Source organism: Sorex fumeus, unplaced genomic scaffold (assembly GCF_029834395.1).
Source record: "Sorex fumeus unplaced genomic scaffold, SorFum_2.1 ptg000051l, whole genome shotgun sequence".
NCBI lineage: Eukaryota > Metazoa > Chordata > Mammalia > Eulipotyphla > Soricidae > Sorex > Sorex fumeus.
Genome location: NW_026606108.1, coordinates 34,791,752 through 34,934,917, shown reverse-complemented (window position 1 = coordinate 34,934,917; position 143,166 = coordinate 34,791,752). Strand labels below are relative to the sequence as shown.

The window sequence follows — 143,166 nt, the reverse complement described above, 5'->3', positions numbered from 1 at the left end:
GTCTGCAAGCTCGTTCCAGCCTGAACCGGGAGGGAGGAAGCACCCTCAGCTGGCCCGTGCAGTAAGAGGGAACTTCATATATACTTTTAGGGGCCCTCAGGGGTTCTGGGCGACTCTCTCCTATTTCCCCAAATTGCCCCCTGCTTGTCTTGACTAGGAGTTACTTTATGTTACTAATTTTGCTTGCCACTTAAGAACTAGAGCTTGAGGTTGCCCCAGGAATGCTTGGACACATGTAACAATTACATTTGTGGTAGCTGGAGGTTACCTTCAGCTTTCAAATACCCACAGGCTCTGGGGGCTTAGGGGAGTCTGTGTTTAATAAACTGCGCGTATTTCATTAAGCTGGCATCCCCAATAGGATTCCCGGAGCCCCAGATGGGCTGCATGCACTCCAGGCTGTCTCGTGGAGGCGGGGGTGGGAGGCAGAGAAGGGGTGGGAGAGGAAATTGGAAAGGTGGGAGCACTCCTTGGTGGAGAGGTCTCCAGCAGAGCTTGGGGCTTCCCAGGGATGGATGGGGAGCTGTGACCTGCCTGCCTGAAAATTCATCATCACCATCATCCTCAGCTATCTGCCCATCCCCCACTCTCTGTCAATCTTATCCTCCCCCCAACCCATAGGAGTCACACCCAGGTACACAAGAGGGTGGGGATTTCATAGTGCAGAGATGGAAATTGGGGGCCTTGCACAAAGTAGGCAGGAGCCACCTCCCCAACCCCTCTCTGCATTTTTTAAATTTTTAATTGAATCACCGTGAGATAGTTACAAAGCTTTCATGATTGAGTTTCAGTCATATAATGATCGAACACCCATCCCTCCACCAGTGGACACTTTCCACCACCAATGTTCCCAGTATTCCTCCCACCATCCCTACCGCACCCCACTGCCTGCTTTTATGGCAGGCACTTTCCTTTTTATTCTCTCTACTTTGGGGTATAATGGTTTGCAATACAGATATCTCCTCTGTGCTATTTTTTAAAAATTATTTTTAATTGACTCACCATGAGGTACAGTTACAAAGATTTCATGTTTGAGTTTCAGTTATACAATAATCGAACCTCCACCAGTGTACATGTTCCACCACCAGTGTCCCCAATATCCCCTCTCATCCCAACCCTCCCCTTGTCTCTATGATAATGAGAGACAATTTCCCCCATACTCTCTCTCTACTTTTGGGCAATATGGTTCGCAATACAGACAATGAAAAGCCATCATGTTTGGTCCTTTATCTACTTTCAGCACACATCTCCTGTCCCGAATGATTCCTCCAACCATCATTTTCTTAGTGATCCCTTCTCTACTCCAGCTGCCTTCTCCCCCAGCTCATGAGGCAGGCTTCCAACTATGGAGCAATATTCCTGGCCCCTATGTCTACTGTCCTTGGGTGTCAGTCTCATATCAGGATATTTTATATTCGACAACTGAGTGCAGTCATTCTATGTCTATGTCTATGTCTATGTCTGTCTCTCTCCTTCTGATTCATTTGACTTAGCATGATACTCTCAATGATTCATAATCAAATTTCATAACTTCATTTTTTCCTAACAGCTGCATAGTGTTTCATTGTGTAGATGTACCAAAGTTTCTTTAACCATTCATCTGTTCCCGGGAACTCGGGTTGTTTCCAGATTCTGGCTATTGTGAACAGTGCTGCAATGAACATACAGATCTCTCTGCTATTTCTAAGTCAAAGCCTGTGCTGAGCAGAAGGTGAAGTCTTTGGGACAATCTTCCCAGAGCCTCAGGCTTCTAATTTTCTGAGTGTCAGTTCAAGCAGGCTGTCTCTGTGCCATCCTGGAGAACATGGAAAAAATGTTCCGCTGGGTGATGAAGGGGATTCAAACACCCAGGGGGTAGGGCCCCACTGGATGGAATCCTCCCGTGTAATCACCATGCCCAACAATGCTCTCAACACTCCAGCCTCTGTGGGAGAGCCCAGCACTTCGGGAAATCAGAATGGGCTCTGAGGAATGAAGCCTGACCCAGGGACCCCCGCAGAGGAGGAAGACCAAGAGAGGGAGGAGGGGCTGTCCAGTGCTGTGAATGGCTTCTGGGGCCCCCCAAAGCAGTCCCACCCCATTCTCCCCACAAACTCTCCCAAGCATCCATCTTGCCCTGGAGACTGAATGGAGCCCAGGGATGCAGCTGGGAGCAGGCTGGCAGATGCCTTGCCTCAAGGAGCTTCCATCAGACCCCAAGAGAAATGTACCAGGAGCAAACCTTTCAGCTGCTGAGTGGCGCTGCAGGACGCATTGCTCTTCTCTCTCCTCAAACTGTTCTCAGTGTTACCCTTAGGTGGTGGTCGTGGTGTTGTTCTTTTCTTCCTCTTCCTCCTTCTGTACCTCCTCCTCCTCCTCTCTTCATCACTACTATATTGTTGTTGTTATTATTGCAGCACCAGGAATCGACCCCAGGGCCACACACACGTGAGGTCTGAGCTCTACCACTGAATCACACCTCTGGCCTCTCCTTAGGGCCTGCTACAAGCTTCCTAGGAGCTCCTGGCTCTGCAGGCTGCTAGCTACATTGTCCCATGGAATCCTCCCAGGCCCTGTTAGACAGTGCTACCAGCCCCATTTTACAGATGAGGAAATTGAGGAGGAGAGGGGTGACTACCTTGCCCAAGGTCTTTCTGCTCAGTAACTGACGAATTTGGTGGGGAAGACTGAGTCTGTTTCTGTCTCCGTCTCTTCTCTGGGAAAGGGGTGAGATGATATTACAACCAGCTGGGGCTGTCCGGAGGGTCTTAGGAGGGGAGTACTCTGTGCAGTACATGCCACCCTGCCCTCTGCCAGGGAAGTTGCTAAGAGGTAGCTACTGGCATGTGGGGGTTCCCCTTACACAGGAATGTTGGGTAGGGACAAAGTACAAAGCTTGGCAGTCACTGGTCCCAGAATCCAAGGACTCGTCCATCCTTGGTGACTCCTGACTGAGAACTGTGTCTTAGCCAGGAGGCCCGAGCTCAGACAGCAGGCGTTTATCCTGCTCCTTTCTCCTGAGGGCCTTGTGTCCAGGGTGGTTGTGCAAGACCCCCTGTCACGGCTGGGATGCAGAAGCAGTTACATGGGGGTGGCAGTCTGTGAAGCCCAGAGACTGAGAACCGCCTCAATAGCTCCATACAGATTCCAGTGCTGGAGAGCCAGCACAGGAATTAAGCATTTGCCTTGAATGCGACTGATCCCAGCTCAATCCCCAGCACCCCGTGGCCCTGCCAGGAGTCATCCCTGAGCACAGAGCTAGGAGTAGTCCCTGAGCGTCACCAGGTATGACCCACAAACAGACAAACCAGATTCCACACCCAGCAAGGATGCCCCCGCAGGCCAACAGGCTCCCCACCTCAGTTCCACTAGTCTTCATTCGGGGGCACCAGGCCACAGATAGCCGAGACTGCAGGCTGGACACTGCACCGGAATATCAAGAGCTGAAGAGAGGAGACAGGCTGGTGATACCGGCGTCCCTAAGTACAGTTCCCTGGTCCCAGGCAGAGTCTGCTCCTTCTATGGGGCTGCAAGACAGTCAGGCTCCTGTGCCTGGGAGCCCAGGACTCCCTGTGACTCTGAGTCAGGGCCTGCAGCAGGCTGAAACCAGGGAGGTAAAGCTCTTCTCCACCTAGGGCCCATTTTTTCTTGAGCAGAAAACAGTCTAACATCATCAGGTTCCTGTCCCTTACCCATTCTATCACCCCACTCCACACATACACACCACAGTTGGGATGATCTGGTTGTCCTCAGGACCCAGGCCTGCACATTTGATGTCACTGTTTTGTCTACACAGCTAGAACAGCTTAGAGAGTTGCTTCCAACAAAATCCCACATGAAGGGCAACCCAGGTGGCTGAGGGGTGTGGGCACCCCATGCAAGCACACATGTGCATGCATGCATACGTGTATGTACATGCAGACACATATATGCATAAGCATGTGTGTGTGTGTGTGTGTGTGTGTGTGTGTGTGTGTGTGTGTGTATACACTGGCAGCTCCAGGCTGGGGCTCTGCTGTCAGAAGGCAGTCCTGGTCAGGATTCTTATTCTACTGCTTATCAGTTCTCACATCTTGGACAAGTGACTGAATCTTTCTGTGCCTCAGTTTCCTCTTCTCATGGAAAGTGGGAAGTACATTAGGTCTGAGAAAATGGAATGCGGCACTATGTAGAAAAAAAAATATCAAGCTAAGAGCCAGGTGGCACTGAGTGTGCTAAGGGTTAGCTTTCTTGGAGCATTTAGTGGGGTGAATGAAAAACATGTGAACACGTGGACTCCACTTAAATATGCATGTGCATACGTGTGCACACAGATATGTAGACTCACACGTCTGCTGGAAGAACGGCCTCAATTAAGTCCTGCCTGCTCCAGAGAACTATGGTTTTCTGAGTCAACATCTGGAAATGTAGAGAACATCCCCTGTGCCCCTTAAGGCATTTGTAATGCTCACATTCCTCCACTTTTCTGAGAACAGGAATCCTCTCAGCTCTGCTATGAGATGCTTTGAGAGGGGAAGTGCAAGAATGAACACCCCATAAGCGGCCAAGCGCGGAGCCCTAAGTCCCAGACATGTGCTGTGGGGACGAGATGGAACAGCAGGAGCCCATCAGCCATACCCTGGGGCTGGAGCCAGGGCCCCTGCTGAGCGAACACTGCTCTCTGGGAACCTGCACACTGCCCCCCGGCTTCCCGCCTGTCTCTCATGAGACTCCAGGCTACCTGACAAGGCTGCTGGAGTAGCCCACTGCTATGCTCCCAGGGCTATGATGGAGTTGGGCTGAGGATAACTATACAGACAGGAACACGGCCGGCCAGCTCACGGTCACCTTGACTGTGCTTGGGCATGCACCAAGCTTAAAGGGAATCTCAGGGATAAGAAACTTGGTGGACCCACCAGGCAAGAAGGATGCAAAGTTGTGGATAGACCATAGGTGGGGGTGGAAGTCTCTGCTGCAGCAATCAGGGGCTGGATTAAGTCTGTACCACACAGAGACTCCCCCACCCCCTCTTCTCTCTCCCTTTCTCTCTCTCTTGGTTTTAGGGTGAGGAGTTGATCTGACCCAGGGACTACTCCAGGCAGTACGCTCAGGAGTGACCCCTAGCAGTGTTCAGGGATGCTTTGTGATGCCAGGGGCTTAAACAGGGTTGGCAGTATGCAAGGTAAGCACCTTACCTACTCTATTATCTCTCCAGCCCTGTAGACCACAAATCTCTTCGAAACTACCTCTCCAAGTGAATGCACACCCCCCTCCCCCAAACACATAGTGGGAACATGCTAGCTTGGTGTACCTGCACCTTACCCACTACAGGACAAAGCTGTGTGTCTCTGAGAGAGACACAGAAGAATGAGTTTCTTTCTAGAGAGCGAAGTGGTTTCCCCATTGGAGATATCTTCATTGCAAAGAGTCAGAGGGATAAACATAGAATGATTGCACTCATTTGAAGGATCACAAATCACAAATCATCCTGTTAATCATTGATTGCCTCGAGCAGGCCCCAGTAACGTCTCTTTCATCCTAGCCCTGAGATTATATTCAAGGCTCTTTAGGAGAATGAGACCCATCATTGTTACTGGTATTTGGCATATTGGGTACGCCACGGGGAGTTTGCCAGAAGGATATTAAAACAAACATTTGAAGGATATTAAAACAAAATAGTATGTGAATAATACCCAGAGACAGTATAAGAATAGGTCCAGGAGGTCTGGTCCATGGTAGCAAGCTTGCCACAGAAGGGTAGGGGGAGGGCAGTTAGGACAGAGAAGGGGACACTACCACAATGAGAACTGGAAATGATTACCCTGGACAAGAACTGAGTGCTGAAAGGAGGTAAAAGGATATACATTATACCATTTCAGTAACAAAGCAAAGCAAAGCACAGTACCTGAAAGAAAGAGAGGGAGAGATAGAAAGAGAGAGAGAGAGAGAGAGAGAGAGAGAGAGAGAGAGAGAAGAAAAGTGTCTGCCATAGAGAGGCAGGATGAGAGACCAGGTGGTGGGGCAGGTGAGAGAAAAACTGGGAACTTTGGTGGCTAGAAATGTGCTCTGGCAAAGGGATAGGTGTTGGAACATTGTATGACCGAAACTCAATCATGAACAACTTTGTAACTGTATTGAATCTCAGTGATTCAATAAAAAACTGAAAAACAAATAAGAAAGGGGTTTTCAAGGGCTTGATTACATGAAGGAGTAGGAAGAGAAGGATTCAACAATGGACACATGTCCCCTCCAGCCGAGCAGCCAAGAACTGCTTCATAAATGCATATAGTGAGACCGTGTGTGTGTATGTGTGTGTGCGTGTGTGTGTGTGTGTGTGTGTGTGTGTGTGTCTGTGTGCCGGAGGGAGGGTTCTCCCTGTGACCTCATGGAGCAGTGTTCCAGCTGCATACCCATCCACAAAGCAACACCAGCAGAGAGATGAGACCCAAGCAAGTCACCCTCTGCAGCGCAGACAGTCCACAGCACCTCCGCAACCCTCTTCTGAGGTGGGACCTGTGAAATCTCACTGCATCTGCTGTACTGTGCATGCTCGCTTATCCAGCACTGCCCTGTCATGTCTGAGGCACTGCTGTCGTCATCAGGTTAGCTGAGTTAGCTGGCTCTGAAGAACCAGACCCCCAGCTTATCCTGGCTATAGCAACCCTGTGCAATGAGAACTACCCCCACACCAGACCTCGAGCCCTGGACACAGGCTTTGCCGTGAGGAGTAAACAAACCCAGCTCTTCCACTTTTCCAAGCAGATGCCAAGTTAATGAACTCTATTCTGCATTGCAGGGCTGGGATCTCCTTACCTTGAACGTGAACTCACAGATGGATTAAAGTGAAATAAAACCTACCATTTGAGTTACATTCTCAGCTGATTGGAAACATGCATTACCTCCCCATGACCGGGCCGTGAGAAGGGAAGTTATTATCTTTCTTTCGAGTTTGTAAACTCTTTATGACTGAGGCAGCTTTAATCCTGCTGGGGGGAAAAATGATCCAGGAATAAATTGCTCTCATTTACCTTTGTTTTCCAATCACACGCTCCAGTGGGAACAAAACATCCTAAGTGAGGGGATGTGGGGAGCCAGGTGATCCCCAACAGAAGAGTTTAATTATTTTCTTTTTTAGACACGTGAGTTGAAAGGGTTTTAAAGAGCTGTTTGGCCAGGACCTTTGTTCTGCAAAAATGTACACTCCTGTAACCAGGCCAGAGCTGTGTCCCCCACCCCTTCGCCTGCTCCAGGACAGAGCCCGGTCCCCTCCCCGCTTCCCGGCCCCCAGCTGCTCCTTCCAGGGGCACCAGCCTTCCCTCCCCGCAAGGGGTGCCTGCAGCCCAGGCCCTCAATTTCAGACACTTGGGAGGGACCAGGAGGGAGTCTGGGAAAGGGCGAATTTAAATCAAAACTGAATCACAGTCTGGGAAGCTAGGGGGAGAGACTGGGGGCCTGGGGTGCTGCCAGGGGCTTGCTTTCCTCCTCGGCAACTTCTCTGATCTGGTGTGACCTAACCCAGAGCCACAGAGCCGCATGCGCAGGGGCTGTGCAGAGCTGCCAGGACGCCCGCCAGGCTTCCAGCCAAGCCTGCTCACTGCTGGAAGGAGCCCCAGCTAAGATGTCTGCTGGCTTTTCTTTAAAGATGTGCAGGCAGGGGGTAGAAGGTGGGGGGGGGGGGGATGAGGAGTCTTCAGAATCAAGCTGAGCCAGGGGCCATGGGAGGGAGGGCTGAGCCAGGCAGGCAGCCAGGGAGGCTCAGTAATTGCTTCTCCGAGGAACCTGAATGCCGGATAGCCTGCTTCCACTCCTCCACAACTTGCTGAGCGTGAGCAAGGAACATGCACCCTCTGAGGTCATCTTGCTTTGGGGGGTGGGGTGGGGAAGTGGGGATTTATCTGTCAGGACCCAGTCAGGCATACAAAAGCGAGTGCAAGTATTTCAGCAATGCAGTTCAGGGAATTGGGTAAGCAGGGGCTGGGGTGGCTGAGAAGCCAGGCACGCGCCATATAATTCAGACATCAGCAAGAGTAGGAAGTCGCTGGAGGGGCTGCTGGGAGGGGCTGAGCAGAGCTGAGTGACCCCTGTCTGCAGAACCAGGGCCAGGGATGGTGGACGCTCCCTGTGGGAGCCTGAACCTCTGAGGTTTTAGGGGAGCTGGAGTCCAAGAGAAGCCAAACTGCAGAAGACCCCAGCCAGGGGAATGAGAGAGGGCAGGTAATCCTGCCTTCTCCCCTTTCCCACCCCTGGGGCTCCCATTGGCTACAGCCAGCCGGGAAAGTTGAGCCAAGAGAGGCAGCCTGCAGGGGTCCCCGCAGAGCAGAGTCGGAAGGGAAGAGTGTAAATGCTTCTAGGAGGAGGAGGGCTAGCTCAGGGAGATCGCCCCTTAGGAGCCCCTCAGTTCCTGCTTCTGACTCTGGTGGCCCTCCAGAAAGGGAAGGTGGAGGAGTTCACAGAGCAGAGGGCTCCGAAAGGCAAAGGACAAAGCAGTTAACCTCCTTCCTCATGGTCACCCCAAACTATGTGATCTTTGGTACTTGAAAGAAAGGAGAATGAATGAGGGAAGCACAGTGAAGTACAGAGAAGAGCTGGGCACGATGAGCCGACGGGGTCCACACAATCCTCCCTTTCTTCCCACCAAAGATCCCAGGCCACAAAGCTAGAGCCCACTGATCCACTGTCCACCATGTGCTGACCTCAGGAATTTCTTTCCTCTGCCAAGCTGCCATTTCTCAGTATAAAATTGGAGATACTGGGTTCCAAAGAGGTAGTACAATGAGTAGGGTGTTTGTCTTGCACATGGCCGACCCAGGTTTGATCCCTAGCACCCCATAGGGTCCCCTGAGACCCACAGGAGTGATTCCTAAATACAGAGCCAGGAGTAAGTCCAAGCACAACTGAGTGTACCCTCTCTCCTCCCCCAATAAAATGAAATAATATGGAGATACTGGGTCAGGCTCAGAGGTGGGGAGAGTAGATGGTGTCCAGCCCTGCCCCACCCCAGCACCACACCACCAGGGCGCCAGGCCTGAACACTGAACCATCAGGCTGCAGCGCTGGGCTGAGTTTTGCCAAGAGGAACTCCCAGATGCTCAAGCACTCCTGTGGACAAGTAAACAATAAGACAGGGACACTCTCAGAATCGCTGCCTTTGTGCAGAGTGAGCCCCAGTACCTTGAAAATGCTTCAGGCCACATGAAGGATGCAGGGTACCTGCCCCAACCTCCCTCCCTCCCTCTGGACACCTGGCTGACTTCTCTCACCAAGCACTCTCTAGCTCCAAGCTCCCCACCAGGGCTGGGACACTGACAAGAGATTTATCAGGCAGCCATATCCATGGGTGGAAAGAGTTTCTGCCTATGCCAGATATCATCAGTTTGGAGGCTGGAGGCTTCTCACCCTCAGGGCCCAGAGTACAGCAGACACTGTCTTGCAAAGGTGGGACAGGAAGCCCTTGGGGGGCAGGGTGGGGGCAGTTGAGTCCTCACTCAAGGGACTATTGACTGAATGATGAGCCTGGAGTTGGGGATGGTTTTGAGAACCTCAGACCACAGCAGAGCTGCTGCCGAAAAGGTGCATTGGAGTAAGGAGCAGGTCTGGGAGAGCAGAGGTGGAGGAGGGGCACCTCGGTGAATGGACTCCCTGTCTCCAGCCCTGGTCCAGCTGGCCAGGCAGGGCCCACAACCCTTTGCGACCGCCCAGCATGTGTTTTTTTCTGTTTCCAGGGGCACTCTGTCTCCACGCAATGCAGCCAGCCTGCTGCTCATCGCTCAGAAACCTGAGGTGCAGAGCTTGGACCTCTGCCCCGGGAGCACAGGAAACAGGCAGGCAGGATGCTTCGTGGTGGAGGCTTCCAGAACCAGAGCTGGAGCCTCATTACTGAGGAACACGTGGTTCCCTGCGGACACTCCTTGGAGGCTAAGGAGGGAAGTTAATAATGGGGGTGGGGAGTTTGTGGCGGGGAGGGGGCTCTGGCTTTCGGTTTTATGTTCCTCTTCCCATGGGCCTGCAGAGTCTGTGGTTGTGGCGCACATTTCAAGTTGAAACATCAGGAAAGAATCGTGTGATCTGACTTCTCTTTCCCCACTCCACCTCCCAACTCTCTCACACATGCACATATATGCACACGCAGGCACGCGCCTGGCTCTGGGATCTGTCAAACAGCCCAGGTAAATTCCAGAAGCCCTCAAGGACATTATGAGACATGAGTTTTGCTCCTTGGTTAAAGAAAGAGAAGAAGGCTCCCTTGGAGAGGGGCACATGCTTATAAGGAAGAACAGGAGTCAAGGGGATCCCCCATTGGAGGAATATGGGGGTGCATTTGAGGCGCCTCGAGCTTTCTGGGGGAAGGAATTGCCATTTGCAGACATGGGGATGGAGGTCCGGCTAAGCCTGGAGGGGAGGCAGAGGCCTGAGAGTGCTCAGCGCAGTCACAAGACTCAAGAAAGTCACAGACATTGCTGGCTTGCCAATCTCAACCACCAAGAATGAGCTGGGAAGCGGGTAACTCTAGTTCTCTTGCAGGAGACGGACTCTGATGGTGTGTTTGCCCATTGCCCTAAGTTCTCCCACCACGGTCAAGTTCAAGGTGACCAGGAGGTGGCATCCTTGAACTTGAGGCTGGGGAGAGCAGCATAGCACACAGTGGATGGCCAGTATTTCCCTTCACATGCCGTGCATGCAAAACCTCAGGAACAGAGAGATAGTCAAAGCTGTTTGGAAGCAGAGAGTTTATAATTATGTATTAACTTTACCTTTCATATAATTTATATTATAATAAGTTGAAATCATTTAACTTTTTGTTTTATTTTCGTCAGAGGGTGGCACACCTGCATTTACTTAGAGGCTGTTCCTGACTCAGCACTTGGCTGGGTGGGGAGAGGGAGGTCCCAAGAGATCACAACTGGGGTTCCTTCATGCAAAGCATATTTTCTACCCTGTCGAGCTATCTCTCAGCCCCTACAACTTAATTGTTAATAAATCAGCACCACAAGACAGTCTAAGACAGCTCTTATGCATACAACATGCAAAATGTCCTATCTTCTTGAGCACAACTATGGATGAGAGAAACAAACAAAGGTAAAACACCTTAAAAATGCGGAAGGTACTTACATTCTGAGTGATTTGTGCAATGTCATTTTGGGGGAAGGGGACTTCCAGAGGTGCTTGAGGGGCCATAAGGTGACGAAGATTAAACCCAGGGCCTTGTACATACAAGGTATGCGCTCTCCTACTTGAACCTCATTCCCAGACCTCATTTATACAGTGTTTTGCAAATTTAAAGTGAGTCCTGGGACCGGTTTGATAGCAGGCAAGACATTTGCTTTTCATGTGGCCGACCCAGATTTGATCCCTGGCATTCCAACATGATCTCTTGAGCTTCCTAGGAGTGATTCCTGAGCACACAGCCAGGAGTAACCCCTGAGCATCACCAGGTATGACACCAAAACCTAAATAAATAAATAAATAAATAAATAGAGTCACTGGTTTTGATCCCGAGCACCGCAATAAATATATATACGCATACGTACCTGCATAAAGTGAAAGCGATTTTATTTGCAACATCTGATTTTCAAAAAAACATTATGAGTAACTTCAACCATCCCACTAACTCATGAGGAAATCAAGGCTGACAGGGGAGATGCGCCCCAATTTGCTAACTGGTAGTTGAGAAAGTTTGCCCCTCATTGAATCTGGACTCTGGATCTTCTCCTCACTTTCCACTCCATGCTCACGGGGGTGGGGAAGGGTATCTATCACCCACAGACTCTGGTTGAGTTGGGGTCCTAGTTCCCTGCTGAACCATGTCCTCAAGGAGATGCCAGCAGAGACTGCTCACAGTTAGAGTGATTGTCCTCTGGCTTCAAGTGTGTCACCAAGGTGAAAGGCCATGCTGACTTCGTTCCCAAGACCCTTCCTTCAGAGCCCCAGAGGCAGTGGCAGGCCCTGGCAATGAGGTCACTGTCCTTCCTCCTCTCCAGAGGAAGGAGACCAGCTCCCAGGGACCTCCATCCTCTCTGCCCTCTTGGACATGGTTGTTGGTGCTCTTGTAAAGGGATTAGCAGGAAACAGAAGACCTTTCAGCTCTGTCCCTGAGCAGGTCCCCAACCAGGACACGGCCATCTGCACAGGGAGATGAGGCTGTGTCTGCACAGATCCCACTGCATGTGCGTCTTTTCAGCACCCCATGGAAGAACCCTAACAAAGCACCCTCTCAGACCAAGCACTACTGGCAGTGGCGTCAGGACGCACTCAGGACCCTCCTTTATTGAGAATTTAGATTGAAGACCCCAAACTCATCCAAGCCACAGATCAGTTCCTATAAAATCTTTCCATTCAGAGCAAGCCCCTCACTACCTTCTCCCAGCCCGGCCACTATCCCTCTGGCTTCTGGGTAAGAGACACCCCATAGTCTAGACCATGTCCAAGTCATCTTTTGTCATTTCAAATGTTCTGGCGTCTAGGTTTGGTGAGTTTGGCTCCTTTAAACATCACACTTTATGGCCTTTTGCAATGCAATTTTGTTCCTATGCTGCCATTCCATTTGAATTAAATATCAAACAGATGTGAGTCCACTTTTTGCTCTTTTTAAAAAAGAAAACATTTAATATAAGGGAGCATGCCCTCCGATTGGATCAGGAAAGCCATTCGGTGAAATAAGCCCCTCCAAATTAAAAAGGAATCATGTTGGTTAACTGTTAAGATGCTTTCAAGTGATACATTGCAAAGTGCTAAGGGAAGGTGTTTCCAGCAAGCCATAAAGCAGCCAGGAGACAGAAGAAGATATATAGCCCTGAGCTGATGGGGAAATTGAAGCTCAGGGAAGGTACAACCCCTAAGCTGGGAGATGAGGTTCATAGAGAATGGAGGGGGGATCTTCCTCAAAGGCCTGGGCAAGGGGTGCTCTATGCCCTAAATTTTCACAGTGGGAAGGGGGTCAGAAGGGGCCCCATTCTGCTCAGAGAGCCAATCTGATCTGTATAACCACAGCCCACCCTCACACACTTCTACGAGCTTGTCACAACCCCCTTCCCTACTTCATACACCCAGCCCGTCTCCCCATCCTCCTCTCTGGTGTTCCTAGGGATACAGACTGAGATGCTAAGTTCCCTATTCTCTCTGAAGACAAGATGGGGCCTTCAGTCTCCTGTGGGGCTTGGCTGCCTCTGAAAATGCAGAGAAAGCTACAGCTCCCCTCTGTGTGCAGGAAGGAGCCGGGCTTAGGAGTGCCCAGCTTTAGGCAGGGCCTCTCCCAGACAAGATAGCCCAAGCACTGAAAGTTTCATCAAGGAGACACTCAGCCCCAGGCCTTCTCTCAGTGAGATCAGGAATCTCTGGGGCTCAAGCACTGGGCAGGGCTTTTGCAGAGCCAGAGGAGCTGGTCAGTTTCCAAACCCCTCACACTTCTTGGCAACACTGCATGCCTGGAGCTCAGCGTTATTGGACCTGCCGCCATTCATGGCCTCTCGCCAGGGCTTCTCCAGGGCCGGCTCAGGCTAAAGTGTTTCCATGTGGCTCTTACACTCATTGCACCTACCAGGCAGCTCTCCAGCTACAGCCTACCGACTACAAATAACATTTCCATGTGGCAGGGAAAGGGGCCAAAAGATCTCTTGAGTCCAGCTGGTTTTGGATGTCCTGGCCCCTACTCTGAGGCTCTGTAATGTGTTCGAGGTTTGCCTGGAGGGATGCAAATACTCAGAGGCTCACCCCCTAGAGGTGCATGGATGCCCGCTCTCGAGAAATAGAACCAGCACTTCCCGAAACCCATGCACAGGAGGGAAGGAGGAGTGAATAGACGCTTTAGAGCTGGGACAAGCCTCCAATGTTGGAATCAGTTGACGTTTGAATCTTGGCTCTACCACATGCTTTCTCTCTAACCTTGAGTAAGAGAAGATTCTGTCCAAGCTCTAGGTCCGTCCTGTAAAACAGAAATCTTGCCTAACTCACGGCAAGTTTAGGATGATGGGAAGGGAGGATGCATGTGTTTGACCTGTAGTAAGCGTTCAAGTTGTGAAGTTACCCCCATTGCCCACTTTTAGTTTTTTGGCCCTTCCCTTCCAGGTGACAAGCCTCCTATGTGATGGCCCACTGAGAGGCTGCAAGGTGGATCAGAGCCAGGCTTAGCCGTTGAAGTAACTACACTCTCACACCCAAGAGGAGCTGGAGATACAAAGAGAAGAAACGTGAGTTTCCTTGGGGCTGGAGAGACAGTACAGCAGGTAGGGCATTTGCCTTGCGCACAGCCAGCCTAGGTTCAATCCCTGATATTCCAAATGGTCTCCAGAGTACTTCCAGGGGCAGTTCCTGAGCAAAGATCCAGGACTAACCCCTGAGCAACACTGGGTGTGTGTGAGTTGCCTCTCCTAATTCCTCTTTGAAAGGATGGGAAGGAAAACGTGGGAGGAGCAGGGAGGGAAGCAGCCGAAATATCTGCAAGTGGTTTCAAAAGAGGAATTGAAATGTGCACATTGCTGCTGCCTTCCAATGGCTATTTTGCACCCACAGCGATTTAGCGCGAACAGACTGAGCGACATTCTGAGAGCATGGGGGAAGCTGGGGAGGAAATGCCGCCGGGAAAGGGCAAAGCCTGGCTCTCTATCACCTCCCCCCACCCCCACCCAGATGCTGCAGCACATCCAGATTCTAGAAGGGCTGTGAGCTCAGAGGAGCAAGTTGTGGTCAGGTCCCAGGAACTTGTGGATAAAGCAGTGCCTTTTCCGGTGGGAAGAATGTCTGTGGCAGAGAAATGCCCACCCTGTGCTTTTCTCCCCACCAGGCAGGAGTCCAAGGACTGGGCTGCCAACTCAAAGGGGTCTCCATGAAGGCCCCTTCCACGCTCCTGTGCAGCTGTTTCACTGAGGGCCAGGCTCCCCTCAAGGCTGCCCAGGGCTCAGCATGGGATTCCTCAGCCTAGGGCTCAGCATGGAAAGAAAAGAAATTCCCCAGCTGCAAAGAAAGTCCATTTCTCTTACGCGCCACTAGGGGCAGTGGCGAGCTGGACAGCACCCCAAGGACCCCCTTCCTGTAGGGTGGTAGGACTCTGCAGGGTCCTGGCATGCCCCAGGTCAACTCCATCTCCCCCCAACACCCCACCCGACCCTGCCCAAGAGGCCCTGGACGCCTCATGCAGGCTCTCTCTTCTGATAACCCTGTTTCAATGTCCCAACCAGGGGTTCTTCTCCAGCTTCTGGGACCACATGCGTCTTGTCTGTCTAGAAGCCCTTCTGGAAGCCATCTCGGAGACACGTGCTTATCTAATGTCCATGTTCCCCATGCTCTTCAATACTGAATGACTTAAACCTATTTAAATCGACAATGATTTACCTCTCCCTCCACTTTTCTTCCTACAGTAATAATCAAAGTGCGGAGACCAGTGTCCTCCACTTACTTCCTGGACATTCCCCACGTTTTGCTGATACGTATGTGTTAACCAGAGTAATTTCATGTGAAAACTGTACCTCTTTGCTAACATTCCTCTGTCCATAGCCAACCGATGGCCATTTGCATTGACTACTCTTTCCCACACCCTTCCACCCCACACTCACCTCTATATTTAAAGTAAGATCTTAAACTCCCCATAAACTAACTTGGACAGAGTTGCTATGGGAATGTTTCAGAAAGCTGGAATACTGACCAGCTGAGAACTGTGAGAAGATTCTCTGTTCTCCCACCATGACCCTGGTGTTTTGTGGGTGGGAATCTCATGAGACTGCAGACTTTGTTCCATGGTTCCTGTTTTAGAGGTAAGAAAACGGAGGTAGGGTTGAGTGAACAGTTGCTCAGAGCCATCCACCCATGTGTGCCCCTGTGGCCACCCAGAGTGATCGCCCCCTCCTCTGAGTTCAACAGAAGCCCCCAGGGCTGACCCAGGCAGTGAGGCAGCAGAGAGCTCCTAGGGGCAGCACTGAGGTGGTCTGGGCTGGGGAAGCTGCTTTTTTGGCTTTGAAACACACCATAGGCCGCCCTCACCAGCCCCAGAAGAAATCCTGGAAGCGAGAGAGAGGCCAGAGCTCCTGCATCTCTAAGCCCTTCGGAAGATGTGAGAATGGGGCCAGGTCAGCCCAAGAAGCGCCGCCTGCAATGTGTAAACACCACCTCAGGGTGCTGCTAATCTCCCAGGTCAGGTCCTGGTGCCACCAGCTGCCCACTGCAACCTCTGCGTTTGCAGGCATCCACTGCAGCCAGAGCTAAGTCGCCTGTGTTGTTTCATTCTGGTGGAGGAGGTGATTAGGTTTCGGAGCCCATTGACATGTACCTGTGCGCATTCATGGTCTGAGCACCCTGCCCAGTTTTCCCTAGAGAGTGAGCTGCCAGTACTGCTGTCCGAGAGGCTGGGGCAGGGAGGTGGTGGCGGGGGACTTTTGCGGGCTTCCCCAGCCCTCAGAGGTGCCCCTGGGTGAGGCGCACAAGGCTAACCAGAAACACCTGTGTACATGGAATTTCCTGCCCCAGTTCAGCCTTCATTTCCTCCGCCAGTAAAAAGCCGAGGCGTGCAAAGGTGAAAGAAACCAGCCAATCGCCCAGACAATGGCCACCAGGGCCGCAGAGAAAAGGAGTTTCTAAATTAAATTTTAATTCCCACCTGATGGCCTAGCCAGGACAGCCATGATTCAACAGGGGCCACCGTGTGCCAGGGCCAAGCTGCTCCCTGCCCTGGTCATTGCAGGAATGACCTCAACCCCCGGGGCTGCCTCTGCCATCAGGCTGTGGAATGAGAGCCTACAAATGAAAGGGAACCCCTCGCCCACCTCCCCTGGCCTCATGTGCAGCTGCAAGTGCTGTGCCGCTGATTAGCAGCTCTCTGGGCTGGGCTGTTTGAGTTATTAGGTGTGGGAGAGATCAGAGCCCACGGGGGACTGGGGGACATTTACCAAGACAACATCAAAGCCAGAGGCTCCAGAGGCCAAAGGGTGGGATCATGGTCAGAGCCCGAGGGTCTGTGCTCTGTCCCAGCTCAGCAGGTCTAGGTGAGGAGAGTGTCATAAAAATGCCTCCGTTTTCCCAGACCATTTTTCCAGAGGTTCCTGCTAGTCAGAAGAGGTGAAGAAGGGGAGGGATCGAGCAGCCTGTTTTATGGTCAAATCCACAGAAGCATCGTTCAGATAATGACCTGAATTATATAAAAGCTAATTTTTTTAAAAAATGGATTTGAAAATAAATGTGTTGGGGGCTTCTTGATTAGTCAGTATCTCATTTGTATGCCTATGTCATAGATCTATGTCCACTGAAAAATGTACCAGGTGGGAAGGGGCCGTGAGTGGAAACTTTTAAGGAGCCCTGAATTCGCTGACCCCCGCAATGGGTCCAGAGCCCCAGACTGAGGCCATTCATGATGATAAACCCTCAGGCTTTATCTCAGCTGCAGAGGGAAACAAATTGCTTGAGAGGCAAGGGTCTTGGGGCTGTGCCCTTCTGCTAGTTCTCATTGCCCGATCTCAGTCTTGTGGTGGTCACCGGCACTTTATGGTTGCTAGTGGGGAGAACTGAGAGGCCAGAAGGAGCTTTATATGGAGGCATGTGACTGGCCAGGGACTGGATAAGGCAACCTTCTTCAGGAAACACATCTGTTTCTCTGCCAGTGGCATGTCAGCGGTGGCTGGGGACTGAGGCGAGGAGTCTCTTGGTGGGGTGGGAGGAGAGGTGTGAGCCACACAAACCCTCCCCAGTCAGGAGGAAGTGGCTGGGAGAGCCACTTCAGGGCAGAGGATGGGGGCTGTCCAGATATACAACACTAGTTGGAAGTACCAAGAGTTCTGGGATTTTAACATCTGCCACCAGGTATCTTTTTTTTAAAAAAAAATAGTTCTATGAATTTAACATTATCTATACTCACCCATTCTATTAAACAAATACACATCATAGCTTGAATGTATCCCATCAATGATAAGCTAAAGAAACCAGACCCAGAAGTGTTCACTACTTGATCCCATTGTCGTAAAACTTTAAAGCAGGTAAATGGAATCTAGCATGAGGAAAGTGGTCAATTTTAAGAATGACAGTAACTGGATGGGGATTCAGGGCTACTTCTAAGAGAGCTGGTGGTTTTCTCTTCCTGAATCTGAGTACTGGTTTCCCCAATGTGTTCATTTAGCGAAAATCCATCAGGATATATTCACAATTCTTGTACTTTGCTGTATGTATGTTATAGTCAATAATAAACTTCCTTAGACTAAACTGTTAGGCCCATGGCAACATTGTGTGTACAAATAAATACAAACAGTTTGTTCAGTATAGAAATGTGAGGTTTCCTTTTTATTTTTAAGTTGAAAATTGGAAACAGATCATTCATCCTATAATCCAGAGATCATTTCTTGGATGCTTTAGTATGGTTCTTTTCTCCCTTTGTCCATGTATGATGTAAATTTATTTTATGAATTTAGTATGTAAAATAATATGTACAACCTTTTCCTGAACATCATATCATAGGGATTTTCACACACATCCTTAATGATTCCTGAAAGTTATTATGATGACTCTGTAATATGCCATCTTATGAGTAAATCACGTTTTAACCTCAGGTTTCTCATGCAGAGAAATTCTGTTCCATGTCAGGAAGCATGTTGCAGTGTCTGTATATGTGTCAGTTAGTGCAACTTGAGGGGGGTGGCTCCTGGCATCTCATGGATAGAGGCCAAGAATGTGGCAAACTTTCTCAAAGCTAGTCCACCTGCCTCAAACCCATCCTTTCTCTTACCTTGGATCCCCAGAAGATTGCAGCTTTCAATCCTGAACTCCAGACCTGTGTTTTCTAAGAGAACGATGTAACCTGGCCTCTCTCCCAAGCCAGGAGCCTGAAACCTCCCCAATTTCACCTTTTCAAGGTTATTTTTCTAAAGCAAAAACCACAAGTGCGCTTTGTAGAACTTGAATTCTGATTCAAAACAAATAAACTTTGAAATACAAACATTTGGGGAACAAACCTGGCGAATCTATGAACTTGGTCTTAGATGTTAAGACATTGCAGTCAATTATGTAAGGGGTGATACCGAGATCATAAAGACACAACTGAAGAAAAAGTACAGGAATCTACCGGAATCTACAGGAATAATCAAAGCCATAGGAAATACCCAATGTTGGAAAGATGAGGACAGGGCCTCATATCTTCTTTGTGGTGAAAGTGTAAAAGCCTGCAACTGGGGAAAATAGCTTGGTGTTCTTTACCATGTCAGATGGGGCTGGGGAAAAGGCTTAAGTAGTAAAGGCTATAGCACTGCACTGTATCACTGTCTTTCCATTGTTCATCAATTTGCTCGAGTGGGCACCAGTAACAAGACTTGTTGTTTAGTGTTTTTGGCATATCGAATACCTCACGGGTAGCTTGCCAGGCTTTGCTATGGGGGCGTGATACTCTCGGTAGCTTGCCGGGCTCTCCGAGAACGGCAGAGGAATCAAACCTGGGTTGGCCCGGGTCGTGCAAGGTAAGCACCCTACCCACTGTGCTACCCACTCCAGCCCAGTAAAGGCTATAGTAAAAAAAAAATATTAGTCACAGAATAATCACACAACCCAGCAATTCCACTCCTGGCTACATAAACAATACTTTCTTCATAAAGAATACGAACAGAAGCTTTTAGAAGGGAATGGTGTCTAACTTTTGTCTTTGTGCTACAAAAGAAATACATTAGCACATGAAGAACATTAATAATAGAACATCAATAATTCTTTAAGAAGAACATTAATAATACTTTATTTAACTTTGAGTTCAGAGAGTTTCATTATCTCATCTTTCTACTTTTCTGAAATGCTTCCTACACTGAAAAACAAAAGCAAAAATGCAGGGGCCAGAGAGTTAGTACAAAGGTTAAGGCAACCAGGCCTGGTTTAACATCTGATACTGCATATAGACTTCCACTGCTAGGAGTGACCCCTGAGCACAGAGCCAGGAGTAATAATCCCTGAGCACCACAAGGTGTGGTCAAATTCTCCCACCACACCCCGCACAAAACAATTGCACATTTGAGCACATCACCTTCCTGCTCAGATTACAGACCAAGCCAAATTCATGACAGCTTGATTTACAAATTTCCATCAGAGTGATCCATTGAGCCCGGGTTATAGGATAGGGATTAGGGCGAATATAAGACCCTCAAGCACCGCACAACCTCCCAACATTGCCACGTACAGCCGGGGTGGCCCTGTAGCCTGAACAGTGCCATTTTCTCAGTCCTAACACTAACCTGCCAGCCTGGTTGGCTAAGCATTGATGGGAACGGCCCCTGAGCCCATGGGTGCTACTTGAGAACTCACCGAAGAAGTGAGACTTCCGAGTGTCCTCTCATTTCTGATTTCTTCCCTGAATTTCCCCTCCTCGGTTCACTCGGGCCACACCACAGATGTAGCCTATGCTCCTGACCAGGCCACTGATGGACTATTTGATACTTGCCCGTTTTCCCTTTTCCCAGCTGCAGCTCTTTCTTCCCCAGGCTGAGCCCACTTGTGGCCACCAACTATGCTTCATTCCCACTTCCCAGGGGATTGCTATAGACCTGGTCTAAAGACAAAACCACCCTTCCTTCCTTCCTTCCTTCCTTCCTTCCTTCCTTCCTTCCTTCCTCCCTCCCTCCCTCCCTCCGTTGTCCCTTTCTCCTTCCTTCCTTCCTTCCTTCCTTCCTTCCTTCCTTCCTTCCTTCCTTCCTTCCTTCCTCCCTCCCTCCCTCCCTCCCTCCCTCCCTCCCTCCTTCCTTCCTTCCTTTCTTCCTCCTCTTTACCTGCTGAAGATGAGCAAGTATCTGCTTTGAGTTTCCAGATTGGACTCTTTGTCTCCCCTGCCACCCTCCCCCTATATGATGAAATATATTAAAATTGTTTCTGTAAACAAGTCTTTGGGATTCAGGTGAAAAAGAAATCCATCCAGGCAGTGAGTTTGCTTTTTTTAAAAGAAGGAAAGAAAGAAAGAAAGAAAGAAAGAAAGAAAGAAAGAAAGAAAGAAAGAAAGAAAGAAAGAGAAAGAAAGAGAAAAAGAAAGAAAGAGAAAAAGAAAGTGAAAACCAATCTGGAAGAACACCTGAGTTACCTGGCAACGCAAGGACCTAAGCTCAGATTCTCAAATATCAGCCCAGAGTCGTTGTGTAATCACTCAGGAGCCTTCTCCCTATTGGTAATTTGCTGCCTTCCAAGCAAAGAAAGACTTGTTCAGAAAATACAGGACAAGGGGTGGGGCTGGGCGGAGAATCCTGCAGGGAGATCACGTATTGTGGCTGGAAGAAGCACAAATCTGACCGTGCCCTGGAGCAGTCAGGAAGGAAGCAGACAGCAAGACCAATTGAGATGGGACAGGAACAGTCAGTGTCCTCCTGCCTGTGGCCTCTGCTGACCCAAAGGAGCCTGGCTGGCAGTGTAGCTGCAGGAGGAAGGGTGGCACAGAGAGTGGGAGGAGCCTCCTCAAGGCTGTGGCTCTCACGGCCACAGAGTTCCTTGTTTTCATGCCTGTGCTTGCCCATGAAACCCCAGTCTGCACATGAGTTGGAGCCTGGGTGGACCCATGCTAACCCATCCTGACCCAGTTAATGTTCCTAGCAGACCACCCTCCACCCTCGCTGGAACAGTTCTGGAGAAGAAGGCTCTGCTTCTCTTGCTTGTTTAGACTTCTTTTTTTTTTTTAATAATCTAATAGAGCATCTAATATTTAAAAATTTACGTGCACTCCTCATATTCTAGCATTATATTTAAGTTTGTTTCTATGCATGTATGTAGCCCTCTTTCACATTTACACAGATACCATTCTACCACAGTGCCTTCTTTTCTTTTTCTCAAATTATTTTATTAAATATTATTTTAATACTAGTTTGTTTTCTCATAGTTGCTTTATTTTTATCAGATTGAAGATAATTCATTCTTTCTAAATTGCTGACTTTGCATCCTAAATGGTATTAGTTTTGTTGAAGGCTCTTTTTGAGCATAATCATGTAAACATATAATTGTTCTGTTAGCGATGAATTATGTGGTCAGGGACATTGCTATGATAAGGCCCTCTTTGTCTTTATAGAAAAATGGATTTGATTTTAAGTTAAAAAACTACAGAAGGTAATTTTCTTTCCTATATTGACTTTGTGATCTTTAAATGTATTACTTCTATATTTTATATTAGTATCAAAAATAATTTTTAAATGTCAAAAATAAAATGAGTGCTATCTGAATATCTTTAAAAGAATAAATATTAATTTGTCAATAGACTACTATGGTAAAAAATAAGTGAAAATGGGTAGAACTTACATTGACAAAGAATAAAAAATTTCACAAATATAAATATATGACTTAAAATGCACCATCTTCATGATTTTATAAATTTGTATAATTCAGTGGCAGGCATTAATTCCATCAATCCATTGTGCAATCATCATTTCTCTGTGTTGCTAAAACTATTCTATCACCCTAAATAAAAACTATATAGCCATTAATTAAGGAAAAAACTCACTTTTTCCTCTCCCAAACTTCTGGTAACCTTTACTTTCTGTTTCTATAAATTTACCTATTCTAGGTAGATCATATATGTAGAACCATACAATATTTATCCTTGGAGATCTGGCTTACTTTCCTGAGCATTAGTGTCTTCCAGGCTTACCCCCACTGAAGCATGGATTAGAACTTCATTCCCTTCTATGGAAAAATAATAATTCTATTGTGTATCTACCAGTTTGCTTCTCTAGTCTCTGCCAATATGGCCATTATAAATAACAGTGCTCTCAATACTGGGGTGCAAGTATTCACTTGAGCTCCTGTTTCTTATTTTATTTTTGGTGTGTATACCTAAGAGTGGATTTTCTGTGTCATAAGATGACTCTGGGTCTAACTTTTAGAAGAATACCAACTGTCAGCCCTTCCACATCCCCAGCAGAGCCAATGTGTGGGGCTCCCAGGCCCACCCTCACCCGCACTTGCCATTCCCTATGGGCTTGCTAACCCCTCACCACCCAGTACACCCATATGTTTTCCCTCTTAAATTTTCATGCACACCCATGCTTGAGAACTCTGTCATATGTAAACGAGACAAACTATTTCACACAGAAGGAGGGACTCAAAATAAAAGGAGGGGGATTTTTGTGTTTTCCCAAGATGGATTCTCATACCCTTTACCCCTGCCTAAAATAACTGCTTCTGAGAAATGAGTTCCATGGCCAATTTAGAGCATCCTAAGGTGGATTAAAAGATTTAGGGTGGGCGGGTGGTGTTACAAGAACTGGGTTGAGACCTAGGAAGAGCAGGCATCAGTGTGAGAGAGTGGGCGCCCCATGGCAGTGCGGGGTGAGGCGTCAGCTGAGTCTTCAGCCTGGCCACGCTCATTCAAGGCTTGCCAGTGTGAGCCATTGTGTCTGAAGTCCTCTCCAGGGTCTAGTAATTTTCTAGATTAATTTGTAGGATACCTTTGCCCTTTGGGAAGAGCGGTAGTGTGAATACACAGCAGAGAAATTCCCCACACAAATTTTGAATAATAAAACCACACACTTGGGTCGGGTAGGGAAAGTAACTTCCCCACCTTTCTGTCAACAGTGTCTGTGGCACAGCATTGAACGGACAAGATGACATGGCAGGTTTGGGGTTCTTGCCAACCAGACGTTCAACCAGACAGGTTCCCCGAGCTGCAGGGGTTTTGTCCAGCTGCATGAAAATCTCTCTGGAGGCAGAGTTGCCCCTCAGGATCCCCAATCAGCCTGATCAAGAGGCAGCTGATCACAAGCCATGGCAGGGGTGTGCTTTGACACCCCTGGGAAGGGTTAGTGGGACGCAGAGCCGACCCTTGGGTCTCTCCACTAGGGCAATCTTCTTCCAAATGCCTAATCCCGCCAGAAGAGTCGCTCATTGCTTTTGGTGGAATTCTCTTTCTTGGGCTGCCTGGGGTCGATTAGCATAGCAGAGCTCTGTGGGTAAGCATCCCTCAGTGGGACTTCTAGGAGCCACAACTGAGAGATCAAATAACCCCCTCTCTCTTCATGCAACGGGCCTGGACTCCATCAGAGGGACACGCCCGACCAGCCAAGACACCGCTCCGGTGCAGACAGCAGGGCTACGAGGCACTCCATAAAAAGGCCTAATCTCTTAAGGCAACGTGCATTGCTGGCGAGAACATAAGGAAAGAGCAGCATTCGCCCAGGATCATTTCCCCCCTTGCTATAGATCCTCACTAGCTGCTCGGAAAAGCCAAAGGGGGGTGGGGAGGGGAGAGGGAATCCTGCTAACACTGGGTGTGGCAAGGTGCAGTTTCTAGAACGGCTTCTGTCCCCATGTTAACAGCCAAACAGCCTTATTGCTGTCATGTGTGTCTGCCATCAACAGGGTGTCTCCTATGACAGATCGTTTTTACTAAACAGCAACCCTGATCTGTGTGATCCTAAAACACAAGCAGCTGAAGCAGCCGCTATCAGATTCAGTGCAGGGGCCAGAAGTCACTAGAGGTATTTCGAGTAAAGGTGGGGATTTACTAGCCATTCCAGGGCTTACAGATTGTGGTAAGGGCTCCAGGAGCTACGCAAGGGGGTGCCAGTGAACCATAGAAAATAAGGACCCTTCCTAGAGCTGTATCAGGAAGCTGCTAGAGCTGCTACCAGAACTTGCTGTTTCAGTGACTGCCCCCACCTTGAAGCTAGTGCCCTTCTTTATTGGCTGCTTTTAGACTCATCCAACCGCCCTTTGCCCCAGCCAGATGACCTTCCTCAGTTTACCCTTCCACATCTTCAAGAAAGGTATCAGCTAGAGGAACTCATGTGCCATACAGAACTCTAGCTGCAAGGGAGTCTGGGAGTTTTCTAATTTTCCCAAAGAAGGAGGGTGATCTTGAAAAGTGCTTGCACACCCATTTTTTATTGCATCTGGAGGGGTTGTGTTGCTGTACAAGGCACTCAGTTCATTGATAGGGGAGCTAAGCTTGAATGTGAGTTTGTGGGACTCTGTTGCTGGGAATCAGACCTAGGCTATCAGACCCCCCTGGGTCTGAGTTTGTGGACTCTGAAACCACTTTTTACACACTGATTTCTAAGGAAATTAGGAGAAAAAAGCACATTATGTATTCCAAGCATGCCTATTAGTTTTAATTCCATTTGGTGGCGATTATTACATCTCAGATGAAATTGACAAGAGGTTACTCTGAAGTTTACATATATAACAACTCTGAAAATTATGAGAAATGAATTTCTTGAGTATCAAGAGAAAGAAGGTAAGTGAAGGGCATACTGAGAGAAAGTAAATGAGACTAATTAGCTGAAGAACAAACCTGTCCCCCCAAATATTCATTGTAAGCCCTAGATTTTGGATGCAGCAGCCTGGGACACCATGTTATTTAAGGGTGAGCTGGGAGAAGTGATACCCACACCAGGAACTCGTGGGCCCTTAGGTGCTGCCAACCGCACTAGGAAGATAGCAAGAATGAACTTGTTTCATCTGTATCCCGGCTATTCAGGTAGGTGACCTGACTTCCTTCTCTCAGTCTCATAGAGGAGGATGTGCAATTTCAAAGAGGGTATGTGGCTTACATAAGGTCACACAGCCAATCTAAGCTAAGCCGAAGTGGGCATCCCAATCTAAGTGCTCATTCTTAAGTCCTTACCCCCTGACTGGGCACAGATAGGTTCAGAAACTCAGAGCGCCTAAAATCTCTCCTTACCACCAAGAAATCTAACCCCCTTAATCATTGGTCACTGAGAAAGTGGTCATTTTTATGGTGTTGGTTTTGAGGTCACATCTAGGTAGTATTCAGGAACTACTCTGGGCTCGGTGCTTAGGGTTTGTTCCTATGAATGTTCGGAGATTTAGCCTGGATCCCTACATGCAAAGCCTGTGCCTGGTCTGCCCTATGAGTCATCTTCCTGGGCCCAGACAGTGAACATTTAAATTCCTAATTATTTGTGATTCTTTCTTGTCATATCGACCTTGTGAAACGATCAATGTAGAGATAATATCAAAAACATTTTCCTATGTTATGTCAAACTCCTATAATAAGCTGACATAAAACAACATTGACCAAGCAGTTCCCTAGGACCAGAAAAATATTTCAAATTTTCATTGAAAAGTCTTAAAAGGCTGAAAAAAAGCACATACTCAACATAGTTGACTCAGGGTTTGTGTGTTGAAGAGAGATAGAAGAATCAAGGAAATTTGGAGACGGTGGTAAAAGCTGAGACATCCTTCAACTTCCCTTTCAAAGGGTAGAACCACACCCCAGCAGTGTGCTAGATGGTCAGGAACCACTGAGCTCAATTCCCCACCAGCTAGGGTGGTTGTACGGCCATAAGATTGGATTCCCGCCAACAGAGTGCCCAAAGTGGGTAGAGAAGAAAGAGACAAACTCTGAGTTGGGCCCCTAAACCTCTAGGCACGTCCCTTTGCTTCCTGTTGACTAAATGGAGTTTCTCTGAGACCCTAGATGGGGTGTGTGTGTGTGTGTGCATGTGTGCATGTGTGTGTGTGTGTGTGCATGCATGTGTTAACGTACATATGTGAGTGTGTATATGTATGTGTCCATGTGCGTATGTGCACACACACACACACACACACGTACACACACACACATCCCTGGACATCACAGGCATAGGAGAGTTAATTACCAGGAATCCTGCACTGGGCCATTGCAAAAGCAAGTTAGGGCTGTGTGAAATGCTGAAAGGCAGAGCTTGTTGGGAACAGCAGTCTGCCTGTCCTGAATCAAACAAGAGCCAGTTTGAAATGAGGCAGGTCCTCTTTTCCAGATCTCCAGATCTCCCATTCTTCTATATGTAGAGCCAGCCCTGAAGGATTTTTTAAAACCTCAGCAGCCAAGGTGACTTCTTCTCCGGTAACTATTGACTCTTAATCAATGGACTCAAACTATTTACTGGTTTCTGGGCGAGTTAGGGAAACAGATGAGGCAGGGGGAAGACTTGGTAAAGCTTTAAGCATCAGCAGCCTTTAAAAATAAAACAAATTATTTTTTTATTGTGGTTGTTCTGTCTCCCTTGCTGATAAAAGGGAAGAGGAGCAGCACTGTGGGCTTGTTCAGTACAGGAGCGGCCAATTCCGTACCACCAGAGGGCAATGCTCTGTAGCAGCTGGTGTGCACAATTGTAGCTGCATCATCACGGACAGGGGGGAATAGAGGAAACACTGATGTAGAGGAGCAGGCACGTGGCAAGGCCCATGAATGATGGCAGACAGCGGGAAAGCTTTGAGACATGCCCCTCTCCCGTGCTCTCTCCTTTTGCTGTGCTCGAAAAGAATTCTTCCATCTAGGGGTATGGTGCCACCAGTAGGTTAATCTGTACCTGTGAGGCTAGTTTATCAGCAGCCTGATGGTGCCTTCAGACTTCTGGATACCCCAAAATTGCTGCTGTGCTTTTGGCCAGACCCCAAACACTTGGGGCAAAGTTTACCAAGAAAGTAAATGGCCAAAAGTTAGGTATGTCGGAGACATACCCAGCTGACCTCCAGCTCAGCTATATAATTGGAGGCATGGCCTCTCTGGTTCCTGATTCAACTGCTTAACAGCTATGATCCCAGAGACTCAGAAATGAATCTTGGAACCCAAAGGCTTTTGGCAGAAATGCATCCTATTCCTGCAGTATGTTCCCAGTAGTGCTGAGCCACTCCAGGTGGGAATAGGTTTCGTGACTTGGCCTGTTCCACTTGGTGGTCCAGTGACCACCATCCTCCAGAGGACACTGGACAGTCAGGTTTGGGCCTGCAGAGACGAGACACGCAGGGACTCACCAGATAGGGGGTGGAATCGGCCCTTTCCTGCCCATCCCAGTGAGACTCCGAGTCGCTGCCTACAAATGGCCTCTCTGGCTCCTGATCAAGCTAATTAATAGCCATGATCCCTGAGACTCAGAAACAAATCTTGAAACCCAGCGGCTTTTGCCAGAAATGCATCTGGATGGCATAAAAGGTGGCTGCTGCCTCAGAGCTTATTGGAAAGCCAGGTATGAGCCAGCAGTGAAGGGGCAACTGCAGTCTCATGGGAAGGGGGGTGGTACTGGCTCTCCCTTCACACCCTACTGAGGTCACGAGTTGCCCCACACAAGCGGCTCTCTGGCACGGCCATGGCTCCAGAGGCAAAAGGACTTATTCCAGAGCCCAGAAGCTTGTGGCAGAAAAGTGAATGGACCATGCATTAAACTACGGCACCATGCTTCCCTGGGAGGGAAAGGGTGTTGCTCCCTTCTGCCTTTTTCCCACCCTGCAGCAAGGTGGCCACCGCGTCAGAGCTTATTGGAATGCCAGGTATGAGCTGGCATTGACGGGGCAACTGCAGTCTTATGGGAAGGGGGGCGGTACCAGCTCGTTCTTCACGACCTACCAAGGTCATGAGTTGCCCCCCACGAGCAGCTCTCCAGCACAGCCATAACACCAGACGCACAGAGACCAGTCTCATAATTATCTGGCTCTTTGCAGAAATCCGAAATCACAAGGCCGCTATTGTGGCCACACAAGATTATATGATTCTCATAACCAGCTATAGAAAACAAAGTATTTCACAATGTCTTTTCAGCAATTCTGATTGTTGCGGGGGAGAATTATAAACAATAATGGTGCATCTTTTGTCGAAATAATGAATGTAATCAATGTAGAGAAGAGTGAAGTGGAAATCATCTGCCTCACAGGCATTGGGAGGAGTGGGAGGGGGGTATATTGGGGTTCTTGGTGGTGAAAAATGAGTACTGGTGAAGGGAGAGGTGTTTGATCATTGTATGACCGAGACTTAAACCTGAAAGCTTAGTAACTTTTCCCACAGTGATTCAATAAATAAATATAAGAAGAAAAATAAATAAATAAAATTATGAAAAAATAAGTAAGGTGGAGTTCATGCCCAATTCAATCAGCTAATCAGCGGCTGAATAAATAGCAGTACTCCTACATAAAAAAAAAAAGAATTCTTCCATCTATATGTTTCCTACATGTAGAATTACTCTAGCTAAAAAAGTACAGATGTGGGCTGGATAGGAGAAAGGTTGAGGTACTTTCCTTGCATGTAGCTGTCCTCAATCTGATCCCTAGCACCACATGGTCTCCTAAGTACTGCCAGAAGTGATCCTGATCTAGGAATAATCCCCCCAAACCATCCGGTATGGCTCAATACTCTCTCCCACTCCCCGCACCAAGAAAAAGAAGTGATGCAACTGCAAAAAGTAAGAGAAAATTGTGTTGAGGCTACCTTCCACTAAAATATCCAAATATCAAGGGTGAAGACATAGTACAAGGGGTAAGGGGCTTGCCTTGCACACAGTCGACCCAGGTTCCATCCCTCACACCTCATATGGTCCCACAAGCACCACAGCAGTGATGTCTGAGCACAGAGCCAGGAGTAATTCTGAGCAAGCTGGGTGTGCTCCCTCACACACACAAATCTAAATGTAGAGAATTGTTAGAAAATGAAGGAGGGGTAGGGGGAACAAAATAGGAGAGGCAGGTGAGGGATCAGAAATCATTTCAGTACTCTCACCTGGGACCTGCCACCTGCAAGAGTCTATAAACAGTAGCTCTTTCTCTAGCAATGCCCAAGGGGCTTCCTGCTAAACACCGGATGAGTTTTTTTTTTTGTTTGGTTTTGGACCACACCCAGCGGTGCTGGCGGGTGGAGCTTCTTTCAAGGTGTTCACTCCCAGCAGTTCCCTGCAGTGCCCCAGCCCAGGCCTACATGAAAAGCATGTGCACAGCCCACTGACTGTCTCTTAGCCCTAAGTCAGGTGAGTTCTGCTTACAGAAAAGGACAAAGTGTTGAATTGAAAAGAACTAGAAAAAGATATATAGATACATATACAAATAATATAATCTACAGTATATCATATAAGGATATTGGTTATATCAATTATATGATATAATATATGTTGCTATAATAATACATCATATATTATTTAATATAATGATATAACATATATAATATATATTTTAAACTGGGGCTGGAGCGATAGCACAGCAGTGGAACGTTTGTCTTGCACGCAACCAGCCCGGCCGAGCCGGGTTCGATTCCTCCACCCCTCTAGGAGAGCCTGGCAAGCTACTGAGAGTATCTCGCCCGCACGGCAAAGCCTGGCAAGCTACTCGTGACATATTCAATATGCCAAACACAGTAACAACAAGACTCAAAATGGAGATGTTACTGGGCCCACTCAAGCAAATCGATGAAAAACGGGAGGACAGTGACAGTGATTTTAAACTGACCATATTAAAGAGAAAAGAGGCCCTAGCAAGTGCAAGACCCTGAGAGTGATCCTTAGTATCACATGTCCCTTCCCCAGCCATTAGGTGTGGCCATGGTAGTCCTTGAGCACCACCAGCTGTTCTAGATGAGCTTTCAGATGAGAGAGAAACAGAGACAGAGACAGAGATAGTGAGAGATAGAGACAGAGAGACAGAGAAAGAGAGAGACAGAGACAGAGAGACAGAGAAAGAGAGAGACAGAGACAGAGATTTTTAAAGATTTGTAGAAGCAAGATGTCAGGGAGAAGGCAAACCTGAGTCCAGCCTTCTTTTTCCCCTGGAGATATTTGCTGATTCAGAATTTGGGGGCTAGAAAGCTGACCAGAAAGTGGCAATTGAGAAGCTGAGCAGAACTTTTAATAATCTCTCACCAGTTTGCAAACCCTGGTGTCAGAGACCTTCCAATAAGGAGAGGGTATGATGAACAGCTCATATCCAGGCTTGTATCACAAAGATTCGCAGTTAGAAATGACAGAAATGAAGAACATGATAGGGGATATTTAAAAAAAAGCCAATAGAAGCTCTGAATCACAGAATAACAGAAGTTGAACAAAAGTTCAAGGAGGTCCAAGATGAGAAGGATAAAACTGCTAGAAAACAATGGAAGGTGGGAAATAGTCTGAGAAGAAATGAACAGCATACCAGAGAGCTATGGGATGAGTTCAAGAGGAACAACACAAGAGTCATCACAGTTCCTGAAGAACAGGAAGGCAAATGTGGTGAAGAAACAATGTTAAAGAAATCATGGACAAGAACTTCCCAGAGTTAAGGAATATATGCACAGAGATCCAAGAGGCTCAAAAGGTCCCAATGACAATGAACCCAATTAAGAAAACTCTAAGAGACACTATATTCAAAATGACAAAATCTAAATATATAAGAGAATTTTGAATGCGTCAAGATAGAAGTAACTTGCATATACAAAGGAAAGCCCTTAAGATCTATTAAATGAGACTCTATAAACCAAAATAATGTGGAAGGATATCATACAAAACTCAATGAAATGAACACCTTACCAAGAATACTTTATTAAGCTAGATTATCATCCAGATTTAAAGAAATTATAAGGAGCTTCATGGACAGGCAATAGCTTAGGTGAATTTCTAACCTTGAAACCAGTTTTGCAAGAAGTGTTAAAAGAGCACCTTTATTATATCTTAATTTAAAAAAATATACCTAGGTCGAGAAATCAACATGATGAATGACCTGGCACCTGAGTTGCGCAGGAGGAAGAGAGCGGCTTGGAATGCCTTCAAGAGCATTGAAGAAATAACTAAAAGGACAAAGAACCTCCAGCTACGAGCACATCTCTTTGATTCCACTATTCTTCCTGCATTAACATATGCCTCAGAGACCTGGATCCTACGAAAACAGGATGAGAACACTATTCGGGTCTCTCAAAGAGGAATCGAAAGAACTATGCTTGGAATATCACGATTCACTCAAATGAGAGATAGAATCCGGAGTTCTGATCTTCGTCAACGCTCAAGAATCAGGGACGCTGTCTCATTTGCCAAGACATCAAAAATCAGATGGGCTGGACACGTAATGAGGTTTACAGACAACCGCTGGACTAGAGCCATTACTGATTGGATTCCACGAGACATCAAAAGATCACGTGGACGCCCACCTATAAGATGGTCAGACTTCTTCGTCAAGACCCTAAATGATCGGTTTGAGGCTCTACATGTTCCTAAAATGAACAGATACCATTGGGCTACGCTAGCACGCAACCGGGATGAATGGAGACGTTACTGGCACCCACTCAAATAAATCGATGAATAACGGGGATTAAGTGATTAAATGATTAATTTAAAAAAAATTAAATGTAGGAGTATTGCTATTTATTCAGCCACTGATTAAGCTGATGGAATCAGACATGAACTCTGTATTGCATTCAAAAAATATTTTTTATTGTAATTTTTCATAAAGTTGTTCACAGTAATTGTATACATTCAATATTTCAGCACCAATCCCACCACCATTGCACCTTTCCACCACCTTTACTTTGAATCTTCCCACCACCACCTCATCCTGTTCCTTAGGCAGATACTAAATAATTTATCTTGTATCATTTGCCATGAATAGTATGACACCGGGCTGGAGCGATAGCACAGCGGTAGGGCGTTCGCCTTACAAGCGGCCAACATGGTCGACCCGAGTTCGATTCCTCCGCCCCTCTCGGAGAGCCCGGCAAGCTACCGAGAGTATTCCATATGCCAAACACAGTAACAACAAAGTCTCCAATGGAGACGTTACTGGGCCCGCTCGAGCAAATCGACGATCAATGGGAGGGCCTTTACCTTTACCTTTACTAGTATGACACCAGTGTCAAATGGCTGTGAAAGTGGCTGTGCTCCTGGAATTCTAAAATTTTTAAATATTTGGGGTCTGGAGGCATTATCTGTGCAGTGCTGCTTTCTTTCATGATTCATTTGTGAGTCTCTGAATCATGACTGTTAATATGCTGAAATGGTGCCCAGGGACAGTTCTTGTACTTGACTGCCAGGAAACCGGAAGGGTGGGGAGATGGGGTGGGGGGGTCGCCCATCCCTTACTCCAGGAAGCCTGGAGTTTTCAGTCACTGGTCCCACATACCTGTTTTTTTTTTATTTTAGCAGATTCATTCTCATGTGTGGGGGGCTTGGGACGAACTTGTGAAGGTCAGCCGTGAGCACGGCAGCAGTGGGGTTCTAAAGGTTTTGCGGCTGCTGGGGTTCATTTGTGACAGGCAAAAGGACACTCCTACCCCACTCTGAATTTCCCTGGTAAAATCAACCTGACATGGAGTGGGGAGATATTTCTGTGATGTGCTGCTCTCCTCCTAGATTAATTTGTGTCTCTGAATCATGGTCCTTAATGCACTTAAATGGCCTGATTTTCATCTCTTTTGAGACTTATTTATGGGTCTCTGAATCAAGTCCTATAAATGAGTTTGTATAGCTGCGCTGGAAGTGGTTTGTGGACATGACTCCCACGTACCTAAATTTTGTCCATTCCATTTCTCGGGAAACTTGGTCCCAAGTTGTTATGGTCTGGCCAGAGGCACAGAGGCAATTTGGGGGTATCAGGAAGCCTGAAGGCACCAACAGGCTGCTGATGCTCTCACCCCGGAAGTATAAGTTGACCTGCTGGGCGTCACTGTACTCCCTAAAAGAGCACCTTTAGTGTTGGAACATTATATGAATGAAACTCAATCATGAACAACTTTGTAATTGTGTATCTCATGGTGATTCAATAAAAAATAAATAAAATTTAAAAATAATAAAGTATATCTCTTTTAATAATTAAAAAAGACCACCTTTAAAGGACAGGAGAAACTTCTCATCATATGACATTGAGTTTGGCACTCACTAATAGTGCATATGGTTGTCCTCTACTAGGTTAAGAAAGGTTAAAAACAAATAGCAATCATCATAAATTGAATTTTATTGATTTGTTTTCTGATCATTATATTTGCCATTCCTTTAAGCATTATTGGATCATGCAATGTGAAATAAATTTGCTATATGCCTGCCAGGGGGGCAGGCTTGGCAGGTGGGAGGGAACCTGGGGATATTGGTGGAGGGAAGGGGACATTGGTGGTGGGACCAGTGTTGTAATATTTAAAAATAAATCAATAAAGGGTAGGAGGGATAGAACGTGGGTAGGGCATTTGCCTTGTGTAGAATCGACCCAGGTTTGATCCTGGCATCCTATATGGTCCCCTGAGCACTGCCAGGAGTAATTCCTGAGTGCAGAGCTGGGAGTAACTCCTGAGGACTGCAGGTGTGGCCCCAAAACCCCAAAAAAAGTTAGCTAAAAAAAAAGACCCCAAATACAAAAACAAAATATTTGGAAGAAATACAAGTCTGCAATCATAGTGGAGATTTTTAACACACCCTTATCTCAGTAGTAATAGAACAAAAAGGAAAAAAATCATAAGGATTTAAAAGATTTGAACTGCATAATAAAATATTAACCTAATGAACATACAGCAATCACCTTCTTCCAGCAGTGAGGGGGTGTGCTTTGAAGCTCACATGCAAATATTTGTGAAAACTGTCATGGAGTCAGCCGTAAAGCAAATCTCAATGAATTTTAAAGAACTGAAATTACAAGATATTTCCTAACCATAGAATTGAATTAGAAATTAGTAGTTCATTTATTTCTGCTGTTTTAACAGTTCATTTCTTTCTATTGTTGAATAGTATTGCATAAATATATCATGTTTCATTTTTTACCCATTGTCCTGTTGATAGGTATTTGGGGGCTTCCCCCCAATATTTGGTTAATGTGAATAAATCACACATATTCATACAAGCTAGTTTACTAAAAATAATTATTTCTCAATGAAGGATGATGTGTTATATCTGTAGAAACTGTCTAGAAGAGTAATAGTAAAATTAATATAGTCTCCACTTGTGATTTTCACTAAAACTAATCTTAAATGGCGATGGTTGAATAATTGTTTTTCCATCTTTGGTTATCCCTCTAGATGTACTAGTTGGCTGCTTAACATTCTTTTTATATATGCAATAAATCTTATATATATATATTATTTGTCTTTTGTAAATATAGACTTACAAATCCCTTAAATTGTCCCAGACTCATTTTACATATTTTTTGCCCCGGCCCTAGAATCAGTCATTCCTCCAAAGAGCAATTTTCTTCTTTTCCTTTTTTCTTTTTCTTTTTCCTTTTCTTTCTTTTTTCTTTTTTTCTTTTTTGGGTCAGACCAGCTATGCACAAGGGTTACTACTGGCTCTGCATTCAGGAATTACTCTGGGTGGTGCTTGGGGACCATATGGGATGCCAGGGATTGAACCCAGGTCGGACGTGTGCAAGGCAAACACACTCTCCTCTGTACTATGGCCCCAGGAGCAATTTTCTTTAAAGGAAAGTAGAATAAGAAACAAAGTCTTGGCTGGAGAGATGGCTCAAAGGGCTGGAGTTCATGTTTTTTGTCTGCAGGAACCCCAGGTTTGATCTCTGGTGTTGGGTGATATTGAGTGTTTCCGGGAATGATGTCCAAGTGGCCCTGAGTCCCAGTGAGAGTTTAGCCTCCCCCACAAAAGGAACTAAGATCTTGAAGCTTGAAATGCCTATTGCTACATGTGCTTTTAGTCTTCTTTTCTAGATCCTTTCAGCAGAAAGATCTAGGAAACATGTATACATATGTGTACACTTATATTATGACATTGAGTCATATCTATTTGAATATGACATCCACACTTATCTAAAAACATTGTTGTAATGCTCCTGGCTACCAACAGAATCAGTATATTTGTTAATCTGCTAAAATCTGTAATAGATCTTAATGTTTTATTTTCCCAAATCACTACGGAAATCAAACTTAATGAAAGTGTTTCAAGATTGTTTGTAATTATTCCCTGATGTCTTTCTTTCCACAGACCATAAGTATCAAGTACTATGTCCCTAGATTAAGTGCATTAATTCTTTCTCCCCTAATACAGCCTGTTAAGTAGGATTATGGATTTATTTGAGATACAATTGGGTTCATTGATTTTAGTTTGATTCTGGTTTTAAGACTTTTCTCCGTTTACATTTCTAAGGATGCAATTTAGTTCGCTTTGTTTTGTTTGTTTTGTTTTGTTTTGTTTTGTTTTGTTTTGTTTTGTTTTGTAGGGGAGGTACTTTCAAGTGATGCTTATGGACACAGGGGCTACTCCTGGGGCTACTTGGCCAACCAGGCTGGCAGCTCAGTGGTAGAATCCAAGGGCTCTGTTGCTCAGGCCCTGAGGCACCCAGACCACCAGGGTCATCTGGGGGTGCTCAGAGACCTCCAGGGTATTTGGAAATACCCAGAAGATCATGTAGTGCTGAGACTGGGTCTTGTATGTTCCCTCGCTCCTGTATTATCTCCCCAATCCCTGAACTTTCAGTTTTGGGATATTAAAGTGTTAACATGATTCCAAAAGCCAGAAGTAGACTCAGAGAAACATTACAATCTCTCTTTGTTTCTGCCTCTCATCCCTTTTAGGTAAGTATCTTTGTACTTTTCTGGTGTATAGTTCCTGTCATTTGTAGAGTCATATGTTTTCTTCTTTTCTCCGTCTTTCTTACACAACATGTGGGCATACTACATATGCCCATTTTACTTTGTTCTTTTCACTAAAAGCTTTCTCCTGAAAACCAACTAACTAGTTAATTGAGATCAGTCATCAATCTTCTTACGGTATGCACTACTCATTGTATGTTTTGTATTGCAATTTAGTCAACCAGTCTCCTCTGCTTGAACATTTAAATATTTACTAGTATTGAAATTATATATAATAAAGTGATACATAAGCTTGTGGATATGTACTTTCATATCATAGAAGTGTGATTTTAGAGTAAATTCTAAAAGCAGAATCTCTTGATTTAGGGTTTAGGCAGAGATAATTTCATAAAGTCAAATCCCCCTCTACATAGCTCTAGCGGTTTGCCTTGCTTCCAACAACATAGAAGAGAGACTGCTTTCTCAAGTTTTGCCAACAGAGTGTAGTTTCAAGCTCTTGAGCTTGATATATCTAGATATAGTCTTTGTCTGTCCCAGTTTTGAGTGAAGTTGAATATAATTTCTATTTTAATATAAGTATGATACAACTTTTAATAAAATGCTCATGTCTTTTGACCACTGGTTCATGCATTTTCAATTAGATTTTTTAATCTTTCCCCTCCATTAAAAAAAGTATATGTATACCTATAAACTGGGTCATGTTTCCCTATAACGTAAACTCCAGGTAAGCCCTAACAAACAGTGTGACTGTATTTGAAGACAGAACATTTAGGAAGTAAGATTACATGAGGTCATAAGGATAGGGCCCCTAATCCCATAGGATTAGTATCTTTATAAGAATGCCCCAGCTCTGCCTCTCTTTGGCCCAAAGAAAAGAAGGGAAGGTGTCTGAGGACGGCACAGCTGTCTTCTGCTCTGGGACAGAGCCCTCCCCAGAAGCAGAGCTGTATAGAACCTTAACCTTCAACTATCCAGCCCCCCAAACTGTGAGAAAGCTCATTTTAAACCACCCCACTGTTGCCTAACATTGGTTGATTCCTGCTGCTCCTTCAGGTCTCCCACCACAGTGCTCCCAAAGCATGCCAATTCCATCAGGCACTTCTAATCCTATATTGCTTTACTCTTTCCTTTATGTCCTTTGCATGGTTTAGAAACATCTTTTTTCTATAAACACAGGAAGACAGTTGATACTATGCTTTTGTAACATAGGAGTTAATTGACTCTGAATAATATTTACTCATGGGCATCCATCATATTTATTTGACTTAAGCCTCAGTTGCCCTCACTTCCTAACACTCCCAAAAGGAGGGTCTTGGAGAGGGAATTGGATGGACCCAGGACAAGCTGTAAGCTACCCTGGTATCAAAAACAGACAAGCTAAGTGTTCTAAGAAAAATAATGTTAAGAGCATGTTCATGGAACAAACTCTGTCATGACCCAAAAAGAAGTAACTGAATAAGGACCTGCTGGGGTTAGGAAAGACTAACCTGCCCTGACTGTAGTTCTGGGATATATAGCGAGTTGTCCCCAGGAAGAGCCACTTTATAAGCTTAATATATCTCTTTCTGTGTTTATACAAAATGACTACAAATATTAGTATTCAATATGATTGCTTAAAAGGATTACTAGCTAAAGAAGGGAGAAAGCAATACGCCTTTAGATGTAATCCTGCCCTTGAGCGAATCTCCTAGTAATCTAGTGTACTGAACCCCCAGATGAGATTTTGTTCCTGAGTTAATCTCCTAGAACTTCCCTTGAAGGAGGGATTTTACATCTGATTATTGTTATGATAATGTTCAACCACATCTATGTGTACCCCCACCTTTCATGATTTCTATCTGTATAATTAACAACTGGCCTGCTCCCAGCAGCCTGGCAGACCTCCGTTACCTCCACTACCTCCACTACCTGGCCGCCAACACGCTCCAGGACACTTTCCAGACACTCAGGCCGAGACTCACGCACAAGTGAAACCCCACAGAGCAAGGGAAGCGGAACTCTGTGACCTTGGACTCCAGGCTCAATGGACCCGGGAACAGAGATCCTCTGCCTGCTCCCAGCAGCCCAGAAGACCTCCATTACCTCCACTACCTCCACTTCCCAGATGCTGCCATGCTCCAGGACAGACACATCATAAAACACTTAATACAAGATTACCGCACCATACTTGATGGGGTTTAAATATGGTTTGAACCATGGGAACAACTTCAAGGACGATTAGAGTCACCCTAAAAGCCTCTATCTCTCTTGGAGTGCCTGATAAGCTACCGAGAGTGTTCCGCCCACACGGCAGAGCCTGGCAAGATATCCGTGGTGTATTCGATATGCCAAAACCAGTAAATACAATGCGTCTCATTCCTCTGACCCTGAAAGAGCCACCAATATAGCAGCATTAAGAAGGATGAGAAAGGAGAGGCTGATAAAATCTCAGGGCCGACCTAGTCGGCCACAGCAAAGAAAGACAAAAATGACTGACTGTACTTTCAATGCACGTATGCTGGCATCAGATGCATCCATTGAGGACCTGATGGTGCAAGTGCGAAAGATCAAGTACGACATTATTGGTATGACCAAGATGAGAAGGCATCAATCAAATCACAACATTTTTTAAAAAATATTCTTAACTTTTTAAAAAAATTTTATTAGTGAGACACCATGAGGTACAGTTGTAGACTTAAAAAATTTGTGCTTGGGTTTCAATTATACAATGATCAAATACCCATCCCTCCACCAGTGCCCATTTCCCACCACCACGGATCCCAGTATTCCTCCCATCCCCCATCCCCCTCATCCCACCCTGCCTCTGTGGCAAGGCATTCCCTTTTGTTCTCTCTCTCCTTTTGGGTGTTGTGGTCTGCAAAAGAGGCATTGAGTGGCAATCATGTTTGGTCTATAGTCTACTTTCAGCATGCTTCTCCCATCCTGGGAGGATCCTCCCAACACCCTTTATTTGGTTCTCCCTTCTCTATCTGAGCTGCCTTTTCCCCTAGCGTGTGTGACTGGCCTCCAAGCCATGGAGCAAAATTCCTTGTACTAATCTCAGCCATTCTTGGATGTTAGTCACCTCTTTTGTTACTTTATGTTCCGAGATGAATGCAGTCTTTCTATGTCTATCCCTCTCTTTCTGACTCATTTCGCTTAAGATGATACTTTCCATGTAGTACCACTTGTATGTAAATTTCATGGCTTGATCTTTTCTAATTGCTACATAGTACTCCACTGTGTACATGTACCAAAGTTTCTTTAACCAGTCATCTGTTCTTGGGCACTCAGGATTTTTCCAGATTCTGGCTATTGTAAAGAGTACTGCAATGAACAAACAAGTGCAGATGTCACTTTGATAATACTTTTTTGCCTCTCTGGGATATATTCCCAGGAGTGGTATTGCTGGGTCAAATGGGAGCTCAATTTCTAATTTTTTGAGAAATGTCCATACTGTTTTCCAAAAGGGCTGAACCAGTCAGCATTCCCACCAGCAGTGAAGGAGGGTCCCTTTCTCGCCACATCTGCGCCAGCACTGGATGCTTTTGTTCTTGTGGATGTGGGCCAGTCTCTGTGGTGTGAAATGATATCTCATTGTTGTTTTGATCTGCATCTCCCTGATGATTAATGCTGTAGAGCATTTTCTCATGTGCCTTTTAGTCATTCGGATTTCTTCTTTGAGAAAGTTTCTGTTCATTTTGTCGCCCCATTTTTTGATGGGGTTGGATGTTTTCTTCTTGTGGAGTTCAATCAGTACCTTGTATATCCTTGATATCAACCCCTTGTCAGATGTGTATTCAGCGAATATCCTTTCCCATTCTGTAGACTGTCTTTGTATTTTGGTCACTGTTTCGTTTGAGGTGCAGAAGCTTCTTAGTTTAAGATAGTCCCGTTTGTCTATCTCTGTTTTCACTTGCTCGGCCAGTGGCATGACATCTTTGAAGATACCACTAGCTTCAATGTCATGGAGGGTTTTGCCAACTTTTTCTTCAATGTACCTTATGGATTCTGGTCTGATGTTGAGGTCTTTAATCCACTTTGATCTTACTTTTGTACATGGCGTTAGGCAGAGATCTGAGCCCACTTTTTGCATGTTGCCATCCAGTTTTGCCAGTAAAAGGTAAAGGTAAAGGCCCTCCCGTTGATCGTCAATTTGCTCGAGCGGGCCCAGTAACGTCTCCATTGGAGACTTTGTTGTTACTGTGTCTGGCATATCGAATACTCTCGGTAGCTTGCCAGGCTCTCCGAGAGGGGCGGAGGAATCGAACTCGGGTCGGCCATGTTGGCCGCTTGTAAGGCGACTGCCCTACCCGCTGTGCAATTTGTTAAAGAGGCTTTTCTTGCTCCACTTCACTTTTCTTGCCCCCTTATCAAAGATTAGATGATCATATGCTTGGGGGGAGATGTCAGTATATTCAACCCTGTTCCGTCGGTCTACAGCTCTGCCTTTGTTCCAGTACCATGCTGTTTGAATTATTACTGCTTTGTAGTACAGTTTGAAGTTAGGGGGTTGATTCCTCCCATTTTCTTTTTCCCAAGAATTGCTTTAGCTATTCATGGGTGCTTAAATCACGCCATTTTTGACACTGGGAAAGAACTATTCCTTGGAACATGCGACAAAAGAGGCGTTGGTGGTGTTGGTGTCCTTGTCAACACGAACTTGGCCATAAACATTGATTTATTCGAATGCTTAACAACCCAAATCAAATGATTACACTTGAACAGATGTGGCTCACTGCCGGCTGTTTCTATCTTCATTGTCTACACACCAACATCCAATTATGATGAAGGAGAAATTGAGAAGTTCTACATGAAGTTGGAGAAGTTCTATAAAAAAGACCACACCTTCTACAATATCATTGTTGGTGATTTTAATGCCAAGATACGACCGAGAAGATGAGCCAAAGATCTCCACATCGGGACCTGTGGCCTAGAATGGAACAAACAGGGTGAGAGACTGTCCGAGTTCATCATGTCCACCAAGACCATCCATTATAACTAATAATTCCAGAAGGCCAAATCTAAACGTTGGACATGGGAGTCTCCTGGTGGATGGTTCCACAATGAAATTGACCACATCATATTCAATCGATGGTTTTGCCTGACTGATATTGCTGTTGTCCCAAAATTCCAAACGGGATCGGACCACTGTCTCCTTTGTGCAAAATTCCACCTCACAGAGCGGGAAGAAAGGGCTGCAAAGTTTGAGAAGAGAACTCCCAGAATGATCACCATATAGCTCTTTGGCACTATTGCGGCAACATGGGAAGATGCCGTTGTTGGCAACGTTGACGAGGAACGGCAAAGCAGTGCAGAGAAGCGATAAAAGGAGACCTCAAAGATAAAAGAGCAGCAGTGCTGGCAGATGTGGCAGAAGCTTGGAAAAGCATTCGCAATGCCTGCCTGTCCTTTGCCAACTACAAAACCAAGATGACTGCCCTCTGATGTCCTGATGGATCTATCACATCCTCCAGAAGGGAAGAGAAGATTATTCATGACTTCTACTCGGATCTTTTCAATAGCCACGTCCACCTGCCGCCACATATGAAATTCTGCAGGATGAATATGTCATTCCCAAAGCTCTCTCTTCCGAAATCTGATACACAATTTTGTCGGTAAAGAATCGAACAGCACCTTGCCCAGACAAGGTCAGACCCGAACCCCTGAAGAACCTGCCGTCAGTACTCATCAATACACTGGCTCGGCTCTTCACACACTACCTGTCTGAGTGCAAGGTTCCGTCCCAATGGAAAACCAGCAGGACTATACTAGTGTACAAGAAGAGAGACATCCATGACATTGGCAACTATTTCCTGATCTGCCTGTTGTCTGTCATCTATAAGTGGTTCACTTGAGTCATCCTGAATAGGTTTAATAGAACATTAGATGAAGAACAACATGCGAGCAAGCCGGTTTCCGAAAAGGATTTAGCACAATCGACCATATCCACAAGATAACCAAGCTCATTGAGGTTTCTCGGGAATTCAAGATGCTGCTCTGTCTAATATTCATTGATTTAAAGAAGGCCTTTGATTCTGTTGAGACTGAAGCAATCATCGAGGCCCTAGTCAAACAGGGCATTCAATGTCAATACAATAGGATTCTCCATGACCTGTATTGCGGATTCACTACCAGGATCTCACCATTCTACAGGAAGGTGATCATTGATGTCAAGAGAGGGATTTGGCAGGGTTATACCATTTCACCGAAACTCTCCAGTGCCACCCTCAAGAATGTCATGTGATGATTGGAATGAGAAGGAATGGGGGTGAAGATAGATGGTCGACAACTACACCACCTCCTCTTCACTGATGACATCGTTCTTATAAAACCAAACATCAGCCAAGTGGCACAAATGCTGGCCAACTTCGACCGTGAGTGTGGAAATGTCGGACAACAGCTGAATCTCACAAAGACAATGTTTATGAGAAACAGTCTCATTCCTGACATTCCATTCACTCTCAATGGGACGACCATCTCCGAATACAACAGTTATGTGTACGTAGGTCGAGAAGTCAACATGATGAATGACCTGGCACCTGAGTTGCGCAGGAGGAAGAGAGTGGCTTGGAATGCCTTCAAGAACGTTGAAGAAATAGCTAAGAGAACAAAGAACCTTGGCTCCAGTCACATCTCTTTGATTCCACTGTTCTTCCTGCATTAACATACACCTCAGAGACCTGGGTGGGCCCTGCGAAAACAGGATGAGAACACTACTCTCATCTCCCAAAGAGGAATCAAAAGAGCTATGCTTGGAGTATCATGCTTCACTCAAATAGAGAAAGAATCTAGAGTTCCGACCTCTGTCGACGGTCAAGTATCAGGGATGCTGTCTCGTTTGCCAAGGTGTCGAAAATTAGATAGGCTGGACACATAAGGAGATTTGGAGATGACTGCTGGACTAGAGCCATTATCGACTGGATTCCACAGGACGACAAAGGATCGCGTGTCCTCCCACCTATGAGATGGTCAGACTTCTTCATCAAGACCCTGAAAGATTGGTTTGAGGCTCTTCGCGTTCCTAGAACAAGCAGACACCATTGGGCTACACTAGCACACGACAAGGACAAATGGAGATGTTACCGGCACCCATTTGAGTGAATCGATGAGTAATAGGATGTCAAGTGATCAAGTGATAATTAACAACTCTGTGAGAGAGAAAGAAAAAACAAATGATCACTGATTACCAACCAGCCTGTGGCCCCATTCATTCCTTCATTCTCCTGTCACCTTTGGCCAGCCTGGGGAGGCAGTCCTTGGACACCAAAAGCATGCATTGTGCGCCCACACTTTTTGAACTCACATCCCATATCTAGTGTTTGTCAGATATCACATCCATATCTGACAGTCTCACCCAGGGATAATAGCTTTTATCTTTGTTAGGTCTTTGCCAATATCTTTCTCCTACTTTGTAATTTTCTTTTGATTTTCTCATGTTCTTTTATGTGAAAAACTGTTTAGAAATGTTGTTTAAGAATATTATAATGATCTTTTTTAAGATAATTGTGGCTGTTATTCTCTATCTACTCAAATCTTAAGTTTCTCAAAGTTAAGAAGTTAAGCAGACTTTTATTTGTAATTTATTTTTTTTGTTCTGCCAGGGATGAAAACCGATACATGCAAGGCTATTGCTCTTGTGTTGAGCTATATCAGTAGCCCCTCAAATTTGTGCAGAGCTTATTACAAGGCAGCCTGTGGATTTAGATATCTTTTGGGTATGCAACCCATGTCTCTGTATGTGTACGTGTGTGCATGTGTGTACATGTATGCATGTGTGCAGGCTCCTAGTGCCAGGGATTGCATCCAGGGCCCTACAAAGGCAAGGCATGTGCTCTGCTAAAAAAAACACCTCCCAGGCCTTATTATGTAAAATTTTAAAACATTATTGAACTTACTGCATTATGATGCAAAAATTTTATATTTTGCTAACATCATAATTAGTTGCTTGGGAAATACTGGTTCATTGCATTATATAGCACAGCGGTAGGGCATTTGCCTTGCACACAGCCAACATGGTCGACCCGAGTTCGATTCCTCCCCCCCCTCGGAGAGCCCGGCAAGCTACCGAGAGTATCTCGCCCGCATGGCAGAGCCTGGCAAGCTTCCCGTGACGTATTCGATATGCCAAACACAGTAACAACAAAGTCTCCAATGGAGACGTTACTGGGCCCGCTCGAGCAAATCGATGATCAATGGGAGGGCCTTTATTTATTTATTTTATAATATTATATTACATTATATCACAGCCATGCTAAGACCTCTGAAACCCAGCCACAGTCATGCTAAGACCACTCTCCATATGCTCAGATGAGCCTCATGCATGAAGGAACCGGTGGAGGTACCCAGGTGTGCGAGACCCGGGGCTGAGATCTCTCAGCTTGCTTAAATCGGGACTGGGCCTCCTTCACCCAGATCCCCCATCTTCCAGTAGCTAGACTGTCACATCCGCCAACTGCCAAGATCCAGAGACTATAAAACCAAGCACAACCTCTTTTTTTTTGTTTGATTTTTGGGTCATGCCCGATGATGCACAGAGGTTACTCCTGGTTCATGCACTCAGGTATTACTCCTGGCGGTGCTCAGGGGACCGTATGGGATGCTGGGGATCAAACCCAGTTTGGCCTCATGCAAGGCAAATGCCCTACCCACTGTGCTATCACTCTAGCCCCAAGCATGACCTCTTATTGTCTAGTTTTCGCTCTCAGAGAACCCAGAAGGCTACTGAAAGTATCCTGCTCACATACATGCCTGACTGGGAACACTTGTAAAGGTGATTAGAAGCTGCCCCAAAAGCCTTCATCACTTTCAGAGAGTCTGGCAAGCTACTGAGAGTATCCTGCCCGCATGGCAGAGCCTGACAAGCTACCCGTGGCATACTCCATATGCCAAAAATAGTAACAATGATAGTTCTCATTCCCCTGACCCTGAAAGAGCCCCCAGTATGCCATCAGGCTACACTAGTACATCACAGGGACGAATGGAGACATTACTGGCACCCACTCGAGCAAATCAATGAACAGCAGGGTGACAGTGATACAGTGATACACATTATATTATCTTATAAATCACAGACACGTATTTCCAAATATTTATATTTCAATATTTTAATATAATATATATTACTTTCTAGTATAACTAATTTCATTAGAAATTTTTGTGTGCCTTTCTGTTTTTTCAGTTGGGGGCTCAAGCCCAGGGCTCACACATGCAAGACCAGAGCTCTATTGCTGAGTTACATTCCGAGCCTTAGACATTTTTGTTTAAGAACTGAGACATTGCCAAGTTCCTGGTACAGATAGAAGCTTTCAAAAGTTTAAACTTTGCTTCTTTTTAAGGATTTTTTTATTCTTTATAAACCTAGTGAGCTTTCAGTCTCCTCTGCCTCTGTCTCTGCCTTTGTCTCTGTCTTTGTTTCTGTCTCTGTCTCTCTCTCTCTCTCTCTCTCTCTCTCTCTCACACACACACACACACACACACACACAATCCATGTTTATTAGAGGTCTGAATCTATTGCCTTGATTCATGGAGATACTAACATACACAGGGGTTTTGTATCATCTGTGCAAATGTTTATATGGTAAAAAAACATAATAAATAAAGAAACAAAGGCAAGTAAGAATCTTAGTTTTGTTTTGAGAGTAACTTTGACCCACAAGGTCCACAGTGGTCTCTGGACCAACTCTGGGTAACGCTACTCCATAAATAGCTTAACTCATTCAGACAGTACTCTGATCTAGCTCTAACCTCCCAGGAAAATATTAAAATCTAGAGAAGCCTCTTGTTGGTCTGGAAAGAGGGAACACAGCTCCTCCTGGCCGCAAGCCTCCCTTGGAAGGATCCCCTGCCCTTACTCCTCCCAAAGGGCAAACATTCCCCTGTTCATCCTGGAGTGGGGCCCCACTGCTTCCAAAGCTGGGAGGGGCAAAGAAAACAAGAGAAAGGCTCAGATGTAGCCGCCAGTTGCAGATCAGAGACAACTTATCTCTGAAGTAATCAAGTAAGAAACAAAGGCTCTGACCTGCAGAGAGGAAGTTCCTGGGCACAAAACACATCTGCTAAGAGAAGAAAAGGGGAGGGCAGAAGAGAGGTTTGCAGAGGCTTTATTTCCTAGGATCTCTGCATGTACACACATGTACAAAAGGAAACACACACACACACACACACACACACACACACACACTTACCTTGATATATGCTCATCAAAATGGTAAGGGACAGAGAGATAGTATAGGGAAGAAGGGAAGAGGGTGCATATATGTGGCTGACCCTGGTGTGATCACCAGCACCTTATGGTGTCCCCAGCATCACCCTGTGTGACCTTGAAGACCCAGGAGTGCCTCTTGGGTCAGTAATCCCCAGTACCAGCCTAGTTTGTTGAGAATTGCCATGAGTGGCCCACGCGCTCCTTGAGCACCACTTGGGTGCCCTTTGCCAAGGTTAAATATGCACTCCCTATCCTTACACACAGGGCCCAGGTTACTGAGGGAACTGTAACTGACCACTACTCGGCTCTAAGATCATCAGAGATCCTGGGCTACAATAGAGAGGCGCTGAGAGAGAGGAGCACAGGTGGCTATGTCTAGCTCCTTGTCCATCTTCCCTGGAGGGCCATTTGGTCACCTGGGTTAAAGCTTTTAGACCCTAGATCTTTGACCCTGCAGTTCCACCTCGAAGACCTTGTTCTCCCTGGTCAGGTAGCACCAGGGTGGAACAGTGAAGCTGCAGGTCTTAGAGTTGGAACGAGCCTGAAAGAAAATCAGCAACACTGAGGATCTGGTTGAATCAGCAAAACCAATCCAGACAGTTGGAACAATACTTCCCCGAATGGGGTCTGCAGAACCCAAAGGTCACTGACAGTCTTCTGGGAGTCCACAGGGTCAAAGGTCTTTGTGGTTATGCTGCCACACCATTGAGCATTTCTGCCGTCCCTGTCTTTGTTACCCCCAGTGCAGAAAGACGGTATAAAGCTGTGGGTTTTTGAGCATAGAGGAGCAAAGCTACATGCTGTACTAATAATAGTATCATTATTGCTGGGTCAGGGGAAGGGGTTTTTGAGAGTATCCATCCTGAAACAGTAAAAAAGGATCCATCTTATTGAATCTTTACCCTTTAAGACAAATTTCTTATTTTTGGCTCTTGGCCTTCTGAGTGGTACTAAGGTGGTCCTGGGGGGCTGCATTGCATCGGCGTAGTTGGTTAGTCATTCAGTGCAAGATTGGAGGAGGCGATTATGCTTTGTTCCTGCAGTTCTGGGGATACTCAGGTCAAACCAGTGGTGCTGGGGGGTGGACAGTGTTACTGAGTTACACTCAGTAGTGTTTGGGAACCTCCAGGGCTGCACCTGGTAATGCTTGGAGTATCATATGATGCCAGGAATCAAATCTGTGTAAAAATATATATTTTAGGTATATGCACTAACCACTGTACAATCTTCTAGGACCTGGGACACACTCCCCGCTGCCCCCACCTTACCCTGTGTCTTTTAAAAAAATGTTTTTATAAAGCTGTTCATGATGATTTATTACATCCAATATTCCAACACCAATCCCTCTACCATTGCACCTTCCAGCACCATTATTTCCAATTTTCCCAACCACCACGCAAGCCTGTCCCGATAACAGGCCCTAGATGTTTTATTTTATATTATTTGTTATGAATAATTCACTAAAATGATCAAAAAAGTCTCTCTTAGAAGAAAGTGTGTGAAGATTGTTGTATCTCACCTTGGAGCTGTTAAGACATTGTATGAGATTACTAACATGTTGTTAACAGGTATTAATATTGTATGCTAATATTTTCTTACCTGAGATTGGTTTCCTTGTACTTTACACCCTATCCAATGTGGTGTACTACTCCTAGTATATCAGTGTTTATAGTTTGAGATGCTGTGCACTCCTGGGACACATTTTTAAAAAGCTTTGTAGACCAAACAAAACCTGCACGGACCCTACCTGACAAGCAACGGTGGTAGCTGCACTGAGAAGCTTTTGTGTGATTGAGTTGCGGGCTAAATGAACCATATCACACTCCTCCCCATCGTCTGCCCCCATCCCCAACCCCAGGACCCCATTTTTACTGGAAACATTGACAATGAGCCTGCAGGACTATGTTTCTGAGTTTGGGGAACTTTTACCTTTGTGGGTCTCTTCCTTTATAAATAGATCTAAAATGATATTTTATGACAGATATAAAATAACCAAGCTCCAGAAAGAGAACAAGGCAGAGTCTCCTGCCCCCGCACAAGGCTATCCTTGCCGGAGCCCCTTGGAGGACAATGAATTGAGTTGCCCTCTCCACCCTGAGCAGAGCCCCGACAGCTGAAGACCTCCGGGATCCAGCCAAAGCCATGGCGAGACCACTCTCCACATGCTTGGACGAGGAACTGGCAGAGGAACCCAGGTGTGTGGGACCCGGGGCTGAGATCTCCGAGCCTGCTCAGTTCGGGACTGGGCCTCCTCCACCCAGATCCCCCACCTTCCAATAGCTAGACAGTTACAGCCACTATCTGCCATATAACCCCATCAACGGCCAGGATCCAGAGACTCTAAAACCAAGCTCCTGGAAGCACATGGCCTCATTCGCGGCCGCGAGACCTCTTATTGTCTAGTTCTCACTCTCAGAGAACCCGGCAGGCTACTGAGAGTATCATACCCACCTATTTAGGTATATGCACTGACTAGGAACACCTGTAAAGGTGATTAGAGGCTGCCCTAAAAGCTTCCATCCCTCTCGGAGAGCCCGGCAAGCTACCTAGAGTATACTGCCCACACGGCAGAGCCTGACAAGCTAACCGTGGCATACTCGATATGTCAAAAAGAGTAACAATGAATGGTCCTCATTCCCTTGATCCTGAAGGAGCCCCCAATATGTGACAGAGCTACACTAGCATGTGACAGGGACAAATGGAGACGTTACCGGGCCCGCTTGAGCGAATCAACGAACAACAGGGTGATAGTGATAGTGATGCATTGATATCTGTAGATGCATATGTAGAAGATATGGATAGTATAAAGATGAACCTGCTAATATTATATATGAAAATGTTTTATTCTATCTAAAATAATTGATTTTCCTTTTCCATTTCTGATTTTTAGAGAAATGGAAACATTTTCCCATTAACATTTCCCTGTTGTACTTGAAATTGTTTCCAATGGAGAAGTTGGGCCTCATGGAAAGATAAAGTTTTGTTTTCTTCAGACTCAGGAAGGCAACAGGGTGCTCAACCATATAGAGAATGTTAATAGACTTAGAAGTTCCTGTTGCAATTGCTATTTATGTGTTTGTTACTTTTTTATATAGAAGAAAGGCAGTGAAGGCAAAGATGCCCAAGGCCCATTTAAGTACCAATGCACAACGGAGGGAGTGATAGATCTGACTTGACTTTGCCTCTTCAAGAAAAGGAGCTGTTCAAGCATCGTCCTCAATGGGGAAAAACTGAGAGCCTTCTCCCGAAGATCAGGGACGAGACAAGAATACCCACTCTCTCCACTACTGTTCAACATAGTACTGGAAGTACTTGCAATAGCGATTAGGCAAGAAAATGATATTAAAGGCATCCAAATAGGAAAGAAAGAAATCAAGCTCTCACTACTTGTAGATGATATGATACTATACTTAGAGAACCCTAAAACATCTACCAAGAAATCACTAGAAACAATAGGCTTGTAAAGTAAAATTGCAGGCTATAAAATCAATACCCAAAAGTCCATGACTTTCCTATATGCAAATAGTGAAAGAGAAGAAATTTACATGAAGAAAACAATCCAGTTCACAATTGTGCCCCCAGAAAATCAAGTACCTAGGAATCAGCTTAACTAAGGAAGTAAAGGACCTGTACAAAAAAAAAACTACAAAACGCTACTTCAGGAAATAAAAGAGGACACAAGGAAAAGGAAAAATATCCCCTGTTCATGGATAGGGAGAATTAACATTGTCAAAATGCCAATACTTCCCAAAGCACTGTACAAATTCAATGCGATCCCTATTAGGATACCCATGACATTCCGCAAAGAAATGTAGCAAACACTCTTGAAATTTATATGGAACAATTAGCCCCCACGAATAGCTAAAGCAATTCTTGAGAAAAAGAAAATGGGAGGAATCAACCTCCCTAACTTCAAACTCTACTACAAAGCAGTAATAATTCAAACAGCATGGTACTGGAACAAAGGCAGAGCTGTAGACCGACGGAACAGGGTTGAATATATTGACATCTCCCCCCAAGCATATGATCATCTAATCTTTGATAAGGGGGCAAGAAAAGTGAAGTGGAGCAAGAAAAGCCTCTTTAACAAATTGTACTGGCAAAACTGGACGGCAACATGCAAAAAAGTGGGCTCAGATCTCTGCCTAACGCCATGTACAAAAGTAAGATCAAAGTGCATTAAAGACCTCAACATCAGACCAGAATCCATAAGGTACATTGAAGAAAAAGTTGGCAAAACCCTCCATGACATTGAAGCTAGTGGTATCTTCAAAGATGTCATGCCACTGGCCAAGCAAGTGAAAACAGAGATAGACAAACGGGACTATCTTAAACTAAGAAGCTTCTGCACCTCAAAAGAAACAGTGACCAAAATACAAAGACAGTCTACAGAATGGGAAAGGATATTCGCCGAATACACATCCGCCAAGAGGTTGATATCAAGGATATACAAGGTACTGGTTGAACTCCACAAGAAGAAAACATCCAACCCCATCAAAAAATGGGGCGACAAAATGAACAGAAACTTTCTCAAAGAAGAAATCCGAATGGCTAAAAGGCACATGAGAAAATGTTCTACATCATTAATCATCAGGGAGATGCAGATCAAAACAACAATGAGATATCATTTCACACCACTGAGACTGGCCCACATCCACAAGAACAAAAGCAACTGGTGTTGGCGCAGATGTGGCGAGAAAGGGACCCTCCTTCACTGCTGGTGAGAATGCCGACAGGTTCAGCCCTTTTGGAAAACAGTATGGACACTTCTCAAAAAATTAGAAATTGAACTCCCATTTGACCCAGCAATACCACTCCTGGGAATATATCCCAGAGAGGCAAAAAAGTATTATCAAAGTGACATCTGCACTTGTTTGTTCATTGCAGTACTCTTTACAATAGCCAGAATCTGGAAAAATCCTGAGTGCCCAAGAACGGATGACTGGTTAAAGAAACTTTGGTACATGTACACAATGGAGTACTATGTAGCAATTAGAAAAGATCAAGCCATGAAATTTACATTCAAGTGGTACTACATGGAAAGTGTCATCTTAAGCGAAATGAGTCAGAAAGAGAGGGATAGACATAGAAAGACTGCATTCATCTCGGAACATAAAGTAACAAAAGAGGTGACTAACACCCAAGAGTGGCTGAGATTAGTACAAGGAATTTTGCTCCATGGCTTGGAGGCCAGCCACACATGCTAGGGGAAAAGGCAGTTCAGATAAAGAAGGGAACACCAAGTAAAGGATGTTGGGAGGAGGTTGGGAGATGCATGCTGAAGTAGATTATAGATCAAACATGATTGCCACTCAATTCCTCTTTTGCAAACCACAACACCCAAAAGGAGAGAGAGAACAAAGGGGAATGCCCTGCCACAGAGGCAGGGTGGGATGAAGGGGATGGGGATTGGGAGGGATACTGGGATCCGTGGTGGTGGGAAATGGGCACTGGTGGAGGGATGGTTACTTGGTCATTGTATAACTGAAACCCAAGCATGAAAATTTGTAAGTCTATGACTGTACCTCATGGTGTTTCACTAATAAAAATTTAAAAATAAAGAAAGAAAAGGAGCTGTTAAGTTGTTACCAGTGGCAGATATGACCCTCCACCTGCCACTTGTAGCCTGACAGCTTTCCAGCATGTAAAAGTATTCTGACAGGCCAGGGAGATAGTACATTGCATTACAAGCTGCCAAACTGAGTTTATCCCCAGTACCTTCATATGATCCTCTGAGCCCATCAGAAGTTATCTCTGAGCACCACAAGATGTGTCCTCTACACACACACACACACACACACACACACACACACACACAAAGTCATTTGATTTCAGTGATGATATCAAAGAAGTGTCATTTTTGTATCCCTTAGAATGGAAGGTATTCACTTTGAGAATATTGGGAGGTCTGTGTCACTCTGTGAAACATTATTTCGCAAATAGCTAGTATATGGATTTTGGGCTCAATCATGGTCAAAATGTTTATTCAAGAGAAAAAATAGAATACAGAATTTAATGTTACTAAGTTTAAAACTCTACCAGTTGGTTTCAGATTCTATATGAATCCTTGTTAATCCTTCATTTTTGTATGAAACAAGATTGCTTTTATTGAATAAAACTTACCTAGGAAGATGTGAGGGGAAAGACAGAGGAAATAATGTTCAAGAAATAACTCAAACGCTTGGAGTACCAAGCAAGCAAGCAAAGGGTCATAGAGGTGAGTAAGGGAGATATGTTCAAGGGAGAACTTGGACTTGAAGAGCACGCCACTGCTGTTAATCTTAATGAAACAACTATTTTTTTAAATTTTGGTACAGCATTCACAGGTTAATGTGGGCACTTATGCTATGTTTATGTTAATTAAGCCACATGCAAGTGTGAGCCCCTGGTGGTATATGCCAGTGTCAGTGTATTAAAGGGACATTGAAATTACATGAAAATACTCTTAAATCTTCCATTTCCCCCAAACTATCTGTATAAGACTACATATACATACATTTTTGTTTATTTGTTTGGGGACAACACAGGCAGTGCTCAGGAATTACTCCTGCCTCTGTTCTCTGGGATCACTCCTGACTGGGCTCAGGGGACCATATGTGGTGCCAAGTGTCAAACCAGGACACATGCAAGCACCCTACCTGCTGTATTATTGCTCTGGCCTGATGTATGTACTTTAAAAATATCTACTTTAAATAGGACAACAGATAGCCACTGATTGAATATATTGAATACAGAAGACTCAAGGATCTAACCATTTCAGTGAAGGACATTAGGTTTGGAGAGAGAGTACAAGGTTAACGCACTTGCCTTGCATTCAGAGAACACTAGTTCCAACCCTGACACCCTATATGATCCCTCAACACAGTCTAGAGCTACCCCCAAGTAGCTCCTGGGCAATGGCTCTGGTTGTGATCCAAATACTGTAAAAATAAGACAGACATTAAAGAAATGTGCAAAATAATAAAGCAACACCAATTTTTTACCCTAAATTTTTTGGAAAATGAAATAATTATATCAAAAGTATCTTGGTGCGTAGACAACGAAGATAGAAACTGCCAGCAGTGAGCCACATCTATTCAAGTATCTGATTCGGGCTGTTAGGCATTCAAATGAATCAATGTTTATGGCCAAGTTCGTGTTGACAAGGACACCGACACCACTTACAACTCTTTTGTCACATGTTCCAAGGAACAGTCCTTCCCCAGTGTCAAAAACGGCATGATGTGATTGACGCCTTCTCGTCTCAGACCAATGATGTCATACTTGATCTTTCACACTTGCACCATCAAGTCCTCAATAGATTTATCCGATGCCAGTGTACATGCATTGAAAATACAGACAGTCATTTTTGTTCTTCTTCATTTTGGCTGCGTAGGTTGGCCCTGAGATTTTATGAACCACTCCTTTCTCATCTTTCTTAACGCTGCCATATTGGTGGCTCTTTCAGGGTCAGGAGAATGGGACCCACTGTATTTACTGGTTTTGGCATATCAAATACACCATGGGTGGCTTGCCAGGTTCTGCCATGTGGGTGGAACACTCTTGGTAGTTTACCAGGCTCTCTGAGAGGGATAGGGGCTTTTAGGGCGGCCTCTAATCGTCCTTACAGGTGTTCCCATGCTACAAACCATATTTCAACGCATTCAAATATGGTGCGGTAATCTTGTATTAAGTGTTTTATGATGTGTCCTGGACCGTGGTGGCATTCGGGAAGTGGAAATAGTGGAGGTAATGGAGGTCTGCCGGGCTGCTGAAAGCAGGCAGAGGATCTCTGCTCCTGGGTCCATTGACCCTGGAGCCTGAGGTCACAGAGATCTGCTTCCCTGGCTCTCTGGGGCTTCACCCCTGCGTGAGTCCTGGCCTAAGTGTCCGGAAAGTGTCCTGGAGGGCGTCCGCGGCTGGTTAGTGGAGGAGGTAGTGGAGGTAATGGAGGTCTGCCGGGCTACTGGGAGCAGGCAGAAGATCTCTGCTCCCGGGTCTGGGAGTTTCTATCTTCGTTGTCTAGGCACAAACATCCAATTATGATGAAAGAGAAATTGAGAAGTTCTACATGGAGCTGGAGAAGTTCTATAAAGAAGACCACACTGTCTACAAGATCATTGTTGGTGATTTTAATGCCAAGATAGGACCGAGAAGATCAGCCAAAGAACTCCACATCGGGACCCATGGCCTAGAATGGAATGAACAGGATGAGAGACTGTCTGAGTTCATCATGTTGACCAAGACCATCCATGGTAACTCACAGTTCCAGAAGGCTGAATCTAAACGTTGGACATGGGAGTCTCCTGGTGGACAGTTCCACAACGAAATTGACCACATCATATTCAATCGATGGTCTTGCCTGACCGATGTTGCTGTTGTCCCAAAATTCCAAATGGGATCAGACTACCGTCTCCTTCGTGCAAAATTCAACTTCACAGAGCGGGGAGAAAGGGCTACAAAGTTTAAGAAGAGAACTCTCAGAATGACCACCAACTGGGAGCTCTTTGGCACTATTACAGAAACATGGGAAGATGCCGTTGTTGACAACATTGATGAGGAATACAATTGACTGGTTCAGCACCTCCATGATTGTGCGAGGAACGCCGAGAGAGAGATAGCCAAAAAAGATGACTGTCTTCGAAAACTCTTTAGCTCATTTGCCAAGGTGGTTTGGCGCAAGCCTCAGGCAACTGCAAGCGAATGTCCGAGCTCACAAAGCAGTGAAGAGAAGCAATAAAGGAAGACCTCAAAGAGAGAAGAGCAGCAGTGCTGGCAGATGTGGCAGAAGATGGGAAAAGCATTCGCAATGCCTGCCTGTCCTTTGCCAACTACAAGACCAAGATGACTGCTCTCTGATGTCCTGATGGATCTATCACATCTTCCAGAAAGGCAATGGAGAAGATTATCCATGACTTCTATTCAGATCTCTTTGATAGCCACATCCACCTACCCACATACCAAATTCCGCAGGGTGGATATGTCATTCCCAAAGTTCTCCCTTCCGAAATCCGACACGCCATTTCGTCAGTGAAGAATCGAACAGCACCTTGCCCAGACAAGGTCAGACCCGAACACCTGAAGAACCTGCCGTCAGTACTCATCAATACACTGGCTCGGCTCTTCACACACTACCTGTCTGAGTGCAAGGTTCCGTCCCAATGGAAAACCAGCAGGACTGTACTACTGTACAAGAAGAGAGACATCCATGACATTGGCAACTATTGCCCAATCTGCCTGTTGTCTGTCGTCTATAAGCTGTTCACTCGAGTCATCCTGAATAGGTTTAGTAGAACACTAGATGAAGAACAACCACGAGAGCAAGCCGGTTTCCGAAAAGGATTTAGCACAATCGACCATATCCACACAATAACCAAGCTCATTGGGGTTTCTTAGGAGTTCAAGATGCTGCTCTGTCTAATGTTCATTGATTTAAAGAAGGCCTTTGATTCTGTTGAGACTGAAGCGGTCATCAAGGCCCTAGCCAAACAGGGCGTTCAAAGTCAATACATCAGGATTCTCCATGACCTGTATTGCGGATTCACTACCAGGATCTCACCATTCTACAGGGAGGTGATCACTGATGTCAAGAGAGGGGTTCGGCAGGGTGATACGATTTCACCGAAACTCTTCAGTGCCACCTTCAAGAATGTCATGTGACGACTGGAATGGGAAGGAATGGGAGTGAAGATAGACGGTCGGCAACTACACCACCTCCCCTTCGCTGATGACATCGTTCTTATAACACCAAATATAAGCCAAGTGGCACAAATGCTAGCCGACTTCGACCATGAGTATGGAAGTGTTGGACTACAGTTGAATCTAACAAAGACAATGTTTATGAGAAATAGTCTCATTCCTGATGTTCCATTCACTCTCAATGGGATGAACATCTCCGAATGCAACAGTTATGTGTACGTAGGTCGAGAAGTCAACATGATGAATGACCTGGCACCTGAGTTGCGCAGGAGGAAGAGAGTGGCTTGGAATGCCTTCAAGAACGTTGAAGAAATAGCTAAGATTACAAAGAACCTCCAGCTCCGGGCACATCTCCTTGATTCCACTGTTCTTCCTGCATTAACATACTCCTCAGAAACCTGGGCCCTACAAAAACAGGATGAGAATGCTATTCGGGTCTCCCAAAAGGAATCGAAAGAGCTATGCTTGGAGTATCATGCTTCACTCAAATGAGAGAAAGAATCCCAAGTTCCGACCTTCGTCGACAGTCAAGAATCAGGGACGCTGTCTCATTTGCCAAGGCATTGAAAATCAGATGGGCTGGACATGTAATGAGATTTGGAGATGACCACTGGACTAGAGCTATTACCGACTGTATTTCAAGGGACGTCAAAAGATCACATGGCTGCCCACCTATGAGATGGTCAGACTTCTTCGTCAAGACCCTGAACGATCAACTTGAGGCTCTTTGTGTTCCTAGAATGAGCAGATGTCATTGGGCTACATTAGCACGTGACAGGGATGAATGGAGACATTACTGGCACCCGCTCGAGCGAATCGTTGAATAACGGGATGTCAAGTGATCAAGTGAAGTGAAAAGTATTTTACATATAAATACAATATTTATGTTAACATATAACTCATTTACATGTTGACACTAATGGATACATTAATAAATATTAAAAATTCTTAATTTCCAATAAACAATTATTGGTGGACATAACTCACATAACCAAAAGCTCTTTATGATCTTCAGTTATTTTGTGTTGAGTAAAGGGGTTCTGAATCCAAACAATTCAAGTCCTGCTGTTGTTAAGTTCATAAATGACAAAGTCAGTTTTAAAGCAGCTGATGAACACTAGCCACTGGAGGGATCCTTGTATGTCTAATATTGACATATCCAAAAATGAAGATTGGAAGGAGTTAGTGGTTCTCTTAGCAGTGTGCACCAGGTGATTTTTTGTGTTTTGTTCATTTTTATTTTCTAAGATTTTTATGATGAGCATGAAAATACATATTTTCCATCCATCTTAAAAATGAATGGAAGAGTGGTTGGAGAGAGGAGAAAAAGGACTGACCGCTTCCAAGTCCCCAATGAAATGAACTGTGTCAGAAAAAAAAACAACTTTATTAGTGATTTTATTTTATTTTTTTTTGTATTTAAGTGTCGGAGAGCCCGGCAAGCTACCGAGAGTATTCGATATGCCAGACACAGTAACAACAAAGTCTCCAATGGAGACGTTACTGGGCCCGCTCGAGCAAATCGAGCAAATCGACAAAGTTGTTCACAATACAGTTACAAGCATGCACCAACCCCACCCCAAGTGTGCCTTCCCTCCACCATTGTTCTTAGTTTCCCACCCATCCCCTACCCTGGGCTTCCTATGCAGGTAGAAAATAATCACTTGTTACAACTAATAGGCTAATGAAATTATCAAAAAAATTTTTAGTCAAAGACAATTTGTGAAAATTGTTATATCACACTGTGGGGTTTACTAAGCTGTTGGTTGCTAGTTGAATCTCCTGTGTTGATGTTTTTGTTTCTTAAGTTTAGTTGGCTTTTGTTACTTTCCCATCTAATTTGGTGCTTCTACTGGGATGTCAGTATTGTGGGCTTTGGAAGTGTCAAGTGACTGCGGTCTCCAGCATGCAAGCATATATTTTGCAATTGGAGAGAGAGGGAGAGAGAAAGAAAGAGAGAAGCTGGCAAAATTCCCTGAGCAGTTATGGGAAGGTAGCAGGTCACCAAAGTGGAAATTTGGGAATTGGGAGAGGTGGGGGGAGGAAGGAGATTTTCTGAGGAAGAGGTCAGGTAGATGGCACAGAGCTCCAGGACACGGTGTTTCTGGGGAACCTTCAAGGGTGGCACAGAGGGGTGTGGTTGGCATTAACCCCAACCTTAGGGAAGAATGAACTTGAATCCAGATTGCAGTGCCTGATTGAGATTCAAAGATTCATTCTGAATTGGAGAAGTGGGCAGAGAGAGACGATGAATGAAAGAGGAAATAAAAAATGGGGAGTCGGTAATGAGAAAGAAGCCTCATGCCTGAACCATGAAGGCTCAGGTTCTAGAAAAAGCTGGGTTTGAACCCCGGTGCAAATCTGGGTAGATTTCTTGATTTCTCAATTCTGTGGTGATCTCATCTTTGCCAAATGGGGACAGACATGTCTTAGATATTTCTGAGACTGACCTGAGTTGTATGGTGAGGATGAAAATCATGGGCTATGTGTGAGCCAGGGGGCATGGATGGGTTGGAGAGAGGACAGCAAGGTCACTTCCAAGTCTCCAATGAAATTAACTGTGTCAGAAACACCTGCTGGAGTAGAACTAAAGGAGTGACTTACTCTAAGATTGCAGATCATAATTAATTGCAGGGAGATTCGCCTCTGCATTAGGTGAGGTCATCACTGAGGATCTGGAGAAAGAAGCTTCAGACCCTTGAGCTGCATGGGCTTGGACTTCCCTGCTGCCCAGCTCTCTTCTCTTCTTTCTTCTCTTCCTCAAACTCGTTTTTTGTTTTATTTTTTTCTTGTTTGGGGGAGGTTACACCAGGTGCTGGTTGGGGGTTCCTCCCAGCAGCATTCAGAAGACCTTGTATGGCGGGGGATTCTGCCTCCAGGAGTAAAATGGGTGGCACAAGACTGAGTGGGGCATGCAGAAAGGGGGATCTAACTTGAGACCTCAATCACAGAATGCAGGTGGTCCATGTCTTGGAGATGTCTCCCAACCCTGCTTACATTTGGAACCAGTGTTTAACAGTTTCAGACACAGATTGAAGGTGTGTCTTCCCAGGTGTCTGGTCAGAGCAGGTGCTCAGCAGATGTTAGTTGCATGAATAAATGATGATAGACATCTTTGACTTACTATGCCCCCCAGAAACCTCACCTGGTTGCTGGTCTCTGCAAAACTGAGGTATCTTCCTGGGGACCCAGGGAAGCAAGCAAACAAGCGAACTTGTACATTTTTTGTAGCACCCAGCAAGGTGGGGGAGAACCCTAATGTATGCTTAAAGCTTTGTTTGGGGACCCCAAGAATCATTTCTCTAGTTTCATCTCCAGTTACTTTCTCCTTCAAATATTCCTCTACCACCCCAATACTCTTTTTCGAGAAATTGAGATGTGTTAGAGACAGAAATCTTAGAACAGGTTTAAGGTGCACAATGTGTTGGTTTGATACATTTATATATTGCAACATCATTGCTACTATAGCATTAGTAACATCGTATTCACAAACACTCCCCTTCCCCAGCCACCCCCCCCCCAAACTTTTCCAATTCGGGGAGTTGCATTTGCAGGTTCCTAATGCACTAACTCCGTCCAGATATCCACATGGCTTGTTATTATCCCAATTCCTTCAAGTCACCTTCTGGATATCAGACCTCCTGGGTCTGGAGAGACAGTAGATAGTATGGCAGACAAACCTCTTGCCTTGCATGCAGCTGACCCAAGTTCCATCCCAGCCATCCCATATGGTCACCCCCAAGCAACTCCGGAGTAATTCCTGAGTGCAGTCAGGAGTAACCCCTGAGAATTGCATTATCAGATCTCACTACCATCCATCTTGCACCCCCAGCCACCCTTCCTCCCTTCTGTTTCTCCAGAGAATTTACACCTGACTTGAGATCTCTTTTGTTCACCTTCCTTACTACAGTGAACATTCTAGGAGGGCAGCGATTTGTGCTTGCTTCTTTCTCATTAACTCATTGTTTGCTTCACTATCTGACCTATGCTCTCAACGGAATGACTGAATTACTTACTTTACTTGAATTTATGCAACTTAAAAAAAAAGTCTGTATTGGAACTTTAAAAAAGTACTGCATAAGAGGGTCGAGGGGAGGGGTGGCAGTGGCCTCCCCAGCCTGAAGGCTAGGAGGGGTCTTTGATTTCCTCTCCCACCCAGCAGTGGGACTTTAAGCATTACCACACCCCTGCGGGGAGTGTATTGTTATTCAAATTTGCTCCAAGGTTTGGCTAGCTACCTTTGTGTTTGCCAACTCCACACCTCCAGGGTGAGGAAGAAGAGAGGTCTCTATTTTAGAGCCCAGATTTTCTAGAGACCCGTGGTGCTGAAATCTCTTTAGAAATACAGATAAGCTTTGCAAGTGACTCCTCCCATTTCTACCAGACTGCCGTTTACAAAGCGTGTCTGATAGGAAGTGCCACTATTTATATCAAGAAATTCCAACTTGGATCCAATAGCGAATGCTTGTTGAATCTAAGTAACAAACAAGCATGCTTCCAGTGCGCAAAGCAACTGGCCCGTGCAGTAGTGAGTATTAGCGCAGATCAGGGTTTGGTGGAAAAATGGTATTTATACAGCTGGGGGGTTCGGAGGTGCACAGAAGGTTTGCCTGGGTTGGAGAGGGAGGAGTGCGTGCAGGTAACAGCAATGGTGCCTCCCGGGATAAGGTTTGCAGAGATGAGTTGGCGATAGTCATGCTCAGTACTACGCATACAGTGGGCGCTCAGTAAGTGTCGCTCAAGACAGAGTGGGGCTCGCGCGGGTGAAGCGTGTTGGCGGGGCGTGTGCGCGCGTGTGCGCGTTGTGTGTGTGTTTCTGCGTGTGTAGGGGGAATCCCTTTCCAAGAATTTCACTCCGGGCGCACCCCACATTTGGGGCCAGACCCTGCTTCTGGGCGGGATGCCCAAGGGCGCCGCGAGCCAGCCTCTAGGGCCCTGGTGCAGCTGGGGAACGGGTCCCCCCTGAGTGCCGAGGGTCCCCGCGCGCGCCACCCCGCGGAGTCGGGGTCAAGGCCGGGGCGGCCGGGTGGCGCGGGCGGGGTGTCCGGACGCGCGGGGCCGGGATGGGATGTGACGAGCGGCGCGCTGTGCATTGTGGGAATCCCGGGGCCGCGGCGACTGGTTCCAGTTCACTCGGCAGCGGCGCCGGGCGGAGGGGGCGAGCGCGGGACGCGCGGGCGGGAAGCGAGGAGAAGGCGGGCGCGCGGGCGGGCCGGCGACGAGCGCGGAGAGAAAAGGCGCGAGCGGACCCCAGGGCACTCCGGCCGGACCCCGTGCTGCTGCCGCCGCCGCCGAGCTGCCCCGTAAGTGCCGCGCGGGGCCCCTCTCGCCGCCGCGCGCGCCGGGGCCGCGGGTGCCGGGGAGCGGCCGGGCCTGGCGCGCGGCGGGCGGCGCGTGGTGGTTCCCGCGGCCCAGGTCGGGGCCTCGCGGGCACCGGACGCGCTGCCCGGCCCGGCCCGTGCCGCGCGGGATTCCCTGGTTTTGTTCGAAGCGCGGACCCGGAAACCAACTTCTCCCGCGGCCGCGTCCCCCTGCCCGCGCCTGGGCGCTTTTGTGGGGAGACAGTGGCGCCCGCCCCGCTCGCCTCCCCCGGCGACCCTGCCTGGAGTGGCCGGCCGGGCCCGAGGCCCCGGAGGAGGCCCCGAGGAGGCCCCGCGGTGCTGGCCGGCGGCCGGGGCCTGCGCGCCCGCGGGTGGCGGTGCGCGGAGTTGGACTTGGTGAGGCGCCCGCGAGGGGCCTCGCGGGCACAATGCGTGGGCCCGGGGGGCTGCGGCGCCGGCGTGGGCTCGGGGTCGGCCTGGAGGCCGGGTGGGGGGCTGGGGGCCGCGCGGCGGGAATGGAGTCAGGCGGGCGCGGGGCGGGGAGGCCAGGGATGGGCCAGAGAACGGGCCATGGGATCTCCCGCTGCTCTCGCTGGGCTCCCGGGCCGCCTTTTGTTTTCTTTGTGGTTGGGAGGTTTTTTTTTTTTTTTTTGAAGGTAACTCCGGAAGGCTGCGGAATCCCAGGATGGAGCTGGCCGGTGGTGGGGGGGTTGGGATCGGGGAAGAGGCTCACGGGGTGGGGGTGGGGGTGGCGTGGAGGGGCCTCGTGGAGAGGAGGAGAAGGTGAGCTTGCTAGACGCCTCTGGCCTGGTCACCTGACAACAGGTGTGCGCGCCTGCGAAGACCATCCGGGGCTGGGATGGTGTCAGCAGATGGGTCGGAAGGTTCTTGATTCAGGCCAAGATGTTCAAGAGACCATTTTCCGAATTTGAAAGTGAGATTTTTCTGTAGAACGCGGCCGTGCCAAACCTTGATTTCAACGATTACAATTACCATGCAGTCCTTTTAAAATTTTAATGATCCAATAAACAGCGTATGAGAATAGACAATTAAAGCGGGATTCCTTGTTAGCTTCTCATTTTCTTCCACCTTTGTGGTCTGAGGTTTTACCATTAAAAGGGGTTGTGGCTGGGGGAGTGCTTTGTTCCAAGGCTTGTGCTCCAGTCAAGGGTGGGGGGTGGTAGGGGCTGGAGGGAACTCTGAAACTGAACCGCTTTGGAGTTGTGACTCCCATCTACCACAGGCCATCTCCGGGGTGTTAGACTGCTCTGAGAGGGATTGGCAACTCTGCAATGGACACCCCCTGCTACAAATGGAATGAACACTGTGTGAGGCTAACCAAAGTTGGTAGTCATCTCAGATCTGTGCAGATGGTCCCTGATAAGGATGTCTGCTTTTAAATGCTCCCCCCCCCCCACCAGACAACAGCAACGAAAACAATCCTCAAGGCTTTAATTCCATTCCAAACCCCAGTCTTGGGAGCGTGGGAACTCTCTCCAGGTTTTTTTTTTTTAATGTTGTTATTGTTAATGCATAAAGGAGCAGGAAAGGGGGTTCAGGAAGGTGGAAGTTGAGGCAGGGCCCTAAGGATAAAGAAGGGAAGATTCATACTAAACATTCAGTTGTCTCCAACATTACAAGCAGCCTTCTGGTCTTCAGGTGCACACCTTGGTGCCACTGCTTTGGTCTTTACTGAATGGGCCGGGCCAGGCACTGAGGGATCACTTCTCACTGCCATTTATTCTGGTTCTGGAGACCAGAGAACTAGGCAGGCTTGGAGTTCCAGCATCTGGGTCCCAGCACTGATATCTCTACAGGCTGACGTAGCCTAAAGCCACTTCTAAATAAACAACAAGCGTAAACCGAAAATCCCAAGTTGACAACGCCAGCAAGACTGTTAGCAAGACTTATCAGATATATACTTCCATTGTTTTTTTCTAGAGTCCCCCATTTAATAGGTTGGAAAATAGGTAGAGTGGAGCCCCTCCTGTGGGATCCCCTTTTCATGTTCTGTGGGTTTAGAAGTACACCGAGACGCACCTAAACCCTTATGAATGATCTCAAGTGGGTCAGCTCTGCATTCCAAAGAGTTGTATAGCTTGTTTGCTTGGATCAAGCCTGCCAGGTACTGCATAGCCTTTCAGCAAATATTTCCTGAGAACCAGTCATGGGTGAGTCGCTGGGGCACAGCGAAACACCCTTGCCCTTGGGAAGCTGCCCTGAGGAGGGGAGACAGGCCTGTGGTGCTCCCAGTGTGGGAACCTAGTCGGGAGTGAGCTCTGATGAGGAACAGGGAGGCCATGTAGAAGCTGGCTGAGCAAAGGAGGGCAGGAGTAGGCACGTGTTAGAAGCCTGGAGAACCAGGCCCCACGTGCAGAGTCTTACTCAAACAATGAGAGCAGAGTTCAGAATGGAGGACTGGTGTTTTCTTGGAATGGCTGATGCAAGTGGGGAGCAGATAAAACTGGTGGGTCAAAGGGGCCAGTCAAAGGATCCTGATTACAGATAAACCAAGTCAGGACTGTACAGCAGGTAGGGTGCTTTTCTTGCACTCAGTAGACCTGAGGTGCATCCCATATGGTCTCTCAAGTACTAATAGGAATGATCCCTGAGTGCAGATATAGGCCCCCAAACAAACCAAAAATAAAACAAAAAGACTGCATCCAGGGACTTAGACCTCATCTGCAGAGCAGTAGGGTGTTATTAAGGACCCTACATCGAAGAGAGATAATGTCAGATGTTCTTTATTCCTGCAGGGAGCTTTTAAGGTTTCAACAAATGCTGAGTGCCAAGCCAATGCCCTGCCCTAATGAAGCTTGTGTTCAAGCTCTTCCTCTGATGGCCTTCCACTGGAATGGTTATCTTAAGAGTAAGACACTGTCTCAAAGGAGAGATGGTGTGAAGTCAGGTTTCCTTCTTCCCGTGAAGTAGACTATTAAAATTGAATGCAACTCAGAAGCGTGCAACATGGTGCATTCCAGAGGGGGTGGTTCAATCCCGGCTGGCTGCCTGCAGATTGTTTCATGGTGAATCGCACTTGTGTTTGCGACTTATCCCAGCACTAAAACCTAACACACAAGGTAGTTCTATCTGCTGAAGCAAAGCATGCGGTTGAGGATTAATTTGCTGTTAACCCTGTTATCCTTCTGTCCTTTTCTGAAGTCCCTTGGTTCACAGAGGCACGCTGAAACTTCTTTCATCATCTAGCTCACCCTGTGATGGAGTGTTTTATGAATGGAGAGAGCTGTTTATCCTGGTTGGCTTGAGTGTCAGAGCAGGTTCTTCATTCTGAGCCAATTAGAGTGCAGCTTGTGAACCCCAGCTCTGTGAGAGAGAGCCGTGGAGTATATCCACATGCCTCTGGGGACATGACAGCAATGATACCGTTAATCATTTGGTGTGATAGAAGTAAACGAGTGAGAACACTGAAAACAGGATTAGTGTCCTGGGCTTTCGAATTAAGGGTCTCTGTTGCCTTCCTGATTGGAGTTGATGGGAAGGTGACAAATGCGTCTGGACATGTGGGCATTTATCCAGCTATGGGGAATGCGTGGGGCCGTCTGCTCTCCACCACAGTGACTCTTGTTGGTAGCTAGGTTCCTCCCTCAACTGGGGATAGGGCATCTGACAAGCAGCTCCCCGACAGTTCTAATCAATATTTTGTTTAGGATCAATATGCACGTGTTCATTGCTGAGATAATAAAAAACAAACTTCACATTGACTCTTCTGGTGGGCTTATGAGTGCTGTGATTATCTGTTTTCCCATGCTTTAAAGGGGTCTGTAGCTTTAAAGGGGTCTGTCTCTGTAGATTGGCAATATTTTCCTGTTGTCTGTGTTACTGAGCCTGTTTTGTGATAAGAGGAGATGTCAGTGGAGCCGTGGACTTGTCAAGGAGTCTTACGTCCTCTGCATGGCTCCCCTTCAGTGACCAGGCAGTTGGAGTGCTCCCTTTTTAGAAATCCCCACGATGGTTTCACAGGCCTCCTGCATTTTGAAGGTCTGGGCTCCTACAGAGATTTGTCTGGTGGTGCATATTCATGGCCCCAGAGAATTCCCCTTCCTGCCTGCTCCTGCCACATCTTGGAGCCCTGTGACCTTTGGAAATTCTGTGTTCGTCTTTTTTCAAGAGAACACCACTTGCTGTAAAGTTCAACTGATGAGCTGCCAACCAGCCAGCATTTGTGAACCTACCAGGGGTCAGTAGGATGATGGGCTCTTGGACATGCAGAGGCGATCAGACCTCACAGATGCGTTCATCATGATGGAGAAAGAATTGGGTGGATGACACTACTGTGAATGCTGCCCAGGGTGTCTGGCATTGGGTGTTACTATCAGCAAGAGCTAGCGCAGTAGTCAGGCCAGAAAATGCATCTGCAGAGTGTTTCACGAATGCTGAGGAAGTATGGGAAGAATGGCAAGGAAGCAAGGGGGATATTAGGAGGGATTATTTAGCTGGGCTAGGGACCATAGTCTACTGAGGAAATGGGAGCAAGTGGACCTGGCTGAGTCCTGGTTGCTGGGGTTAGGAAAAGATGGATTGGAGGTGAGTGGGGGCCGAGTCTGGTGAGAGGCTGCCCTGCATGAGACTATGGCTGTGGGCACAGACAGCCACAGAAGAACTACAGAGAAGGGAGCACCCGAGAGTTTCTGCATCACCAGAGAAGGCCCTGGGACGGCTTGGTTGCCTTGCCTCAGATGCCTGAGCTTGTCTTCCAGGCTGAGCCAATGTCAGGTGCCAGAAGGTGGCTGTGGGAGTAATTGAAGGTGCTGTGTGATGCAGTGAGGAGCCTGGGGAGGTATTTTCTGGGGGGGGTGTAGAATTGTGGGTAGGTTGGTAGGCTGGCCCTCTGCCCCTCAGAGTGGGAGAGGGCTTGTTGTTTTTGTGTCTGTCTCCTTCACTGAACTTATCTCATTCCTATGGGGAGACACTGTCCCAGTCATCCTTCCATTCCTTGGGGGCCTGTGCTCAGACACTTGCTTCTCAGGCAAGCCTGGCTCATCACTTCCTGCAGCCCCTGTTCAACATCGTTTAACCGCATGCCCAGGGGTGAGCTTCAAGTTTCTGCCAGCATGTCTGTTGTGCTTGATTTATAGTTGGAGGAATGGCAGCGATAAAGACCACAGAGATCCCTGCGGGATCCACCACAGACTTTTCACTTCCTGTCCTGAGATCTGTCACAGAAGACAGCGAGCTCATGTAATGGAAGTTGGGACCTTCACTGGCTTCAGAGCATGGCAGCCCCTCTCCAGGGGTGAGGGCTTCTACTGTCTGACTAGGCCCCTCATGGACAGTGAGGCCAGGAGAGAAGGATACTGCTTTGTCAGTTTGACAAGAGTGTAGCTTTCTTTCACTCCTGTGAGTGATGCCAGTGCCCCGAGTGTGAGAATTCCCTTTTCTATGACGTTGGATTGTCTTGTTTTCCAGAAGGGGTGGGATACAGGACATGGGTCAGAGAGCATCCAGCAGGTTTGGACTAGTCACTCAGTCCTCGGCTTCAGAGTCAGCTTTCACGTTGGTTCTTGGTGGGTTTCTTTTTTGAGGGGTGGAATGGAAAGCAGGACATCTCCTGCTTTTCTTGCAGTTTGATGTGGCCATGTGAACCAATCCCTGGTCTGTAGCATGATCAGGATTGGTGTGCCTCCCTCTAGGCCAGCCCTGGAGGCCTGCATGTGCTCTCTCATAGGGCCCTTTCCCTTCTGCAGTGATCCTGGGGATCGGGCATTGAGAGATGGGAAGAACCTGGGTCCATGGATCAGCCCATTATGGAAACCACCTTCCGGCTTGTCATAAGTGAGAAGGAAACTGTGGAGGCTAGTCTGTTCAGCAGCTTGTGTTGCCCTACAAATATCTAAGATCAGTTCTTGAAGATGCCTCCGATACATCATGTCCTCATGTGTGAGCTGTGCAGAGAGCTCAGTGAATTGCGGGACCTGTAGACACATGCTTCTAGTCTCTGGGGGCCTTTGGGTCATCATCTCCTCTTGAGAGAGAAAATCAACCCATGGACAAGAGGCAGTAAGAGGCAGAGCTATGACTCGAGTTAGATCAGATCTGACTTTGGTTCTTAGGATTCCCATGGCCATACCCAATAACTAGTAACCTCACAGTCTGCTTCTCACCACGTGCATGCTCTCACCTCTAGAGGTATCTGGTAAGCAGAATGCAGATAACCATGGGATTATCTGGGGATGGCCTGACTTCAAGGTGATGCTCCAGATGTTAGGAGCTCCTGGATTAGTCAGAATTACATCATAGCTCCAGCTGCAGCATGAGAATACATAGTTATATGTGGCATGAGAACAGGGGGAAATGCAGGACTACCTCCATGGGAGGGGACAAAAATTTGGGGAATGCCTTATTAGAGAAGATCCTGACTCGATGAAATATGAGGATGCTTTTCTACCAACCAGTGGCACTTGGGGCGAGAGGGAGCCCCGATTTTAAGCTCTTTCCTGGGACCCAGGCAGGCGTGGACTCCCAGGGAGGCAGGTTCACAGATGTGTATCGGAAAATGCAGAGCAGCGGCAACAAAAAGCGGCGAACCATTCCTGTTCATGCTCAGGATCCAGCAGAAGGGGGCAGGCATGTGAGCGTCAGGTGAACAGGTTGATGAGAGGACCAAGAACATGGTAGGCCAGAAAAGCAGCACTAAGAGGCTCTGGTCAAAGCAGCGGGCCAGGAAGTCAGGCAGCCTGGGGCATCTGGTCCCCGGCTGAGGCCGTTTGTGGCAGGCTCAGAGTGAGGGGGAAGCAGATGCCAAAGATCTGTTGGAGTCTCGAGAGAGTGAACTAGGAAGGAATTGAGGCTTTCAGGTTGATGCCTGTCTGGTAGTTTGATGCTTGATGTTGTGACTGAGAGGACTGAGACATACAGTCAAGGTCCCCGTGGGACATATAAGTGCACCCTGCCGCAGGCAGTCAGCATAAAGAGAGGCCTGGCACCCAGCGGATAGGTGCGCAGCCCTGGGCTAGCATGGAGGGAAGCACCAGATTTAAGGAATAAGAATGTCTAGGCCTTCTACGTCTGTCCACCAAGTCTCTTGGGCACTGATGGCCCCTCTTTAGAACTGGAAACTCTTATTGCCACAGACACAGCTCCAAGCACAGCCAGGCAGGCCTGTGAGAAGCCTGAAGATGGGGCTGAGCTGGGTCAATCACTGATCAGACCTGTCCCGCTGAAAGAGGCTTTTAGATCAAAGGCCTTGGGTGGGACCATGGCACAAGTTTTGTAGTAAAGCAAGAGACTGCTGGGAAGCCTCAGAGTGGCTTTCCCTACAAACAGCCATGTAGGTGTGTACGTGTAGCATCCCCTGCCCAGGGGAGCTTGGCATTTGCTAGCAGGGGATTGTCATAAAATGACGCTTGTTACCAGCAGTGGAGCTAATGGATTGCTTCAGAGAAATTAGTACCTGCTCTAGCTCCTAGCGATCAATTAAGACTTGGTATCCTTTTGATAGGATGAAAGATGGGGCTCACGTCACACGAGGCTTTAGCCTTCCCCCAGCACAGACCTGAGCTTGAGCCAACTTAATCCTATTGGATCTGTTAACCTCCACTCCCATCTCAGAGGGCTTGGGAGTCCGGCTCTGACATTTTGACCATCTGTCAGGCAAGTGAAATGAATACTGTTCTGGGCCCCTGAGGATTAGGTGTGTCCCTCCAAGAGGGGTGGGTGTCAAGGTAATGGGAACTCCTAAGTCTGTGGTGTCTAGGAGCCCACACACCTGATTTAAATGAACCAGTAACCCAGAGGCCTGCTCATGGGACATGTGGCCTGAGTGTCAGTGTCCTCTTGGGAAGACTTGCCTGCCACCCCAGGCAGGCCCAGATTATTCCCATCCCCTCTTCCAGAAACCTTCCCTGGCCTTTTGAGACGCTCGTCATCCCCACTATTCTGGGAAGGAATGTGGTTTGGTTTATTGTCTCTCTACCCCATATCTCCCATGTGCCCTGCTCTCTGCATTCCCAGCTTTCCTTCCTGAAGCCTGTGCCTAAATGTTGAATGTGTTGGGAAGATGGTGTGAGACCTCAGAGTGTGTGCAGTGCCTGGAGGAGGTGGTCACACTGGGGGAGACAGGAGAGGTTCGGTTCCACCCGTGCAGGGGTGGGAAGTGCACCCAAGTTCAGAGAATGGGGCCACGGCTGGGACCCTCAGGGCGGGGGAAGGCATACCCGGCATAAAGGCACTGCCACTGCAAAGATGAGACATAAGGGGTCAAGGGTGTCTTGGGGAAAGCGTGTCTGAGTTCAGATCATGGGAGGCACATGGTGATCTGATGGAGGCGCCAGGCACGGATTCCTAGGGCATACAGGGGTCTGCCTTTAGTTCAGAGGCAAATTCTTCTCAGGTGTGAGCGTGCTGCAGGAGAGCCCACCTGAAGCAGGAAGATGGAGGAGAGTGGGCGGTGGGAAGGCAGACCTATCCCAGAGATGTCTGGGATTCTTTGTTTGAGGTTGTGATGCCTGGATACAGTCAGAGTTGGGGAGGAACGAGGGTCTCACAAAGGCTTCCTGGGGACTCAGTAGCACTATGGTTGGTGACTGATCAGGTCAGAAAAACACTCTTCTCTCTGCTCTGAAAAACAGCCAATCCAGCCAACAGAGTATTCAGAGGGCCTCTAATTCCAAATTGCACTCCAAATTCTGGGGAGCTTTCTAGCCTCCACGGGTGAAGGGTTGAAAGGTAGACACAGTCCTGTCAGAGAGATCCTGCCTGGCTTAGTGGCTCACACTGGATCCAGTAGCATGGCTTCCTTCCACGAAGGCTTCAGCAGATGGACTGGCTGGAGCCTCCAGTGTATAAAAACGCAATTACTAAGCAAGTCTGGAGAAAGTAGCCAATAAACCCCATTTTCTTTTTAACCATGTTATGCAAAAGGCAAAGCTCTTAAAAACAGGCATGGTCAGATCCCATGTAAGTGACCTATAAAATTGATGTCATGGTATAAAACACGGAGAGACAAATCATTTATCTTTTCAGAGGCCACAAAACACTGCCTTGGAGTGTGAACACTGGGCTTGGGATTCTCAGGTCCTGTGCCGTCCAGGGGGCTGGGGTACACGAAGGGGAGGAGATCTTTACCCACGAGCCTGACACTGTGTCTCTTGCCTCTGCAGAGTGCTTACTGAGCCACCTTCAGGACCACCGCCATGTCGAGCCGGGGAGGGAAGAAGAAGTCTACCAAAACCTCCCGGTCCGCCAAGGCGGGAGTCATCTTCCCTGTGGGGCGGATGCTGCGGTACATCAAGAAAGGCCACCCCAAGTACAGGATCGGAGTGGGGGCCCCCGTGTACATGGCTGCTGTCCTGGAATACCTGACAGGTGAGTGCCCGAGTCAACCATGAATGCCGTGGTCTCGGACAGGGCCTCTCCACACAGTTCTGTGGGGGCTTGCAGGGCCCATTCGGGCGACTGGTGAACCATGCACTGGTACTCATGGGGAGGGGGTGGCTATTTCGTCCCTTTGCTACCTGTCCCTGTTTGGGGACAGGTAGATGTCCCTTTGCTACATCTACCCTGTTGGAATATGTGTGTGTGTGTGTGTGTGTGTGTGTTTGTGTGCTTATATTTTGGTTGTTACACCTTATCCAGTCCACTGTGAGTGTCCTCTAGTGTCCAGGTTACGTGCTGTACACCTGTGTTTGCTTTTCTTTCCTGATCCAGGATCTGTTTCAGGACCATGATTTCCATCTGACTCGCAGATTTCCTGTCTGATTTAATCAAAGCAGCTTTCTGCCTTTGCCCAAGCCCTCGGTGTCATGGATGTTTCAGAAGTGCCTGTGCCAGTGGTTTTTCAGGGTCTCTCCTTCTGAGTGGGCCTAGTGTCTGAGATTAGAAGTTGTGACAGAGGGTCAGCGAGTTCAGCCTGTCCCTGGTGATGCGAGGTCAGTCCTTGGGGAAGACGTTCAGCCACACTTCCCTGTCACACACTCTTTCCCTCAATGGCTGTAGCACCCTCTGTGATCTTTCTTGGTCTGTGGTTACTCAGGTAGTTTATAAAACAACGACTTCTCTGTCTTGGTCATTTGTTCTAACATTCATGACCTAGCATTCTTCTGCAAAGGGGAACTTTCTTCGTCTGACTCCCCCACTCCCTTTTCTTGTTTTCCATACTATTGGTCTTGGTTTATTTATTTATTTATATGTTTCAAGTGTAATGAGTTTTGCACTACCATGTCACCACTCACACTGGTGCTCAGATGGTCCCAGATTTGTCTTACAAGCTGATTCTTTTGCCTGTTTCCTTCCTTTCTGACACAGTGAACTGGCCCTGCCCGGGACTCGCCCTGCTTGCTTTGAAACAAGCACTTTCTGCAGGGGGACCTCGGACTTTTTCATGGTTAGAATCTCGCAGGTAACTGCATAGCTGTTGTGGGACACCAGCTGGTCAGGGCTTCCCCTCCATTTTCAGTGATGAGCCCAGCCTCAGAACATGAAAGGACTTCCATAGGGCCCCCTAGGATCAACACAGACCGAGAAGGGACTCAGACCCTTCTGCCCTGTTGTAAGGCTTTTCCGATTAAGTGCTTCACACATGATCAAGCTGGTGACAGTATGGACACCCTTAATTTTTGCAGCCACCTCTCCTTCAGCTAGAGGAGGGGAGACTTAGCTAGACAAGGTGCCTCTTTCAGGGTGGACAGGTAGGCAGCTGAAGAGCTGGGTTGTGCCTTCCTCTTCCAGGTCTCTCAAGGAAACCAAGAGCTCCCCCAGGAAGAAAATTAAGTGTCTTCCTGCTCTGTGGGAAGCAGCTATGCAAGAGAAGTCGTTGCAGTACTGGAAGGAGTCTGTGCCTCCTGTAGGACTTTTGTCTCTCAGCTTGTCTGAGACGTTTACAAGCGGCATGCCCGGGAACACAGGCTATTCCAGATTCTCAAGATACACATGAGGAAACAGGTGCAGAAGTTGTGTGATGCCCCCAGGAGGGCCACATCTAATGTGGGTGCCAGCAAGGGAGCTGGGGAGACAGAATGAGACAGGGAACAAAGAACAACCTCATTCTTGCAGGCAGTGTGGCCTGGAGCCCAGGGGCCTGGAGAGAGCCCCTCAGTTGCTGGCTCTGTGTCCTTCTAGCTAAAGGGGCGGCAGGGGGGTTGGGTGGGGCACAGTCTCTGTTGCACCCCCGCATGGGGCTTTGGGTGTCAGGGGGAGCTGCCCTGCTGGGCAGAGCTAGCCCATTCCTGCTTCTTGGGTCCCAAGCACCGTAGCGTCCTATCTCAGGCGTCCACAGACAGTCACTAGACTTCGTAGGTCAGTTTCATTTTCTTCCACTGTTTCCCTTGTCCTGTTTTCAGTGCCACAGGCTGGGGGAAGCCCATTTCCCCATGACACCGCCACTTTCTGTGCCACAGAGAAAACCTGTTCACTAGCCTTGTCTGAACCTGAGCATGGTGCTCATGGGGCCAAAGTCCATGGCACTGTTCTGGAGGGGCAGAGACCTCAGCTCTGCACCACACCTCTCATGCCAAGGAGGAGTGGTGCTGAGCAGAAAATGCAGAGGGGATGGTCTGGCTAGCCTGGCACAAAGGCCCAATAGAAGCTCAAGGGCCAGAGAGATTGTGCAGTGGATAGGGCTCTTGCCTTGCATGCAGTCTATCCAGGTTCAACCAACCTGGCCCACACATGGCCCCCTGAGCCCTACTGGGAGTGGTCCCTGAGCAGAGAGCCAAGAGTAAGCCCTGAACATGTTGGTTGCCCGCGCCTCCCCCTTCCCCCCCCCCCGGCCATGCTCACTTCCCCCCCTAAAAAAATGGAGTGGTAGCTGAAGGCTAATCCTTACTCTCTGGTACCTGCCACACTGACTTTGGCAGACTACAAAAGTATATATTGTGCATATGCTGCCTGAGCCCATGTTCTGCTTGTGCCTATGTGGCCAGGCACATGTGTCGCCTGAGCATACGTGTCTCTCACATCTCCCCTCTTGAGCTGTGTATGGGTTTCTCTCTGCCTATGGTAAAGCCGCATTCTCCCTTGAACACCTTATTCTCTCTCCCTTTGCTCTCCCTCCTTCCTTTTCTTAAAAGCCTCCCCGCCAAAAAAGTATACATATATACTGGGGATCAAGCCCAGGGCCTCCCTCATGCCAGGCACATGCTCTACCATGGAGCTGCATCCCCAGCCCAAGATCATTGTGGATCTTTAGGTCATGCCAGCAGAGGCCCGGTCAGGTGAATCTGAGCTGCATCCTCTGCCCGTGTGTGCAGCTGTTGTGCAATCGCTGCTCCAGATGGTGGTGTTCAACATCCTGAGCCGTTGATGTGCTCAGTCACGACTGTGGCCACTTGTTTCCTCTTTGCCTGATGGGGTCGGAACTGAACTGAAAGTTGATGTCTGGTGTCAATGTTACATCTGTTCTCTCAGCTCAGAGCTATGAGACAGTGTTTCTCAAAGTGCACTCCCCCCCCCCCAAAAGGGGCACTGGAACAATCTAGGGAGCAGGAGTAGCCTTTGGCACAATTGGGGGATGCTTTCTGTTCACTTGCTTAAAGATGGTAGATTTCCAGGGAGATACTCACTGCATTTGGATTTATTTTGCTTTTTTGAGCCACACCCAGCAGTACTCAGGGCTTACTCCTGGCCTAGCACTCAGCGACCACTCCTGGTGGTGTTTGGGGGACCATATGGGGTGCTGAAGATCAGACTCTGGTTGGCTGTGTGTAAGGCAAAGGCTCTCCTTATAGTTCTCTCTCCCCAGTCCCAAAAGGCACCTCTGAGAAGTGTGTAATGCTTTTTACGGAAGGATTTTTCAGAACTTTTAACATACTAGTGTTGCTGTGGGTCTCCAAGGGGCAGGAAAGGGGATCTCTCCAGGTTCCCCCACTTTTCACAAAGGCCCTTGGAGGCTCACATCCTGCAAGCGTGGGTCATGGCACTCTGTGAGGGACATTTGTGGACTGGGCCAGGAGCAGTGGCAGTATGAGGAGTGCTGGGTGGTAAGACAGAACTGAAAGCCATGAGAAAGGATAAATTTGGCTCTGGTTTGCTGTGGTGTCCAGCGTAAAGCTTGGCCAGTTGACTAGGATGCCTGGGTCCAGGCAGGGATGTGGGAGCCATTCCTGACCAGCTAAGCTGAGCACCCTGGGCCCTGACTTGGGGAGGACCTCCTGGCCGCCAGACCCAGAGTAGTGCCTGCGTTTTAGAAGCCAAGAGCAGCTTCCGGGAGAGCAAACCCAGGAGGGAAGAGTAATCTGAAGACTAATCAGAATATTTTCACTTGTCTCCTTAGAGAACAGGCCGGCCCCGAGTCTCCAAGCCCACAGAGATGTTGGTGCACGGCACCTCTTTTTCAGGGGTGGGGATTTAGAATTCCCATCCGTCCTCTAGCCTGGTCATGTGCCACGCTCTGCCTCCTTTACCTCCTGGGACCCTCTCTCAGAGGGTTTCCTGACTGGGGGGAAGGTAGGAAGCCTGTAGAGTGGGGACTCTGGGTGATGTTGTGTGTGGTGGCATGGAAGGAGGCCCGTTGGCCTAAAGACATGTCCTCTGCTCCGTGTCAAATCCTGTTGCCTGATAAGGTCATGGCGACGTGCATTTGTTTTTCTCTCGTCTTTGGATCTTCTCTACAAAACCTCTGAATTGCCTCTGCTGATTGTCTTCTTTCCTCCCGCCCAAGTCCTGCCCTGCTCCTGTTCATGTTTAGGAGGTTGGCCTTCCCTCTCCTTTCTTCTGAGGGGCCCAGCAGGTCTGTGCCCTCACGGCTGGCGCCCCTGTTGGAAACTGCCTGATGGCCTTTTGCTGACATGCTGACTTCTTGCTCCCAGCAGGGCCCTGCAGGGGATCTCATGGCCTTTCAATAGCCGGGCTTGGGCTGGCTCTTCGACCTAATGGTTACTCAATAAAATGGCAAGGAAAAGGTGTGGCTGTTAAAATGGCCCTTGGCTATGTGGATTTGACTCACAAGACAATTATCCTCAACCTGGGTTTTGTCTTATTTGGTATTGGTATCTGACCCCTCAGTTACTTCAGAAGTGTGTGTCCCTTTGTTGTTAGTCACTGGGCCACTTTCTGTCACCACCCCACCTCCTGTAAGTGCTGGAGAGAGTCCTACCTACTGTGCTGAAACTCATTTCCCAAATAGCCATCATACTTGACATTTCTGACAGGGGAGGAGAAGGGCCGCAGGGTCTGGAGGACTGAGATAGGCAGAGCCTGTGGCTGGCTCTGTCACGTACAACGATTCTGCAGCACAGGCCTGCCCAGGACAGCTGAGTGCTCCCTATGGGAACATGCGTGACTGAAAACAGAGCAGAGAGAAGTAAAGGTCCCGAGTGCTCTGAGGCCTCTGAGGCCCTGCGTCCCTGGCTTGGCTGTGATCACACCTGTCCTCCAAGGCTGGGGAACACTTGAAAGCACCTTTGTGGGGACTTTTGCTGGCTTTTCTGCTCAATCCTGCCTCCAGCCTACCTTCCTGACATACCTTCTACCATTATCCTTTCCCTTCAAACACACGCAGACACAGGAAGGGTGGTGGGGGTGGTGAGAATTTTGAGAAACCAGAGGGTTGCAGTTAGGAAAAAGTTGGAAACTTTTTTTTTAGCTAGGGGCTAGGGAGATAGTTCAAACGGTTGAGTAACAAGGCTAGAATATGGAAGGCCCTAAGTATAGTCTCGAACATAGTCCCGGAAGCCTTCGGCCAGGACTGAGTCTTGCTGGGAATAGCCCCAACCCCTCCTGGGGCCCCCGCCCCCCACCCTCTGGCCCACTGGGTGTGGGCTCTATTTAAAAACCAAAAAAAGAGAAACACCAAAGTTGAAACTCCAGTGTGTGCTGTGCCTAGCATGTGTAGACTCATATTCTCTCTTCTGGTTAGGTGAGGAATTTGTGCTCAAAAAATTTGAGAAGTGAAAACTCAGAATTTCGGGACTAGAGATGACAGATGACAGCCAGACAGATGAGTGCCTGCCTTTTGTGTGTTTTTTTACATGCACATAAGGGGGAGGTTGATGCCAGTCATCGAAGGTCATCACTCTCCATAACCATACATAAGGCTTTCTGCACCCTCCCAGGGGGACTGTGGAAGTCTCCCATGGTCTTTTGTCATTTCCCTGATGATGTGGGTCAAGACACCAGCTGGCTAGTAGACCCTGGTGGGCCAGACTAGGCTGAGACTGGAGAAGGGATATCAGTGGGGAGGACTTCCCCAGTGCCACCCATGATGTGGATGTGGTAGCCCAGCTGTGGAAGTCTTCAGGGTGCGCACAAACCTTCTCTAGGGCTCAGACATTGAACTTCCAATCTCCTCCAGTGTTTTTCAATTTCTGACTGTGACCTCCCCCCTGACCTTGATTCCTTCATTGTGCCCCCTGCCCCAGGTCCCCACCCTCACGCTGTGGCACCACAGTGATGCTGTTTTCACCTGTATTCACTGAAAATACCCTGGGAGCCCACAGGGCCCATATGATCCCCAACTGAGAATCTCTGCTCTAGTCCTCATCTCATTCTTCTTATAGATGAATCTTCTTATTCTTCTTCTCAAGGTTGTGCAGGAGGATCTAAATGGGACCTGGGTCCCCTTCATGGAACTGTGGCCCCATACTCTCCTGTTCGCTCAGGGCCCCAAGCTTGGACAGAGTCCCTGGGATCAGGGAAAGGAAATTCCCTGGGATCATTGTTTTTCCTTAGGACTGTGACTTGTCTCCTTATTCTCTTCTCCATGCCTTTTGCACAGCAGAAGTTTTAGATTTTAATGGAGCTCATGCAATCAGTTCTTTCTTCAGTGAATTGTGCCTTGGTGGTATATCTCAAACAGCCATCCACAAACCTCAAGTCATCTGGGTTTTCTCTTCCATCATTTCCTAGGAGTTTTATAGTTTTGTGTTGAGGCCTGGGATAATTATCAGTTAATTCTTTTGCCCAGGGTGTCAGGTCTGTGTCTAGAAGCCCCACTGCTTCCTTGAAGACGAGCCTCCCGCCCAGAAACCTCTGTGGCCAAGGAGTCTCCCTTTGCCTCGCTGTTTTTCCCTTTGAAGGGGCACATGCAGCTTTGTTACTGCCGCTGTGGTCTGCATGTGGAGAGGAAGGAGCCACAGCCAGAGCTCTGCTTTCGCTGGAGCCAGAGGGAAAGCACACAGCATCACAGACCCTCTCTCTGGATTGAGGTGAGGAAAAGGAGTGACCCAAACCAGAGTTTTGCCTTTCATCTCGAGTCTTCCATCTGGGATCACTTCCCTTTGGATTGAAGTCTGTGCTTCAGAATTTCCTAAGTGAGGGCTTTGTGTGCTGATAATGCTTTCTTGAACCCCATTTTTTGAGCACAACTATAAAATTTTTGGTGTTATTTCTTCAGTTTTTCTTGTTTCTTTTTCCTAGTGGAGAACCAATTCAATGCACGTTAGCATTTCACTCTATTCATTAATATTGTTTATGCTTCTGCCTCTTGGACCCTATTTCAGGATAGTTTTTCTGGTTAGTTTTCTATAATGCTCTGTTTAATAATTCTCTCCACTATATATCTTAACTGATTTTTAACTCAGCCACTGACTCTTGAATTTCAGTTTTGGATACATTTTTATTTCTAGTATGTCTACCGATTCTTTCTTGAATCTCATGGTCAGCTTTTATCGTGGATGCTCTCATTTTTTCTTTTTTTGGAGGGGGTGCTTTGGGCTATACCCAGAGGTATTCAAGGGCTATACCTGGCTCTCTTCTTAGGACTAACCCATGGCAGTATGCAAGGGACTAGCTGTGGTGACAAGGATCAAACCAGAGTTGACCATATGCAAGGCAAGCCCCTTATCCTCTATACTATCTCTCTGCCCCTCTCATTTTCATTTATAAAGTCTTCTTTTTATTATAATATAGTTTTTCAATTTATCTGAATACTTTTCCCCATGTTAAGAGATGTTAGACATTATTGTATAATATTTAATATGTCTAACATGATCTCAGGGCTAGGATGAAGGAGATGTTACTGGGGCCTGCTCGAGGCAATCGACGAATAACATGCTTGATAAACATATTGTGAAAGGATTACCGCTTTATCTGAATCATTAGAAATCTGAAGCCTTTTGAATGCATAGCTGCAATTTTGAGTCACTACTAGGCAAGCCCTGAGGAATGTTCCTCAGGGTCACAGAGGAGTTCTCTCATGTGCATGCTACTGCTTTTTCTTACTTTAATTTTCACCTTTTAAAAAACATAACCTTGATCTGTTTGGATTTTACCCCTTTATGTAATGGAGGGTGAGGGTAAACTTGATATTGTTCTGGGAGTTTACAGTTATCTCAAGAGGAAAGTTGAACTGTTCCTCTTTTTCCTGGTGATCTGAGATGCTGCCTTTCTTGTACATTTCTAAATGCAACCAGAGTTGTTTCTGTAATTTGTTTTCTGTTGCACTGGTCAGTCAAGTTCAGTACTTCATGGTTCTCATATCTGGCAGGTCTTCCATTGTCTTTTTACTTTTACAGAAAGTGATCTTTTTCTCTTTTTTTAAAAAATTTCCTTTTTTGAAAAAGGGGAGGGGGCATTTGACCATATGTACTGGTGCTCAAGGCTTATTCCTGGGACCATATGTAGTGCCAGGAATTGAACCAGGGTTTGCTGTATGCAAGCAAATATCTTACCCCCTGTACTCCAGCCACAGAAGTAGTCATTTTCTTTAATGGCTGATAAATGCCTGTGTATTAAACAAAGTCCATGTGATCACAGGGGATCGGTAGTGAGGCATCCATCATCCTGCTTTTTTGCAAACCTGGTTCTTCTCCAGAAAACAGTGGTAATAGTTTCTCACATGTCTTTCTTCAGATAGCCTTATTTATTTCAGAATAAATCCAGAGTATAAAGTGCCAAAAATTAGTGACTCAAGAGTTTCTAACATTTACATTTGGGGAATCAGCAGAGCTGCTTTTCCCTCCCTCCCTCCCTCCCTCCCTTCTTTCCTCCCTTCCTCCCTCCCTCCCTCCTTCCCTCCCTCCCTCCCTCTCTCCCTCCCTCCCTCCCTCCCCCCTCTCTCTCCCTCTCTCCCTTTCTCCCTCTCCCTCACTCCCTCTTTCTCTCCCTCATCCTCTCCCTCTCCTTCCCCTCTCCCTCCTTCTGCTTTTTTTCTCTCTTTTTCTTGCTGTCCTGGGCATTGAATCCAGGGCCTCACACCTGTGAGACAAGTGTTCCAGCATTGATTTCTACCTACAGTTATATTTGCCCTGACAGTTATATTTGAGCTAACATCTTGGTTGGGTGACCTTGTGGAGCATTGCTCTGTCTCTCAATACTTTGGTGCCCTCAGCCGGTCTAGGGTCCTGACTTGGGTCTGTGAGGGGTACCTGCCCAGGGGCCCTCCTGAAAGATTTCCACTTCTTGCGGCTTGCCTGCCCACCATGGAGTCTGAGTGTTTGTTCTAAAACAAGAAATTAGGCCAGTACCTTGGAGAATGTCCCTGTACTTCCACTCTTTATCACTGCCTGAAGGGGATAGTGCTTGGTTTACTTGTTTAATAACTCATCTTGTCATGACCTATTTGTGAAAGAGTTAGTTAGTCCCAACTGGGTTTCAGGGGAAGAGCTGGATGCTGGGGCCCAGAAGAACCACTGTGTGTCTGTGACGGGTTGGATTGTCCCTGAGCCCAGAGCTGACCGTGCCTTTCATCAAACCTTTCCTCTCTTGACACACTGGATAGTCGGCTCCCCGAACTGAAATGACAGTCTGTGGCTGTGAACAGCTTTGTATGGAAGGATCTGGAGAACAGCAGGAGGAATGGTGGGTTTCAGGAAGAGGGAGGGTTGGTCATGGTGGATGCTGTTGGGAAGGGGATGGACATGCAAATCGGATGACAGCTTGGGTTATTGATTATATGAAGCACCATCAGAATAAACAGCAGGGGGACAAAGCTGTGCAAACAGGAGGGTGGTAGAGTGGCTCTGTGGTGCCCACCCCTTGGTTCTGTTGCAGCAGCTACTGAGGGTGTGTCAGCCAGAGCAGAGGGAGGTGGGGCTGATTAAAGTGGAATTCAAGGAGGGGTGCTAGAGGTACGATGACTAACAGGAATGGCTTTAAAAGAACGACCGACTTACCTGGAGGAGATAGAAATGGGCAAGATTCCTACAACTATTATCTCTTCCAATATCTTTCCATTAAAATATCAGCAACGAATAAAACATATTTATAGCCCTCTTGCTCTCTTTCCCTGCCGGCGGGCTTCTGTGTCTCATCAACCCAGAATAAAATATCAGGAAAGCAAAAAGCCACTGCTCAGAGCTATAAATAAGTTCTTGCAAGAAGACAAGCCCAAAGGGTATTAAGCACAGTCGGCCTCCTGCAGCTCCCCGGCCTCCGCCCCCTCCCCTCTCCCTCCTGAGAGTTCCTGGGCTGCTCAGCCTCCGTACTCCCGCCATGCACCTCTGACCCCTTTCCCTACCTGGCCACCTCCCTTCTTTCCCTTCACATTGCCCCCCCCCACCCCCCACTGTCTCCCTTTGTAGGCAAGTGCCTTTCACTCAGAGAGCCTGTGTCTGGTCCTTGGCTGGGGCCCCAATGCTGAGCTGTCCTCTCATGGGATGGATGTCACCTCCCATATGTCTGGTGGGGACATTTGTTGAGCACCCGTGATGAAGAGTGTCTTCCTTCCCTCGTTCCATCTATAGATGCCCTGCCAGAGCTCTCAGTTCACAGTGATGGAGCCATACGGCACTCGGCCAATGGAAGCCGCTCATCTCGCGACCTGACCTGGCGGGGCCCTGACAGATGCTGTTGGGGGTAATCAGGACTGGAAGGGCTCTTTGTTTAACATGTAGCTCTCAGCTTGTAAATCTGAGTATTGACTGCAGTAAGTCGATTCCTCTTGTTCATTCAAAAAAGGCAGGAACCTAGCAGAGTAACATTTAACTTACTCTTCTTCTTGCCACCCAGATGTGGGCAGTCTCTAGCCTGAATGCAGGCTGTGGTTAGTGACTGCTTTCGTTTTGGGGGTGGAGAGAGTGCAGTGCTTTGAGTGTGAGGCCAGGGCAGAGCATTTTAATGAAACACCCAGCACCTGCCCCAATCCCAGTACCTGCCAGGTGCTTTTCACCTGGGACTCATCGAATCCCTAGCTGCTTAGTGGGGAACAGAGCCTCAGGGAGTTTAAAGGACACCTGAGTTTCACAGGCATGGCATCTGCCCCTGGAAGACGGTTTTCAGGAGTCTCTCGAGGGGGCAGAAGCTTAGCGGTGAAGAGGAGTGCCCCCCGAACTCCCGTCCCCTGTCCAGTCCACCGCAACTAGCCCCTGCCCCCAGCAGAGAAGGACTGAGTGGGGGCGGGGGGACGGGGAGAGCCGTGGATCTGCAGGCCAGTACACAGCCCTGTGATCTGAAGTGGTCACTGAGGACACTGTCCTGCAGAGTGGGCCAGAAGGGCAAATGGGCACCAACAGGAGACCAAGGAGGACGTGTGCGCCAGCACGAGACAGTGGGTGCTGGAGTCTCTGGGGTGGGACAGTGTGGTTTGTGTGGGTGCTGACCATGGCCCTTTGCAAGGGATAAACTCCTAGGTGGCAAGAGGTGGCCTGAGGGCTGCTGTGGGGCGCCAGGAGAGAGGAGGGGAGTGGCTCATGTGTGTGTGGGAAAGGTATTGCTCAGTGCCCTTTGTTTCTTGCCCTTGGTCCCTTCACTGTCTCTGCCGTGGAGAGGAGGTGGAATGCCAGTTGGCAGAGCTGAGACAGGTGGCCTTCAGCACTGCAGTCCACAGGAGCAGGAGGCAGCAGTTGGCTGGTTGGTCCCAGGTACAGCTGTCCCTCTTGGGGCCCCTCCCCTACTCGAACAGCCTCGGTTTGTTCTCAGCAGTCAGGTACAGAACCTGAGCGGTCTTTATGGGCTCTTGCTCTTCGTGGGCCCAGGGTGCTGAGGCTGAGAAGCCTGGGCCAGCCTGCAGCCTGGCTGTTGCCTCCTCCTCAACTCTGTGTTCCAGTAACAGGTTTTCTGCTCTGAAGAGGGGCAGTGTGCACAAAGAAAACTCAGCGGGTACAAGAGAGGGCAGAGAACCATGCCTGCTCTGACCCAGGGCCTGTTCCAGGGTGTGCGCATGTGTGCGTGTGTAGTGCAGGTGGCCTTGCACGGCTATCCTTCCACCCCCACCCCCACCCCACCCCCCAAAACCCATCTGGAAAGTGGTCCCATGCCAGGGCTCTTTGAATGAGCTTCCTCTTTACATTATATTTTTCAAATCATTTCTTTCCAGCAAGCATCCCTGATTGTTCACTCTTTCCTGAGATGAATTAAGAACAAGTGGCCCTGGTTTTCCATATCAAAACAAACGTACATAGTAAGCATTTCCTTGTCAGTTAGGGCCCTCATTGGAAGCCAGTGGGGACTGAAAGGGCAGCGGGCTTGAGTGGACCAGCCTGCCTGGACTGTGCTGCTTCAGCTGCTGCACTGGAGCTGCCCTGGCTGGGCACACCCTGCTGGGGTCGCCCCAGCGCCCCGGGCCCCTCCCCAGGCACTCTGTCTGTGGGGTCGCCCCTGAGGCTGTGTTCTGTCAAGGCGAGTCTGGCAGCATGAGGTTAATAAGGTTCAAGTACATTTTTCAAACATATGCAAACTGTTAAGTAGAACAGCCAAGAGTAAACTATTGGGGGAGGAAACCATAGTGCTTCTCTCCTCCCCTGGGCTCTCACACACCTCATCTACCTATTTATGCAGCCGGCCAGCTTTAAACATTTGTGTGTGTGTGTGTATGTGTGTGTGTGTGTGTGTGTGTGTATGTAGCCAGAGATCACACCCAGGGTCTTATACATGCAACCGGCCAGCTTTAAACATTTTTACTAGTGTGTGTGTGTGTGTGTGTGTGTGTGTGTGTGTGTAGCGGAGATCATACCCAGGGCCAGCCAGCTTTAAACATTTTACTATAGTGTGTGTGTATGTATAGCCAGAGATCACACCCAGGGTCGTATACATGCAAAGCCAGGACTCTATGACAGAGCTACGTCTCCACCTTCCATTCCAACTTTTTTTGGATAGAGAAAATCAAGGAAAAGAAAGGATAGTTTTTGGGCCAGAGCCAATGTACAGTGAGTAGGGTGCTTGCCCCCTTAGGGTCCCCTGAGCATGGCCATGAGTGATCCCTGAGCACAGAGCCAGGAGTAAGTCCTGAGCATCTCTGGGTGCAGCCCGTAAACCAAATCCACACTCCAAAACAAGTATAGTTTTCTTTCCCTAGAAATGAAGCCTGCTCTACTTAAGAAAAAGAAAGAAAAGAAAAAGGAAGGAAGGAAGGCAGGCAGGCAGGCAGGCAGGCAGGCAGGCAGGCTGAACTGGCATGTGGTTCTAGACTCCGAAGTTACTTGCTTCCATTTTCCAAGTGTGCTAACCCTGGATCCTGATGACACAGTCATCACAAAGGTGATTTTAGTGATGGGGAAATGGAGGCTCAGGTGCATCTACTGAGCCTCAAAGCTGAGTGATTTCTGCCCTGAGACCTAAGCAGTGGTGCTTGTGGTTCTGGTTTGTGGCCATTTCCCTCCCCAGGAGGCAGATAGAGGAGGTGAATTTACACACAAAAATACTCAAGATTTGAGGAAGGTTTTCCTGAAATGGCGAGAGAGTAGTACAAGGGGCTGAAGGTGTGAATGTAATCCTTGCTCAGTCTCTCTTTACAGTGTGGCTAATGCAGAATTGCTTAATTTTTACTTTGGCATGGAGAGGAGGGGGTTTGGGCCCCACCAGGCTGTGCTCAGGGATTCCTCCTTGTTCCGCTTAGGGATCACTCCTGGCAGAGCTCAAGGAGCCGTATTGGGGGGGGGGGGGCGCGGTGCTGGGGATTCCAACAGAGTTGGCTGTGTGCAAGGCAAGTGCCTCACCTCCTGTACTATCTCTCTGGCCCTTAGCTTTTCCTCTGATACACAGTCGGCTTTAGAGACTCACAAGGCACACTGTTTTGCTGTCTTACTGGGAGACTCTGTGGGGAAGGTGGGGCATACTTGTATGTGTTCCGTGCTCCTGGGGGTATAATGGCAAAGGGTGACTTGGTTGCTGGCTTGGACACCTAATGGCAGTCGTGGTGCTTCCCTTCATGCCACCTTGTATCCTGCGCAGAAGACGCCCCTTTCAGTCTCTGCTGGAGCTTTGCCCTGGGCAGCCCTCGCCGTGGCCCCCCACGAGGCTCAAAGCTCATGGTGCTCTGTGGGCTGTAGCCCTGCCACTCATGCCCCGGGAAGGCGGGATGTGGGCCAGCGGGGGAATGAGAGCAAGCAGCGGTGAGGTGGGGCAGAGGAAGCCCCCGCAGCTGCTCCCCGGTTGGGTTGATTGGGGTAAGGCCTTCCTGAGTGGTGTCACCCCACGGTGAACTGAATGAATGCTGAGGGAAGCCTGATGAGTTGAAGGAAATACAATAAGCAGATTCCTTGTCATGTTGTTGGCTTTGTAGCAAGTATCTGTTTTCTCTGTGGGATTATGGGAACATTTTCTCTTCTTTGATTTCTGGTGGTTGCCTTTCGCTGTTTCTCCTGTTGGCGAGGATGCTTTAAACAGCACTGTGGAAGACCAGGCTTCTGTCCTTTGCAAGGTCTTTGCTGATCGAGTTTGGCATGATCGCCGCGTTCACTGTTAGCTGTTAGCGCTTTAATTCTGCAAACCATGACTTCATCTCCCCGAGGGCAGACAGACAGAATGCTTTGGCACAGCAGGTAGGCTTTAGTTCAGGATGTTCGGGTTGGGAACCCTCGGCCTTTGGTCTGCAGGTGAACTGGAAATCAGACCTGTCAAAGGCATTCACGTTCACACAGCTGGCCTGCAGCCGGAAGGCAGCCAGGTAATGCCACTCACCAAGGCTGTGGGAAATTTGTCCAGGGGCCTGGGAACAGTCCTGTCTGGGTGAGGCTGGGGAAGGCTGGGCGCCAGGTTACCTCTGCAGTGCCTGAGGACAGGGCGGGGATGGGACAGCAGTGGGGTGTGCCTGGCCTGCATCCGCCACGCTAAGTGTGGGAGCCAGTGCCCACTTACTGGCCAGAGACTGGTCCCTGTCAGCAGTGCTTGGGTGCTGTGTAGGTTAGATCGGAAGAAGGGAAAAAAAGCAGAACTTAAGATAGGAAAGAAAAGCACGAGTTGGTCGGTGATGCTCGGCAGTCTTTTCTCCTCAGGTAAGGGGGTGTCACCACACTCTGTCCTCTCCAGACTGCCCCATCCCAAGTTGGACTGTCAGTGACCAGGAGGACTTCAGTCTGAAGGGGCAGAGAACCAGGTTAGGGGCTTTGGCCTCTCACCATGTCCCAGTTTCTCCCACCCTTTCTTAGCCTTCCCTGTGTCTGGGTTACAGACTCCCAAAACCCTCTTTAACAGTATTCAAGCATGGAGCTCTGGAAGCTGGAGAGGTGGTATTGTGCCTGAGGATCCAGTGCTTTCCTGGTTCTCAGAATTCCTTTTTCCCCCCACCTGCAGCCAGCCAGAGGCCACAAACCAACCCAGCTGGACATTTTTCAAATTCTGACCTGAACCCAGGGCAGGAGACCCTTCCCGTCAGGGTTGTGTGTGAGACACTCTTGTGTGGAGAGTCTCAGGACTGAAGCTGCCCCGGCTCCCCTGGCATGTGCCCCCTTGTGCCTGGAGCTCTGGGGCCTGGTGGGTGCATGGTGGGAAGTGGCAGGACTTAGGTGACAGCCGCCCAGCACGGGGCTGCCAGGATGTTTCCTGTGCTGTCATTGCAAAGCAGGACTTCCATCAATTCCTGGTGACCAGAAAACTTCTGTTGGTGGCCTGTGCTCTGCCCCTGTTCCTCCTTTCATTCTGTCCCCACACATGTCCTGGCAACAGTGGGAGCTGCTAACTGTGTCCCGTGGCTGGCATTTTGGCTGCTCCTGTTTCTGGCTGCAGGCAGCTTGACCCAGTGAGCAGGTGAAGCCTTTCCTTCTTACAGGCAGAGAATGTGGCCTCCCCCAACAACAGTGGAGCTGGGTACCTCTGTGGCCATGGGGAGCACTCATTGCTCCTCCATCGTCCATGGCAATAGTCATCGCCCCCAGGGTGGGGGTCGGGTGAGATCTGAGACATCCCTCTCATGAAAGGTGTGTCTCTGCGGGGCTCCATCTTGGGTCTTCTAAAGAAAGGAGTTACTACAGTACCTTATCATCTGGAAAACACACACAGGCAAGTGTGAAGGAGAGAGAGCATGTTGGCCAGAATCAGTTGCCCTTCGCTTTTGGTTTCTCTGCTGGGCCCAGCCCCCAGCCTGCCTCACAGGTCTTGGAGTCCACTGTTAAGCGGGAGGGCCCCTATGATTGCTCTGTGCCCATTGCAGGTGAGCTAGGGTGTTGCAGAAAGGATTCCCGGGCTTTCTGGCTCCATGGGAAAGAAGGCCATGCAAGAAGGTCTGGCTCCCTAGCTCTTTCCCAGGAGCTGAGCTGAGCTTTGTCCCCCTCCAGCCTCTTCCTGTCCCCCCCCCCCCCCCATGCCCACTTTGTGGTCACTTCCAGGCGCATCCAGTTTAGGCTTTCTGAATCCAGAGCAAATCGTCAGTGAGTGGACACAACCCTCGAATTGTCCCAAGTGGCAAATCTCAGGCCTATGGAAGGTTCAGTCTCACAGGGCATGTCGCACTGGGAGATGGGACTTCCTGAGAATTCATCTTCACATTTTGTAGTCATGATGCTGCTTATTGTTCCCCTGCCCCTCAACCCCCCTAACTATACTTCCCAATGTTACCACCTGCCTTCTCCCCGGTAGGGGCGCACACACCCAGCAGGGTGTTCTGGAGACCCCCTTCCATCTGCCCTCACAAAAAAAATAAGCAAATATTGGCAAACATAAAAGGGCACATCCCTTCCTTCCAGTCCCACCCCCCACTTGCCTCAGTGCCTTCTCTTGAGGTGTGCAGGAAGAAGAAACGGGCCACCTTCTGATTCAGACATCACTGTACAATTCTCTCTGCACAGAGTGTGCCTGTTTCTCCCTCTTAATGTTGAGCACCCCACACCGTTCCCAGAGAAGGGGACCACCTGCCTCCCTGGATTATGACTCTGCAGAGTTTAAGTCTCCCTGCAAAGGGGTGCAGGGAGGGGAGCCTTGGGATACCAGCCACCCCTCACAGTCCTGGCCCTCACCTCTATGTCCTCATCCCTTCCCACACCCTTCCTCCCAGACCTCTCTGTGGGCATCTCTGAGAGCGGCAGACAGAGGTGATGTCTCCTCTGTGAACTGATAAAGATCAGGCATTTGTGTTCACGGCACCCGGGAGCCATGTTCTCTCTGGCCAGTCATTTCACTGGCCAGATTGGGACGGGTGTGCAGGCTTCAGGTTGGAAACCAATATTCCTCCCTCCACCAGGCTGGCTGCCGTCCTTAGACGGTGCCTCCTCAGGTGACTGAGGCCTCAGGCTTGGCTGGGAGGTGCACATTGGCAGGGCCCTGGGCACCCTGACGTGGCCAGTGTAGAGAAGCTTCAGGGATACTGCAGGCAAGGCAGCAGCTTCCTGGACCTCCTCCGCCTGGCCTGAGGGGTGTGGAGATTAATGATTGAGGGTGACAGAGGTGCTCAGTCCCCAGGGATCTTCTTGTGAAAAGGCACAGCCAAGGGCTTGGTGGTCAGGAGCAGGTGAGGGACTGGGGTGCTTTGTGTACTGTGTCTTGAGTATGAAAAACTGAGTAAAGGACTTCTGGTCTTGGGTTTGAGGTGGGTGGGCGGAGCACCTGCCAGTTCCAGGTGATGGAACCTCATTTTCCTTTGTTAATAGAGTTTATGGGGGCAGCCATAAACATTTCAGAGCTGTTCTTCTGAATGTGGGTTTGCTCTAAGGACTCCTGTGGGCTGAGGAGTCTGAAAACTCCTGACTATGTGTTGTGTCATGAATTTCAGATTCATACCTTGCATGGAGCTGGGATCCCCACCATGGCTGTTGATAATGATTCCTGCTTTGGGTTTTTCTGGGGAGAGGCGACACTTGGGCTGAGAACATATATCACCCATAGGCAGGTTGTGGCATGGGAAAAGAGGCAGAAGTGGGGTGCAGTGTCCCTTGTGGAGGATAGTCTGTGTGCCAGATAAGTTGGGGGTGATGAGGTTGACTGTCCCTGTGAAAGATGAGAAGTGGGGTACAGTGTCACCTGTGAGGAGACACTACCAAGGGCACTTGCTGAGTGCAGGGGAGCATCTGCTTGCCCTTAAGGACAGGGCAACACCCACCAACTTGGAATCCGTGAGACGCGGGCTCCCCACCTGCTGCTGTTCTGATTGTGAAAAGTGTGAGACCTGCAGAGTGTGGATAAAGGGGCACTAATGCATCCAGACCTGCCTCGCCAGGCATTTACCACTTTTGCTTTCCTCTGGGCTCTGGCGGAAATGCTTGGCAGTAAGTTGCAGATGTCAGGACACTTTCGCTAGGTTTGCTCCCACGTCCCTCTCCTCAGCAAATTCTTTTCTCCTAGCAGAAGCACAGGGCCGATGCCTGCCCACACTGCCCACACCGGGGCATTGATGGAGGCCCGTGTGTGGTGTCCAGTCTGCTTTCAGAGCTCGTCTTGTGTGTGTGTGTGTGTGTGTGTGTGTGTGTGTGTGTGTGTGTGAGAGAGAGAGAGAGAGAGAGAGAGAGAGAGACAGACAGACAGACAGACAGACAGACAGAGACAGAGACAGAGACAGAACCGGGGCCGCACCCTTGTCAAGCATGGGCTCTGCCCCGAGCCACCTCTGTAGCTTCCCAATGATCTTCATAGCCTTTGGCATGTATTCAGGATTCTCTGGGCAGGATTCCTATGGGTGTGTTGGGTGCTTTAGTCTCTTGAGGTTCTTTCACTGCCACCATCTCTTTTATATTTATGGGATGTGGAGTTTGGGGGGGATCATACCTAGCAGAGCTCAGGACTTATTTCTGGCTCTGCACTCAGGAATCACTCCTGGTGGGGCTCTGGGAGCCATGTGGGGTGCCGGGGATGAAACCCAGGTCAGGCGCATGCAAGGCAGGCAGCTTGCCTACTGTATGCCCTTCCTGACCATGATGTGGGTTTTATAGAAGAATTTAGTCATCTACCTTTCATTTAATCATTGTGGATTGTGCCCAGCCTCAGTTTCTTCACAGAAAGAGAGTCAAATGGCTGCAGTGGGTAGGGTGTTTGCCTTGCACGCGGCCGACCCGGGTCCAATTCCCAGCATCCCATGTCGCCCCCTGAGCACCGCTAGGAATGATTCCTGAGTGCAGAACCAGGAGTAACCCCTGTGTATTGCTGGGTGTGACCCAAAAAGAAAAAAAAAAAGCGGCTGCAGTGATCCTTTGCCTGCAGGAGCCCCTGGTCTGAAACCCACCAGGCTTCAAGAGAGACTGAGCACCAAGTTTCAGCAAGTGCTGAATAAGGCCCCCAAAGCAATAAATAAATAAAAAGATAAGACATTAAGCCAGAGGCTGCTGTGCGGCTCCTCTGAGAGTGGCCAGAGTGGCCAGAGTGGCAGGGACACGGCCTAGAGCTGTGCTCTCTGGGAAGCCTCTTGACGGGCTCTTCCTAGGACCCCTCCCGGCACCCTGAATGGTGGGGTGGGAGAACTGGAATGTGAGACCGGACGTGCTAACCCGAATGCATGTTCTTCCCCTATGCTCCTATAGCGGAAATTTTGGAGCTGGCTGGCAATGCGGCGAGAGACAACAAGAAGGGGCGGGTCACGCCCCGGCACATCCTGCTGGCTGTGGCCAATGATGAAGAGCTGAATCAGGTAGGAGCCACGGGCCCTTGCATGGGCGTTCCCTACCTGGAGGACTGGGCCGCTGAGGGGAGTTGGGGAGAGTGTGGCTCTGCTCAGTGTCCTTGTAGAGGCCACCGAGGAAGAGGCTGTACCAACCAAAGGCGAGAGGGTGGGTGGGCCCTGCAGTGCTGGGCAGCAGGGGGGAGGGGGGCCTGGCTCACCCACTGCTCTGCTGCTTCTTCCTGCTAGCTGCTAAAAGGAGTCACCATTGCCAGTGGGGGGGTGCTGCCCAACATCCACCCCGAGTTGCTAGCAAAGAAACGAGGATCGAAAGGGAAGTTGGAAGCCATCATCACACCACCCCCAGCCAAAAAGGCCAAGTCTCCATCGCAGAAGAAGCCTGTGTCGAAGAAAACAGGAGGCAAGAAAGGGGCCCGGAAATCCAAGGTATGTGCTTGGGGGCCCCAGTCATGTGGGGTAGGGTGGGGTAGGGCAGAGCAGTGAGGGGGAGCCTGCCTCGTAGAGTCTGTCTGACTCAGGAACTGACCACTCAGGGGCTTGTTTTGTCCTCGTGGCCAGAGTGTACCCACAGCTGGGGACTGCAGCCTTGGGAGTGTGACAGGTGTGAGGCAGCCGGCACCCAGCTGGAGGAACTGTCTTCCCGGCCTTCTGGGGAGAGGTCTTGCCCGTGGGAGGTTGCTGTGTGTGCAGCCTCTGTGACACGCTGGCCTTTTTCATCCTGGGAGTGGGGGAGGGGGATACCTCCTCTGACTTTTCACTTACACCCGGTGTCTGCACTGCTGAGGTGTTCGAGGCTGTTTCCATACAGCTGTCTGGGTGCATCCCTGAGAACCCAGAACTCTAAATTCCTCTTGCCAGCTCCCCCTCCTACCCCCAAAGGCCCTACTCCTCAGTCCTGCTACCTGTAAAATTAGCAAGTGGAACTGTTTCTCCCCCCACTCCTCCTTTTTTCGCCGTTTTCAGTTGGGGTGAGGAACGGCACAGGGGAGACAGTGAAAGGACCTCTGCAACGTTTTCGAATGTTAAAAAAGACAATTCGCTGGCAGAATCCAGCATCTTCTCACCACGGGGCCAGCAGCTGGCTGCCTGTGGGAGGACGCTTGGTGCAGGAGCAGGACATGCGTCCCTCCACTGGGCCTGGTCGTCTTCTGCTGTGGACAGTCCTGGTCCCCTGCTGATGCAAGCAGCTGAGGGTTATTTGAACAGCCTCTGCAAGTTCTGGGCTCCTAGCAGACCCCTACCCTCCTCCCTGCCCCAGGTATTTCGTAGCCCATGACTTGTGAACCTCCCAGTTCACTCAACTCAACACTAGGAATGCGGTTTTTGGACTTGGACTAGAGAGTGAGGAGATGTGGAGGGGAGCTCCTAGTAGCTATATTTGGAACACAGTGTTTCTAATAACCATATGTCAATAATCACTCGAACACTCAACTTTTCCCTTGATTACAAAAGCAGGAAGTCTGTTATGGTGGTCTGTTTTTCTTCCATACAATAAAACACTGTCTGCTTACTGTACCAGTATTTGGCTAACATTAAACTCTGGGGGGAGCTGAAATTGGAACCGTGAACAGCTAATTTTCAAAACATTTGTTTAATGTAAATTGTGGTATCAGCTCCCAGAAACAGCAGAGAACCCTACATGTCCAGGTTTAAGTGGAATGTTCTGAAAATAACCTTTCCAGAGACTTGCCGAGAAAACCATAGTAACATGCTCAAGTGCTTGTAGTGAAAGGGAGTTGGTATTTTTCAAGTGTCAACACTTGAATTCCAAATCATAATTTCCCCCCCAATTCTCTGTAATTGGAAGGGTTTGAAAGTATCCGGTTGTGACAGCTGAGTCAGCTACAGTAGGAGCAGAGATGGCAAGAGAACCATCTCGGCACTGTGTGAGCACTCTTCCTTTTCATGTGGGTGGCCGCAGGCAGCTCTGTGCCTAGGTTTCCCTACCCCAGTAGATGAGGGGATCCTTGCCAGGCCTGCATCTCAGTGGCAGCATATTTTCAGATTTTGATGAGACAGTGTGTAAGAGTTGAACAGGGCCGGAAAGATAGTACAGTGGGTAAGGTGCTTGCCTTGGATGCAGCTGGCCCAGGTTCGATCCCCAGCACCCTTTATGGGCCCCTGAGCACAGAGCCGGGAGCAAGTTGAGTGTGTCCCAGACACCACCACCATACCCCTACCCCATACCAAACAAAAAAGAAAAAACAAAAAACAAAGCTTGGATGGTACCAAGGTATATATGAGAAACCCTCTTACCCTACTGCCCCTGATTCTCCCTTGTGCCCACTAGCATATCTGTGCTTGATAAAAACCCACCTAAATCTCATAAAGCAGCTGCCCACCTCTTGGCAGCCCTGCTCAGTAATGGTGGGCTGGCATGCTCTCTGTCTCAGTGCTGGGTCCTGTTAGCTCTTACAAAGTCACTTCCGGGCCGGATCGATAGTACAGTGGGTAGGGTGTTTGCCTTGCACACAGCCAACCCAAGCAAACCCTGGTGCCCCATATGGTCCCCTGAGTAATGCCAGGAGTAATTCCTGAGCACAGAGCCAGAACCCCTGAGCATTTCTGGGTATGACCCAAAAAAGAAAAAAAAAAAAAGAAAGTCACTTCTCTGGCACCCCAATCTCCTTGTCTATAAAATGGAAACAAAATCTAGATGTCTAGATGGTTGGGAGACTTTGACAGAGAATCCCAGAAGGGACTCTGACCTGTGCCCGGCCCAGATGTTAGCTCTTCAGCCACTGCTGACTGGGTCCTTCTGCGAGTGTCTCTCATTTCATAGTTCGATAGTCACTTACACAATCGGCAAATCCACCAGGCCATCCACCAGGACATCCCCCGTGAACAGATCTTGGATTGTCTCTACATCCTCTTGAATACAGTCACCAGAGGCCCTTCTCAAGGCTTTCAGATGCATTAATTCAAATACAAACAGTATGTACCTAAATCCCCCACGCTGGGGTTGGACACATAGTCCAGGGGTTAAGGCTTTTGCCTTTCCATGCAGCTGAGGTCTGTTCCACCCTCAGGGCGACATCCGGTGCCCCAAGCCCTGCCAGGACCACTCCTGACACAGAGGCAGTCCCTGAGCACTAACCCCCCGGGCCCCTCTGGGGGGAGAAAAAAAACTCAGGTAAGAGCCTTACTATTGCTAGTAGTAAGGAGAACTTACTAGGAGTCATAGGATAATTTTTAGGGGATCTCTAAGAAGACAGCTTTATCCAAAATCATTAGATACAAAATGATCTCACCTAGGAGTTTTCAAATATAAATCTCAGTTCCTCCTGTCTGCATGTACAGGTCCTCATTTTGCGTGTTCCTTATTGCCTGGTGCATAATGATTAGTTTTCAGTGATTCTGGTAACAAACTTCTATGGACAAATTTAGTGTTCTGATAAGGTATGCCAGAGAAAGGATTGGTTCTTTAAGAAGCTGCCATCCATCCTTGGGGCTGGATTCAATCTCCAGCACCCCACATGGTCTCCAGAGTCCTGCCAGGAGTACCCCCTAAGTGCTGAGACAGGAGTAAGCCCTGAACACTGCCAGGTTGGTGCCAAACAAAACAAAAAAGATTTTGTGGTTTCAGATTCTATATTCAAGTTGTTAAGTCACTTTGAGTTCATTTTTGTGTATGATGTATGAAAGTCCAGTTTTATTCTCTCGCGTACGGCTATCCAGTTTTCCTAGTGCCATTTATTGACGGTACTTCCATTTCTCTATTCTATACTTTAATTTTTTTTCTTTCACTATTCTGTGCTCCTATGGGCACTGCTTAGGAAGTTTAGGGGCTCCATAGGCAATTCTCGGTCAACTAGGCCAGCAATTCAATGCAAGCGTTCAAGGGTGTGATGCCACTTAGGGACTCAGGTGCTGAAGATACCTGGGCCACTTCAATGTTGCTGGCGACCTCCAAATGATGACATGATGCTCAAGGACCATGTGGTGTCAGGACTGAACCTCTATCGGGCATATGGCTAGCATGAGCTGTACTGGCTCTTTAATTGTGTAATCTTGTATCCTTAGTTGTAATCGGCTGTGTGTGTGTGTGTGTGTGTATTTATTTGTATTTCTGGGCTTATATTCTAATCCATTGATCTGTGTCTCTTCTTTTGGCAATCCTATGCAGTTTTATTTAAATTTGGGATTTTCCAAATGATCCTGGGGACCTTCTCTGGTAATTTTCTATGCATGAGCCCATGGATACAGTTCTGCTTGGGCCCTGTAGTCCTCCGGGGTGGTACCCTGTGATGCTCAGTGGACCTGTAGTTCTGGGAACCAAGCTGGGGTTGTCTGCAGGCAGGGCATTCCTCAATCTCTGTTATTTCTCTGACCCCCATGCTGTTTGGATTACTATAGATTTTTGATCAATTTTGATTAAATGCAGTTTTTAAAAATATTTTTAAATAAGGGGGTTCCTTATTGTGTCTGGCTTTTTTTTTCTTTAATGGAAGCCATACCTAGTGGTTTTCTGGGGCTCACGGTCACTCCTTGTGGTGGTGTTGGGTGTGGGGAGGGCGTGCAGTGCCAGGAATCAAATAATCTCATGTGATTGACCATTTGAGCTATATTCCTGGCCTGTTCTTTCTTAAGATTGCTTTGACTGTTTAGGGTCCTTTGTGATTCTATAAAAATTTAAAAATTTTTTTCTATTTCTGTGAAAAATGCCATTTGAATTTTGATAGTGGTTGCAATGGATGTATAGGTTGCTTTGTGTAATATGGATATATTAACAGTATTTCATTACATGAGCATGGATTATCTTTTCTTTGTTTCTGTTCTGCATATATCTATTAAGTCTATCTTTTCCAATATGTTATGTAAGGCCAGTGTGTTGTTGATGATTTTCTGCTGGATAATCTGTCTGTTGTTGTATGTGGGTATTGTAGTAAGTCTTCTATTACTCTGTTTCTGTCAATTTCTTCCTTTAGGTCTGCTAGTATTTATTTTATATATTTAGGCATTCTTATCCTGGGGGTACAAATATTGATTAGTTATTATATCCTCTTTTGCATGACATCTTTATTGTTAAATGTTTTCCTAGTCTTTATTTTATTCTGTTTTTTTGGGGGTCTACTCCTGGTGATACTCAGGGGGCCATAATTGGTGCTAGCGATAAAAACATTTGTACTTTGTTTTTAAGTCTGCCTTATCAGATATAAATATGCTCTGTCAGTTTAAATTATTTTTTTGACTTTTGGAGCTTAACCCCTGATGCTCAGGGCTTACTTTTGGCTCTGGGCTCAGGGGTAGTTCTTAGTGAAGCTCAGAAACCATGTAGAGTTCTGGGGGTCAAGCCTGGGTTGACGATGTGCAGAACAAGTGCCTGAGCTCCTTTACTAGTTCTCTGACCCTCTTTTGTTTTTATTTCTATTTTCAAGAATATTTTTCATCTCTACTTTTAATTTACATCAGCAATGGATCTCTTGCAGTTGCAGTGTCTTAATTTTTTTATCCAACAATCAGTTTATTGATAGATATGTACTTAATGCTATTTTCATTGTTTTCTCACCATTTTCACTTCACGTTTTTCATCTTTTGAATTCTTGTGACTTAATCACTCATTAGTGTTATGTTTGTTGTACTTTTTGTGTTTTTTATGAATCTACTATTTGCTTTGTGATTATCACAGAATTCACATAGTGACATCTCTTGTCTCATTCAATTTAAGTTAATGGTAACAGTTTTGAATGCATTCTAAACTCAAATCTTTTCACTTTCTTTGTCACCTACATTTTGTTTCTGATGCCACATATTGCAGTTTTAAGATTCTGCATGTTCCTTTTTTTTTTTTACTTTTATCACATCCTTTATGCTATTTTTATAAGTGGTTATTCTACTACTTAACTATAAATTTATCTTTACTAGTGAGATTTCTCTCTTTTTCTTATTGTTGATTTTTGTTTATCTTAAAGAAATCTCATCATGAGTAGCACAGCGGTAGGGCATTTGCCTTGCACGCAGCCAACATGGCCGACCCGAGTTCGATTCCTCTGCCCCTCTCGGAGAGCCCGGCAAGCTACCGAGAGTATCTCGCCCACACAGCAGAGCCTGGCAAGCTCCCCGTGACGTATTCGATATGCCAAACACAGTAACAACAAAGTCCCCAGTGGAGACGTTACTGGGCCTGCTCCAGCAAATCTATGAACAATGGGAGGACAGTGACAGTGACAGTGAAAGAAATCTCAGTAACATTTTTGTAAGACTAGATCATTGGTTTTCGCTTTTTCTTACCTGGAAAAATGTTTTCTCTTTCAGTTCTGAATGATAACTTTGTCAGGTAAAGGAAGGTGTGTTTTTTTCTTTGAATATAATAAGATATGAATATTTTTATCTTTTTGACCTACAAAGTCTCTGCTGAAAAATTTGCTGCTATTCTTGTAGGGATTCATTTGTACATAACAATTCCCCCCACCCCCCACCCCACCTCCCCATCTACTGCTTTTTAACATTTTCTGTCAGTAACTTTGGACATTTTAATTATTGTCTCGGTGTGGATTTCTTTGGGTTCATCTTATTTGGAACTCTCTATGCTAACTCAGTCTATCTTCCCCCTATCCCCACACCCTGTGTTATGGAAGTAGGTTTTCTGAACCACCCCTGCCCCTGACCTTGTAGCTCAAATTATATAGTTGGGCTTGGTATTGTTTCCTAAGGCAGCATTTCTCAATAGAGGGCCATATGGTTTCTTATTGGTCCCCAGGATATTCCCAAGGGGGCACTAGTGAAAATAGTGTAAATGGAGTGCCATGGCATGAGATTAGGAGACTAGCCTGTAGAAATGGGACCACTGGAAGGAAACACACTCAGTAGGAGGGTATGGTTGGAAAAGGTTGAGAATATTTGCTGTAAGAAACCTTTATTAAATACTTTCTGTTTTGCTGCTCCTTGTGTGAAAGCTCCATCAATTGATACTAATCAATCTCCATTAGCATCTATTTAGTTCCGTCCTCATCCTCACCCGTTGGTCCATGCACTGGCATGGGTCTGCAAGTATGGAAAGGTAGAAAACCACTGGCTCTAACTGCCAGTCTGCGGATTCTCCTCAGGACAAGTGCTGGTCCTCAAGTATAAAAAGGTTGAAGAGTGCCATTTTAGATTGATGATATACTCTTAGGCAAAATATAATGTATTGTTGGAGTCAACTAGAAAAATTTTCAGTTTGGTTATTGCTTGGAGACCAATATATTTTTCTCTCTTTAAATTTAAACACTGTGATTTAAAAAGTTGTTCATACTACAGTTTCGGCATTCAGTGTTCCAACACCAATCCCACCGCCAGTGAGAACTTCCCTCCAAAACTTTTTCAACTTCCCACCTACCCCAAAGCCTACTATTTAGGGAGGCACAAACACAACAAAATGGCAAATAGAATTATCAGAAAATAGATCACTAACAGTCAATTTGTGATAATTGTTCTATGTCACAATGGTTTTACTAAAGTCATTGTCAGGATTGCTTCTACACAACTTTCCCACCAAATTTGCTGTGCTCCTAATGGGCTGTCAGTACTGTGATTTTGGAGAAGGTGTTGCTTAGCTGTATATGTAGCTGCATGTTTTGGAGATTAGTATTTTCTTTTATTTTCTATCCCTTCAAACTCTCAATGCATTTGCCCATTTTTCTCCTTTGTTAACTGAGTATTCATGACTGTTTTTTGAACTGTCTATCAGGGAGACTATGTAGGTACTTTTCTGAGAATTTTATCTTATTCTTTTGTTTGGGAACTGATTCTCTATTTCCTCAATTTGCTTGGGGGTCTATGTTTGTGTTTTAATCTAAAGGGCTCCCTTTATCACTCTCCAGGGAGTGGGCTTGTATAGGGAATAAGCTGTATCTTTCAGGGTTGTCTCTGCTGTTCCTTGTCTTTTGAAACTGTGATAGTCTGAGCATCCGCATCCTGATTGACTTTTAGGTAGGTATTGGCATACCTTGACAGCAGACGCATATCAGTGATCCAGAGAAATCAATCTCCATTAGCATCTATTTCAGACTGTCTGAAAGCCAAACCCTTGGAAAATCTTTATTTTTTTTTAAGTCCACAGATGTATATGGCCCCATGGGGCCACAATCGCCATGATAATAAATCCTGGCCTCTGGACCAGACAGTCTGGAGGTGTCTTATGGGTGACCTTTGCAAATCATGGGACTCTAGAAGACAATCTCAGTGACAATTTCAGGGTTATAATTCCAGGATGAGAAACCTGAAGTCTTTCTATCACACTGACCTTCCAGGACAGCTTCTCCCCCAAATCCCCCCCACAGCCCTTCACACAAGGACAGGACATTGTCTTTCCAATCTTCACGTCCCATGGGCTCAGTAATTCATGTCCCTTTAGCTGTCCGGCCCCGGAGGGGTTTTCCCTGTCTGGACCCTCTGACTTATAGCCTAGGCTATGCTGCTTGCTATCAAAGGATGTGTGACTGCCCAGGGCATGAGCCAGCTGCTGGTGGGTGAGCAGAGGCAGCGGAGCCTGTTCTCAGCCTTAGCTCTTGGATGTCTGCGGCTTCCAACACCTGCCTGTTCACTCTGGACCCAGTCATGGGGTGGGGTGGGTGGAGTACCACTGGACTCCTCACCCTGTGGCCCTCAGCAATGAGTTTGAGGGGAAATGTAAGAAAAACATGGCACCCACCAGTGCCTCCATCCCCAGAGACTCCCAACTGGCTCCTACCCTGGGACAGTCACCCTTGCATCAGTAAAAGAATCTCTTTCACACAAAAGTCCTGGTGCTCTTCACTCTGTGGCCTCTGAGCTGGGTCTTAGGGCAAGTGGGTCAAGACATGGGTATTTAGTGAAGTAAAATCGTTTTCTGTAGGAGTTACGTGAGAGAAGGGGAACTCCCAAAGAGAGTGAACACACTCCAAGTTGGAATGCAGGTGATGCTGAGATGGAAGGCAACCATAAAGGGGCCTTTTAAAAAGATTTGCATGGGTCTGGGTACAGTGGGGACGGCACTTATTTTGTATGCAGGTGGCCAGGGTTCTGTCCCCAGAGCCGTGATAGGAGTGATCCCTGAGCTTGGAGCCAGGATTAAGTCCTGAGCACAGTCGGTAGGGCCCCCAAACAAAGATGCCAAACCAAGCAAAGTTGCTTGTTTTCTCAGAGCCCCTTGGTTCCTGTGTGCCCACGGTCTCTTGAATTTCACAGACAGATGTTTCTCGGTCTTCATCTCTCTAGTACACATCCCAGAATTTAGGGTACTCGGTCAGAGAGGGACACAGACCCCTCTCCTCGGGGAGAAGTGCTAGGCATGTGAGAGCCTCCCTGTAGTGGGTCACTGGCCTGTGGGAGGTATTCTCAGGCATCTTACTTCTCTCACACTCCTTCCTGTCTTTCACCCTTAGTTTCCATGGGGCTGTTCAGCTACGAGTGAGTCAGTGCCACGTATGGGTGTTTATTTGTGGTGAATTCAGGGTCCCACACACTACCACCTAGCCTTTAAACCAGCTGGATTTTTTTAAACAACTTTCAACAATTGAAATTTAAAAAGAAAACCCACAAAACTCTTTAACATACTTCTTAAGGACAAGTGCCTGGAAAAATCTTGTTCACAAAAACAATTACATGGAAATGGAAAAGATTTTTTTTTTATAGCAGCATCCCTCAGTCCTCTGAAATCTTTCAGTTATGTGCCAACAATCACATAGTTATCTGTCATCAGTTTGTTGTAATAAACACTTTATTTTAGAATCACTTTAAATTTACAGAAAAGTTACAAAAACAGTACAGACAGTTCCTGAGTTTTCTCAGCCAGTTTCCCTGTTGTAAACATTTTCCATAACCCCAGAACATTCATCACAACTAAGAATCCAGTAGTGGTACATTACTATTAATTTCATCAAGCTGCTCCTTAATGATCTACCCACACTTAATCTATTTCTCTAGATTTCTTGGAAGCACAGATTTAGAAACATCTGACTTATGAAAGTATTTGTTATTTAGCCTTTTCCTTTCTTGGTTCCCGTAAAGTACAGTTAATAAAAACCTTTATTAAGACTTCCCATGTATTGTTGTTTATATCTGTTTCTCTTTAACATCTCAAATATGGTATATCCAAAGTATTAGAAAAACCAAGTAGAGTAATTTTAATTTATCTTGACTAATTCTCCATATTTCTTAAAATGCTTTTGTCTTATTTTTTTTTTTTGGAGGAGGGTGAGGGATTGGACAACACCTAGCGGTGTCCAGGGCTTCCTCCTGACTCTGTTCTCAGGGGTCACTCCTTGGTGGGCTCAGGGAACCATGTGTGGTATCAGAGATCGAACCTGGAGTAGTCACATGCAAGACTAGCACCTTACCCACTGTATTATTTCTCTAGGCCCTGTCTTATCATTTGCATAAAAACCTTTGATCCTATCGAGTTAGCTTATGTAATTTGGTGCAAAGCATTCCATACAGGCCTTGCCCTGTGCTTGCTGACTATCCTTGACCAAGGCCTGGCCTCCTGCCTTATTTTCTCTTCTGCTACCCTGGAGTTGCTCCCTCAGTGAGGGAGATACTTGGATATAATAACTGGGCAAAGAGAAGAAGTGAAGTGTTTAAGAACATAATGTTGTTTTGTTATTTTCTTTCTACAGTAGGTCTTAATGCAGAACACTTCCCTTTCTGCCAGCCTCCAAATGTGTGAAAATTGGCTATTGAGGCTAGAGACATAAACACACACACACATGTTCCCTGTGCCCCAGGGATGGGGTGCCATAGTGTTCACTCAGGAAGCAGGGGAGTTGCTCAGAAAAGAGAGCCAGCGTGAACCCTTGACTAGGGGTGTAGACCCTTCCAGGGCAGACCTGTCTGGGAACAAGCATTAGGAAGTTGGGGATCTGGAAATTAACGTGATTAACGCATGGACACAAGTGTGTGCCACCGGTGACTCGCATGTGAATGCTGTGTAATGATCCAGAGTGTTGTGCCGGTGTCAGAGTGACTTCCCTATAACTCACATACCCTGGAAGGCCCTCGGAAACCCAGAGGTAGACATCTTTCACTCCAAACAGTGCAGTGTCTGGACTAGGCCTCCCAGGATCAGTGGACTGTCGACATGTACATATCAACCCATCTCCAAGGAGACATAGGAAATATTGGGGGGCTATGGCCTTTGCATTCTTTGAAAAATAGTTTGTGTTTTCTCTGAATAGTGTGACGACATCTAGTAAGCGAAGGTCCCTAATTAAAACCTGGCCTCATTTATATTTACAAAAGTGGTTCTTTCAGATCATTTATATAAATGTTTGCCTTTAAGTAGATAGTTTCTATCACTATCACTATCACCCCGTTGTTCATCAATTTGCTCAAGTGAGCGCCAGTAACGTCTCCATTTGTCTCTGTCACATGCTAGTGTAGCCTGATGTCATATTGGGGGCTCTTTCAGGGTCAGGGGAACGAAAACCATCATTGTTACTGTTTTTGGCATATCGAGTACGCCACAGGTAGCTTGCCAGGCTCTGCCATGTGGACGGGATACTCTCAGTAGCTTGTTGGGCTCTCCGAGAGGCATGAAGGCTTTTGGGGCAGTCTCTACTCACCTTTACAGTCAGGCATATATGCGGGCAGGATACTCTCAGTAGCCTGCTGGGTTCTCTGAGAGTGAGAACTAGACAATAAGAGGTTGTGTGGCCGCGAACTTGGTTTTAAAGCTTCTGGGAGCTTGGAGATCTCAGCCCCGGGTCCCGCACACCTAGGTTCCTCTGCCGGTTCCTTCATGCGTGAGGCTCCTCTGAGCATGTGGAGAGTGGCGATAGCATGGCTGTGGCTGGGTCCTGGAGATCTTCAGCTGCCGGGGCTCTGCTCGGGGTGGAGAGGGAAACTCAACCCGCCCTCCACCAAGGGGCCCCGGTGAGGACAGCCAGGTGAGGGGGCAGGAGACTCTGCGTTGTTCTCTCCGGGAGCTTGGTTTTATAGTCTCTTGATCCTGGCCGTTGATGGGGTTACACAGCAGTTGCTGGGTGTAAGTAGATAATTTAAAAAAAAATTTTTTTTTCCCCAAAAGAAGCCCGCAGCCCCTCCTGGAGAAAGGTGGAGACTCTGGGCTGTGGGTTAGTTTTCTGTGGGATAAGGGTTGTGGGCAAAGTCTGGGATCTGCATCCCTGGTCGAAGCGTGTATGTTTGCTTGGACTCTGCAGCCACTCATGGGTGCTTCTGTTTGTGCAAGAAGAAGCAGGGAGAAGTCAGCAAGGCGGCCAGCGCCGACAGCACAACCGAGGGCACGCCCGCCGACGGCTTCACGGTCCTCTCCACCAAGAGCCTGTTCCTCGGCCAGAAGGTAGGTGGGCTTGGGCAGATGGGGACAGGCCAGCTTCCCCACAGGGAGGGCCTGAGGGTTCTTGGGTACAGGTGACGAGGGGGCAGCTGGGGCTTCAGTGGGGAAGTGGAAGAGGAGTCGCAGCTGTGGGGCAGAGTGAGGCTTACACCCTGGGGTGGGTCTGCGGAAGGAGCTACTTTATGTGGCCTCAGCTGGTCATCATGTGGTTCAGACCAGGAAAACAGCCAGATGTCAGCACCCGGCCTAGGAGGAGGGTCTGGCAGGCTGCCCCCTTGTTCAGGGCACTGGGGGTAGACCCCTGGTTTTTTATTTGACGGGGGGAAGGGGGAGGTGGTTCTTTCTAGATGTACTGAGCAGTGCACGGAGCCACCTGACCACTCCTTCAGCCAATGGTTTGTTTTTAACCACGGGCAATGTATTTACAGCTGCCCCCGTGACGCCACTTTGCCAGGACGCCATGGTTTTGTAAAAGATGATTCACTTTTGTTGAAAATAAAAATGATGCAGAGGCTTGAGAGACCTGAGGATGAGATTGAATATTTCTCTGTGGACACCAAATAACAGGTCGAGAGAAACGGAATTAGACTTTTCTTAAGATTTTTTATCCTACACTGAAAAAAAAAGTTTTTTTAAAGGACAAAAATTTGAACTTCCATGTAAATTGCATTAAACTCGCGTCTAGTCACAACTTGGTTCTGAAGCTGCATCATTTTTAAACCTTCATCTTCACCCTCGTTTCGCATCTCAGTGACAGCCTCCTGTTCCTGCCGTCGCCAGCTGCTCCCTACCCTCTGCCTGCCGCTGGCCCGCTCGGGCACTCCGCACGCACTTCCTGGGCTGGGCTCTGTGTTCCGGAAAATAACCATGCTAGTTGACATTTGATAACCATTCTCTGTATTTCGTATGCATTTTTCAAAGGAAAAAAGAATAATCAGCACTAGTTGTCATCTTAAGGTCTGGGGCTTTGAAAAAGTTTTTCTTTTTCATTTTTTCCACTTACATATTCTCATTTCTTTTTTTAAATTTCTGGGGGTACTTTCGCACACACTCCCCCTTTTTTTTAAATGCCTTTTGGGTCCTGTCTTGAAAGTTAACATGGCCTTTTGTCATGCGCTGCTTTGGTTTGAATTGAAACAGGGAAATCCTGGTTCTTCACTCTGGCTCCTGGCCTCCCCTCGAGCTTGGACCTGGAAGGTTGTTAGGGAGGTAGAACAGTTTACCCCCAAGGCCAACCCCCTCTCTCTCTCCTCCCTTCCTCACCTGTGGGTGCCCTGACCCTGTTCTCTGCCTTCTCTGGGTTCTTGCTACCATGCTGCCTGCCACCTCAAAGTCAGCCTCCAATCAGAACCTGCACCGAACATTTGAGCACTCAGTCACTCTGTGGCCTTCTGCCTCTGTGATGGGGCCTTTGGTGGCCAGAGGCCGTGCAGACTCTGCTGGCTCCTGCGCCAACACGCCTGGCGGACATTCAGCCACAGGCAGTGCTGTCTTTGGGTGTTTGGGACATCTGCTGTTCTCAGGTCAGGACGAGCTGTCTCAGAGAATCCAGAAAGCAGTAATCCTGTGAACACAGGCTGCCCCCAAAGATTAGAGGTAGTACTGTCCAGTAATGTACAGTTGTGTCCTCTAACATTACCTAAGAGATGGGTTACAGTGGAAGAAGTGGGCCTGGCAGCCAAATGGACGAGCCTATTAGAAGTCATGACTTTCAGAGGAGGGACCTGAGGGACGTGGGGGACTGGTTCGTGGTGAGAGGGAGGGTGAGTGTAGGAGCCCAGGCAGCCTTTCTGGGACACAAAGAGAGCATTAGAGAGTGTTAGTGGGAAATACGCCCCCAACCCACCCCTGGCTGTTAACCGTACCCTCAGTTTAGGGACATGAGAATCAGGCCTCCAGCACTGGGCACCCCCAGTCCCACGCTGCAGAGGCTTGTTGCCCTCTCTGGAGCCCTGGGGGCTCACAGTGGGAGAGAGGAGGCTGGGGGAATGGAGGGGACACCCTCTTGCCCTCAGTGGCTGTTCTGGGAGGTGAAAGTTCCTGCAGAGAGTGCAGAAGGGGCAGAGCCATAAACCTGACACGTGCGGTTTTACACCAGGCACCCTTCTCAATGTTTTTCTTACTGACGTTAATCTTGCCTTGGGTTTTAGCAAATGTTTCGGAAAGGGTACTTGAGTACGATGGCTGTATAGTACCCTGTGTTCTCTGAATCTTATTTTTCCATCTGTGTCGATGAAACCAACACTTGCATATTGCAAGCGAGCTGGGGCAGAGAAAGGTGATACTGTCTGGCTTGGCCCGTAAAGCACGGTTGCTAAGCTACTCCCCGGAGCAGCCGCCTGGGCTTTGGAGCCGGGTCTAATTGTTGTTGTTAATGATGTATTCCACATACTGCAGTCCCGAGAGTCACCGCCCTCTGGCTTTACCCAGCATCCACACACATTGTTGAATTGTTTTCAAAAAGAAAACCATGCTGGGAATTAGAACTAACTAAATGTGTTGCTGTGTGTTTCAAAGGAGGCTTAAAAAAGAAAAGAAAAGAAAAGATTTATTTTTTTCAAAAGACATTCAAAAGACCCGGTGGTTTTATTTCCAAAGCTACTTTGGGGTGCGCGTCTATAAATGTGGAACCGTGGCAGTGAGTGCGGCCTCCTCGGTAGGCAGGAGAGAGAAGGGCCTGGGTATCTCAGCCTTCCACACAGTAACCCTGGCCACGAAGGCCTCCTGCAGTGTAGACACACCCGAGCAGAAAACTGAGAGGAGACAGGGAGTTTGACACAGCAGTGGGAAAGGGTAGTCTGTCACCTGCTCCCTTCCACAGTGACCGTGACAGGAGATGGGTGACTACCTCACAGGATCCCACCCCACGGTCTCCTGCTGTTTCACGGGCATTCTTGTTTATGGGTGGCATGAAAGCCCCGTTCTCTGCCTCGCCAGAGGTTCCAGAGAAATTCAGGCTCGGGCTGCAAGCAGACGGATGCCAGAGGCCCCCTTGTCCCAGAGGTCAGGCAGGGCCAGAGTGATGTTAGAGTGAGCGCAGAACGGGCACAGCTACCCCTGCCCAGGGATCTCAGGTACTTTTTAGAGGCCCCCAGGCCTGTGCCACCTTCTGCAGGTGGGCTGGAAGAGTTGCATTTTCCGTGGCTGGCATGGGCCAGTCTGCGTTCTGGTCTGTCAGAGAGAGAGGCACCAGACTAAGACAAGGACAGACCAGACAGAGCCGGTCACTCAGATGGTCGTTAACCCTCACTTTCATTTCCTGAAGTGGAATGGCAGCATTACAGGCTGCAATGGCGTGGAACTGTTTCCTGCAGCCAGCTAGGTCATGTCAAGACAGGATAGCCTGGATGGCCATCTTGTGTGTGGCTGCCCGCTCCTGACTGTCATCAGGGTGACAAATGTGGGGGGCGGGGGTGAGAGGGTGCAGGTTCCCATCCAGGAAGGCCAAGTTGGCTCAGGGCCACAGGGAGGCCCAGCCAGGCTGGAAATGCCTGAACTCTACAGCAGGGGCTGCTCATTACATCTAAGACTTGGGTCAGGGTGTTTGGCACCTAGACCCAGTGGTGGTTGTGCACTTCTGGCAGAGTGTGGCTTCACTCAGGGCAGCCAACTCTGCGTTCCCGATTCCCTGGCCGGCACACACCTGGCACGGGGCAGCAGGGATCGTGTGGGCATAGGAGAAGTGAGAGTGGGGACACAGAGCCCTGGATGGGAGCCCGGGGCCTCCTGGGGGGAGGGCATCTTGACAGACTCCTGATGGGTCCCTTTCCTCTGTGCCCGAGAGGCGTTCCCCCACACCCCACACCTCTTTGTTTCACCTAAACCTTTGGTTACTCTCCACTGGTGTCAATTTATAGTATCCCCATGCTGTGATTTAAAAATCATCTTTTCAGTGATGAGATTTGATTAAAAAAAAGTGCTGAAATCATTAACAACTCTCCTTCCACCTGGCAAAACAGACTGAACTTGGGAATTTTTCGTTTCCCAAGAAGCCGAATGTCTTGACCCACAAGTCCTTTTACTCTGCTCTGTGCTTCAGACAGTCACATGCACCTCTGAAGAGCCCGTGGGTTTGACCCGTTGGGAGAGGGGCTCCCCCTGCCCTCCACCCCTAGGTGCTCACCAGCAGCACCTTTCCAGACCTGCTGCTGTGGGCTTTCTCCCTCGCCGAGGGGCTCACTGTTGGCCTCTGCCCCCTGGTGCCTCATACGCAACCCCAGCTGACTGCTTGGGGTTCTTCCTCAAGTCCCTGGAGCAGTTTGTCTTTAACTGTCTCGTTACTCTCCCAAGGCAGCATCACTTAAAGTGATACCAGGGCTGGAGAGGTAGTCCAGGTCATAGGGTGCTTGCCATGCACGCAGCCAGCCCAGGTTCGATCCCCAGCAGCCCATATGGTTCACTGAGCATAGTAGTAATTCTGAGTACAGAGCCAGGGGTAACCCCTGAGCATTGTCGGGTGTGGCCCCCAACCTCCACTCCAACAAGAAAGAAAGAAAGAAAGAAAGAAAGAAAGAAAGAAAGGTGATTTCCCCTATTTTTCTCCTTGTTTTTCCTCCCTCCAACCATCTCCTGCCACTTAACACAGTAGGTGGAGGTGCAGGGAATATCGGCTTATTTTGAGTTCTAGATACCATTTATTTCGAGTCACGTGCAGTGCTTGCAGGTTCTCAGTCAAACTTCTCCTCGTCTGGAATCCTGACCTTTTCCTGAGAGCCTGTGGTCTGTTTCCCTTTCACCCATCTCCCTGGGAGTAGCGGTTAGCACCTTGGCTCTGGGGTGCATTTCTCTTTACCTTGGCCCTGGGGCCCCAGGCTTTGAGAGCCAGGCTGTGTGAATTTTCGCCCTAAAGGGTCTTCTCCAGCCTTGGGGATGTGGGGGTGAAGGAGGGGGTGAGGCCCAGAAAGTCCAAGGAAAGGGGAAGTGGTCCATTTCTCTGCATGAGTCTTTAAACACCAGGTCCATGGTCCGGGAGCAGGGAAGCCAACTCTTCTGATTATTTCTAGCTTAGTAGGCAGAGGCTGGGGCTGAGAGCCTTGCCACTCTCCTCACCTGCCTCTGGGCCTCAGCTGGGTGGGCTTGTGTGTCTGGTGCAGAGAGCGGGTTTTGTTTGCTCCTCTGCAGGCCGCAGAGGCCTTGCTGTTGGCTGTAGCTGTTGGGGGCTGATGACACAGAAAGGAGAGGGTGTGAGCAATTTGCTGCAGAAGCCTATAGGCAGGAAAGGGCTGGGCCCGGGATGGCAGTCTCTGCCCCACAGCGGAATCCTGAGTTGAGGCCCCCTTCCTCTCCTGTGGAGGATTCTAGGTAGCAGAGCGCCCGGGGCCAGGGAGGACGTGCTCAGAGACAGGTTTGTTTCTCCTAAGAATTCCACTGGGAAAGACACTCTGCTCTCTGTGGCTCAGGTGACTGCCCAGGTGGGCAGAGAGATGCTCTCACTAGAGAACAGCTGTTTCTCTTTCCGGGTTTCGTGAACCAGACTTCAGAATGACAGTTTGTAGGGATGTGAGTGAGCTGAGGTTTCTCTGAGCAACACACTAAACCTGAGACAGCCAGGGTAGCCCCCACTTGGTGGTGCAAGGTGAGGACAGTCACAGTGGCTAGCCCACGCTGTGGTTCTGGGTCCTGATAGCTGCTTTATGAGCTGGTCCTTATTATGGAGCCCTTCAATGAAAAGTTAGTCAGCCAGTCAAGATAAGCCTTTGCTCCCTCTTGCCAGAAGCATTGCTCTACAGGTTCTGAATCCTCAGCCCAGCTGCTTCCTTTCAGCCTCCTGAGCAGCATCTGAGTCTTTTGATGGGAATGGATTTGTCATAGCCAAGGACTCCCCATCCCCTCTGTAGTGCACTTGGACTGTCCCTTCATCTGTCTCCCAAGGCTCACTTCTCTGTGACTTCCCAGCTGCCCTGTTATTTCCCACCTCATGCTTTTCTTTTCAGCTGAACCTTATTCACAGTGAAATCAGTAATTTAGCCGGCTTTGAGGTGGAGGCCATAATCAATCCTACCAATGCTGACATTGACCTTAAAGATGACCTAGGTAATTGGGAATGGGGTTTGGCACCACCAGCTGTCAGATGAAAAGTTATGGAACCCAGAATTTAGGCTCTGCATCTTCTCAATCTTAAGAGGGCCAAACCAAATTCCCCAACTGAAGATTGAATTTCTAGTATAGACATTAAACGTCTACTCCAAACCATTCCAAATGGAAAAGATCGATGTCTCCTTAAGTATGATTGGATACTTTCCCCTTGATTGTAAATATATCCCCATCTAAATTCTCTTCCATAATGATCAAACTGACTGCTGGTTTCTTGGGGGGGATTTTTTTAATGTGATTTTTTTTTGTTTTTGTTTTTTTCCTTTCTTAGAATCGAAAAGTCTCAGGTAAATACAAAATGATAGTTTCTCCATTTAGGCCTTAATTCAAAATGACCCTTGCAAGCAAATTTTGAAAGTACTTGAAAAGGAAGCTAATGATTAAGGCACTTTCACATACCATTAAGCTTCCTTTAATCCGCCAGCAAATTGGTTTCCCCCAAATTGTCCAGGTCCTGTCGTTTTCAATTCTTTCTCCACTGCAGACAGTCTGTGACTGAGTTATTTAAATTATTTGTAATTATTAAATAACTTGCATGAGTTATTTGACTCATGGATGGCATCACACAGAAGGGCCATCTCTCGTTCTTCTGAGGAAGCCGCCAGAGCCACAGCGTTGCCCTGCTCAGGGTTAGCTGAGAGGTGCCTCTCAGACGCCCTCTTCCAAGGCTGTGCCTTGCAAGAGCTGTGTGCTCAGGGTGAGATGCAGACTCCTGGCTTCTCTGTAAGTGTGGGCCTTGCCAGGGACCGTGGCCGCCAGGTGCCAGTGCTGCCTGTGGCATGCGAGCCCTGTCTCTGGCTGCCTTTGTAAGGTTTCCTCACTGGGAAGGATGCTTATTGGAGAACGCAGGCTATGTACTAGGGGAACGGTCATGGGGGAAGACATGGGAGCTGGGATCCGGAAAGCCCAGCTGAAACTGGCTTTTTCAGCTGCCTTATACAGACCATTTCTTTTCTTTCCTTTTTTCCTTAAAAAGGCCCAAATTAGCAAAAGCCAGGATTTTGTCAGAGCAGTTGTAAAATATTTAGAAATAAGCTTGGCTAGAATTAGAGGGGTGTCTGGAAAAATATTTTCTCTATACATTCTTGTACTATTTTCTTGAATGTTAAGCAGTGCTCCTTGAAGTTAGATAAAATGATCAATATTGTAAGACAACCAAATACCCTCCCCACCCCCACCCAAACTCCAAAAGCCTGTTCATTGACTGCTGTCCACAAAATGGAGAAACTTGTTGTTTTGGTTGGCCTGATAGTCCACGTTTTCTTTAAGAACAGATGCCATCTTTTAGTAGCCTTCTCAGTGGGGTGCCAGTTTTATAGGCTTTTGCGCAGTGAAATGGGCATTCGTGTTTTGTTATTTCTTTTAACCTTTGGAAATGATCTCATGTGTGTGTTTCTCTTTTTTTGGACTTGTCATTCAAATGTTTAATTTAAACATGTCACATTTGATATTCCTCCTCCTCCTCCTCTTCCTCCTCCTCCTCCACCTCCTCTTCCTCCTCCTCCTCCTCTCCTCACCCCCATCCACATGTGCGCACACTTCGTGGACTGATTGCCCCTTTGGCTCATATGTTGGACTCGACCAGGTAGGCCAGCCCTGCCATTGGGGCATTAGTAAATGTGCCTGTGCGTGGGTCTCGGTCCAACACAGTTGATATACATTTGTTTACCTGTTATAGTTGCAAGTTGTACAGGCTGACATTGCCTCGATCGACAGTGATGCTGTCGTTCACCCGACAAACAATGACTTCTACACCGGTGGTGAAGTAGGTAATGCCTAGCCGGGTGCTGCCGAGTGTGTGTGTGCATGGTCAGTCGGCCGCCGCAGACAGCTTGATCCTCTGACAGCTATGCAGGGCTGCATTCATTTCACACTTCCAGCTGTCCTGACCTTCCCTGGGTCGCCTGGGCCCCGGCTGTGAACATGCAGTGCAGCTGATGGGAAGCCAGGGTGCACCAGCAGCTCACCCACGGGCACACGCTGGTTTGGAATCTGGGTCCACGGTATCCTTCCTGGGTTTGCTCCCTGAGGTCCTGCTTTGCTGGAGACTGGGTTCACACAGGGTTTCAGCAGCTAGTGATAGCCAGGGCCATTGCATGCCTGCCGTGATAGGGCCCTGGCCTCAGAGCAGGCTCACCCTGAAGGTGGCCCTTAAGCCTCAGTGTGGATGAAGTGCTTTCAGAGCTCCCTTACACATGCTGAGGCCAGAAAGTGCCTTTCTCTCACCCCTTGCAAACTGGTAGGAATCCAGTCACCATCACCCTGTGGCATTAAGTAGCTGAGGGTGAGACAGGGTGGAGAGGGCCCTCAGCTATAGCCTCCCGGCAATATGTCAGGCAGAGCTTTGCTATAAGACCAGGCTGAGGGCCAGAGAGAGTACTAGGGGTAAGACACGGACTTGCCTTGCGTGTGAATGGCACCTTATATGGTGCTCCAGGGACTGCCAGGAGCACAGAGCCAGGAATAGCCCCTGAGGAGGCACCCTAGTCTAATAGCAGAAGCAAAAACGAAAACAAACAAACAAACAAACAAAAAAAAAAAACAAGAAAACACAGGCTTGAGGCTCCATTGGCAGGAACTTGGATCCCAGCCTCACCATTTCCTATTATTGGGGCCCTGGGGAAGGTGACTTATCTCCTCACTTCCCCTATACCACACCTGTAAAATAATGGTCATGAGGAGAATTGCATAAAATATTATAAGGAGAACACCTTGTTTTGTGCCTGGCTCTAGGCTGGTGCTTTGCTGAATTTTTTTCTCTCTCATGAGTATCTGATACTTACAGTAGAAACACTGCTCTCAAAAGCAGCATTGAGAGCAGATTCAGACCCCAGTTTCCAGAGAACGGGCACATTCCTATTCAGGGTGAAAGTGGGCTCCTCTTGCCAGACAAGGCATTCAGCTCTTCACGAGCATCTCCGGACACCAGCAGTGTAGCAGTGCAGCAGTCTGGAGTCCAGCTCTGCTTAACGTCACGTGCAGAGCCTGCTGTTCACGGTCGGCCTCGGCCTCAGTGCTTTGGGCTAATTGCTCTCCTGAGCATTTTGGATTTTGGACATGGCTGGAAAGACAAAGTGGATAGAAAGTCCAGATTCGCCAAGTCTGCCAGGAGAAAATGGAATCAGGCTGTAGGCAATTAAAATAAACTCCCCTTCCACAATATTTTGGAGGAGTTTAAGAGCTCCTAAGTCAGGCAGCTTAGGAGAAAGATGCTTTCTTTGTTGACCAAATGAAAAGTTGATGGGAAGGAAGTGCTCATTTGTAGCAAAACACCTAAGTGAGCAGCTCGGGGCTTGTCTTGCTTTCAGTCAGGAGTGACTAAGGCCTGGGCTTGCTGTGCCACTAAGATGTTCTGGTGCAGTGGGGATGATGAGCTGACCAGGCTCAGGAAGAGAAGCAAGTTGGCCCAGGGAAGCCACCTGCTCAGCAGGACTAGACTTGCAGTAGGTAGGGCCGAGGCTGGTGGGATCCATCTGCGCCCTCCCAGCAGAGCCTTGTGCTTCCCAACTCGGAACAGATCTAGTCTTGTTGGGTGGAAGAATGACAGTGCCGAGCTTCTCTCACCCACTGGTGGGCATTGTTAGTCCCCGGACTGGCCACCAGTATAGTGCCCAGCACTCCAGACACCTCAACTGCCCTGTGAGGACAGCTGGTGCCCAAACCAGAACCTGAACCCAGATCTTCCAAAGCCTACCTCAGCGTTCTTTCTGCCCAGTGAACCAGTCCAAACCAGTATTGAGCCCAATTAGCTCTTATAGTTCCAAAACCATGGCAAACCCGATTCATGCATGGTCTCAATTGGTTCCAGCTCTCACTCGGATATGTGAGAGGAGAAAAAAAAAAGAGGAAGAGAGGACATAATCACTCCATTTCTCATATTTGGTGTGAATTCCTGAGTCCTGAGACTGCTGGAAGAAGGAATGCGAGTGCAGGAATGCTTAGCCCCAGTGATTAACTTTTGCCCATCCGAAGTTCTTTCTAACAGTGAAATAGACCACAGGCTTAGCCTGACATTTGTCCAAGCCTAAATTTTCGCTTAGGCTGTTTTGAACACTGATACTTCTGCCTGCTTTCTAAGCATGAAATAATGTCCTTGTTCTCCTGAGAGTAACACATGTTTATGCTTGGGGGCAAATAAGCCAATTGCTTCATGATTAACCCTGAAGTTAAGTCTAAAAAGGAAGAGTCTTCCATTAAGAGTGTTGACAATATAGCTGAAATGGGCCTGTTTCTTGTTAAAAAGTACACGTGTGTCTACATGAACATGTGCATACATGTATGTGTGTAGGGTCCATCCAGACCTGGCTGGGTTGATTGCCTGCAATCTAAGGTTCAATTTTTAAGTTCGGGAAATGCATTCAGTATATTTTAACTTGCAAATTTCACTTCTAATTAAAGTAAGATTTAATTATAAGTAAAAAAATTTTAAAGTAAACACTCTTCCTAAGATTAAAAATATTAACATAGAATTAATGACCGATACAAATTATAAATCAGCCCATTTTCTTAAGACATGTTTTGTATTTTAGAAAGGGTATGCAGTGTTAATGCTGATTTTACGTGGCCTTCCAAATTCTCTACTTCCCATCAGTGTGTGGCTGTGATAGAGAAACCCCCAGTCGAAACCCCCAAAGAAACCCCACCTCTCTGGGTGTGTGGTGTCCGCCCCTCAAGCTTGAGGACGGGCTGGGAGAAATCCCTCCCTGGCAGCACAGCAATCCCATTGTCTGGCTCAGGTTTAGAGCCGTTTTTTTTCCGTCCCACGGATGTTTCCAGTGACTCTGTAATCAGGTCTCACTGGCCAGGGTTGCATCCTTAGGCTACCCACTCCCAGAGGCATGTTCAGTGGCTGTCGCTGCCCCTGAACTCAACCAGAGCCACACAGCTAGGATGGAGCTCTTCCCTCCTGCCAGTGCTGCCATCGAGAGCCTCCCCCGCTGCCATCCCAGCCAGGAGGCCATGCAGGCCTATGAAGGGGCACCATAGCCAAGTCAGTGGAAGGCAGGCCCCTCTCGGCTGAGTGCCCCCAACTTCCTGCAGAGAGGCAGCTGACAGGTCAGTGACAGGTCTGTCCTGTGATAGCACCCAGGCTGTCTGGTTTTTCTTCCAGATGCTTCTTGGGGGCTAGTTCTTCCCTCCACAGCCAGCAAGCCGAGGGAGACGGGTCTGTAAGACAGGCCTTGTCACCACCCGGCGACTCCAAGGGGACTCTGGGCAGGGCAGGGCACTGCAACCTCACCCGCCACACCGCCACGTGCCAGGGCACCTTGAATTAAGATAAATGGTGAATCTTAAGGGGAGTATTTTATCCTCTGGCGAGGAAAAGTACTTTAAAATGTGTGAGGCGGAGGAATCAGAGCTTCAGGAAGACCTACTGGCGGGTGGCACGGTGGCTCGGCTGGTGCTGCTCACTGTCCCATGGGAGACCGGGGCCCACACCAGCAAGGAGCTGCTGATCCTGTTTGGGAACCTGAATTTGGAAAACGTGGTGTTCCCTCTACTGCTGCTGGATTTAAAAAATAAAAATCTGTTCCCAAACAGTTTAGCATCATGTGCCCAAATTTTTACACAAAACAGGTCTGTCTTTAAGCTCTGCTTCCGATGTTTCTCTCCTTTACCTAAAATGATTCTGAATCATCAGTGTGATTAAAGAAATACTGTCTGAGGCCATTATTTTGGTGTGTGCCTGTGTGTGTGTGTGTGTGTGTGTGTGTGTGTGTGTGTGTGTGTTTGCATATGGCACCAAAGCTGCAGAATAGGAACTAAGCACAGCCAGCCTGCTGGTCCTCGGGCACTGGCATTTGGGCCTGCTGCTCAGATCACATGCCACTTCTGAAACTTCCACCTTGGAAGGGCTCCCCAAACACAAGTTGCAGGGGAGGCATTTGTCTGGAAGACCAGCCCCATGAGGTTTTTCCTGCTGATAGTAAATAAGAAGGTGGAACAGACCTTTTGCCCTTTCCCTAGCGTGTTCAAGTCTTCCTGGGTCTCCCCTAAATAACCAGCAGGAAAGACAGCTCACCAGGTGAGGCACTAACTGGCCCCTGAGGAATTCCTTCTCCAGGGCTCACTTTTCAGACTCAGCCAAGGCTTGCTTAGTTGCTGTTTTGATGCAGAATGGAAATGGAGCTGGTCAGATCATTTGAAGTATGTGGTCACCTGACATGCTGTGTGTGTGTGTGTGTGTGTGTGTGTGTGTGTGTGTGTGTGTGTGTGTACATGCTCTGCCAGAGACACCACCAGAGCCATCTCACCACTCTCTGTCCTTGTCTAGGAAATACGCTGGAGAAGAAAGGTGGCAAAGAGTTTGTGGAAGCAGTTCTGGAACTCCGGAAAAAGAACGGGCCCTTGGAAGTGGCTGGAGGTGAGGTGGGGCCACACAGGAGTAAGTGACTGTTCAGGAATGCTGAGGGCTCAGGGGAGCATGGGCGAGCTGAGTGCTTCAACTAAGAATTGTGGCCCATGCAAAGTGGCTGGTGGACACAACAGCCTGTTAAAATGTCTTCCCAGCTATTTTTCAGAAGCTAAAACAGCTAGTGGTGTCTAGATCTTGATTTGTAGGAATTATAGAATCCAAGCCTGGCAAATGTAAGAACTAAAAATTATAGATTGTGATACTGATCTATAGAACTGAGGGTGAAATATGTGAATTGATCATTTTCCTCAATCATCTGATTTTTAATGGCAAAATATTTAAGTACACATTTATTATTTGCTAACAACAGCTTTCCCGATAAGGGAGATAAGGAAGCAACTTGGATGTGGAGAGAATTCTTGCTACCAGACAGGGTCCTCCCTCAGTGCTGCCAGGCCGAGCACTGGATCTTTAGCGAGCTATGGGCCGGAGTTTGTCTGGGGGCCTGGAAACCCCGCTACACTGAGGGCAGGCTCCCTCTCCTCTGGGCTCTGGTTCTCTCCTCTTGGATGCTTCCCACATGTCCATATGTCCCCCAAATCCTGATGACTCGTCACTGAATGCAGCAGGGCCAGTTACAGTGTCATGTTGTGCCCTGGCTCCCCAGCCGAGCCACAGGATCCTGAGGGGACAATAAGACTCCAGAACATCTTCGCCGAACTTGCCCTCCTCCTGGCCTGTCCTCTGCCCAGCAGTTCCCTCCATGGGTGTCTGGTAGCAAGAAGGGAGGCCTCACAGCACTAATGGCGACCCAGCCAGGGTCACCTCACCCTGCCCAGCACCTCTTTGTTCTAGCCTGGAGGTCTTTCCTCTCAGTAATTTGGCTCAAGCCCATTCACCAGCAGCACCAGGTCTGACTGGACTTTCAGCAGCAAACAGCTAGAAAAACTGTAGCTGATCCAGGGCCCAGAGCAACAGTGCAGTACAGCAGCTCCAGCACTACATGGCTGATCTGGGCTCAATCCCTGGCATCACATCTGGTCCCCGAGCATCAGTGGGTCAGTCCTGAGCACTGCTGGATGTGGCCCTAGAACAAAAACACAAAACACAGACCCCTAAATGACTCAGTAGGACAATTGCTGATTTTCATGATACCTTTTTAGGAAACATTCCAAAGAGGGTCATCATTAGCACCCGTGGGTTGGGTCTTCCATGCACCTTTCATCTGGGACTTCTTGGGTGGACCACCCAGAGTGCCTGGCCAATCTTAAAGCTGGGGCAAACACAGACCACAGCTCAGCACTATATCCACTAGGGACCCGACCTTAACAGCCCCGTTGAGATGGTGCCCACAGGTGTTCCTCATAAAGGAGGTTTCAGATACACATGAAAACATGTGAGTGTCTCAGCATTGTGGGGCACAGAGGCAAGCATGCACCCATGTAGGCATAGCAACGACCAGGTACCCAGAATGTCCACCTCCACTGCATCTCCCGCAGGACCTTACTTTTTGTTTTTTGGGTCACACCCAGTGATGCACAGGGGTTACTCTTGGCTCCTGCACTCAGGAATTGCTCCTGGCGGTGCTCAGGGGACCATATGGGATGCTGGGAATCGAACCCGGGTCGGCCGCGTGTAGGGCAAATGCCCTACCTGCTGTATTATCACTCCAGCCCAGGACTTCTGAAAGATGCTGCTCTGACACAGACCTCAGGCCAGTGTCTTTAAACAGTGGTAGAGATCTAGAGAGACTGTCTGCAATGGAGGTGTGTGGTTAGAACAAAGGCTCTTCATCCTGGAAAGGAAAATAGTTGCACCCTGATAACACAGTCTGATTAACTCTGTTAAAACTGAACAGGCTCTGTAAGGGATAATGCACGGGGATGCTTAGCAGCTCATTAAAAGGGGCTGCTTTCCTAATACCTTTATCCTGAACTGTGCCCAGGAGAGTCTCAGATACAGCATAATTATCAGCACATGGATTCACTTGAGGAAAGGAGATTGGAGACCCCAAAAGGCAATTAATCCGCTCCTCACAAGCGGAGCCATTTGGTCAGGTTAGGTGGTAAAGCTCTTCTCTCCAGGAGGTGGAGGAGACGGGTGCCCTCAACTCTTGGCTAAAGCTACTGTTCCTTTACATGGAGATGCTAAAGAAGACTCCAGTGGGGTCTGCATCCCCCTCCAGAGAACTGAATTAAGATGAGCGTCTTCCAGCTCATGGTTGTCACCCAGAGCAGATATGGCCCTCCCTGGGCACAGGTTGGGGTGGGGGTCAGTGTGTGGCAGCCTGGGCTCTATGGAGACACGGAAATCACTGCTCTGGTTTCGTGTCCTGCAGCTGCGGTCAGTGCAGGCCACGGCCTGCCCGCCAAGTTCGTGATTCACTGTAACAGCCCCGTATGGGGTGCAGACAAGTGTGAGGAACTTCTGGAAAAGACAGTGAAGAACTGCTTGGCACTGGCTGACGATAAGAAGCTGAAGTCCATCGCCTTCCCATCCATTGGCAGCGGCAGGTAAGGGCTCAGAGTTGCCCTGTCATGTGCCAGCCTGGGCGGCAGAGCACAGGGTCAGCTGCATCTTCTCTCAGGCTCTGGCCTCTGTGGTCGCTGTGTGGGCAGGTCCCTGCGTGCTCGGGGCCTCCCTGGCAAAAAGAGAGAGGAATACCCTGTCCCGAGGTGTGAGGAGGGGCCCCGGGGGAGGACAAGAGAAGCTCATGCCCCCCCCCCCCCCCCCGGGTAAGAAGGGGGGAGACATGTTTGTGCACGCTCGGCTCTCAGCCAGCAGACGTGAGCAGCCCTTCACTGTCACTCTGGTTGGGTGCCCAGAGGAGGGAAAGCTGACAGCAGCCGAAAGCCCTGTCCTGGTTCCTTGTAGGCGGTGAGAGACCTGTCACCAAGTGGAGTGCTATACTGTTGTGCAACCTTTGGATACTAGGTCAGCCTCTCTGTGCCCCCTTATCAGCGGGGGTGGCCGTGTGCCACTGTTCATTAGCGCTTCCAATGCACTTTGATCTGTGCTGATGAAAGTTGTTGCTGGAGAGAGAAGCACCGGGAGTGATCTCACACTCCTTCATATGGCTATTGGCGACATTTTAATTGACGCATAAAAGTCATTCCCATAAAGAAAAGCATATGTTATTACCAACTCATTTACATTTTTCATGGAGAGAGAGAAAAAAAGCTTTGATTCTTTTTTTTTTTTTTAACAACTCAGGAGGGCAGAATGCTGAGGGCAAGAATGTGCAAAGTGCCCCACATCTGCGGGGCAGACCCATGCGCACAGCTGCCCTCTCTTTCATGAGGCCAGAGCAGGATTACAACAGAGCTGGTCAGTAAATCATAGTGGGTTAGGAGGGGAAATAAAGCAGCTTGTTTGTGGCATCCAATCGCTCCAGGGAAAAGACAGGTTGGAATTAAAAGTCTCAACGCAACACAAACCGTCCCCCACCTCAGGGCATCTTGTCTTTGGTTGGCCCCACTGCTGCAGGGTGGGGTGACACTGGGCAGGGGGGTCTGCAGAGGGGCACACTGAGGGACCAGGAGGAGCTTCAGAGGCACAGCACTTTGTTTCTTCCCTGTCCTCCCGTGGCCGGGGGCTTGTGGAGTTCCAGGCTCTGTTCTGACCTGGCTCTGCTCCGGGTAGGGGGGAGGAGAAAGAAAGGACAGGAGCAAAGTCCCTGGGGGAGGATTATTCCTGCACTCCAGACCTGCGAGCCCGGGGAAGAGCATGGGAAGAGGCCATTTTGGCTTTGCTGCTGACTTAGCGGCAACCCGGGGGTATGGGGGTCCGTCCAGGGGATAGGCATGTGGCCCAGGCTCCCTGCCCCCTCCCCCCAAGCTGCCTGAATCTGAGTTCTTTCCACCTCGCAGATGGCCAGGACAATCCGGAAGGTGGCATGGAGCAAACGGAGGCCGCTGCTGCACAGCGCCTCTACCCATAGGGCCCCTGCCGGCCTGCCTCTGTGCAGGTGGCGCTGCAGGTCGCCATCCAGCAACAGCTTGGGGAAACTGAGGCTCAAGAACTTGGAGGGTTGGTGCTAGACAGATGGAGGGACTCCGGGAGAGACGCAGATATCTCGGACTCCTCAGCAAGCTTCAGATGAGACCGGAAGCCAGAGTGTTGGGCGGCCTCTGAGGGGTGCCCATCACAGGGTGGGAAGTGGCAGCTGCAGTACCACCTTGGCCCTGGCTGGGGGTGTGGGAGCTGAGTCCTCACTGCAGCCTGTGAGCCGCGGCGCTTCCTCATGGGGCCAAGAGTCAGGCTTGGTGAGAAACATGTCTAGGAGCAAAGCAGATTCACACACGGGGGCGGGATTCACTGCCTTAGCCCCTCTGCGCAGCCTGCACCCACCTGCCAGAAGGAGCCCCAGGGGGTGCGAGTCCAGAGGTGCTGTGCACAAGTTCGGAGGCTCGGGGCTGTACTCCCCAGCTCCACACAGCAGCCTTGGGGTGGGGTCGGGCACCGGCTGCAGCCAGTATGGAGACGACGGTGACTCAGCCAGGGCCCTCCACTCCCCATGCAAGTGTGGTGCAGAGACAGGCTGGCAGGAGGCCCTCACCACAGGTTCCCATTTAAAATTCCGTCCCTCTCTGCTCTGTCACCCACATCCTGCTCAGGCCTTTATCAGGGATGAACAGGGGGTAGGGGGCTGTCCTCTGACAGGTCCCCAGTAGCATCTGGAGTTGGTGCTGCTGTGCTCAGGGCTCTCCTTGCAGATGGAGGGGCAGGGCGGGGCGCCAGGATTCCCACCACACTCTCTGGAGAGATACCCCAGACTCAGGAGACCACGCTGATGCCCACTGTGTCATCCCCGATAGCTTCCACCTGGGCTTGCTAACGGCCAGGCAGGGGCCCTGCCTCCCAGCAGCCCCCTTGTGTGGGGCATTACACATCTCGCTGACTCCCCACCACAAGATTGTAGCCCTCCACCCTTCTCCACAGGCTTCTGCACAAGCAGGTGTGTGCCCTGGGATGATGCCTGGAGTCTCTGGGCATGTGCGCCACCCCTGTGCCTCTGGAGGCTCCATTGCCAAGTGGGGGAAACCAGGTGTGAGCGTGAGCCAGAGCAAGCTTCAGAGAGGGTCCCCTGTGCCTCTGGAAGGCTCCAAACGCTACACGCAGAACCCACCCTTACGCCTCAGCACTCGGCCCATGAAGGATGGCAAGGGGTCCCACAATGCAGACAAGAATGGCCTCACCTGGCCGCAGGTGCCCCTCCAAGGGCAAGTCCCAGCTGACATGGGCAGACTGGCCTGGCATTTGGGTCCAAATGGGTCCACAGACTCAGGGCCACCTGTAAGCAAGGGACTCCCCAAGAAAGCAGGCCCCAGCCTCGCCACCAGGACCCTTAACTGTAAACGTCTGCGCCCAGGACTCACAGGTGCTGAGCGGTTTGCGGCTGCCATCCTCCTGGGTGGCCCGGGTCTTGTACGCGCAGTGCTGACCAGCCCTCCAGCCCCAGCTCCACCCCCTCCCTGGGCTTACCCCCCTTTAAAAGTGGAAACTGGGTGATGCTCCTCCTGACTATGGGGGAGACCTGGATGCTCTAAAGAGAAAGAACCCCATTGGGCCAGAGTTGTGCCCCCAGTTCCTGTGGGTGCAGGCTGGTGTGGAATGGGGTGAGTTACTGGCCCACAGCCCCAGGGATCCTCTGTGGAAGCCGTCCCTCCGTGTGGAGCCCGACTTCTGGATAGTCTTGGCTCCTATTCCTCCAGGGTCTCCTGACGGCATTGTGTCCTTTCCCGCAGGAATGGCTTCCCGAAGCAGACGGCGGCACAGCTGATCCTGAAAGCCATCTCCAGTTACTTCGTGTCCACCATGTCTTCCTCCATCAAGACGGTGTACTTCGTGCTCTTCGATAGCGAGAGTATAGGCATCTATGTGCAGGAAATGGCCAAGCTGGACGCCAACTAGGCCGCGGAACTCGGAGCCGGCCTGCGCCAATCCCCGCCTCCCATCAGAAAGAAAAGAAAAAAAAAATCCCCTGCCCTCCTGGGAGACGGGGACCCTCCGTTTCCATTTTGCTCATCTAGGGAGAAAAGGCTTTGGTTCCAGTCTAATTGTTTTTGACCTTCTACCATGTTTTTCGTTAGCACTGATAGTTGGCATTGCTGTTGTTCAAGCACTGTGTTCCAGACCGTGTCTGACCTTAGTGTGACTAGGAGAGTTTCTAGTTTTGTTTTACCGAGATCCTGCGCGGTGGGTGCACGGCAGTGGAGGGCCACATCCTCTGCGGGGCAGAACCCAGGAACCCCCTTTTTTTGTAACCCGTGTGTTGTGGTGCTTTATCGTACACCCAGTGGCGTTCTTTTTACTATAATGTCCTCCCTCATCCCCCTTTTTTTCCCCTCAAGAAGAAAAAAAAATCATGAATTTGCAGCAGACTTAATTTTTGTTTACTTTTTCTTTTGTCTTAATGATGGATTTGAAAATGAAAGATTTAAGAGGCAGAACAGAGATCTGCTGTCCTTAATTATATTTGCAATTGGAAATTTCTGTGAATTGATTTAGTAAAATGCTAAACTGGTGTCGTGACTGCTGAGTTTCAAGCTGGAATCTCTCCCTGCAGGGCTGGGGGGGGTGGGGGGGGGCGGCAGCATATAGCGCCCTGGGGGCCGCTGCAGTGAACAGGGCTTATCTTTGAACACCAACAGCTTGGAAAGGGAGTTGAGGTAGAATCTCAACTTTCACCCTTGTGACCCTGGCAAGGGGGAGTGAGCCCCACTTCTCAGAGGCGGAAGCAGATGTGCTGAAAGTCCAGCTGTGTGCCATACGGCGGGCTAGTCCCCGAGCAGGGTCTTCCCAGCCCGAGCCCCACTTCCTTGGGCCCCAGAATAGGTGGTCTGCGAAGTTCCTGAGGTCAGGAGCTCTTTGAGGTGTCCCCAACAGTCCCGTGTTGCCAACGTTCACCTGCTCTGACAGAGCCATTTTGGCAGCGGCTTCTCTAGAAAGATGCAGTGAATCAGAGCAGCTAAACGCTGTCCCTGAAACCTGCTAGCAAAATGCAGACACTTTTCACTTCAGAGTTCTCTGCCTCACTGTGGACAGGCCTATGGTGCACAGAAACAGGCAGAACGTGGCCCATCAAGTGTGGATGGGAAGGACCCACTTGCATCCCAAAATGAGCCAGGACACCCAGCCCAGGAGGCCCCAAACACCACACAGCCCAAACTTAAAAGATGATAGTTGTCTAAGTTTCTCCTAAATATGTCCTTACAACTTAAAACATGTCCCCCCCCACCTCCATCAAAGGTTTAGCAGGAAGTGATGACTCATCTCTATAGCTTGATTAGCGTTTGGCCCGCAAAAGAAGAAAGCTTGGCACTCTCTCTTCAAGAGGACTGCATCTCAAAGGGGTTTCAGTCCGGATTGCAGATTGCTCTTCCAAAACATAATGCGTGGTCATTCACCCTGGAGTGTAGTTTCCATGCTTACAAATGGGCGTGGGGTGAGGGGCACTCACTGTGGGCTTCCAGCTGGCAGCCCTGATTATTGGTGTGTGCCAGGGCTACACGAGTCCCCCGGGCTGGGACATCACATGCAGTAACACAGGTCAGTTCTTGTGATTAGGTCAAGGAGGCCAAGAGAAGTAACTTGCTCATGGGACGGGGGAAGTGGCTCAGTGGTGGGGCACAGACCTCGCTTGTGGGAGACCCTGGGCTCAATCCCAGGTGCCAAACAAAAAGAAACTAACATGACCCGAAACTAACATCATACATAGATTCAAACACCAAAATTCTTCATGGAAATTTAGGGCCTGATGTGTCTCTCCCGTCAGAGACTGGAGAATGCACTGGCCCTGGTAGAATTTCTGAGCCAGGTACTGAGGCTTGGATGGAACCAGGGTTAGGGTTGAGAGATCATCTCCTTAGGCCACCAGACTCAACCAGACTCAAACCCGTCCTTAGCCGGGATCCTCCACTAGGTGTCGCTAAAAGGATTGGGAAGTTAAGAGGAAAGGGCCCCCATGTCTGCTTTCACTGGGCTTGCACCAAAGAATAAATTACATCTGTCAGGATCGACATGTATTATTGACTATGATCATCCAAATGTTTCTAAACTTTCAGTAACCCAAAGCGCATTGCGCCCTGAGGTAAGGGCTTATTGACAAAGTTCAGTGAAACCGAGAGAGCTGACCCGAGTCCTCATCATCTCTGAAGCACCCAGTCAGTTTTGAAAACCGGGTTGACAAACTGCTCTGATGAGAGAGGGGAAAAGCAAAGATGATGACTTACCTGAACAAAGTACCAATATGAGGTTGGAGAGTGTACAGGGGTGAGATGCTTGCCATGCCTGGACACTCTGGGTTCATCCGTGGTTCTTTGTGGTCCTAAGCCTCTCCAGGAGTGACCCCTGAGTACAGAGCCAGGGGTCTCGAGCCAGGGGTCTCGTGCTGAACGTAGTCCAAACCCCACTCCCTCAGAGTGCTGACAATACACACACACCCCTAGAGAGAAGACAAGTGTGTAGCACCACGTCTGTCTCTGAGGGCACCCTACAGGTTCTCACTGCTCTGAGTGGAGAGAGGCAGACAGAGTGGGTGGCACACATGCTCTACCCTGCTGGGCAGAAGCCCCTCCAGATGACTCGCACTCGAACTCGGCCACGGCTCCATGGGGACTCGACTGAGCATCTAAACTGGCCACCTCGCTCCCGGGTCTTTATCCCCACAGCTCCCTTCACTTCTGGGGGCCACTGATGAGGTGATTGGCTCTTAAAGCTCAACAGCCACTGGGAGATTGGGGGGAGAGGAAAGGTAAGGGGTGTCTGGTCACAGCCATCTGACTCGGCAAACAGACCTCTCCCCACAGATGCAGCTTTCGGAGCTGGCGTCTCCTCTGGTATGCACCCCTAAATTCGACTCCAGTGAGGCTTCTGCCTACTTGACCTGTGCAGCTAGTCCTGAGGGCTGGGGTGAAAAGTGTAGGATATAGGGTGGCTGGTGCACAGGACATGGGGAGTGACTGGTTCTCCTGCAGAGAAGTGGCCCCAGGGGTTCAGGGATGGTTCTGGAAGCAGGTACCCTGGAGCTGGACTCTGCAGTGAGCTAGGACATTCCTATCAAGAGTGAGGTGGTGGTGCTAAGGCATTGTGTGGCACTTAGGGCCCTGCATGTGGGCTGCTCCTTCCTGCCCAACCCCTGAACCCCTCAGCATGTCCAGTCCCAGCTGAGAGGCAGCCTAGAAGGGCCGGCACCTGCTCTCCTCCACGCATGTCCCTTCCAGTCTGGGGCTCCCATCCAGCTCCATGGGCCCACCCAGGGAGTGTGTGTGTGTGTGTGTGTGTGTGTGTGTGTGTGTTGGAGGGAGGGGGGGTGACCTGCTGCCATGGTTGTCGCTCAGTAGACCTCTTGTCTGTCAGAGCCCAGTGCATCATAGCCACTGAGGTGTTTGATCTGCGTTATCGGGGCGCTGGCCTTGGTGCCACCTGCTTTGCAGCCAGTCACCTGAAGCGCAGGGCGGAGTGGGGCCTGGCTGCGCCCAGGAAGAAAGGGAAACACTCAGTGGCAGGGGGAGGCCACCTTTGCTTTGGCTTTTCTTCTATTTATAAGCTCACCTGGGGTGTTTGCCCCCGCCCATATCAAAATAATATCACATGACTTTCCTGTCAAGCAAAGCAATAAAACTGCTCATTAATCCCGACCCCCTTCACCGCCCCCCATACTCCTCAGCAAAGGTGTGTAAACAGATTGGCCTTTCCCTGACCCCTAAAAACCAACCCAGCCGGGGCTGCTTTGTCCGGCAGAGAAAGAACGTCTGAGAACAGAGGCACTTTCCTCCGCAACCCCCTTCTCCCGTCAGTGCCACCCCCACCCACCTCCACCACGGAGACCCAAGTGCACACCACACAAGTCACGCACAGGTATGTGCCGCCACATGCACACCCACATGTACACCTGGAGCCACAAGAATTCAAGGACGCAGACATCCCCCACCTGAGTGCAAGCCAGCAGCTCCAACTAAACAACCGCCAGTTCTCCTCACTGCATTCATCTGTAGGTGTGGATTTTCTGCACGCCCCCAGGCGTTGAGGATGCTGAGAGGGGGGGCACCCCAGTTTGCCCCCAGAGTCTGCTGGGGGCTCCTGCTCACGTGGCAGGTGTGCCACTCCTGTGATCCGGACACAATGCCGGGTCATGCCATCACTGAGGAGTGGGCCTTGGAGCACCCCTCAAAGTGGCACAGTGGCAGCTCATGCAGGCCTGGAACCACCGGCTCTCTTATGCCCAGAACCCAGGAAGCAAGAGTCTGGGTCACAGCCAGGGTGGCAGGTCCTCTGTGCCCGGCGAGCACCCTGGACTCTGGGCAGTGTGTCTGATGCAAATAGCACAGTGCACCCCCAAACCCGCCCTTCATTCCCCCACACGTGACTGAGCCCTGCTGCTGGCCCTGGTGCTCCAAGAACTCCACACGCTGGAACCAGGAGGCCCCTGAGGCAGAAGAGAATAAATTAGAGTCAAGTTCCCGCCGGCTCAGCTGTGGCAGATGGGCAAATTGATCGGCTTCCCACCTGGGAGATTAAGTTCCACCACCCAAAATGGCAGCAGGGTAATGAGCTGTCAGTCACCCTGTGCAGAGCTGGCCCAGCGTGTAATTGAAACCCAGTAGCCCCTCATTAGGTCCCACAGAGGTCCTGACTGCAGGTTCCCACACTGGGGCAGGCCCTTCCCCCCATGGAGGATGCACCTAGCCTGGTGGAGCACCTCATGGAGCACCTCACTGGGTGCATGCCGGACCACTAGCCTGGTGGCCCCATGGAGCTAACTGTGGGCAAATCCCAACATCTGGAAGGGGGCAACATCAAACCCCGCTTCCCCAGGGTTTTCACCCATACCTTCTGTGTCCCCTCCAGCATCCCCCCTCCCCCTCTCACTTCAGGGCTTCTCTGAGGCCATTGATCCCACACATCTTAATAGGCAGGTACATCGGCAACAGGACCAGTGTTCCAGGGTCCTGAGCAGCATGTCCTGAGTCTAGAAGCTTCGGAGAGCCCCTGCCTGGACAGGAGGCCACATCCCACTCCTATACCAGCAGCACCCAGTATGCCCCAGACCTGAGCACAGAGGTAAAATCACCATGGCACAGGGTCATGAGAGCCATCTGCTACCCCCCATGCTCTGGAGGAAAATGTTAGCCGCAGGGCTGGGCCCATGGTTCAGAGCACATGCCTGACAGGTATAAATCCTTGGATTTGCTCCCCGGCATCACCTGCCTCCGCACCCCAACCCAAGCACCGTTGAGCATCACCCTGGTGGCACTCAGCACTGCTGAGTGCAATTGCTGGACCCACACTGATGCACCTGTTGACTGAGAATTGATGGGAGGCCCCTCCTGGACACAGTCGTCTGGAGAACCCCCAAACTTCCCCCCAAAATCCAAACAGAGCCAGAGCTGTGAGCCTCGGTGTGAGGAGTAGCACGCCCAGTGCAGGGCTGGAGAGATGAGGGAGTTCACAAGCATCCTGTGCCCATCCTTCTATGACCTGGCAAAGGGATCATTGTCACCTGGCTCCTTAGGTGAGGGCACTTGGATGGCACAACAGGAAGTGGGCGGAACAGAGTCAAAGGCAGAAGGGAAACTGATGCCAACTCCTTCTCCTCTGGCACACTGCCGCCTAGTGGCCGCTGTGGGCGCTTGCCCCACTTTGCAGATGAGAAAAAGTGAGGAGAGGCCTTCTCCTGCTGACGCAAAGAGCAAGGACGAGACAAGCCTTGGCTTTTCCCCGCCCTCCCCTGCATTGGGGACTCCGGCAAAGCTCAAGCTGACACTGGGATCCCGCGCGGCGGGGGAGCTTCCAGTAATTAGTGGGCTCTTGTTAAGACCCAGTCGCGCCAACGCCGGGCCAGGCCTTGTTTTTGCTCCTGCGCGGAGGCCCTCGCAGGAAGGCCGGGTGCACGTGCGCGGCCCCATAAATCCAGCCCACGTCGCTCATTACAACGTTCCGCTTCACGACCCCGCCGCCCGGCAGCGTGCGCGGTCGCCCGGCCTCCCAGCAGCCAGGGCTGGGCTCTCTGCACCGCCCGCAGCCTCAGACATGAGCTCATCCAGCCCCCGGCGGGCGAGGAAGTGGCCAGGAGGTGCTCCGGGCAGCGCGGGGACAATGTGCCCATTAAGCTACTCGCTGACAGTCCCCCCACCCCAGGACCCCCTGTCCTGCTAAGGCAGGACCACCTCACCCAGGGCCCTGTTCAGGCTCCAGCATATGGCCCGGCAGCGGGTGGGAGTGCAGTAGGGGCCATGGGCTCAGCGAACCCCTGAGCACTGACCTGCTCACACCCCTAGACTGAGCTCCCTTGATCTCAGGGGATCTTGTGCCTCCTGCCACAGCCGAGAAATGAGAAGCTACTCCCTGTCCTGGTCACCCCACTATCAGACTGTCAGGACAGGTGGAGGGGGTGGGGGAGGGTGGCATAAGTGACCACACATGGCGGAGACTCCATCTCTGTGTGCCGGTTTGGCTGGGCCTTGGTTTTTGTGGTCTGAGGAACGGGTAGGCACAGGGAGCTGGGCCCACCAGTCCTCTTGGGCAAGATGCTTCGGGAGTCAGTGGGGGTCGGGGGTCCCTCCTCTGTCAGATGGACTTGGTTTGCACAGTGCTGCAAACCTACCCGTAGCAGACTTCGGTTGCTCTGACAAAGGCAGAGGTCAGGAGCGTCCCAAGGCTAGAATCTTTGTCAGGCTGATGCCACCAGCTCATCTGCACATGGGTTGATGCCCAACCAGGTGGCTCTCAGTGTCCCCCACATACTAAGGCAGACGTGGCTGTGTGTGTGAAGGTGCTATTGTAGTAAGGAGGAGTTAGGCCATGTGCAGAGTAGAGGGAGACTCAGGAGAGACAGTACAGAGGGCAGGGCACTTGCCTTACCCTGCAGCCCTTGTCGCCAGGATCCAGACTCAAACTTCCACCCAGATGTGGGGGATGGGAATGGGAGAAGGTGGCCCTGCAGTGCTTGGCTCCAGCCCTCTGCTGTTGACCCAGGTTCAATTCCTGACACACATATGGTCCCTCAAGAACTGTCGGGAGTGATCCCTGAGCATAGAGCCAGGAAAAAGCTCTGAGCACCTCTGGGTGTGATCCAAAAACGAGAACCAAAATGTCGACTGAGCGACACGTCTCCAGATCGTGTGAAAGCCAAGTCCATCTAACAGAGGAGGGACCCCAGATCTGCGCATGAAAAGGCAGATTCAGGTGAGGGAACTTGAGCACAGAGAGGGGCCAGAGTAGTGAGCTGTGAGGCCAGCCTGCTCCTCTCCTGGGCTCTGAGCAGAGGGATGCCTGAGGGCTGACCCTCTTTCCAGACTGTTCCCTTCCTGCCGTTTTTCCTCCCTCTAGGCATAGCCTGGGCCTGGGAGAGTGCAGACTGGAGCCTAATTTGGGACTGAGGGGCTGCGTTGGGACCATGTCCGGGACAAAGTGTGAGGGGCCACTGCTGGCTAGTGAGCAACCCTCTGTCTGCCAACCCACTCTGTCCTCAGGGGGACATGGTACTTACTGACCCCCATCCCAGCAGGGCTGTTCTCCCACCCCTTCAACCCAGTGCAAGCGCCAGCAGGCAGGGCTGACTGGGCCAGCAGCATAAGAAGGGGACTCAGGTAACCTGTGAACAGGCCAATCCAGGTGCTTGTTCTCCAAGCATGGTCGGGATTCACACTGAGGAGGGCACACAGGTCTGGGAGTGGACCCCCCATTCCTGTCAGCCACTAACTAGGCCTGGGGCTCTAGGCAGACCAGCAGTCTTTCCTGCACCCTCAAACCCTCTCATCCCTTACCCTGTGGCAACCCTGAGAGACTGACAGCTGGGGCAGGGATAGTCACCTCGTCACGTGGCTAAGGGCAAAAGGGGACAAGACAAGCAAATGGAGCTCCCCAGAGTCAGGGAACCTTTGCGGGACGCCTCTCACCCAGCGGTGCCTCCTGGGGAGGTGACTCAGATCAGGCTTCCAGGAGCACAGTGGTAGCCCCTGGGAGCACTCCCCCCACACAGGGCACCTCAGGTCCCAATTCCAGGGAGGATTAGTCCTGAGCTCACGTGCTCAGATGCTTCCTCTCGCACAGGCCCAGCTTGTTCACATACCCTGGGGCCTGGGGCTCCCCCGGCCTGGGGAAAGGTTCCGAAAGAGGAGAGCTGGGGCTGAGCTGGCCTTCTTGGGGACTCAGAGGCCAGGCCCACGGCCATCCGGCATCAGCTCTGTGCTGCAGGGGAAGCAACTTCCCCGGGGCTGACCCCAAGCATGTCTCCTTGCAGCCCTAGGATTCCAGTTTAAGAGCCTTTTTATAGACTCCTATAAAGGAGAAAGTGAACCTTCCACATGTTTGTGTGGTGCCCAGTCAGGATGCATGAAAGGGACAGGGCACAGTCCCTCAGCCACATGTGGCCGAGCGGTGGTTGTGCCACCCTGGTCCCTGCAGATGTCTCTGTGCCTACTGTGTCCCCCACTAGCCTGGGCCCAGGGCACAGCACCCCCTAGTTACAGAGTGCTGTCTGTGGGACTGACCTGGCTTATGGTGGCTCCTGCCTCACTCAACCAAGGCGGCCCCCCAGATGCGCAGCTTCGTGGGAAGATTTGGAAGAGGGAAAACGCGGAAGCTGTAAAATTTTACTAGGAATTCTCAACCATCCTCCATCAGCCCGACACTTGGCTTTTAAGAGAGCTTCCTTTCTGCTTTGAACTTAGCCTTCCATCTGAGCCACCTTGCTTGCTCCTGCCCCCGCACCCCGCATCCCCCTCCCAGCCCACAGCTCCTGTCTCCAGGACCCAGACTCAAACTTCCACCCAGAGGTGGGGGGAGAGGGGACAGAAACTGGCACTGCAGTGCTTGGCTCGGTCCCCCTGCTGCTGAGGGTGGGCATCTTCCTGCCCAGCCATGTCCTGGACAGTGTTCCAGCAGTGTTCCACCCTGCCACTCTGCAGGGCCAGGGGCACAGCGCGGGCTCCTTGTGACCGGGGCTGCAGAAACTGCCAGCAGCTCTCTCCCCACTCACTCATCCGTGCCAAACAGGCTAGAGACATCCACAGAACCACCCCTGGCTGCACCCGCCGGGTACCAGTGGGTAAATCTCAGCAGCTAAAAAAAATGGAACACAGGAGTTTCTGGGTTCAAAACACAGCTGTGCCGCTTGGCAGCTGAGACTTTGGGCAAGTCACTTATGTACTCTGAGTTTATGGCTTATTTATAAACTACTAACTACACACACACACACACACACACACACACACACACACACACCATAAACTTACTGTGAACATTAAACAACAAGGCTACAGAAATACTACAGCAGATAAAGCATTTGCCTTGCATGCAGCCAATTCTGGTTTGATCCCTGGTACCCCATATGATCCGAAGCACTGCTAGGAGTGACCCCTGAGCACAGAGCCAGGAATAAGCTCTGGACACTGCTAAGTGTAGCCCAAAATTTAAAAATCAAAAACAATGCCCATGTATGTGTATATGAATGGCAAATACTTAATAAATGATATTGAGTATTAAGATAATTAACAATATTGAATAATTATTAATTATACTTAATTATATTAAGTATAACAATTTGCTACTTTTAAATTTTGTTTTGGATTCTGGGCCATACCTGGTGATGCTCAGGGCTTACTGCTGACTCTGTGCTCAGGGATCACTCCTGGCAGTGCTGGGCAGGTGTGGGAACCATATGTGGTGTCAGAGATCGAACAGCACACAAGGCAAATGCCTTATACATGTACTAGCTGTATGTCCCCATGTAATTAATATAATTAATGAGTGATTCTGTGAGGAACAGCCCTCCCCACCTTAGAGAACACCGACGTTGCAGTGTAAGACCTTAAATGACCTCCCCAGGGTTACATGGCAGGAAAGAGATAGTACTGGCAGTAGGTGGGGAAAGTGATGGGAAAGACACTGGGGACATTTGTGGTGGGAAATGGACACTGGTGAAAGGATGGGTGTTGAAACATTGTAGGACTAAAACCCAATTATGGACGGCCTTATAACTGTATATCTCACAGCGATTCAATTTAAAACAAATAATTAAAAAAATGTAAAAAGAGACAGGACTAGATTAAAAGAGACAGGAATAGATTTAAAAAAAACTCCCAGATCTTTCACACTCTACAGGCCACAACTGCAAATACTAGAACACAAAGTACCAAGACAAGGTTTCAGCTTAAAGCTCTGTCGAGGGAGTCTCAGTGTGGTCGAACTGTCTGGGGTGTTGAAATCAAGCACCTCTGCAAAGATTGTTTTGGGCCTCATAGTTCAGTCTGACTCTGAGCTGGTCATGGTAGAGGGGGTCCGATGAAAATCTTTCTAGCACTTGGGAGTCAGTCTAAGTACATGAGGCCAGTTTATGTTGTGCTGCAGAAGATCAAACCCACAGACCTCAGATGGTTAACTGACAGGGACTTCCGAGAGGGCAGGTCTCAGTGCCTGGCCCAGGAAGGCCAGGGTGGACATGCTCCAGGGAGGGCAGGGCATGGCGGGACTGGCAGCAGGGATCATGACTGAGCGGGCCTCTCTGCCACAGCCTGATCTGGAAGAATCTGGAAAGCTGATTCTCTTTGCAAATCCCTGTCTGGTAACCTGTGTGGAATTCTTACTTTCTAGGAAAAATGTTTGGACTTATTTGTGAAACAGTTTATCCTTCTTTCTGAATGGATCAAGAACTCCTGAGTGTAAAACTCTGTCAAGCATAGATCTGGGATGACGTTTCACATGCTGAAACTGGTACTGCGATTTCTGTTAATTAAACCATTAATGGGGCTTCCAGACTCTCTTGGAGAGAGAGAAAGTGCATTTTGCTTGAGTTTTCAGATAGGCTGTAGCTATGGTCATGTGCAGTGTTTTTTCTCCAGCAAACCATCCTCCTTCCTCAGCCCTCCAAGAGGGATGTGTGCTTTTTTCCCTGCCTGCCAAGCCCCTAAGCTGATGAGTCCTTTTGGCCAGTGGAAAGAGGAGGAATGATGTGTGCAGAGGTTCTACTTGCTTCTGGGGTGTCTCTTGACCTCTCATGTGCCCAAGAATCCACTGGGATCATTGCTGTTCCTTCTATCCATGTCCTGTAGTGAGACACAAGTGGATCAGACCAGAACCTGAGCCTCAGAATGGAGTTCAGCCGCCAGAGTTAAGGTACAAGCCTGGGGCAGAAAGGCAACACTCCCAGCCCTGAACTCATGGGAGCCTGATTAAGCCTGTGTGCTGTGTGTCTCGTCAGACTTCCTGAAGGAAGTTGGAGGTCTGGGAGGAAACCATAAGGGACTAACGACACTTGTCTGGAATTGGTAAAGGTGGAAGCCTAAGATTTAGGAAGCCCAAGTAACCCCAAGAAGTACAGAGAAATTCACACCTGGATATACTGAAATGAATCCACTACAACCCCAAAGACAGTAATGTTCATAAAGGTGGCTCATGGGCCTGTGCCTGACAGGAAGTCCTTTCTGGGAACTGCCCATAGATCCTTGCGTCCTTCACTGGGGAGAGAGAACTGGCAGGCAGCTTGCAGGAAACATGCTACCTGGAGCGGGCTGCATGGGCCTCTACTGTGATATCCTCCACAGCAGTCCTCTGAACTCCAAAGGGTCCGAGAGGAAATATCTGCCTACACTGCTTTCCTGGCAGACCTAAGCAAGACCTGAGCCCCACCTCTGTGCCCATGTATCCAATCACACGCAGAGAGCTAAAGCTTCTCAAATCTGCTGGACAGGGCCCAAAAGAAGGTTCTGTGCCGGCCACTTCGACTCATCTTGTTCTGAAGAAACTGTCTTGTGCCTGGCAGCAAGCCGTCCATAGGGGTGCTCCTGACACTTTTCTAATGCAACCCCAGCCTAAACCCAAGGAAGGCCTATCTGACTCTTCCAGAAAATTCCCTGTGCAGCCAGCTCCTCCCTCTGGAAGTGGATGTGGACGGCCTCTCTCATTCCTGAGCTGCTCTCAAGTTGCTATGAAGAGCTCGGCACAACCTAAATCCAGAAACTACATCTCCAAGTCCAGGATGATAAATGTTTAATTTCTGGGTGACATACCAAGCTCCTGGGTAAGCTTCCCAGAGACCAGGGCCACTTGTCCTGTCACGTCTTGCAGGCCAGAGGGGTGGCCGACAATGTGGTCTCCACAGAAAACAATTGTCTCAGGGAATCTTCTGTCACCAAGAGCTTCTTCCTGGGCCCTGGAAAGGAGGGAAAGGTGGCCACAGGCACAGAGATACAGCCCCTGGTCCACAACGCTGGTACAGAGGCTGTGGAATGTGTGGCTGGCAGTGATGAAACGGCATTCATCTTGGCGACAGCACTCAGAGGTGTGGCTGAGGCAATGGCTTGGCTCCCCCACAGCTAAGGATTTGCTCATTTTAACTCAGAGACGCATCTGGCGGGTGTTTTCCCTGGACGGTCTCCCTGGAGTTACCTCACAAGTGGCTGCCAGTGGACAGGTCCCTCAGAGCGGGCTGCTCATGTTCGACCGCCTCTGAGCTCCAGGGCTGACCAGAGACTGCTTGTTCTTAAGCCAGTGTCAGGCAAACGCGAGGTCATGACAGTTCTGCTTTAGGAGAAAAAACTGGACATCTCCATACAAAGTAAAGGTGAGACAACTTAAAGTCAACTCCGAGGTAACCATACTGCTTCAGAATGTGCAGGAGATAGATCACAGGGCGTTTGCGTGGGCACATGACTCCATACATGAGACCCTTACTGTTCATGCAGTAAGTCCCTGAAAGCAGGTCTTGGGTCATGTCTGACAAGACGTGACAGACCAGAGCTGCCAGTGGGTAGACCTTTAGGACCAGCTCCAGGGGGAAACTGACAACAGCACAGACATGCTGGGAGATGAGGGCAGGGACAGCAGTGCCATGGATCTGAGTAGGTTCTGGATGTCAGCAAGGCCTGATATCAGTCCAGAAGCACTTTTTCATTTATTTTGGAAATCATTTGAATTACCCTTGCCTGCATCAGTTATAGTTACCGTGAGTGCTGAACGAGGTTTTTCTAGTCCGTCACTCCTCCACTAAGCGGTTGGCATTCTCCCATGAAGAGCCTTCTCTGTTTTGCGGATGCATTTATACCCGTGCAGACGTGAGGGCTGCTGCCTTGATGGACTGACACCCACATTTTGAGGGTCCTTTGTCCCACCTGGGGCCAGTGGGAGCCCTGCAAGCTGGCCTTCTTGTTCTTTTGACATGTTACACATTCTGGCAGATATTTCCAACTCATGATTCCCCAGATCTGGAATCAAATGTGCCTCTGGAGTCTGGGTCCCTGGTGTAGAAAATGGTGCTAGAAACCATTATCTGAGCCATTAAATGTGATGGTGGCTACAAAGGGACTGAGGCTTCAGATTCTCCCAGTGGATAGAAACCAGCAATACCTGAGACTGTCACAGTTGCTCCATGTCGAGAACCTCGGATTAACACCAGTACTACCAATCCCATCTAACAATACCAGATCCGCTCCAGCTTTTCTCTTCTTTACTTTTCACTCCCTCCTATGAGAACAGGTAAACTGACCTTCCCCCACAACCCTCGGCATATTTACTTTGCTGTCCAATGCCCCCTCTCCCCCCACTCCGTGAATAACCAAATGCTCAAACCCCACAGTACTCCTACAGTACTCCCTGCCTTATAACTACCACAGTGTTCCTGTTTTATATCACAGTACTCCCACTGTCCTCCACAATGGTGCTACACAGTGCTGCCATAGTTCTCCCGCAAAGTTATGACACTATTTCCACACTATGAACACGGTGCTGCCATAGCACCACTTTGGTGCTATTCTCACAATACTCTCACAGTACTTACACACTATTACCATGGGACTGTCACAGTATTACCTTTCTTGGGTGGCCCTCAACATCTTGGGACACATTCTCTCCCAGCCTGTATGTATACTTCTACTCTAAACAGCTTTAGTGAACTATAAATTACCATAAAACCAATCCACCTTAAGTAAACAATTCCATGCTTTCTTAGAAAATCCAGAGGGTGTGCATCACATCTCAGTTTTGGAACCTCCATCGCCCCCATTTCCAGGGACCACTTGCAGCTGATCCCCGGGCACCCTCTCCAGGCAACCACTAATCTGTTTTTTTCTCTGTAGACTTGTCTCTTCTGAAAATGTCACATACCAGGATTCATATAATCAATCTTTGGCACCTGACTTATTCCACTTAGCATAATGCTTTGATGTTTATCTGTGTTGCAATATGTATCAGAGGTTCCAGCCAGTTTATTGCTGCACCATTTTCCATTGTATGGAAATACACTCTCTTCACCAACCAGCTGATGGGCATTTGCATTGTTGCCAGTTTTGGTCTACTGGGCCTCACACTGCTGCTGCGGACATTCGTGTGCAGCAGTGTGTGGACACGTACTTTTATTTCTCCTGGGATGGCAGACTAATGGCTCCCAAAGATGTCCAACAGGCTGGTCCACTGACTTTAGGAAAGTAAGTGACTTCCTGGATTACAGTCTTTAGGGCCAGTCTAATCCCTGAACCTATGAAGACGTTATGTTTTGTGGCAAAGGGGGATTAAGATTGCAGACAGAATTAAAGTTGCTAATCAGCGGAGGTTAAGAAAACTAGATTAGCTGGCATGACCAGGACAGGCCTGATGTACACACAAGGGTCCTTAAAAGTGGAAGAGGCAGCAGAGGAGTCTGAGTAATGTGATGTGCTCTGGGCGTTGAAGGCAGAAGGAAGAGGCGGTGGCACGAGACGCTGGGTAGAGGAGAGCATGTCCCACTCAGAGACTCTGACAGCGTGGGCCCCACAGCCCCCCGGGCTGTAAGAGCCTCCACCTGTGCTGTGCCAGTGCTCGTGCTGAGATGTGTTTCTGCTGGCACTGGGGCGGCTGCAGGCAGGCACAGGACTGGGCAGTGAGTCCACGTTTTCCTCTTTCAGAAACTGGCAGACTGTTTCTCAAAGAAATGACTTCTAGGGGCTGGAGCAATAGCACAGCAGGTAGGGCGGTTGCCTTGCATGCAGCCGACCCGGGTTCGATTCCCAGCATCCCATATGGTCCCCTGAGCACCGCCAGGGATAATTCCTGAGCGCAGAGCCAGGAGTAACCCCTGTGCATTGCCGGGTGTGACCCAAAAAGAAAAACAAAAGTAGAAAGAAATGACTTCTACAGGATGGCAGCAGATTAAGAAGTGGCTGTTTTGAGACTTTGGAGTGGTTTTACCGTATCTTGTGAGCATGGAGAGCCTCTCACTCCACCATAGCACCCACTGATGGCTTCTGACTGAGAGGCTTGAAGAAGACAGGAGGGGGAAAGAGGAGGAAGGAAAGGGGAAATATCTGCAAAGGATTTACTGGCAATCAATAGAGGATGCAGATTTCAGGGGCACACACCGTTACCCCCCCTCCACACACACACACACACACACATATACATAGCAGCTGTGTGTGTCTCGGGGCACATTATCATACTTCACACACTATAAAGTTCCTTACATCCGAAGATGGGCCTCCCGGGTTTGCAACAAGGACTAAATACTGTGTTGGCGGGGACGGGTGTGGGTTGGCACCCCAGGGAAGCCTTCCCACTCCTCTGCCTGACATCCTTCATTCATGGACCCAGAATGGATGATGGTTCATCTCATGAACAGCAGCTAATAGTGCTAATGGCCATGAATGAGCACATGCTGATTTCATTAGGACCCTGTTCGCCTCGTCTAAAGCGGCCGTGCATGGCTTGCTGGAGATGCAAGCCTCTGTTTCAGAAAGAAGCCGGCACCCGTTTCCAGCCCAGTGGTGTACTTCACGCGTTGATGCAAAAGGAAATGAGTCGATTGCGCAGGGCTTGAGAGCCCCCTCAGCCCCCGACTTCCCACACTCAACTCAGGGGCCAGCCTTTCTCAGGGGCTATCTCCTTTCACTGCCCTTCCTTGTCCAATGCTACCTCAGAAGGAGCCTCACCAAGTTCCCGTTTCATAGATGAAAAAACAGAGGTCCAGGTGCTCCACTGACCCGCATGAGCCACACAGCTGGCAAAGGGCAGACCCAGGCTGTGATTCAGGGTACTGAGACTCTATTCTGCATGTTCCTCCTAGGACTGTAATTATAGGACAGTGGGTAGGGCACTTACCTTGCACGTAGTCAATCCAGGTCACACCCCTCATCATCCCATATGGTCTCCTAAGCTCTGAGCACAGAGCCAGAGTAAGTCCTAAGCATGGGCAAATCAAACAAACTGCATGCTCCTCCTCCTCTCCCTGTGTCCTGTCCTCTCACCCTACTCCATGCTCTTTTGCTCAGTGTGCACTTGGACCTATGGAACTCAGAGCCCAGGCTGGATGGTTAGACTATGGGGGTGGGGAAGGGTGGGCATTTATGCTCACAGACACCACTTGGATGCTGCTTCTGCCCCCCAATTTCCCATGCACAGTTTTTTTAATCTTCTGTTTTCTGGCTTTGGAGCCACCCATGGGTTGTGCTCAGGGCTTACTCCTGATTCTGCATTCAGGCATCACTCATGGTGGGACATATGGGATCCTAAGTGGTGCTGGGGCTTGAACCTGGATCAGTTGTGAGCAAGGCAAGTACCTCATGCACCATACTCTGTGTCCAGCCCTTCATGGTCAGTTTCCCATTGGAGTTCCCCACAAAGGGGCACCCCGTATAGTGGGAGCCATTTGTCCAGAAAGATAGAGGGTTCCACGTAACCATGGCTACCAACAGGACTATCCTTTGCCCTCCTCTGATTTTTGTTCCTGCTGTCTTGGGATGAACAAATCCATTTCATGTGTGATGCCTTCTTCTCTTGAGCCAAGTCTTTAACTCTGTCAGAGGGCAAGTGGGTGAGATGGTGAGATGCAGAAAGTCATGTGAAAAGGGACCAGACCTGTTTCCAGCTCAAGGAAGATGTGCTGAATAATGAGGAACAGGGTCATCCTGCCTGTCTCCTCACATTCCCCTACTCTGTGCACACATAGACCCACCAAAGATTGTTTCCCCCCCCCGCCCAACTCACTGCCTAGAGATCCCTCCCTTGGCTCTGTTCCCAAACCTTGAGATGGGTAGCATTCCCTATTTGAACACAGAAATCTCTGAGAGGGTGGGGCTATACCTGCATGTCCCCCAGAAGCTAAAAAGATTGCAATGTGTCTCCAGCTCATCTTTCAGGGAAACTGGGAAGAGGGGCCATATCTTCAACTAGAGGGTGAGACCACTCATAACACCCAGCCTCAGTGCTGCTCTCCACGTGCCCCGGGGCTAGGGTCAGAGGAGGAGAGGAAAGTCACCAATTCTATCTTAGGAAAGTTACTCAGATTCATCTACTCCTCCCCACCTATTCATCCATTCATCCACCTATCTCTGCACTGATTCCTCACTATCCATTTATCTTCCATATATTATACATCCATTCATTTATCCATCTACCTATCCACCCATCCATGCAATCAATCATCCATCCATTCAAACATCCAACCATACATCCATCCAATCTGCTGCCGTGTGAGGAACCCCTCACTTGGGACCAGGCCTCGGTGTATCCACATGGCTTAAGAGCCCCGCTGGGAGGGCTCAGGTACGCCTGAGCAGTGGATAAGGAGCTGGTTTCATCTTTGTCCCGGTCCTCAGGAAGAGGAGCACCAGGGATGGGGGCTGGAGGGGAGGCTAGGACAGAGCCCTGGGTTGCCTCATGGCGGGGCACCACCGGTCCTTGCCTTTGTCTGCACCTCTGTAACTGAGAGGCCTGTCTAGACTGAGCGGCTACTAGGAGTAATCCCGGGAAAATCTCCCTGAAACCTGATCCCTGTGCTTATCGAGGGGCCTGCAGATTAGCCTGATGGATTGAACAATGGACTCCAGGGTCTTAACCGGTCTCTGTGTCTCCCTGCAGAGGGGGCGCTGGGCAGGCACAGGGCCGGCCTGCCAGGGGAGTCTGACCGGCAGGGTCAGCCAGCCCTGGCCCTCAAGACCTGAGGAGGAGGAAGAGGAGGAGTGGGTAGGAAGCCCCGCTTCTCTCCAGGGCCAGCACACCTGAGGTCTGTGTGGGGCTCCTGTGAGAGCTCCTCCTTGCCACTGGTCTTAGCTGAAGTAGATGACGCCCCTCCCAGAAGGGGTGCAGGAATGATGCGAGAAGCAACCTCGGGCACAACTGAGGGGCTGCTTGGTTGCTGAAAGAAGGGAAGGGGAGTTGAGTGATTTTTCTGAAATGGAGGCAGTAGGGTAAACAAAATTGGGGCTCCAGGTCACCATTATTGCACAGTGAGGTGAGAAGGTGTTTGGGCTGAGTGATCCCTTCTGGCTCTCCCAGGGGCAACAGGCAGGTGCCTCCTGGTGTCCTTATAGCCACAGTCACACTTTGGTCACTCCATGGTCAGTGTGTCACCGCCCCACACTGGTCCCGTGACCTTCTGTGAAGCAGACTGCAGCCTCCTCCTCCTTAGGATTGAGCAGCCCTTGGTGTCACTCCCTTTGTTTTCACCAAGTTGGGAAGCAAACCGGAAACGCAGCCACACTGGCTCAGCTGCCCACCCCCCAACCCTCTTGAGGGAGCACAATAACCACAGCAGGGGAACCTGCTGGGGTAGTGGGTCAGTCAAGGAGAGACATGGCCCCCCAGCCACTTCTGCCACTCTGTACCCCATACTTACACAGACCTGGGGGGCTGACCCAAGGTCACGGTCAGCACCTGAAATGCCTTTTTTGGTCTTCCAGTCAGAGAGAGGAGGCAGTGGAGCTACAGGAACAACTGAGCATGCCCAGCCTGACACCAGAGTGACCCTGGGCTCTGCCCCGTGTGACCTCAGCCAGCACTATTTTATCAATGAGAACCTCAGTGGCTCTGCCTTGCCTTGGCTCCCAGGCTTGCTGGAAATGAGACCGACCACTCTACACCCTAAGTGCAGTTCAAACAAGCCAGGGATTTGCTCCCAGAAACATTGATGAAAATGAAGAATGTGGAACTGACGGACCCTCTGGGGAGCATTAGCTCTGGGGCAGTGGAGGCAGCATAGCCCTGCTCCTGCCAGCCCAGTGCAGTGACGCTCAGGTTAAGGTCCTGGGGGGTCTATTTGGGCAGTCCCTGCACCATGACCCACTACTCAGGGTCTGTGCCCTGCCAATCACAGTGTTGTGGGCCTGGTGCCACAAAAAAAAGAAACAGGCCCAGGGAGCCTTCCACATGGAGACGAAGGCCAGTGGACCCAAGAGCGTCAGCTCATTAACGAGAGTGGGCAGCCCTGATCCACCGGTAATACCTCTCAGAGTGTTTGTGTGCAACCTGAATACCCAGCTGGAGTTCTAATTCATTTCAGCAAATTGTGTCCCATGTATTTCAGGCTGTGATCTCAAACCGGATAACCTCTGCCCCTCTGGGGTCCCAGCTTCCCCATCACACCTGCCCTCTGCGCGATGTGGTTCTGGCAACCATCCCTGCCTGCTTGCATCTGGCTCCCAGCAGCTCCCTGGCCTTGTGGATGGTTGCCCCCACCCCGGGCGTATGTGTGTGTGTGTGTGTGTGAGTGTGTGTGTGTGTGTGTGTGTGTGTACACTTTAATTAACTTTGCCTGCCTGGAGGACAAGACTTCATCTCATACCAGCCATCAGCTTCTTCCTGTACCTTTACTCCTGGGCAGGAAACAGCCTCTGAGTGCAGCCTTGCAGACAGAGAGCCCCTGATAGCAGGAAGTACAAGAGGAGCAGGGTCTAGAAGACAGTAGGAGGCCCGTGGCTCCTGCTGACTTGGGACCAGCAAACCCATTTCATGAGTGATGCCATATTCTCTTGGATCGTTTTTAACTCTTTAGCAAGTGGATGGGGGTGGGGGGGACAGCGTTATGGGGATAGTGATTGGGGGGATGGCTTGGGGTGCACCCTGGGGGCTATGGGGTTACAGGGAAGATACAATGGAACAGGACAGCCACTGAGACTGAAAGATTACCTGGGGGCCGAGTCATAAGTGGATTAAGGCATGGGGGTATAAGATAGAAAAGGAGAACAGTTAGGGATGGTCCAAGGCAGAGGACACCCTAGGGCCCACACTTTCCCAGGGAGAGGCTGTGTGACCTCCAGCAGATTACTTAACCTTTCTGGACTTTCGTCTCCTCCGCTCCAATGGAGACCTGAGCGGCAGGCATGCCAGGCGGCTCCTACCTGATAATGCCTAAAAAGGATTTCACAGGACGCCCAGAGCACAGTAAATGCTCAATAAATGTTTGCTCAGAGAGACAAAAAAGGGCGAAGGCTGGCTGCTCCGAGCCCCCTTCCTCCCCAATCAATAAAAGCCATGCTTTTATCTAAATCCCCGGGACCAAAGGGAAACCAAACAGCAGCTGCCGCTCCCCTCCCCATCCTCTCCCCAGCCTGTGCCCCCCTGCTCAGGCTTCCCCGTGGTCTGGCTGCGGCGGCTGCTGGTGGCTATAGAAGGAATGCTGGCGCTGACCTGCCCATGAACCCTCCCCGCCAGCCCAGCACAAAAGCATTTCTTCTGCTTCACAGCACTGAGAACCCTGGAACCCAGTGCCCCCTGCCCAAGGGAGCCCACTGAGAGCCCATGGACCGGGACCACCCAGTGCAGAACCTCCTGCCTACCAGTTCTGCTGCACCTGGCCACTGCAGGGCAGTGGGAGCAAAAGACAAAGAAACAATTCGGAATATTCCCAATGCGGGCGGGATTCCTGTGCATGGTCCCACATTGGTGCCTGAGGAGGAGAAATTCAATCCCGTGTAAAATGCCCTCGACAGAGAAGGGTAACACAAGCCTTCCAAACCTTAAGAACTTTGGGTTGGTCTTTTCACGAGAAAATTGTGTGATTGTCCAGGTGGGGTGAGATGTAGGGAGAAGTACATTCTGCAAAAATTAGGGGGATGAAGGGGCCCGGATTAGTCTGATGCTCAGGGACATCAAACACAAGTTTTGCTGACCCTACTGCAGGGTGGCACGGCTGTGGGCTGACCCTGGCATGGTCTTCAGCCTCAGTGGAATAGGAGGCAAAGGATGGCATTGCTGATCTGGCAAAACAGGAATTTCCTTGGCCACTGTCGGCGCATGCTTGTCTGCAGTGAGATGTTGTAGAGCAATCCTGGGTTTAGGGAGGTCACTAAGAGCCTAGGTTTAAGTCTTCACAAATGACAACTGTGCTGTTTAAGAAGATAGTGCACATGCCTAGCATGCATGAGGCTCTGAGTTCAATTCCACACTCCTGGGTACAGCCTTGGTGGCCCCTAAACCCTGTGGACTCCCCACACTGAACCACGAGGCCTGCACCACTGGACCAACACAGCTCTGGGAGAGCCCCTGACCTTAAAAACAGCCACACTGCTTAACCAGGCTGACCGTCAGTCCCAGTGAAATATGAAGTAATTCCTGAGAGCACTGTTGGAAGGGTGAAATAAAAATCTGACAGTCCACACAAGATACTGGGCCCGGCTTGGCACTCCATAAATATCTGCCTCCTTCCCCGGCAACAGTGCCTGTCTCGGGACATGGTCCATCTATACCCGCCACCCCGCCCTACCACCCCACCCCCAAAGTGGGCCCTTGGATCAATTCTCTAGAAAAAGCAAAATACATTTTTTAAATGACTGTCACTAGATAATGGAAATAAGATTTTTTCCCCATGGAAATTATCTAAATGGCCTCAAATTTCTTGTGTGCTCAATAGACATGACTGATAAACAAGGGACTTTACTGGCCCTGGATGAAAAGCCAACCCTGGTCATATTTCCAGAACCCAGAAGGACGACTTTGCCTGTGCAGAAAGCAAGACAGAGAATTAAAGATTTCAAATCCAAAGTTAAAAATGCAACTTCCAGTTGCACAACACCTGTTCATTACAGAGTACCAGAGAGCCCTTTGTGAAGGAAAACTTAAGTGAAAGTGACAGTGATTCAAAGCTTTAAGGACCTTCTGACTATACCTTTAAGAAAAAAGCTTGATTTTTTTTTTCTACTTTAAATTCAGAAAAAACAGACTGAGGTATCATAATTATATCTCTAAATTCTGTGCTGGTTTTAGGGACTGGAAAAACTTCCCATGGGTTCAAAGTCTTGGTTAGCACCTTTTAAAACTATATAGAAGCTCAATTTATACAAAGTAAAAAGTATACCCATTTTGAGGATAAAAATTGCTGACTTTTGACAACTATGTGTATAGTTTATGTAACTAGAAGTTTATGTGTATATCTGCATATTATTACACATATGTTTACATCAATCACCACTGTAGTCAAGTTCTAGAGATTTTCCATCAGCAGCTCCAGAAAATTTCCTTCAAAATCTTTCACAGTTAATTCCCTTCACTTTCATCCAGTCAATATTGAAGTGACTTCAATCATCAAACACTGGCATGTTCTAAAGCTTCAGGTCAGTGAATTCCTGCAAGGTGTGTGCTTCCACACAGCTTGTTCTTGAGGTTTCTTTATGATGCTGCCATTTTCTGTACTGTTTCTTGTTTTCTGTACTGTTGGGCTATATTTTACTGGATGAAGAGACAAGAATCGATTCATCCACTTACTAATGAGTGTTTAGGTTGTTCCCTAGCCAGAGGGTCTTATCTTACGATATTACTATCACTATAACAGCTATTACTATCTTACAGAGGTGTTTTAGTGGACACATGCTTCCATTTTTTTCTTG

General features: G+C 48.9%; 1 protein-coding gene across 4 annotated transcripts; it reads left to right on the top strand.

Annotated features, from left to right (window-relative positions):
• The first annotated feature begins 61,083 nt into the window (after positions 1 to 61,083).
• LOC130032791 (core histone macro-H2A.1) lies at positions 61,084 to 121,125 on the top strand. Of its 4 annotated transcripts, none has more exons than XM_056124378.1 (9): positions 61,084 to 61,288; positions 70,426 to 70,630; positions 89,797 to 89,903; positions 90,123 to 90,320; positions 102,043 to 102,153; positions 108,084 to 108,183; positions 114,518 to 114,607; positions 116,937 to 117,111; positions 120,346 to 121,125. In XM_056124378.1, exons 2-9 carry the CDS (start codon positions 70,459 to 70,461, stop codon positions 120,509 to 120,511), a joined length of 1,119 nt encoding a protein of 372 aa, XP_055980353.1. In that variant the 5' UTR covers positions 61,084 to 61,288; positions 70,426 to 70,458; the 3' UTR covers positions 120,512 to 121,125. The 4 variants fall into 4 exon arrangements, with proteins under 4 accessions (XP_055980353.1, XP_055980356.1, XP_055980354.1 ...); XM_056124381.1 differs by lacking the exon at positions 108,084 to 108,183 and adding an exon at positions 109,922 to 110,012 and having other exon boundaries at positions 61,085 to 61,288; positions 102,046 to 102,153; XM_056124379.1 differs by having other exon boundaries at positions 61,085 to 61,288; positions 102,046 to 102,153.
• The last annotated feature ends 22,041 nt before the right edge of the window (positions 121,126 to 143,166 follow it).

Excerpts from the sequence above, each read along its gene's own strand:
- LOC130032791 (XM_056124378.1), top strand. The coding sequence starts at position 70,459 with ATGTCGAGCCGGGGAGGGAAGAAGAAGTCTACCAAAACCTCCCGGTCC. Across the intron at positions 90,321-102,042 it reads AAGGGGCCCGGAAATCCAAG|AAGAAGCAGGGAGAAGTCAG; the intron begins GTATGTGCTTGG and ends TGTTTGTGCAAG. Across the intron at positions 117,112-120,345 it reads CCATCCATTGGCAGCGGCAG|GAATGGCTTCCCGAAGCAGA; the intron begins GTAAGGGCTCAG and ends CCTTTCCCGCAG.